Here is a 131,465-nt window from a genome sequence, read left to right on the forward strand (position 1 = left end):
GGCCTCCCTCCTAGTCTGACAGGATCCACGTCGGCCTGAAGCAAGGCCTGCTTAGAGCAACACAGTGTCTTTTCTCCCCGAACCCCGTAAGACCACTCCCAACTGGTTCCTGTTCCCCTTCAGTGGACAGTGGTAGCCCGAACCAAACCCGCAGCCTCATCATGGAAGACTCAAGAACCATTTCCCAAGTGATGAGGGTTTACTGGGGGAGTCCTTTCCCCCAGAGTCCCTGAAAGGCGTGTGTCCGCCCCAAATCAGAGCCAGCACAGCCTAGTTTCGGAAGGCAGTGCCGTACCTTGACCGGCACCTCTGCAAACTGCTTTCCGTAGCCGTGAGCTTGAGCAGCGGCCCCAGGTGTTTCTGGATCGTCTGGGGCTTTAACGCTCTTTAACACAAGCCATTCTCACCTCCTACCGGAGTTAAGTACAGTACCGCCTGCCCGCCTCACCTGCACCCCTCCTCCTGGAGCTGGGAGCTTGACTCACCGCGGGCCCAGTGGAGCTGCCCTACTAGGCAGCCTTTAGGAAGAGGGCGGGGAGGGACGCTGGGGCTGATGCTCTGTCCAGGCCTCCCCCAGGTAGCCCAGGAAGGCACTCACAACGAGCACCCATTCCTCAGCATCTCAATTCCCAGTGTGGCCTAATGAGCTGTTCTTGGGAATTGGAATTAAGGAGCACTTATTCAGCAACTATTTCCCGAATATGCAATATGATCGTGAACGGACGGGACTTACAGTTATTCCAGCTCCAACGCTTACAAGCAGAGTTCATTGGTGCAACCTCTCTGTGCCTCAGTCTCCTCATTTATAAAATGGGGCTAGTTGAATCTTCCTAGTAGAGTCCTTGTGAGGCTTAACTGAGATGAAACCACTTCGAAGAGTGCAAGCACATAGTAAGCTTTCAATGATCATTAGCTATTAGTATTTTGATCATTTTCCAAGGACTTGTCCCTAAGTCCAGGTATGGTTCACTCTGTTGGTGCCTAAAGAGATGGTTTAGAATATCCCTTCTCAGACTAAACTAGTAAAAGAGGAGACGAAGATGGTGGAAAGCTGCAGATGCAAAAAGATAGGAAGAAAAATGGCAGAGAGAAGGAGACAGAATGAATAATGGAAATGATCTAAGGGAATCGAAGAAGTTGCTGATGGTGAGATGCACAAGGTCAGAGGTGCCCAGGACTAAGGAGAAAGAGGGCAGAGCAAGTGTGAACAGCCGGGACCGGCCTGGGGTCGCAGCGCGGGGCTCCAGGACACCGAGCGAGGAAGACCCTCCACGGCTGCGGCCGCCTCTGGACTTCCAACTTCAGGGCCACTGAAGTTGGAAGTTCTCTGAATAAATCATTCCTAGTAAAACGAGGGCATTAAAGGATGAAAGAAGATAGGCCAAAGTGAAAGAAATTTTCTTACACATCCATCCTGAGTTTACCTATTTTTTTTCATGCCAAGATCTGATATTGCTTGGGCCACTCCATTCATTTCCCTATGGAACCTCCTTGTCAGAGAAAAGCGCAAGTATCAATATATTACTCCCTACCTATTGGGGGAAATAACCCGTTCGATAAATTCTTCCTGACCAGCCTACTATGTGTTAGGCTTCAGGTGAAGGTCTAGGGGTACACAGCTCTGGTTATGCCACAGCCTCTAAGGACCCACATGGCAGGGACTGAATCCTGTGACGACACTCCCTCTACTCCCAGCCCCGGGATAATCCTCCTTTTCCCAGGTAGGTTTCAGGAACCCAAGAACAGCACAGGGATACTCGGGATCAGAGAATCGGGATCACAATGTGTATTGCTTCGTACCAGGTCATTGGTATAGTTTACACAATGTGGTAAACTACCCATCTTTCCCACTTCCCAGGGAGGTGGGGCTCATTTACAGGAGGAAAGTGGGCTGTGGTGGTTCACTAACGTGCTAACGACCTATAGACAGTAAGGAGCTGGTTGACGCTAAGGCTCTTGGCCGCGCCTTCCCGGGAGCACTCCAAGATAGGCCGGAAGGACCTGCGCGGCGGGAATCCGGACGATTCATACCGCGGCCTCTCAGGCTGGGAGTTCCGGGCTCTCCTTCGCCCCGGGGACGCCGCCTAGTACCCTGGGAGCTTCTGAAGCCCGCGGAGACTTCTGGATTGCTTTCCCGCCCCCCAGAGACGGCGCCAAAGAGCCACAATACTGTCCACAACGCGCCCGCGAGAATGTGCCCTCCGGGTCGCGGCTCAGAGCGCCCCATGACACGCTCCCCGAGCGCGACTGCTAGCCCGCCGCGCGTCAAGCGGAAGCACTGGGTTGCCGGGTGCGGAGCGAGCTGGGGAGGCGAGAGGGCGGCGCGGGGCTTAGAAAAGGAAAAGTCGCTCTGCCCCAGTCTTCGGAGCACTAATGTCATCAACCCTGGGTAGCAGGGGCGGGCCCCGAGCCGGTGACCTGGACAATGATCTGAGAGGGGCCTGGGGCCGCGGCGGGCTGGAAAGAGGGAGGCGGGGCCGCCAGGAGCTTCGGGGAGTTCAAGTCTTACCCTGGGAAGATGGTGTAGAAGCTTCCTAGGGTCTGGCCTTCAAAGTAGCAGCTGCAGCTCGGCTATTGGGGTATCGAGGGGCTGGGAACACGCAGGCCGCTGAGCCTTAGGCTCCAGACACCCGGAACCCCACACACTCGCAGGCGCCCGCCGTGCCGGTAGAGGGGCGCTCTGGTCTAGGGCGTCGCTGTGTCTGGGACGCTGGCGATTCTCCGCTGCAGCACAGCTCCCCGAGGAGGATGCGCAGGAGGGAGCCCCAGCTCCTGCGCAGCCCTCTGCTTTCCCGCACCCTCCACATGCATCACGGCAGCCCCTCCAGAAGCCTCCTTCATACACACATCTTCCTCCCCGCCACCGCAGTCCTGAGCGCGCTTAACCAGAGTCAAACCAAAACAGGTAAATCTTTAATTCTCCTCCTCAATTCTTCGAAACTACTTTTACAGACAGTTCCTCAAACACTTTCTCCGCCTCCCCTTCCTCCCAGTCGGCCTTTTCTGGGGTTGCCACGCCGCCCGGGAGCGGCCGAGGTCAGGGGCTTTGGGTACCTTGAACTTGGAGGCTCCGGCCCCCGCCGGGGTGGCAGCAGCGTGGCCGCCTGTCCCCCTCCAGCAGCAAGGCCCGGGGTCCGTGGGAGTGTGGGTGTGGCCAGAAGGTCTCGGCTGGCCTGGGGGGTCAGCCCTCCGCGGTGAGTCGGGCGCAGATGCACATCCTAGACCTAGGTCTTCAGGCGGCGCAGGGCAAGAGTGGCCGAGTCCGGGGGACCCAGGGAGAAGGCGTGAGCGCCTGCGGCTCGGGGTCGGCTCCTAGGACGGGCGTCTGGCCTGAATTGGTCCCCGGTGCCCTTAGAGGGCCTGCCACGGCTTCCCGATGGCCTGGATGTGCTCCTTGGCCTTCAGGCGCAGCGCCGCGATGCTGCTGTTGCGCGGGTCCGCCTCGTCCAGCGGGAACTTGTCCCCGAAGCCGGGCCCGCACGGGTAGGCGGGCGGCGGCGGCGGCGGCGGCGGCGGCCCAAGGGGCTGCAGGCCGGGCCCGAGGGGCGGGGAGTTCAAGAAGGGCGGAGGCGGCGGCGTGTAGCTGGCGGGCAGGCTCTGCGCCGGCGGCCCGAAGCCTGGCAGGCTCTGCAGCGCCGTGGCGCCCCCGCCCGGCAGCGGCGGCCCGAGCCACGACTCGAGCGGCAGGGCGCCCCCCGCAGGCCCGCCGCCTCCGCCGCCCGGGCCCGCCCCGAGGGGCGCCAGGGCCGCGGCGGGCGGGGAGCGGCTGAAGGAGAGCAGAGGCGAGTCCTGCAGCTTCATGGACGACACCTCCAGCTTCTCCTGCCGCCGCCACTTGGCCCGTCGGTTCTGGAACCACACCTGCGGAAGGCAGCACAGCGCCGTCGGGCTGCGGCGGGGGCAGAACTCCCCACCCCCGAGAAGGACCGGGGCTCGACAGTTTCACCTGCTCCTTTCATCCCCGCCGCCACCCCACGCTCCCCACCCGCCTTATCCTTCTTGTCTGTCCCGTTTGCTCCAGTCTCCTCCCTCCTCCTCTCTCGCGCCGAGTCTCTTTGTCCCATCCCTGTCCTCCGTGGTGTTCCCACCCTTGTCCCTGTTTACCTCACCCTTAGCTGTGGTTGTATCTGTTTCCAACTCCTGGCACCGAGCAGGCAGAAAAAAATGAAGTTAACCCTGGAATCGGACAGTGGGACTTGGGAAACCAGATCTCACCAAATTTCTGTGACCTGCTGGTTGACGGTCCCTCCCGACCCTTCGCTTTAGACCCGGCTTCCTCCCTGTGTGGTACAGTGGCTGCGCTTTGTCGCAGACTTTCTGTGCTTTACCCACATTTTGCCTGTTATAAACATATGTATAAACAAATACTCTAAGTACTGTAACTGGAAACATTGGCTGTTAAAATAGAGCTATTTCCACAAATTACTGATAGAACAAAGTGGGTTGATTTTATTCCAGGCATATTTAATATGCATATTACTGTTCGTGAGATTTTCATTTTTATTTAATCGATATCTGACTAATATTTCTGATATTTCCTAAAAATGGCTTTAAATGATTACAATAGTTCAAGTTTAATAATCTACTTTTACTCCGTGGAGTTAGTTTTGACGTTAGCCTAAGATAAATTCAATGAGTTCAAGTTTTTCTTTTTTTCTTTACATAGAGAAAGTCCACACCAAGAGTGAAGTCTGGTCTCTTAAGGCTGCAACTTCCATTACTATTTGATAAAAGCACAAGAAAGGGTGTAATTAAGGTTTCACTACCAACTTACCACCCTCAGGAACAGAACAGAGAGAACTGGTCTAGTTTAGTGGGGAATCTAGAAAGAACTTTGGCCAAACTGGGGGGGGGGCTTCAGTGTTAAATTTATGAAGGAAAGTGTGGGAATAATTACCACCTCAGAAGGGAGACAGCAGTTCTGAGTTAATTATAGGGAGAGAGGCCCTCATAGGAAAACTGAGAAAAAGCCATCCAGCACCTGAGCAGAGCAGGGCAACTGTCTGCAAGGCTGGGATTTGGGGGGCGGGGGGGGGGAGAGAAAGAACAAAAATGCAGGTACCCCGGGTCCCTTTCAATAAAAGATTCATCAGCATATCTGAGGCCCTGATTTTCCCAGAAACATTAGCTATATAGAGAAACACTGGCGCGGGTGAGGGCTTCCATCCCACTGCCTCTCCCTCCCCACCACCAACATCCCACTCCATCCCCCAAAGTATCAGCTATAGGCTTCAGATCCAGTATCCAGAGTCAGAGGGCTAAAACCTGGGATAGTCTGCTCTTCTGCTCCACTGCTGTCCTCAACACAGTGGGAGACTCTGCCTACCCCCCCCCCCTCGCAACCTGATTACATCATACCCATGTGTTAAGAACCCACCATATGCTGGGCCACTGTGCTGGCCCTGTGATCACAGAGAAGTCAGACACTGTTCTCAAGAAGCTCACATCTTAAACAAGAAGCAAACATCCCCAAACAAGTAGAGAGGGAGGAACGTGGGACAGAGGCATGAAGGGAGCCCTGTATTCCGGAGGGGCACTGGAGGGCTTTGCCCTTTCCTCTTTCTTCCTCTTTCACTTGTTTTCTTTCCCTCTTCCTACCCCATCCTTCCTCCCTGAAAAGCAGGTGCTAAAATGTCCGCCCCTTCAATGAAATCCTTGCAGCTCTACTGCCCCAAATTAGGAGAAATTGAACTGTCCTTGCCAGTTAATCCTGAGTCACATTAGGGAACTATTTTTTAAAACCATGACATTTACTCATTACTTTAACCCCTTAAACTAAACAGAAAAGACAAAAGGCAGGAGCATGTCCGCTTTTACTTTTAAGACAAGGCTAAAAGCCCCAAACATCTGAGTATCCTCACTTCCTGGAAATCTAATTCATTAGACACACACAAAAATCCCATCTTAGTTCCACTGCCTTTCAGATGCGGTGAAATTTGTTCCGAATGTCTCCCTTTCAGGCCTCTGTAAACTCTCCCAATTTGGAAATTCTCCCGGATTTTTCACAGATGACTAGCAAATATTTAAGGCTTTCAAATATTTTAATGATCAGGGATTAAAGATAATTCAGCTTTAATTAAAGCGAAAACCCCTTTAAATAAAAAAGAAAAGGCCTCTGCAGCAGTGGGAAGTTTGGCTGGATGTGCACCCGAGAAGCAAAAGTCAGTTTCTTAAACAAATCCACCGAAAGTTTCAACTGCGAGGCGCCAGGCTCTCGTTAAGAAGATAGGGTTTTCGTTTTCAAGAAGGTGAGCGCCGTAACTGACTATGGTGGCATTTGGGGCCGCAATCCGGTTACCCTCGAGCCGCTGTCTACATTCCCTCTCCACTCAGTGCTTCCCGCCCCCCGCCCCGGTCCTGGACGCTGTCGCCTCTTCAGCTTGCCAGCCATTCCCAGTTCCTCTCTTTTAGCTTAGAACGAGGGAGACCCCAAAGGGGAGATGCTACTACAAATTGGAACAGACTGTCCAAGGGACGGGGCATGGGGCGCATGGAAAATCTGTGACGCTCCTGTGGGGCTCTGGGCGAACCAAGCGCAGGAAGGCCCGTGGGAAAAGTGCCATAATAAATGCGTGGACGCCCGGGGATTCAAGGGAGCTTTGGCTGCAGCTTGAGCTTCCGGCCCTCCCGTGGGCCCATCTGGGCACTTTACCTGGACCCGGACCTCGGGTAAGTTGACCTTGCCGGCCAGCTCCTCGCGACTGTACACGTCGGGGTAGTGGGACTTCTCGAACGCGCGCTCCAGCTCGTGCAGCTGGTATGTGGTGAAGGTCGTGCGGTTCCGTCGATGCTTCTTCTTGGGCTGCTCCTCCTCTGACAGCTTCGAGTCGCTGGGGGCTGGGGGTCCGACAGGCAGCCCAGGGCTCGGCCGCGCCTCCCCTGTCTCCTTGGGGCAGTAGGGGCGAGGGGCTGGGACGACGAGACCCCGCACGGTCAGAGACATTCCTCGGAGTATCCGAAGGCCACCCCGCCTACCCATGCGGGCTCCGAGATGGCCCAGGGAGGTCGGGGGTCAGGGCTGCAAGGGTCCCCTTAACTTTCCCTGAACGCAAGTTGGAAGCTCCTGCTACGCATATAGCCCCCACCCCTGCGCCCAGATGCCTTAATAAAAGTTAAGGCAGGGCTCTCTCCTCTTGCAGAGCTCCTAAGTCTGGGAACCCTAAGGGTCTCGGAGCAGCCGGGGTGCGTACTCACCTTCGTACTCGGGAGCCGGTGCCGGGGCAGGCGGCGTGGAGGGCTCGGCGCCTCCTGCAGGCGCCTTGGGGCAGGAGGTCCGCGCGCCCGGCCTCCTATCCCGCTCTTTCGCACCCCGGGCGACCCGCTCCTCCGGGAAGGAACCGAGGATCCCGTCGTCCTTGGTAAATCCCAGGATGGCTTCGATGCTATGCAGCCGCGAGGTGCTTCCGCCCGGGCTGCGGAGCAGGTGGCCGGCGAGCGAGAAGCTGCCGTCGGCCATGGCTGGGGCGCAGCCGGGCAGGTGCATGGGGAGCGCCGGGACGCCGGAGGGCGCGGCCCGCGCTCTCCGCAGCGCCGCCTGCTTGGAAGACCGAGAGCGAGAGGCTGGAAGTCGGCCCCTCCCGGGTGCGGTCGCCCAACCCGAGGGGTCCTGACTCAAGGTCAAGCTCCGCGGGCGATGCGGGCCCCGGCCGCGCGCGCTAGAGGAGGGCGAGCGCTCGGCCCGCGGCCGCCTAGGTCCCGGCGGGAGTCGGAGTTTCAACTCCCGGCGGCTGGGTCTCCGGGAGCTGAAGGTTCCAAGCCGGGTCGCCCCGGCTCCTCCCCTCTCGCCCGGTACCCAGCCTCTTCCCTGGTCCCTCCCCCCGCAGCGGGGCGGGTCCTTCCCTCGCCCAGCCTCAGGGTCCTCGCCCACCCACCCCGGGCTGGGCCGGCACTCCGAACCTTCCACCTCCCACCTCTCGACCAGCTCCGAACACTGCTGAGACCGCTGGGGCATGTTTGACGGGCCCGGGGACCCGGGTCCGAGGGCCCGCTCCCCGCAGTCCTGCCTCAGTGGGGCCGACGCCCTCGGTCCCACCTCCCCCTCGGGCTTGCCTCTCTTCTTCGGCTCCTCTCCCTCAGCCCAGGCTCGCCTTCTGCCCCGAGGCGCGCTTCCTGCGCCGGGCTGAGCGCCAGGGGCGACCCTTGGAAAGACCGAGAGCAGGCTCCCCGGCTTTCTGGCTTTGGAAGTCAGTCCACGCTTCTTCCCAGTTTGAATTTTCCCCTCTTTCTTCCTCTTTTTAGCCCCACCGGCAATCCTCTTTCGACTCCGTAGTCCGAAGCCTCGGACTTCGGGTTTATTTTGTTTGTCTTTATCTGATTTAACTACTCCTCCCTGCCCCCTCGGACTTGCGCGCCCGCAGGCCCCCTGACCCCGGCGCCCGCCCCCGGAGACGGTGGGACCATCTGTGCTCGCAAGCCTGGCGACTTCAAGGGTCCCACGGCCCAGCAGGAGGCTGGAAGGCGCCGAATCGGACACGCTGCCGGGCTCAAGCCGGTGGGAGACCCGCTAGGGGTTGTCACCCTCGCAGACTATTTGTCCTGAGGGAACCCTCCCTCCAAACCATCTTCCAGGCCAAGGAGATGACCCAACCTCAGGCTGAGGGGGGAAGGACCTTCGTCAGGGTGCAAGGCCTCGCGCTTCTCTGGGGGCTATAGGCACAATCCGCTGGCAAAGGGGACCCCGCGAGGCTTCCGAGGCCCAGAGTGACTCATAGGCCAAGTGGGAAGATGATTTGTGCGGGCGGATGGTTTTGTTTTGTTTCTTCACATCCCCCCCAGTGCTGTGAACAGCACTGTAAACGCCGGCTCTTCTCAAAGCTGATGCCAGAGGCAGCCCCTGCCCTCACTGAAATGTTGGCGGGAAATGTGAACCAAAATACTTTCCTAATAAAATCTGCAGGACCCAGAGATTCTTTTTCTTTTGTTTCCTGGTTTTATTGAGATGCTGCACTGTATAAGTTTAAGGTGTGCCACGTGATGATTTGACACATATACACACGTAAATGATGACCACAGTAAGTTTAGTTAACATCCATCATCTCATGGAGATACAAAACAGAGATTTTTAAAATCTCCTTTGCAGAGGCCCTCTGATCTCCACGCAGGGGCGTCTCCCCTTCCCCCCACCCCTGCCTCTACAACGTTGGTTGACTTCATTTTGCATTGAGATGAGCAGTTCATGGGTCCCTTCTGAGGGTCGGGCACTGATGTGGGCCATGTCAACATCACAAAAGAAAAGAGAGGCTGGGGCCACAGGCCTTAAGGATTTTAACGTCCAGCCTGAGAGACAAGACAAAGGAAACCAAAGAAAAACCTGTATCTTAGGGTCCTCCACCTTTAAATGAATGTTAGAAGGACATTTAAAAGGACATGTAACTATGTTAAGGATCTTTAAATGGAAATGGTTATTTCTCCGTGATGGGCACATGGGAGGGGTTCAGTACACCAATTTCTCTATTTTTAATAAAACTGTAAAAAGGTGTATTAAAACAGCAAACGTGAGTTTACAGTAGGTAGAATTAAGCTGCTGATTCAAGTGAGAAATTATTTTTCAAGTAAAAGCTAAATTAATGAAAATCAATACACACTACAGTTTTTGTGTATCACTTTATGGTATTCAGCACATTCTTCATGCCATCCTAGCCTCACAACCCTGTGAGGTGAGCAGGACAAATATATTTGTCCCCATTTTACAGAAGAGAAAACTGAGGCTCAAAGTGATACAGCTCTTAAGTGGAAGGGACAGGACTGGAACTCAGAGTGGCCAACTCCTTGTCCAGTGCTCTCTGGCTGCCCCTCATTTGTAATTCTTACGGCAGAGTGTGATATTTTTGAACAGAATCAAAACACATCTTAGTCTGCAGTCCGTCTTTAATCCTTCCTGGAGACTGGATCCTGCACGTAAGAGGCTGAGGAAGAGGCAGCTTAGTTTCCCAAAGAAACGCAGTCAGAGCTTGTAGACAGTGGCCTTTGGGCGCTGGTGTCCAGGACGACAGGACGAACCCTCTGGAGGTTCCCGCCCCAGTGCAGGGGAAGCCTGCCACTTGGCCTCTTTTCGCATTTTCTAGGCTGTCAAAGGCACTCTCCCCCAAAACGATCTGGTGGCACCCCACAAGGTCCCACGAACCAGTTACAAAGGCCAGGTGGTTGAGATGCTGCCGCCTTGGTGACCAGAGGGCAGCCATAGGGATAATTAATTGGTATTTGCTGTTTCCCCTCTGAGTATGCTTTTTATGTAAACTCCCCCAATATTAAACTGATCTCTATAATCACTGCTAAACAAAGCTCCTGCCCACACGCTAAGGGGCTTATGGCCTTGTTTTCCAAAGTTAATTCCCTCTGGAAATGCCCAGCGCTCCCTAATAGGTCCAGGTGAGGTTAGCTTTTATTTACTGTTTATTTCAGAGTCTCAGGAGAAAAGCAGCAAAGACTTCAACAGCCACTGGCGAGGGACCACGGGGGAAACAGGGCAAAGCAGGACAAGGGGAGGTTGGGACTTCTTTTGTACGTGACATAAAGAGCTAGTCAATACTATTGTGGGCACAGTGGAGGGTACTCCAAGCAATCAGCCGGGGGTCATTGTTAGGGGCTAATCTACATGTGTATTTCCCAAGAACTCGATTAGGGAAGATGAATGGATTCGTCCATGTCCTTAATTCTTCTAGCCCAAAGCTGCATTTTTCCAGCAGTTACGCCAGCTCATACCCAACCCAGTTTCGGCAAAAGCAAGGAGCCTGGCTTCTGAACTCCACCTCTGTTTAATTCATTAATTCATTAGGTGGATCAAAGAAAACTCCCTCCTCACAGCTGCCAACACACGGGCTGAACTTTAGGCAGCTAGAGCCCCTTTCAACTTGGCATGGTTTGGAGAAACATTTCCAGAAGTAAGGAAAATGAGAGTGGTTGAGGCTTGCAGGGATGTTGAAGAAGGGGAGGCTCAGTTGATGTGGGGTAGACAATCTAGAATGACAACTGGATTGGGGAGATTTTGAGGAGAAAGGGGCTAGGGACTGGCTAGCACGAAGAAAACAAAGTCTAAACATAACCTGCCATCAAAGTGGCTCTTTTATCTTGGATGTATACAGGCGGTCCCTTTTCTAGAAGCATTCTAGGTGGACTGCTTCACCCACAGCACTCTTGAGAAAATGGGCATATATGGAGTGAATTTTCTGTACCCTGGGTGGGCAGGGGGCATACTCACAAGTGAGCTCATGGCATTTGAGTCTAGTAATTTCACCTTGAAGCAATGTTTTAGGTTTGGGCGAGAAAAGTGTCTGTTGGAGGACTTATGGGTTATCACTCCATAAAGTGTATAAAACCAACTCGATGTCTGCATGGAGACTATCCTCTTAGTAGATGTATTTTAATCCTGGAATAACTCCATCTGTCTCATACCACACTGGAGGACCATCTCCTCCCACAAGCTGATACACGTTCATTTGGCCAAAGCAACTTAACTTTAGTTGTAACCAAAGCAAAACTCAACTCATGCAATCATTAAACACACACACACACTGAAGTTCAACAAATTCAGCTGTCAAGAGTTAAGCAAAATATATGTATATATAATAACAGTTATTATTTATTGAATACTAACAATATGCTAGTGGGCACTCTTCCAAGTCCTTTATGTAGATTACCTAATTAGTTCTCACAATAACCCTGTGAGGTAGACACGATTATTATCTCCACTTTACAGATAAGGAGTCTGAGACTCAGAGAGGATAAGTCACTCACCTAAGGTTGTACAGCTGGTTTCAGGTGGAGCCAGGACTTGAACCCTGGTGTTTTTTCAGGAATATCCATCTAATCACTGCGTATACCACCTCCCAATACGGTGGGTGTATGTACATATTCACAGTTGATTCTCCTGTGGCTACATGAGAACTAGCAGATAGAGTAAAAAAATTTAGGAGTCAAAGGGCACAGGAATAATGTGGTTCAGAGTTTGAGGGAGGTGGGAGTGAAAAAGGTGTGATGTGCAGCCAGTAATTTATTTGGTCAATTATAATGATGCCAGATATGCTTAAAAAATAAGTATACCATTCAACTTCCCAAGGCTGCCTTATAAAGTTTAAGGAATTCTCTCTCTGTTCCCAGAGTTCCAATTCACTCTTAGGGTTTTGTGAACAATATATGTTTAAGCATTTACCATGTGTCATTTATTTTGTCCTTCTTTGATTCAATGTATTCTCCTCTATACTCTACTATTTTTTAAAATTAATTAATTAATTTGGTTGCACCAGATCTTAGTTGCGGCTCGAGGGCTCCTTAGTTGCAGCTCAAGGGCTCCTTATTTGAGGCTCAAGTCCTCCTTAGTTGTGGCACATGGGCTCCTCAGTTGTGGCATGCAAACTCTTAGTGGCATACATGTGGGATCTAGTTCCCTGACCAGGGATGGAACCCGGGCCACCTGCATTGGGAGCGTGGAGTCTTAACCACTGTGCCACCAGGGAAGTCCCTTTACTGTTTATTATCGTATGTCATGAGCACAGTATACAAGCTGCTGACAGTCTTTGCAAAAAAAAAAAAAAATCAATAGCTAAACTCTCTTTAATATTGACATATTGAGTCCAGAGATAAAATATACTATGCTTGTTCATCTCTCACTATCAGATCTTCCCAATTGATGAAACATTTCCCTACTAGAAGCAGGACGGAAGGTATATCAAGAAAATGTCCTTGGAGATGCTTATCAGAAACTCCATATTTATAAGTAGACAACTTATATCCCTTGTCACTTCCATAAAATTGGCACAAATGATCAACACCCTTCCTATATACCAGTTTATTAGTCAATATGAACACCTGAATCTTCTCTACCATTTTCAGACTAAATTGAAATAAGTATTGGGAATTCCCTGGCAGTCCAGTGGTTAGGACTCCAGGCTTCCACTGCAGGGGGCATGGGTTTGACCCGGGAACAAAGATCACGCAAGCTGATCTGCAGTGAATAAAAATCCCATAACATAATTGTGGCTAAAATACATAAATCAGTGAAGAGATGGGCCTCACAGGCATCTCTGGCTGAATTGAGAGCCCTATTGGAAGGGCATATGGAAACAGACATTTCATCTAAAAACAAAAATGAAATGTAGGGTAGTTGGGAGTGGTTGTGTTTTCCGGCGGTAATGCCCTGTTTGCAAGGCTTCCTTTTTTTTTTTTTTAACGTCTTTATTGGAGTATAATGGCTTTACAATGGTGTGTTAGTTTCTGCTTTATAACAAAGTGAATCAGTTATACATATACATATGTTCCCATATCTCTTCCCTCTTGCGTCTCCCTCCCTCCCACCCTCCCTATCCCACCCCTCTAGGCGGTCACAAAGCACCAGAGCTGATCTCCCTGTGCTATGCGGCTGCTTCCCACTAGCTATCTACCTTACGTTTGGTAGTGTATATATGTCCATGCCTCTCTCTCGCTTTGTCACAGCTTACCCTTCCCCCTCCCCATATCCTCAAGTCCATTCTCTAGTAGGTCTGTGTCTTTATTCCCATCTTACCCCTAAGTTCTTCATGACCTTTTTTTTTTTCTTATATTCCATATATATGTGTTGGCATACGGTATTTGTTTTTCTCTTTCTGTCTTACTTCAGTCTGTATGACAGACTCTAGGGCAACCTAAGTGTCCATCAACAGAGGAATGGATAAAGAAGATGTGGCACATATATACAATGGAATATTACTCAGCCATAAAAAGAAACAAAATTGAGTTATTTGTAGTGAGGTGGATGGACCTAGAGTCTGCAAGCCTTCCTTTGGTGTAAGAACAGGGACCACAGCTCTCTGCAGACCAGCCAGTAATTAGCAAGATGTCTGTCCTCCTCTGGCACTCCCCTTGTTGCCCAATTACAATATTTTGGGAACAACATCCTGAAAATCTGCCTCTGATTTAGTTTTCTGTTATTTCAGAGGACCGTAGGCTTAAGAATTATAAGAGGAATCTTGGTGAGGATCGTGTCTGCTCTTTCACTTCTGGCCTCCACTTTTCCTTTGTTGACGTGGAAATGTGGACCCAGAAAAGTTAAGCGATCTGCCCCAGATGAGACAGGGCATCTGAAGCAGGGCTTGGGCTAGAGGCCAGTCTCCAGACTCCGCCAGGCTGCTGCGGCTTTCCCACTGCTGCTCAGCCCTCAGGAGCCTCCACTGGCTGCCCCGTGCTTGCACGCAGACCAAGTCTGTGCTTGAACCCTGAGCAATATGCTTGTTGCACACATACAATGAAGTTACTCCTCACACTACTCCCCAGTCATTTATCAACACAATTACCTTGGTCCTGAGCTTGCTTTTGCAGCTGATGCGGATTCAAGTGGCCTCTGTGGAGGAGAAAACTTCCCTTGGCAATAGATTTGCAGGGCGTTTGGGCAAACAACTGATATTTCTACCCACTGGTTTGCCGGAATCAGCTCTTCCTGGCTTGTGAGAGCCAACAGTTAGCATCTCTTCCCAGCTCTGAGTTCACATTAGTAGCTTGAAATCAGCCACAGTGGGAGTATTTTTACCACTGAAGTTAGCAAGCGCTAAAAATCAGGACATTCTCCCCCCTCCCCAACCCCCATTAACATTTTCAAAATATTTACTAGCGTATTCCTACTCCATTAAGGAGTGAAGAAATCAGAAAGTATCATTACTATTAAAACTAAAATATGATCTCATGGGCAAGAGATGTCCACCTTTTGCCAAAAAATGGGACATTTACATCATTATCTCAGAATATGTAAATAAGGGGAAACCTGGATTTCTGCCAAAGAAATGGCCTTTTTTGAGTTGTTAGAAGCAAAGCTATATTAAGATAATTCCTCTTTACTTGTTTTCTAATTAAACTAATTGAATTCGGAGTGACTAGGGGAAGTACAAGAGACATTTATCTGCAGGGGATGATGGTCTTGAAGGCCATCAATCCTCTTAGAGTGCTAAGACGGCAAATCTGAGAATGCCCATTTTGCAGCAGCATTGACCCATCTCCCACCCAGAGTTTGGCCATCTCCAGGATTCTTCTCTCCTCCTCTTTTCGAAAGGACAGTTACCAGGGAGCCAATTCTCATTTTATCTTCACAGCACCCTGTAAGGTCAATATTATTATAATGCTTTTTTCCCCTGTACCACCCGTAATCCATAAGCCCTTTTAGCTCTGTAAGACTTACCTCTTCCCCACTTTTCACATGGCCTCCTTGAATACTTCTGACCACTCTCTGTCTGCTCCAACTTGCTCACTGAGCTATAGCCACATTGGCCTTTTTTCTCTTCTTGAAATCACCCAAGCCCCTTGCTGCCTCAGGACTTTTGCACTGACTATTCTCACTGCCTGCGATACCCTCACCCAAATGTTTACATGATCGTTCTTGTCATTTTATTTGTCTCATAGCACCTCTCCAAAACTATTTTACTTATTATTTGTTTATTTGTTCGTTACCTGTCTCCCCTCATTAGAATCTAAGCTGCATGAGAACGGGGACCTTGTTTTTAGATCCCTGGCATCTAGAACATATGTGGTGCATAGTGGTGGTTGATGTAATGAATAACTGCAAAGAACTCTATTTCACAGATGAGGAAACAGATTAAGTAAGTTGTCTCATTTCACACAGCTATTAATTAGCATGAGTATACATTTTTTTCCACATTCTTTTAATCAGTCCTCTGGAGTTTTTCTAAAATATTACTTCCCAGATGTTGGGAAATGTCAAAGTGCTTTGCTTTCCTTCCCAAATAGTCCACAGAAATCATTTGATCACTTTCAAAAGTCAGTTCAGTCCACTCCAGTCTTGTTAGCATCAGCTCTGACCGGGGTTGCCTCCAAGGCCTTTGATGTGAGTGTTCATCACATGAGGAGACAGGGCTCTACGCAGTGCCTCTGCCGTCTGCTGAGAGCCCCCGCCACCCCGCTTCTCTCTTGCCGGGGTGTACCATCTTAGGGAATGCCATTCTTTTTCCAGAGTGGCCCCTGCATCTTTACTGCAGACTATTAGCTTTTACAGTTGACTGCAACTTTATGGACACTTGTTTGTCAATTTTTGTTGTACTTTCTCCTTTGACCCCTTAAGCCCTAAAAATGCTGATCTTATATGTCCTGACCAATCTAATTAGCCCCTTTTAACCGCCAGATGCTTTCAATAGGGTTTTCAAGACGCTCCCCAGAAGTTATCTTTATTCAAATGTCAGGAGCTGACCCACACTTACTGCAGGGTGTATGTGTTGTAAGTTAAAGGAATGAGCTTTAAAGAAACACAACTTGGAAATCTTTTAAGGTTTCTAAAATGACTTAAGAAAACAAGCAAGCATCACTGTGTACACTTGTGTTATCCTTCTATAGCTCAGGGACTTAGACCCCATCTAAGAATGATGTCTTCAGTTTATAGATGAAATTGTGACAATATAGAGTTTTCCAAGAATAGCAACACTTTAGAGTAGGGTAAAGGGGCTAAACTTGGGTCCAAGTGGATTTGTTATACTTATATTTCTACTTTTGGTTAGGTTTGAAAGTTTTCCATAATAAAAGATTTTTGAAGAGGCAAAACAAATGTCAAGATTTCTGAATCTGAATTTAATTTCAGATTAAATTTTATTACCTCCTCCAAACCATTTCTGTGGCTCCCCAAACTGCCATTTCTAATGTAGACAAAAATGTAAGGAAGATCCAGCAATTCCACTTCTGGGGGGAATTCCACCCAATTTCACTGAAAAAAAATGAAAGCAGGGACTAAAATAGATATTTATGTTCATACTAGCATTATTCACAATAGCCAAAATGTGGAATCAAGCCAGTGTCCATCAGTGGATGAATGGATAAGCAAAATGTGGTATCTACAGACAACAGAATATTATTCAGCCATAAAAGGAAGGAAATTCGGACACATGCTTGAGGACATTATGCTAAGTGAAATAAGCCAGTCCGGAGGAGGTGGGGGTGGGGGAGGAGGGAGGGGAAACAGAAAGACTGCAGTAGCCGCATTCTGCATTTATTGTTGCACTGGATCTGAAAGTCCACACAAAACACGACTTTTGACTTGAACACCTAGAAGCGCTAGTCTTTTAAATCCCTAAGAGAACAAGAAGACATGATTTTTCCTTCCAGAATTCCTGTGGTTAGACAGTGAGTATATTTATTTCATTTTGACATATATATATAATGTTTATCCATTCTTTCATCAAATGTAACTTGAATACCTGTTATGTAGCAGAGACATATTCCACTCAGATTCTACTCAGAACCCTTCATCTATCTCTTAGAACGCTTTCTTTCTTTCTTTTTTATTTTTATTGGAGTATCGTTGATTTACAATGTTGTGTTAATTTCTGTACAGCAAAGTGAATCAGTTATACATATACATATATCCACTCTTTTTTAGATTCTTTTCCCATATAGGTCATTACAGAGTATTGAGTAGCACATTTCCTTTGCTCTAGAGTAGGTTCTTATTAGTTATCTTTTCTTTTTCTTTTTTTTTTTTTTTTGCGGTACGCGGGTCTCTCACTGTCGTGGCCTCTCCCGTTGCGGAGCACAGGCTCCGGACGCGCAGGCTCAGCGGCCATGGCTCATGGGCCCAGCCGCTCCGCGGCACGTGGATCTTCCTGGACCGGGGCACGAACCCGTGCCCCCCTGCATCGGCAGGCGGACTCTCAACCACTGCGCCACCAGGGAAGCCCCATTTATCTATTTTATATACAGTAGTGTGTATACGTCAATCCCAATCTCCCAATTTATCCCTCCCCTACCTTCCCCCCCAGTAACCATAAGTTCGTTTTCTACATCTGTGATTCTATTTCTGTTTTGTAAATAAGTTCATTTGTATCATTTTTTTAGATTCTACATATAAGCGACATCATATGATATCTATCTTCCTCTGCCTTACTTCACTTAGTATGATAATCTCTAGGTCCATCCATGTTGCTGCAAGTGGCATTATTTCATTCTCTTTTTATGGCTGAGTAATATTCCATTGTATATAAGTACCACGTCTTCTTTATCCATTCATCTGTCGATGGACATTTAGGTTGCTTCCATGTCTTGGCTATTGTAAATAGTGCTGCTATGAATGTTGGGGTACATGAATTAACTTTTATATTTTAAATGCATTAAGAGATATGAAATTCTTGTAGAAACTTTCATTTTTTGTGGGAGTAATATTTACACATTGTTCAATGCTTTGAACTCTTAAATGAAAGTTCTACATATGAACACAAGAGTATGAAACAAATATCTGTCCTTTATTTGAATACTTAGAGAAGAAAGTGAAAACTTAAAATGCATGGAGAATCCCAAACTTTTTTTTTTAATTTAATTTTTTTCATTGAGTGTATTTTATTTATTTATTTATTTATTGGCATATAGTTGCTTTACAATGTTGTGTTAGTTTCTGCTGTACAGCAAAATGAATCAGCTATATGTATACATATATCCCTTCTGTTTTGGATTTCCTTCCCATTTAGGTCACCACAGAGCACTGAGTAGAGTTCCCTGTGCTATACAGCTGGTTCTCATTAGTTATCTATTTTATACATAGAAGTGTGTACATGTCAATCCCAATCTCCCAGTCCATCCCACCTCCCCACTTCCCCCCTTGGTATCCATACGTTTGTTCTCTATGTCTGTGTCTCTATTTCTGCTTTGCAGATAAGTTCATCTATACCATTTTTCTAAATTCCACATATATGTGTTAATATACAATATTTGTTTTTGTCTTTCTGACTTACTTCACTCTGTATGATAATCCCTAGGTCCATCCATGTCTCTGCAAATGGCACAATTTCGTTCCTTTTTATGGCTGAGTAATATTCCATTGTATATATGTACCACATCTTCCTTATCCATTACTCTGCTGATGGACATTTAGGTTGCTTCCATGCCCGGGCTATTGTAAATAGTGTTGCAATGAACATTGGGGTACATGTCTCTTTTAAAATTATGGTTTTCTCTGGGTATATGCCCAGGAGTGGGATTTCTGGGTCAGATGGTAGTTCTGTTTTTAGTTTTTTAAGGAACATCCATAGTGTTCTCCACAGTGGCTGGATCAATTTACATTACAACTTTGTTTCACTCGTTTGTTTCAGCCTTTCTTCCCATCATACATTTTTCACTAGAGCTGCTAAAGTAGAGAGGTTTATTCATTCTGCCCCCAAATTTAATTATAAAATATGAAACACATATTTAGAAAATTTAAAAACATATAATAAAGTTGAAGGGATTGTAAACACCATGTATCCACCACCTAGATTTTAAAATTAATATTTTTCTATATTGTTCTATCATATCTATTCATCTACCTATCCCTCTATCTACCCATCATCTCTTGTTTTTTGTTTGTTTGTTTTGTATTTCTTAAAGTAAGTTTCAGGTTTCAGTGCATTTCAGCCCCAAATACACAAATGCAGGCATATCACTGGCTAGAGTTCAATAGTTTGTTTTTTTAAAAAACTTTTTTTAAATATTTATATGTTTTTATTTTTAAATTTATTTTATTTTTGGCTGCGTTGGGTCTTCGTTGCTGCACGCGGGCTTTCTCTAGTTGTGCAAGCGGGGGCTACTGTTTGTTGCGGAGCCCAGGCTCTAGGCACGCAGGCTTCAGTAGTTGTGGCACGTGGGCTCAGTAGTTGTGGCTCATGGGCTCTAGAGAGCAGGCTCAGTAGTTGTGGTGCACAGTCTTGGTTGCTCCACAGCATGTGGGATCTTCTAGGACCAGGGCTCGAACCCGTGTCCCCTTCATTGGCAGGCGGATTCTTAACCACTGTGCCACCAGGGAAGACCTAGAGTTCAATCGTTTTTAAGGATTCTCTTTTACTTTTTCAGTAAAACATACATATGGTGAAAGACACACATCTTAGTGTACTATTTAATGTTTCACAAAGACATATGCCTTAATATGCTTTTTTATAGCAAACCCCTATCAAGACAGGGTGTATTATCATCACCCCAGAAAATTTGCGCCTATCCCTTCCCAGTCAGTGCTCACCACCATTCCCCTAGAGGCAAACACTGTTCTGGTATTTTTCAACATAGAATAGTCTACCTGTTCAAGAACTTCTTACAAATGGAATAGTATAGCACGTACATTGCCCAAGATGTCTTTCATTCAACTTGATGCTTTTGAGATCGATCCTTGCTGTTTTGTGTCTCAGAGGTTCATTCATTTTTATTGCTGAGTTGTAGAATATTCCATGGCTGTTTATCCATTCACCCATTGATGGACACCTGAACTGTTTCTACTTCCTGACTCTTATGAATAAAACTGCTGTCAACATTCTTGGACACATCTTTTTTTTGAATTTTATTTTATTTATTTTTTTATACAGCAGGTTCTTATTAGTTATCCATTTTATACATATTAGTGTATACATGTCAATCCCAACCTCCCAATTCATCCTCCCCCACCCCCCCTGCCACTTTCACCCCTTGGTGATTAGACACATCTTTTTGAGGACATGTGCTTTCAAATCCTGCGAGTAGAACGCTAGGTCAGATGCAGTTTAGCTTTGTATGTTACTTTTATATGAAACTTCCAGAACTTTTTTCAGAAGTGGTTGCATTAGTTAGCACTCCCTCTAACAATATACAAGTTCCAGTTGCACCACATCTTCACCGACACTTGCTGCTGTCAGTTTTTAAAATTTTAAATACTCTAGTGGGTCTGTGGTAAAATGTCATTCTGTAAAAAAAAAAAAAAAAGGAAAAAGGAAGAAAAAGGGAATTCCTTGGTGGTCCAGTGGTTAAGACTCCATGCTTCCACTGCATGGGGCACAGGTTCGATCCCTGCTTGAGGAACTAAGATCCCACAAGCCAAAAAAAAGCAACACAAGCAGCGCGGCCAAAAAAAAAAAAAAAAAAAGAAAATGTCATTTTGTGATTGGATTTAACGTTAACTGACAATTACAGCAAGCACCTTTCTATATGCTTAGCCATTTGTGTACCTTCCTTTGTTAAGTGTCTTACTCAAATATTTTGCCTTTCTATTTCTGTTTTTAAAATTTTTATTACTGAGTTGTAAGAGTTTCAGATATATATGTTTATATAAATTATATAATTTATATCTGACAAAAGACTGGAATCCAAGATATATATATGTAATTTATATAAAATACATAAACTATATATTTATATATAATTATACCTGAAAAAAGACATATATATCTCCCAGATTCCAGTCTTTTGTCAGATACACGGTTTTTGTGGGTTTTTTTTAAATTTTTGACTCTTGATGGTGGGATTGTGAGCGATCCTTTTTTTAAATATAAATTTATTTATTTATTTAGGTTTTTTTTGGCTGCATTGGGTCTTCGTTGCTGCATGCAGGCTTTCTCTAGTTGTGGTGAGCAGGGGCTACTCTTCGTTGTGGTGCGCAGGCTTCTCATTGCGGTGGCTTCTCTTGTTGTGGAGCACGGGCTTCGGTAGTTGTGGCACGCGGGCTCAGTAGTTGCAGCTTGCGGGCTCTAAAGCGCAGGCTCAGTAGTTGCCCGTGGGCTTAGTTGCTCCGCAGCATGTGGGATCTTCTCCAACCAGGGCTCGAACCTGTGTCCCCTGCATTAGCAGGCGTATTCTTAACCACTGCGCCACCAGGGAAGTCCCAGTTTGTTCATTTTTAATCTTACTCCTCTCCCTGTCTCTGATGGTTCCGTTTGTAAGCGGTGATTTGGCAGATTTCTAGCATCAGGAGCGAAAACTGAAGTGCTTATATAACTCACAAACTGGATTAGTTGGCCTCTGAATGGCTGAGCTCACTATGTCAATATTCTTTCACAAGAAGACCTCCTGTTTCATTATGCTGTAAGAGTGCATATCTAATTGAGGACTAGACTAAGTCCTGGCAAACTGGAAAGTCCATTTAATTTGTCTTCTTGGAATTCGTTCTTCTGCACCTCTTCCCAGAGCCACTGTGGTTCCTTCCACCCAGCTAGAAATGCTACCTGACCTCCAGATTTTCTCTCCACAGGCAACCCTCTGTGTTCCTGGCTCTTCTCCCTTCTAGTACCTACTAAAACTCTGTCCCCTCACCACCCCTGGGGCCTGTTGTCTCTTTGCTCAGCTGGCGTTAATAAAGGGACAGAAACCTAGTTCTGTGACGGTGACTGTTGCCAATCTGCTCTCTTTCATAAGATAAATCTGCATTGGATATTGACCAGCCCCGAGACCATAGCATGAATCATAGAATGTAAAGTAACCCAGCCCCTTCATTTTTACTATTGAGAAAATGAATTTCCAGAGACAATCAATGACTTGTTCAAGGTCTCACACTAGCAGAATTTGTGCTAGAATCCCAATTCCTGACTACCAGTTGGCTCAAAGGAGTGGCTGCAAGCATCAAGTCCGGTGGCAAGGTGTGGAGAGTGATAGCATCAGAGTCTTCTGCAAGGTTGCCTTCACTAGTGGACAGTGGCAATCAGAGCAGGATCGCCTGGGGGGTTAACAGTGTCGATACTGTGTGATGAGAATTGAGAAAAGAACTGAGGATGTCGTCACTGGAAAAGAGGAAACTGAGTGAGAACTGAGGCATAGCTGTGGAGCGCCGGACAACAGAATCATGACCAAGGGGCCGAAGAAGCAGCCAATTTCAGCTTAAGACAAGGAAGGATTTTCTAACAATTAAAGGTGTCCACAGATGGAAGGGGTGGTGGCTGAATTCCCTTGGAGCAGCAGGTGGTGAATTCTGTACCACTGGGAGCTTTCAGATAAGCCTCAACTAGGCTGTTGTAGAAGAGGCCCCTTTACTGGGTGGGATTTTAGAATAGATTCCCTCCTGGTCCTTTATAATTGTTGGAGTCTCTGTTTTGTGTCCATCCCATGGCATAGACACATCTACACTTTAGAGGGAAAAAGGCCTTCTGAATGCCCTAATACAGGCCCTTCCCTGCCCCGACCCCATACACCTGAGACACTGTATTGATGGGGTGGTGGTGTCTGGTGTGCTGTGGTGTGGTGTGATACGCCATGGTGTGAGGCTGTATGGTGTAAAGTGGTGTGGTGTGTTGTCATATGATAGGAATCAGATAACCATGGCCAGAGTCTTCTAGGAGTTATACAGCCCCACTGTGGCAGGGACCAAATGGTATTGGAGCAATTTGGGTTGTCAAGGTGAAGTGTCAATGTAGTGATTTTTCTGAGCAGCACTGGCTACATCTTTGACAAGAAAGCAAGTCTTCTACGCCATCCTGCAACTGGTCTGGGAATAATTTGGCAGTCACAGTATTTTATGTCACAACAAAGTGTACAAAGTAGGGTCACGTGCGTCACCCATTCACCAACGTTTCCAATTATAGGGCAGAGTCAGGTATTGAACTGAAAATAAATCTTATCTATTATTTATAGTTTTAAAATTGTGAATGTTTTCAATGTCTGCACTCTGAGGATGCTGATGTGGGGGAGGCTCTGTGTCTGGGGGTGGGGCAGGGGGCATATGGGAAATCTCTGTACCGTCCTCTCAATGTTGCTGTGAACTTTAAACTGCTCTAAAAATTGTCTTAAAAAATTGTGAATGTTTTAAAGTTTCTGGTATAAAACAAATCACCACTCACATGCCAGTTCTGATAACAGATGAGCATGATTTAAAAAAAATGTTCATGGTATCTGGGGTTTATGGTCTGAATTTGTGTCCCCCCCAAATTCCCATGTTGAGTCCTAACCCACAGGGAGAAGGTATTAGGATGTAGGGCCGTTGGAAGGCGCTTAGGTCATGAGGGTAGAGAACCTTATGAATGAGATTAGCATTCTTATAAAAGAGATCCCCCCATCCAAAGCTCCCCTGCCCCTTCCACCATGTAAGGATAAAATGAGAATTCTACTACCCAGTGGTAGGCCTTTACCCAACCATGCTGGCGTGCTGATCTCAGCCTTCCAACCTCAAGAACTATGAGAGATAATGTTTGTCATTTATAAGTCACCCAGTCTATTGGTATTTTATTACAATGGACTGAGCCTGGATGGACTAAGTGGACTTGAGGGCTAATTATCCTTAAACACTGTACCAGAATTCTCCCAGGAACTTCTGAGAGGGGCTACACTTTGCCCAAGACCATGGATTCTGGACCCCTAATAATCTGTTTTATTTGCATATTTTCAAAACATGAAACTTGTTCTTATACAACACATTCAGGAATTCTGGGTAGAGAACAGATTAGCCCCTAACTTTTTGGTCTTAGTTCCTTTTTCCTCTGATAGAGCAGTTCTTCTTGATAAAATTGGTCTTTGAGAATTATTTATTCTGTGAAGGTTCATGGAGAACACAGTATTTTGTTTTGGTTGGGTTGGGTTTGGTTAAACAGCTCTAAGTGCCTCAGAGGTGAAATTTCTAACTCTTCTGGGTAATTTCCTTTGAAAGAGAGCAAACGTTAGGCAAAAGAAATCTATGTATACGGTCGTGCCTGGGTATCTGCCAGGGACTGGTTCCAGGACCTGCCGTGTATACAAAAGCCAAGGAGGCTAAGTCCCTTATATAAAATGGCATGGTACAGTCGGCTTCCATATCCCTGGGTTCCGCATCCGCGGGTTCCGCATCTGTGGAGACGGAGGGTTGACTGTAGCCCGGAAGACTGCGGCACAGAATGAAAATAGCATGGTTTATTGGAATCCAGTCTGAAGGGGTGGGATGGGGAGGGACAGAAAAGAAAAAGAAGGAGGAGAGGTAGAGAGAGGAGCAAGAAGAGGAGAAGAGGATGAGAGAGAAAAGGGGAGGAGAGAGATAAAGAGACACACACACACAGATGGGTGCAACATCTCAACGCTATTTGTCCACCCTTTTGGTCCCCATGCTATCACCAAGTTCAAGAGGAGATGACACTGAATACAGAAACAGCGGTAGCCTTTCCAGTTGCCCCCCTGCCTCTAGCTTCCACCTCCCCTTCCCCCCAACTTCCCACCTCCACCCACATCCATTCGTCACATGCTTCTAGAACGATGGTCTCCAAGGCAGATGCTGGCGAAGTCTAGTCTCTGCCTCCTTCTCATCTTCTACCCCATCCCTGCTCCTTGGCGTCACGCAAAACTTGACAAGAAGCATCAACGACATCAAGAAGCCTGGAGTGAGAGGTGGTGTGATCTTTGACAGCCCTTGAGCCTGCAGCCTGGGCTCCCCAGTGGGCGCCCTGACCTTCCACATCTTTCTCTGAAGGGACCTGGAGTCCTGCTAATTGTTGGACAGGGTGAGACCTTGCCCTCTGAGAAGGAAGTCATGGATGAAATGCCACTCGCTTTTGTTTCTTCCTGGCTGTCCTGAAGATCTTCAAGCAGAGGTGTGTTCTGCAACATTCACAGCTGAAAGGTCATGCTTGACCACACTTATAACTAAAAGGACAGTATGATTCCTGCTGGAAGGTGCTAGCTAATCGTTCTACCGGGAACATTTAGAACAACCAAGCTATGTGTCTGTAGAGAGCTTTTCATATGGTTTTCCTAACTGTTCACTGCGTTAAAGCCTATGTGGTTTGAAATGCTCCACGGGGGAGGGGTCACCTCCACCCTCACCTGGCCGCCTCCTCCATGCCTGCCCTGCCCCTCACATCACAGAACACTTCTGCTCCGCTGTCTGCCTGATCTCCGTGAAGGTGGCCTGGGCTTTTTCTTTGATGGAATCCAAGTCCATGTTCTGGAGATTCTGTAACTGCCCGAGAATAGAATCCTTATCTTCTTCCTCTTCTTCATCCTCATCTACCATTTTCCGGAGATCTTCGGGCAAATCCACATCATCTCCAGCCATCTGGATTTGGTTCTCGTCCATTTCACTCTGTGCGGCAAAACAAACACGGAGATGGAGAAGCCATTCTAAAACAAACACACAAATCCTGAAAGCAGCAGGGAGATAGAGGTCTGTTGCGGATGGATGGAGGGAATGGAACATTTGGCCACCTCGCAGCAGAGCCTGGGCCTGGTACCAGTTATGGAGGCCAGACATGCCGGTTGAGACCCCCCCCCCCCAACCTTTCACTGCAGTTGGGTCGATTGGAACCTTCTAGCACAGTGGTTCTCAAAGTGTGGTCCCTGGACCGGGCATGTTAGAAAGACAAATTCCCCGCCTCCACCCTAGGCCTACTGAATCAGAAACTCTGGGGTGGGGGTCCAGCGATCTGCATTTGAAGAATCCCTCTCCTATCGTGCTGATGCCCAAAAAGTTTAACCAACTCCGCCTCAGGGCAGCTCTGCAAGCTTTGTTGTCTATCAGCCCCAGGCTGTTGTGACTCAGGGATCCCACTCTGGAGGGTGGGGTTTGGGTTCACAGGGCCAGACAGTGCTCCCTCGATCCAGCCATCTCTCTTCAGGGGCAACGTCTGTTTAACCATCGCCCCTTCCCTCCCTTCTACTAGACACAGAATCGCCTCAAACTCAACTTTACATCCTTATCACCTTGAAGCGAGTCTGGCGCACTGCTTGTTAAGTGAATCGTCCAGCACCGTCTAGCCTTGCATGTCGCCGATGCCTTACAATTTCCTTTTGTGGTCCTAGTTGTGGCTGTCCCACGAGCTCTTAGTTCCTGCCGCCTGGCCTCGGAAATCCCTTTACCCTTAGGCTGCAGAGCCCTTTGTTTTGTAACAGAGAAGAATCTAGAGAAAAAGTTTCTCTGGGAAAGGCAAGGGTTTCCTTTCTCAGATGACTGCTCTTGGATATAATTTTCTGAGAGGTCTCAGATATAAATTTCTGAGGTTGTGACGTGAGGGAAACTGGGCTTTGGGGACACAGAATTTTAAAAAGAGCACCAGAAAAGCGAATGACGGGAAAGATCTAAGTGATCTTGTGGTCTAAGTGGTGGGAAAGATCTAAGCAGACTGTAGGGCCCACCTCAAGGATGTGGTGACCAGCCTGGAGTTTGTTACCAAAGGGCATGAAAACCCACACAAAGGCAAAATGATCATCTCAGTCTTAAGCAGACTGCATTGATTTGATTGGAGAAAGATCTGGGCACCCGCCAAGTCCCCACTTCTGATGCTCTGTAGCTCCAGACTTCTCCGATGGCCTTCGAGAGGCTGGAGACCACAGCCTTTCCCCAGAGCTCCTTTTATTTGGTTCTCTGGGTAAAGTGACAGCAAGCCTGGCTCCAGAAACAGGTTGAGAGGCCGACTTTTTTTTTTTTTAACTCAAAAAGATTTATTCTAAACATTAAAAGTTGACATAATTTGTTACAAAATGCAGCAAAGGACTTTTGATATTTTCCCCCCAGAAAACTTCAGTTTAGGCAAAAACAATGTGAACTTCGCTCAGGATGAGGTTGTAAAAACCCCCTCTGGGCAGGGTATGCCATCATGTTGGCAGCCCCAGGGCACCATCGACAGATGAGGATGTGAGGCACCAGGGCGGATGCCTCAGCTCGGCCGTGATGGACAGGTTCCCCCATCGCTGGCCCCTGCTCAGTTATTTTCCTTTTGCAAACACAGTGGAGCTAGCTTCACAGAGGCAGTTAGCCAGCCCAAGAGAGAAGTCTCAGTTTTGTCTGGAAGGATCTGACGTGGTGTCTCTGCCGATCCTGTTCAGCAGCTCTGAGCTCTTTTTTTGTGTTGTCCACACGCGGTCATGGAGCTCAGCGGCTCACCTTCCAACGCGAAACTTCTAGATTACCTGCCCTGCCCTCCACAGAGTTCCCTCTTCGTATTTACTCCCTTGCTTTCTTTCCCCACCTCAGGAGGCCGACTTCTGATGCTGAGAAGACGAGGATGCCTTTGGGCGGCGTGGTCTTCACCAGGCCCTCCCTGGAGACCCCTGGGAATGGCGACTCTCAGTGTGGACTCCCCAGGTGAGAGAAGCTTCTCTGTGCACTTGGCCAGGCCTCTTCCCCTCAAGGCGCTTAAGGGATTAATTAGTTCCTCATCAAACTGGTGTGGGGATTAATTAGTTAATCCCCAGGGGCTCCCAGCCAATCCTCCATTTCTGTTTATTTTTTATTTACCTTCCCTCGAGGTTGCCCTTTGAGGCATCCCTTTGAGGATGGTCCTCAGGGCATTTTTACAGGGACAGGAGAGAAAGCAGGGCCTCCTGGTGATTCTCAGTTCACGTAACTGTGGGACCCCTGCGCACACATACACGATTTGCAAAGGCATTGCTGGGAATTCTGGTACCCCCGCCCCTCTTGTTCGTAATAAGATCTCTGCACATGGACAGAGTAGCTGCTGGGGGCCTGGAGGGACAGGCAGCTAGAGGGGCCAAAGGGCCAGTGAGCCAGCCAGTTGGTGCCCAAAGAGACCCGAGGCACTCAGGAGGGCTCCCGGGCCGGTGCTCCCCAGCACCCTCTTCACCAGGCAGCTCAGTGTTCTGCCTCTGCCGCTTTGGACCAGTTCGGGTTTATTTTTACCTCCTTCCACTGGCCCAGGGAAGGGAGGGTAGTGGGGTTCCACTTTGCCTCCCAACTCACAGAGGGGATCTGGGTCGGCACAACTTCTAGCCAAGTGGTTCTCAAAGTGGGGTCCCGGGGCCAGCCACAGCAGCATGTCCTGGAATCTTGTTAGAAAAGCACATTCTCACCCAGACCTGCTGATTCAGAAGCTGGGGGCGTGGGCCGAGCCATCTGTGATTTAGCAAGCCCTCCTGGTGATTCTGGTGCTTGCTAAAGTTTAAGAAGCCCCGCTCCACATCCCTTGAAGACAGGGGGCTGTAACTTACTCATCAGTAAGTCTCAGAACCCAGCGGAGTGTCTGGCGTGTCGCCACGGACAATAGATGTTTATTGAATGACTCGGTGAGCCCGTTGTCAGGGACTATAGCAGCGTTAACAACACTTGAATGTGCAGGCCCTCTCTACTGTCAAGAGCTCTGTTTCATAGCTACTGACTTGTTTATGTTTACGCTCTGCTGGAGGCAGTGCAGCCTAGAGGTCAAGTGTTGGTTTGAGAATCAGATTACCTGAGCATGAAGGTTACTGCCACCGCTTACAGGCTGTGTGACCTTGGGCACCTAACACTACCTCTCTGAGCTTTATTTCCTTATTTATAAATTGGGGTTATGTTATTTGCCTAAGAGTTACAGAAGAGTAATTAAATGATAACTGAATTATCTGGAAAATATTAAGCATATATATAATTATATATAATTAAAGGTAGATACTCCTGAATGTAATGACCTTCAGAGGGAGGGGGAGGGGGATTTGCACTGCATAGTCTTGACTCTGCACGTGGTGCTCAGCCCCATCAGAAGGCTTCGCTCTCTTGGCCCCTTACCTCTGGCCTGGGAATGAACCCTCCCTACCTTCACTCCAGAGGCTCAGCGTTCCTAGCAAACTGGGCCTATTCATTTCCCTTTCAGCACTAGGCCCTCAATTTTGGGAGAAACCTGCCCAGAGGGTCCAGCTCCCCTTACCCCTTGTCAGGCTCACCCTAATGTTTGTGGGACACAGAGGATAAATACTGACAGAGGTCCCTGGCTTAGACCTGTACCTCTTTTTTCCCCAGTCCCTGGTTCCATCCTTCCATGGGAGGCTTGTGTGTATGGTTTCCAGTATGCAGACCGCCACCCTACTTTTCAGGCCCAGGGGTACTCAGGCCAGCAGCTCAGTGTACCCTCGAGAGGACAGACCTGGTGCAGAGGCCTGGGCAGGCCCCAGAATGCATTTAGGCAGGGAGTTCAGGGCATTGGGCAGCCAGAGTGTGGTCTACAAGAGGGGTGTGGGCAGGCCTGTCCCTTTGGCCGCAGACTTCTCACCCCTTGTGAAGGTGTGGCTGGTGGAGGAACAGAGGAGCGTCTTCTAAAGCACAGGGCCGGGGGCTGGTGGTGCTGTTTGTCCGGCCTCAGGGCGGCACTGGGTGTGGTCAATGGCTGTGGTCAGAGAGTCCTGTGACCACCATCCTTCTGGAAGGACAACGCTACTGACTGTGCATCAGAGCACCATTGCTGCAAGTGATGATTCTAGTCCTGGAATCAATTTTCTTGGGCTGCAGCCTGTGCCCTGGGCACATCGTAACTAAGCGTAAGACAACCAGGCAGGTCTAGAGGACAAAATGAAGTCCTCTGGAACCAACCCTGAACTCCCGGACTCATTAGCACTGTGGGTCAGCTGTAGACCTAGGACGGGCCAAGGGTTAGGGTCCCTCCCCTTTGCAAAAAGCTGCAGCCAACCCCGACCCCGATCCTGCAGAGGCGGCTATGACAGCGGGAAGACTGTGGGATTTAGAGCCGGGAGACCGGGTCTGTCCTTCGCCCACTGCGTGACCTTGGGCAAGTCACCTTACAATTTGATGCCCACCAGGTGGGACCCTCAGAGGATTACTGAGCAGATTGAACGAGACATATTGTGAAACGGCCTTGTAAGCGTCTCCACTCTGGACAAACAGTAGCTGTGGTTATTAATATTTTAGAGGAAAAAGCGCAGCACGGCGTCAAGATCCCTGCTGAAAGGATCCCTGGGAGAAAGAAGGCGTGCACAGTGAAAGAGAGGGTGGAAGAGTACCAGCCCTTAAGGAAAAAATCGGGACAGAGCAAGCAATTCAGGCCCGTCTATGGGATTTATACCGTGGACCCTGGGCCTTGTCTCTCCCTTGCGTGACAAACCACCCTGCCGATAGGACCTTGTCTACCATCCACACAATGAAAGTCTTCTCCTGACTTTCTGCTGCTCCAGGTTGGGAATGCTAGGAATATTTTGACAGAGTTCACGCATCAGGAAAAGGCAGCAATGCCTCATCACAGCCCACGAGCACAAACGCAGTTACAGCCAATACAAATTAGCTCCAGGGAGGGAGGGGAAGTTTGGCGCTGAGAACCATGGTGTAGGTGAATAAATGAATGAATGAATGAGTGAGTGAGTGAGGGAAAAAGTGAAGTGAACCAGCATAGAAAGAGGAACTATAGGCTATACTTCATTCTTCGGGGTTCTGTTTCAGAAGCCTCCTCTTTTCTAGAAAGCTTATCAACTTGCGCTATTGTTTAATGCAGTTAAGAGCTAATTATTTTTATGCTGGCTGACCAGAATTAGTTTTAATCTCTTGCTTTTTAACCAGATTTATAATCTTAATTGCCAGTGCTGAATGCCCCATTATTTAAATAGCCCCGTAGCCTGCATTGCTATTCCCTGTGACTGATTTCTGACCTTTCTCTGAAGGGTAAGCACGACGCTGGATTCAGACTTCCTACATCCTCATCTTGATAAACTGGCCTTCATCTTGTACCAAACTGGAGATATGATGATAAACTATCTTACACGGTTATATGATCAAAAGGCTGAGTATTTACCACTTAAGAGTCCAGTCAGTCAAGCTTGGTGTACAAGCACACACCAGTCTGTTTGATACAAGGTAGCTTTGATTTTGCTTTGTTTCCTTATTTTTGGTCCACAGGATACCAAACCGCTGGATTAATGGATTTCTTTCCCGTGGACGAGTGGATCTAATATTTGATGTTTTACCTATTTCTGAGGATCTCCAATGTCAGCAGTTACCTGTTTTCACAAACCACCCCTCACTGTCCTGGTGATGAGTGAGGCAGCCACGCTGGCCCCTAGGCAAGGGGACAGCATCCCCTGGCTCCCATCCTGCTGGAGCTTACAAGACATTGGGAGTGTGGGGTGTAGATCGAAGGATACAGCCAGTCAAAAAACGCCTCTATAGAGAGGAAAAGGGGGCATGGCCTGCTTTGCCGAAAGTAAGGAGGAATTCGGGCTGGACCAGGAGGGAGGTGGGTGTGAGGCCCTTGGGGGCTAGGCTTCAGCAGAAATCCTCATCCTTGCTCTGATCAGATGCTGCTGAAGAACTGAGTTTATGTTTTCTCCCTGGGGACAGTGGTTCTCGACCCTCTCTGTACCTCTGAATCCTTTGTAAAGTGTCGAAAACCACGATGGTCAGGCCCCACCCCCATATTTGGCTCTAGGGATCTGTGGCAGAGACCCAGGCAATAGAGTTTTTAAAAAGCTTCCCCGGGTGATTCTAACGCATGAGTTGGTGTTGAGACCTTGTCCCGGGCTTGCTAGCTGCAACTTCTGCTATACCACACCGTCTTTCCCTCTTTAGCTACTTAAAGAGCCCTCAGCACACCCAGAATGGGACAGAGGCTGTGGATTTGACTCCTCGAATACAGTTTTCAGTTTTTTAAAAAATTAATTTTGTTGTGCTAGGTCTTAGCTGCCGCAGGCGGGCTCCTTAGTTGCGGCATGCATGTGGGATCTAGTTCCCTGGCCAGGGATCAAACCCCGGGCCCCCTGCACTGGGAGCGTGGAATCTTAACCACTGCGCCATCAGGGAAGTCTCCCAGCCGTCAGTTTTTAATGTTTGATTGAGAGGGTGCACACACAGGGCCCCTCGTGGGATGAAATGTCCCCACTGTGTACATCTTAAACTTCTTTCCTTTACGCAGACGTTCCAGAGGGACTCAAGAAGCTCTTAGAGGCCGCTTGTCCAAGCCTCTCCTTTACAGATAAGGAAACCGAGGTCCTGGGAGGTGAAGATACTTGCATAAATGTCATTCTGCTTGTTAGGGGACAAGAAACCAGCCCTGCTGCCAGGTCTCGCAGGAAAATGTGGCCAGTGGGTCGGATTGGCTTGGAGTTGAATCTTGCCATTTACCAGCTGTGTGACCTTGGGAAGTCCCATTCCCTCTCTGAGCCACTCTTCTTATCTATGAAGGGGAGATGATATCTACCTACCTTCCAGGGTGGCTGTGAGGATTAAGTGAGAAAGTGCGGCTAAGCGACACATCCAGATCTGACGACTTTCTTCCCTTCCCAGGTTCCCCCCAGGACCTTCAATCCACGGCTCTTTCAAGGGCGTGAGTAAAAGGAGCAACTGAACTAGGGCAGCAAAGGGAGGAGCGGGAAGGGACAGCCCCTAATGGGCCTCTGATGGCCTCCCTGTGCTGCCACCAGAAACAGCTGCTCAGAAGCAGGAGGTTTCAGTGTCTGGGACCCGGCCAGGCAGCCCTGAGAGCTCCTGATCTGAAGAAGGCGGGCGAAGAAAGCTTCACAAAATCCGATCTGTTTGTTAGAGACAACTTTCAAATTCAGTTCTAATGGAGCTTTCAATGCACTACGTTTAAAGAAACTCTACTGATAGATTTTCTTCTATCTTCATCTTTGTTCAGAGTGAACGATGCCCTTAATACAGCAGACAAACACCAGGTGTAACTAAATCGTATAGCTCAGCAGGGAGCATGACATTATTTTTCAATGACTAACCTAGACTGACAATTCTGTTAATAGGATTAGGGTTCATTGTGGAACTGTTTTCTCTTATTAATTTGGCTTGACTTACATATACATTTTGAATTGGCTAGAAAGAGGGGCACCTTTGTTTTCAGAGAAAAATCTTGTGGCTTTATTTAAAATGTATTACTGCCTCTATTTGCAAAAAAATATGACGTCTTAATTATTATATAAAGTAATTCTGTATTTTATACAAAATCATAATGTCGAATCCAGTCTTGTTCTTTTCATGAAACTTGATTTTAATGTAACTCTTATGGCTGATAGATTCCTTCTGCTGTTTTTGATACTTTGGGTGTGTTTCTGTTTTCCTTTTTTCCCTATGACATCGATCATTCAGCAAACCTTCTGTGTGTGTGTGTGTGTGTGTGTGTGTGTGTGTGTAGTATGTGCATATGTATGTGTGCGTGGTGTGTGTGTGTGCGTGCATGTGTGTGTGTGCAGCTTCTACGTGTCAGACACCATGCAAGGCCCTGATGACAGAGACAAAACGTCAGCCCCTTTGTTAAGAAGCACACAATCCAGCAGGTGAGAGTATTCAGGTTGGAAAGATGGCATAAGAGACATGCACTCAGGTATTACGCGAGCATGGAGGAGGGGGAGGGGAGGGAGGTCATGGAAGTTTCTGGAGGAAGTGGCACTAGACCAACGTCTTACAGGAAGGAAAGAGGTCACAGGGAGCAGGGTGTAGGGGACGCGAAGCAGGAGAGTAGTATAGTCCAGGCGAGGGGTGGCAAGAAGTGAGGCTGGAAAGTTAGGAGCCACATCATGGTGTACAGGCCAGGGGGGTTGGACTTGATTCTGAAAAGTCATGGTAAACCTTCGTTGTTGTTGTTTTTTTTTTTTATAAAAACAGGGGAGGAGGGGACTTCCCTGGTGGCACAGTGGTTAAGAATCCACCTGCCAATGCAGGGGATACGGGTTCGAGCGCTGGTCTGGGAAGATCCCACATGCCGTGGAGCAACTAAGCCCGTGCGCCACAACTACTGAGCCTGCGCTCTAGAGCCCATGAGCCACAACTACTGAGCCCGCGTGCCACAACTACTGAAGCCTGCGCGCCTAGAGCCTGTGCTCTGCAACAAGAGAAGCCACCGCAATGAGAAGCCCGCGCACCGCAATGAAGAGTAGCCCCACTCGCTGCAACTAGAGAAAGCCCGCGCGCAGCAACGAAGGCCCAACGCAGCCAAAAATAAATAAATAAATAAAATAAAAAATAAATTAATTAAAAAATATATATATATATAAAAAACGGGAGGAACAGAATCAGTTTGCATTTTGGAAACCTCACTCTGCAATTCTGAGGGAAGCAAGAGAAAGTCAACGATCTCCTTGACGTATTGTAGTAAAATTGCTGAGAAGTGACGAGCCCTGCACTTGGGGATGAGCTGAGAATGACTTATGAGGTGAAATGACGGTGACCTGGTGCTTTGCTCTATGTGGGGCTGGAGGAGGGAAGAGGCAAGGGTGACTCCAGGGGGAGTGCTGTGGGGGAGCCCTCGGTGGAGGTGGAGCCTGCAGGAGGCGCAGGGCTGGGGGAGGATCGGTGTCTGTCCTGGATCCGAGCTAAGAGGTGCCCGAGCAGAGGTGGACGCAGCAGTGAAATTTAGGGAGAAGGTCTAGGAAGGCGGGATAGATTGGAGTCATCAACACACACCTAAGTGGCAGCTGAAAGCAATAGAAGACGCAGCCATTCAGGGAGAATGTGATGGCTTGAGTGGGACAAAGGGCAATGGAGGAAACACCCTGGGATATTCGGAAATTTGGGGGCAGTCAGGGGAAGGGTAACCCTTGAAAGAGACAGAGAAGGAACAGTTTCAGGAGAAGGAGAATGAAGCTGAGGAGAGAGAGGGCTCCAAGGAGGAAGCAATGAGCTAAAGGAGGCAAAGAAATTTCTGCCCCAGGAAGAGCTGCTCCAGGAGGAGGTCCCCAAAGGAAAGAGAGGAACCATCTACCGCGTTGAGACCGACCGCCGAGCGTCGGCAGGAGGCAGCCTTCGGCAGAGCAGTGGGAACAAGTAATTTAGGAAGATGCCCAGAAAGCCACGTTCAAAGTGCTGTTTGCTTTAGTTGGGAGAGACTTGACCTCTTTTATAAAGGAGAGGCCCATAGGGAGGAAACGCTGAAGACACAGGACAGACGATCATTAGTGGAATGAGACCCAAATCTAACATGAGCATCATGGGTTACTTTAGGCAGTTGAAGTCCCCTGATTACCTGGAATTTGAAAACCAGAGGAAACCAACATAAGGGTGGACGTGAACGTCCTCACGACGGATATACTTTCCCACAAACACGTCTGATTACTGTGATTGGATGCTTGCATTTATTTGACTCCTTATGTGATGAGTGAAAAGTGGCCATCAAAAGACAAGGGTACGACCAACGGGGGTGACCTTGACGGTGAACAATAAACCCGGAGAGAAGGCCTGTGCTGTTTGCCGGACACCAGGGCTACACTCCTCCTTTCAGAGGCCACATTTCCTTTGCCCCGTCGGCAATCGACTGAAACTCTTTTTCACAGGAAACACCAGCCAAATAATTTCTTTAGAAAATACAGTTCTAATTCCAAAATGTGACACAGTTATCCTCATTAGACCTGACGGCTCCTGGGAAGACATCTTCCTCAAATCCGCTCTCCGTTGGGCCTGGGTGAGGGGACGGGCCCAGAATCCGCTCCTGCCGGTTATGTAACCGCTGCGAGTGACCGTGAGGAACTGTGAATGAGGCCCCCAGGGGTCCCCCCTCGTTAGCTGGAGGACCTGGTGAATGTGTCCAACCGCCTGTGGGCTGTTAATAGTATTAGTTCGGCTGTTTACCCAACATGGATTTTATAAGACGGCACCAGGGCTGAGGATTCTGCAAACCACGAGGGGAGGGAAGGTTGTTATCAGGAGCCCAATAAGGTCCTGGTGAGCCTTGCTTTCCGCCCAGCACCATTTTCTTTGTTAGACGGTTGTGTTCAGTTCTCAAGTCTGCCATCCTGGGTGGAGACACACGGTTTGGAGCGGGTGGGGGAAGAATGGAGCATGAAGAAGTACTGGGAAAAGACCAAAGAGGCTCAGGGGAACTTTGAGTCCTTGGGCAAGTCCCTTGATCTGCATGAGTTTCATGATGATGCATTGAGTGTACACCCATGATATGTGCTTTTCTGTATATCAAAAATGCTTAATAAAAAGAGAAACGCAGGGCTTCCCTGGTGGCGCAGTGGTTGAGAGTCCGCCTGCCGATGCAGGGGACACGGGTTCGTGCCCCGGTCCGGGAGGATCCCACATGCCGCGGAGCGGCTGGGCCCGTGAGCCATGGCCGCTGAGTCTGCGCGTCCGGAGCCTGTTTTCCGCAACGGGAGAGGCCACAACAGTGAGAGGCCCGCGTACCGCAAAAAAGAGAGAGAGAAAAATGAAGCTCAGACCCTGGGACCAAGCAGCCAAAGCGGCGCGGCAGTGTAGGAATCCACACCTGCCCTGGGAAGAGTCTAGAGAGGCCAGAAGAAGGGGCGGAGTGTGTGCTTCTCCCATGTGCCCGCCTATCCTGAGGTCATGGTCGTTGCTAATGACGATACCATGTCTGTCCTACTCATGTCTTTTGATGACCTTTTTAAAAAAAATAAAATCAAATTAATTAATTTTTTTTGGCCGCGTTGGGTCTTGGTCGCTATGCACGGACTTTCTCTAGTTGCGGCGAGCGGGGGCTACTCTTTGTTGCGGTGCGCGGGCTTCTCATTGTGGTGGCTTCTCTTGTTGCGGAGCACGGGCTCTAGGCGCTCGGGCTTCAGTAGTTGTGGCTCGTGGGCTCTAGAGAGCAGTCTCAGTAGTTGCGACACATGGGCTTAGTTGCTCTGCAGCACGTGGGATCCTCCTGGGCCAGGGCTCGAACCCGTGTCCCCTGCACTGGCAGGCGGATTCTTAACCACTGCGCCACCAGCGAAGTCCCTTTTTTGTTTTCTTTAAACAGTCACCATGTTATACATTACATTCCCAGGACTTATTTACCTTCTAACCGGAAGCTTGTATTTTTGACCCTCTTCACCCAGTTTTTTCCACGCCACCCCCCCCCACCTTGCTTCTGGCAACCACGAACCTGTTCTCTGTATCTATGAGCTTGGACTTTTTAGGTTCTCCGTATAAGTGAGATCTCCTTGGATCTTTCTCTGTCCGACTTATTTCACTTAGCATCATGTCACCAAGGTCCATGTGTGTTGTCACAAATGGCAGGATTTCCTTCTGTTTCATGGCTGGATAACAATTCATTGTCTATATGTACCATGATGACCACCTTTTAATCGTGGTAATCAGATGAATAATCCGATAAGTGCAGTAATCAAGATGGCAAGCCCCATGAAGGGGACACAAGGAATGACCTGGGAATCTGTTTCCCCACCTCCTCGCTGGCCCAGGCCACCCTCAGCCCTGTCCAGGCTGCCATAAGGGTCTAGTACTGACCAGCCAGCCCCTCATCCCTTTCCCTCCAATTCACTGTACACATTGCCATGGCCTTGGCCTTTCCCAATCACAGTGATGCCCATGGGCACTGCCTGGCCTTCCTGGGCCTCTTTGCTCCTTATTGGAACAACTAGGAGATGAAAACCTACCACTTATATTCCCATCATGCTTTTCAGAAGGCTTTCTAAAGGTTCCACTATGAAGGGTTCCTCTGAATAATTAAAGAAAGACCTAAGAGTTACAGCCAGTTCCATACCAGCCAGCAGCATGGGCCCCTCTAGAGAAGCTGGCTTGATACAAATATTAGAACCAAAGCATGACATTCTGGGCCTGGGAAATGACTATCCCCCATGGTCGTCATTTCCCCAAAGTCATCTCCTCTCAAGGCTGAATATTCCAATTCCTTCAATGCTTCCTCAATTACAGTCAGTCGTTTTAAAATCTCTCACCATCCTGGCTGCTGCGGAGACAGCTACAACGCTTGGTTTTCTAGCTGTTTCCCAGCGTGCCAGGGGAGGATCCTGCTGCTCAGACACTGCCCTCCCAGGCTGTACCCGCCACTGTCCCTCAAGTGTGCTGCCACCTCCTGCTTCGTGACAGGTGCTCACAGCAGAGCCCCCCAGGCCTTTCCAGGCTCGCTAGTGCAGCGACCGCTTTAGAACAAAATGCACAATCTGGTCCTTAATATCAAAAGAATGGACTTAAAAAAAAAAGTCATGTCCAGAAATTTATTTCTGTTCCTTAGCACCACCACGGCCCTTGCTACAGCACACAGTCCCCGGGGAAGAACTGAGAACATCTGAGGGGTGGTTCTTCTGGGGCAGCCCGGGTGCATTTCCCTGTGGCTGTGTCTGGGGACACCAGGGAGCTGGAAGGACCCAGATTCCTGTCCCTGTGCGGGCAGCGGCTCCTACCACGAGTACCACACCAAAGCCAGAATCTGGCTTGGACAGGAGTGACCTGTCTGCACAGACAGGAAGCAGCCACCCTTGGGCTGATCTTGGCCTGGGAAAAGTGTCTGTCCCTCCTTGCCCCTTTCCAGCCATGGGTGCTGTTGAAGGCCCCCTGTACCCTGTGCCTCAAAGGGGTGGGAGGAGAGCATGTAACTTGTGACAGCCACTCAAGGCAAAGGAAGTGGGGCAGGTCTGCACTCCAAGCCCGAGGCCTGCCTTGAGGTTGGGGTGTCAGCCACATCTGGTGAGAACTGGACAAGGCAGAATATGATCCAGGTGACGTTTTATGGCATTCTTCCTATTAATTACCATTGTTATGAATAGTACACATTGGATTAGATAGAATATCCATGTGCTTACAAAAAAGCAGGCAGTTGTATTGTTGGGGTTTTTCACACCATAAGCAAAGTCTCGCAACATTATGTGTAGCATCCATTTTTACGAAATCCAGCCATGTTATAAAGCGCCCTAGGGAGGCCTCCACCAGAAAGTAAACTCTGCGGTGAAGGATGACACGTGGAATGCTTTCAAGTCACACTATCACTGTTTACTTGAATTGTGTTGGAACTGCGTCAGCAACTCCCAGGTCTCTGGTCAAGCCATCAGCTGACACAGGGGCAGGAAAAGTGATGCACCTGGTCCTCCGGGGGATGGATTCTGCGACACTTTGCTGAAATAGTGAGCAGTGCTGGTTTCCCCCAAAGTCTCAGGATAATTTTAAACCACATGGAACTCCAAACCACGCTAAAACTTTTGGGACATCTCAAATATTAAGAGTAGAAATAGCAGAGACCTTGGGGCCAGAAGGAGCTACATCCAAATCCCTTTGTGTGTTAAGATGCTCTTTTGTGTGGTTGAGAGGCCCAAGTTCCAATCCTGGTTCTGTCACTCCACAGCTGTGGGGTTTTGCGAAGTCCCTTAGCCACAGCACCCCTACCCCCATCCCCCATTGCCTGCAGTTTCCTCAGGTCTAAAGTGAGGCTGCGGCATTAGATTCTTAGATGAACTCAAAGGTCTCCTTCAGGGTCTATGAAAACATCAGGTGGGCTCTCATGCATTGTGCATTTGAAACAGCTGTAGAAAAATGGGTACATGGGCAGCAGTAACCCATGCAACAAAAGACACTGGGCTCCATCGTTAACCATGTATAGATTTCTTTGGGGTCCCCCTCCTCTAGCTGGCTTTAGGGAGCAGTAGCCTGTGCAGATAGAGTCACTATCGCTCCAGGGAGCGTATGAATCTGTACGTTATGTGGCTATAATTCTCCCCTCTTCCCATAGTTTCTGTTGGAAAGGCTCTTGTTTCAAAGGACAGCTTGGCTCAGAGATTTGGGAATTATTTTTTCTCTGAAGAGCATCAAACTCATTTTACAAAGCCCAAAGTTGTCCACCTCTGAGAACTGAGGTGAGCAGGACCGTGGGCTCACCAACAAAGCTCAGATGCTTGTGGTTCAGGGACCTCCAATTCTTGCCTTGTTTACAAATATCAGTGTGCCCACCCCAGGCCTCCAAGACCCCTGGTTGTTATTATCAAGAAATAAAACTTTTGTGCATAGAGATAATAACAGCAATTAGAGTGATCACCCATGGAGCTCTTTCCACTCATCAGGCAGTCGCCTCGTCAGGCACACCTTATTATCTCAGACAAAGACCTCAGGAGGTAGGTATCACTGCCCTCATTTTATAGATGAGGAAACGGAGGCTCAGATATGTTAAAAAACCATCTGAGATTGCAGATGTCAGAGCCAGAATTGAAAGCCAGTTCTCCTTATATCTTCACCAAACAACAGAACAGTCGTCAAAAATATATCCTCAACAACAACAGATATATATGTATTCTTAAAAAGCCCCACCTTTGGGACTTCCCTGGTGGCGCAATGGTTAAGAATCCGCCTTTCAATGCAGGGGACACGGGTTCCAGCCCTGGTCTGGAAAGATCCCACATGCCGCGGAGCAACTAAGCCCATGCGCCACAACTACTGAGCCTGCGCTCTAGAGCCCACGAGCCACAACTCCTGAAGCCCGCGCGCCTACAGGCTGGGCTCCGCAACAAGAGAAGCCACCGCAATGAGAAGCCCATGCACCTCAAGGAAGCAGAGCTCCTGCTCGCCGCAACTAGAGAAAGCCCACGTGCAGCAACGAAGACCCAACGCAGCCAAAAGTAAATAAAATTTAAAAAACACAAAAAAGCCCCACCTTTCTAGAAGAGACACAGCCAGTTGATGGTGTGTGGGGGTGTGTGCGCAAGCACGCAAGTGCACTTTATTTCTGCTTCCTTCCAAACGAGATGTGTGGTGCTTTCATCAGATGCACCGGAGGCGGGAGGCGGGAGGCGGGAGGCGGGAGGCGGGAGGCGGGAGGCGGGAGGCGGGAGGCGGGAGGGCGGGGCTTCAGTTGAGTGGCGTGAATCTGTTGCCACATTGCTAAACACAGCCCAACCATCCCAGGGAGCTTCAGAAAATTCAGGCAACAGGAGCGGAGGGACCGTGTTAGAAGTGCTCCACACTCCCAAAATGCAGTCCCGGTGGGAAAAAGTACTAACCTGGAATAAGGTGGGCAAAAAGCAAGGCACTCTTTTCGAAATTCATTGGTTGCAAATGAACATGAGTTTAAATTTTATTGTGAGTTTTCCCCCCTCAGTGAGCACGTCCGTCAATGTCTCCCGGGCGCGGGGCTCTATACCTCTTCAGTGGCTTCAGCAGTGACCTTGCTTGGGCAATGGGCTCGCTCCCTTTGTTTACAGCTTGCAGCTTCTGAAGTCAGTTTTCCCAGGGATCTGCAGGGGACCCACTGAAGCAACTGGTTTAGCTGCACTTTCCAAACCGCCCAGCCCGCTGGCTCTCATCCCTGCGAGAAGACCATGTGCTTTGGAAGGATCTCTTTGGCTTCTCCAGGTGGAAGATGTTCTCTCAGGGAGGGTGCCCCTCTGGAAGGGGGAGTTGGACAGCCAACCCAGAAGGTGGAGGTGGAGTCATTTAGAGGAGCTGGGCGATCCCCAGGTAGGGGAAATGAGAAGCGAGTCGGGAGCAGGGAACTAGGCCCTTGGTCACCCCTGGATACAAGCCCTGGAGCAGTGCATCCGAGCCCTGTGCCAGGTCATGTCAACATATCCTGTTCCCACCTCCCAGGCAGCAAAGTCAAAACAGTTGTGCAGTAGAGGGCACTGCAAGCAGTGTTTTTTGTTTAAATTTAATTAATTAATTAATTTATGGCTGCGTTGGGTCTTCGTTGCTATGCACGGGCTTTCTCTAGTTGCGGTGCGCGGGTTTCTCATTGCGGTGGCTTCTCTTGTTGCAGAGCACAGGCTCTAGGCACATGGGCTTCCAGTAGCTGTGGCACGTGGGCTCAGTAGTTGTGGCTCACGGGCTCTAGAGCGCAGGCTCAGTAGTTGTGGTGCACGGGCTTAGTTGCTCCGCGTAATGTGGGATCTTCCCAGACCAGGGCTTGAACCCGTGTCCCCTGAATTGGCAGGCGGATTCTTAACCACTGCGCCACCAGGGAAGTCCTTGCAAGCAGTTTTTAGTTTACGAGTCAGACCCATGACTTTTGGAGACCAGCTACTTGACCAAAGCCCACAGGAGTTTGTCCTGTCAGCCAGGATGGATAAGATGGTGCTCGGTGACGACCATCACCACCACATCATCTCCAAAAGGAAGGAAGAGATTGTTCCTCTGACGTGGAGGAAGAATGTCATAGAAGTTAAGACCCTGGGCTCTGTTTTGCCTGGCAGCATGGCCCTTGGCCGGAGGGTAGTTACTCTCTTTCTTCCTCTGTTTCCTCTAAGAAACCTACCTTACAAGACTGTCCTGAGGATTAAATGAATTGATATGTGCCAAGCGCTTAGAACAGTGCCTGGCACTTAGGAAGGCGCTCAAGAAATGTCAGCTGTGATGATTATCCCCATTGTGCATTTATATATAGATGTTCTATAGTCTTTAGATAAATTTACATAAACAGGTATTACTCCATTTTGTTGAGAGGAAATGCAAGTTCAGAGGTTAAAAGACTGGAATCTAGTTTTTATGAACAAGTTCAATGCTATTTTCACTATATCAGATACCTCAATTACAATTAAGGCATATAAATATATTTATGTATTATATATATGTACATCTATGTGTGTGTATATATATATACCCATGAGTGTGACCCTTTCCTGATAATCAAACACTTTCCATTTCTTATTACTTAAAAAATGACTGGATGTTTACCGTGTTGAGTGTCTCACCTTTGGGAGTCTGTACTTTTCTCTGAGGTGAACTCTGAGGCACGCCCTCTCTGCCTTTTTTTGTGTAAAGGCAGCATCTCTTTCCATCCTAAAAGTAAAAGAATAGAATAAAGGATCAAAGGACGAAGAGAGCTAAGGCCATTCCAGCCCCTGTTCAGGGGAGCCAGACACTGGGACACACCTTCTTAGTTCCCACTGCCGGCAGACAAATGGGAAATAGGGGAGTTTTTCCTACATCCCCAAATTTCTGCCTCTCTGTCTGTCATTCCACTATCATAACTCAGTACAGACCCTAAATCCCAAAGACAGCTCAGTTCTGGGAACCTCTTTCTGATGCACCCCGGGAGAGGGGCAGGGTGATTACTCCTGATGTAGACCCGACCTCACTATGTTTCTCTAAGTACAACCTGAGACCACAAGCGTCAGAATCACCCGGAGCGCTCATTAAGAATGCAGCTTCTGGACGTGTACACACTAACAAACGTAAGGTAGATAGTTAGTGGGAAGCAGTCGCATGGCACAGGGATATTGGCTCGGTGCTTTGTGACAGCCTGGAGGGGTGGGATAGGGAGGGTGGGAGGGAGGGAGACGCAAGAAGGAAGACATATGGGAGCATATGTATATGTATAACTGATTCACTTTGTTATAAAGCAGAAACTAACACACCATTGTAAAGCAATTATACCCCAATAAAGATGTTAAAAAAAAAAAAGAGTAGGCAAAAATCAGACCTGGGTTATTCTAGATCAGGGGTCAGCAAACGTTTTCTGTAAAGGGCCGAAGAGTAAATATTGCAGATTTTTTGTGGGCCCTGTGTCTCTGTTTTAAATATTCAATTGTGCCCTTGTAGCACAAAAGCAGCCATAAGATGACATGTAAAGGAATGCGTATGACAGTGTTCCAATAAAACTTTATTTACAAAACTGGAAAAAAAAAAGAATGCAGCTTCCCAGTCCGACTGCATTGTGGAGAGAAGCTACATTTTAAAAATCATTTTGTTTCTTATTGTATTTATTAGGGGTTAACACATTTAGTTCTTCTGAAATGCTAGGTGTAGGAGCTGATGACAAAGGATGTTGAGTGTTATTCTTGGGACATAAGTTTTACTTATTTTTTAAATTAAAAAAATTGAAATATAGTTGCTGTACAATATTGTGTTACAGGTGTACAATATCGTGATTCACAATTTTTATTTTTTTGGCCGTACCATGTGGCATGTGGAATCTTAGTTCCCTGACAAGGGATTGAACCCGTGCCCCCTGCAGTGGAAGCACAGAGTCCCAACCACTGGACTGCCAGGGAATTTCCCCCTCCCCCTTTTTTCACACAATTTTTAAAGGTTATACTCCATTTATAATTATTATAACATATTGGCCATGTTCCCTGTGTTGTGTTACAATATGTCCTTGTAGCTTATTTTATACATAATAGTTTGTACCTGGGACCTAAGTTTTAAATTCTACAGAACACTTATTTTTATGGAAAAAAATGTTTGGAGCAAACCCCTAGCATCTCCTTCTACTTCCTTTCCTGATGCCCTTTATTAAACGCTTATGTGAACTTTCCATGTATCTATTTAAGGTCTGGGTCCGTCTCCACCCATGCTGCCTTGATTCTGCAACATTCCCAAAGTGGAAGACATTTTTGAGTTTTTAATTGTTTTTGGCCACATCATGCGGCATGCGGGACCTTAGTTGCCTGACCAGGGATCGAACCCACGCCCCCTGCAGTGGAAGTGTGGAGTCTTAACCACTGGACCACCAGGGAAGTCCGCAGTTTTGAGTTTTAAAGGATGTTCTCCTTCAGATCTCTGTAGAGCTGTGTTTCCACAAGACAGTTACACTCAGTGACTGAGAGTCTGAGATTCAGTTATTATTCTGTTCATTTAATTTCACCAATAAATTGTGATAGAATTCAGAACTCTGAGCTACAATAATGTGGAACTTTTAAAAAGCACTTGAAATCCTTGACAGCTGAAGCAGGGACATTTAAACATACGGCAGGGAATCCAATTGTGAAATGTTCTCTCTGTAATCTTACCAAAGAGAGATGTGTTCTGGAAACGATGCCTTCGTCCAGGGGAGAAAACACATCTGCTCCTCTCTTCCCATTGTTGCCATTTATAAACCACCAAGTCTGGCAGACTTTTCCTTCCCAGCATCTCTCATAACCATGCCTTTCATTTTAACTATAGCAGCTTCACGAATGTTCCATTACTCCATACCGTATCTTGTGCAGTGATTCTTTAAATAGCAGTCTGTTGACTAAAGTATTCTATCAAAAGAGCTGGAAGCAGTGGTGTGCTGGCAAACGTATCACAACCAGCTCTTTGGGGAAAGAAGCTGTTTGTAGAACTTGCCAATTTCCATGGTGTAAATACTCCCACCCAGGCGGATTTCAAACTATCAACTTGATGTCGCTGAATGAGGAATTGCGGAGAGATGAACACAGTCAGCTTTCATGAGTCAGTGCACGCTGCTGTAGGTCAGCTCCAGCATGTCACTGGCTGGAAGACTAATTTTGCTCAAGCACTGTTTAAATCAGCTACTCTTGAATTCAGCAATCTCCCTGGGCCTCTACTGCCCGGCATGGAAACGGTGAATATGGCCTGTCCACTTTTCTCTATCATAAATACTATGCCGGGCCACTTGATTGGAGAGGCCCTGGCCGTTTAAATGATCTCCCTGCTTCCATCGTAGCCCCACAATTGAGAAGCAACACTTTTAACAAACTCCCTCGGCGATTCTTACACAAGCTGAACAGGGTCACCTTCACAACACTGTGAATCAACCAGACTCCAGTAAAAATTTAAAAACATAAAATAAAATAAACAAGGTCACCTTCTAAGCCCCAACTTAGGATCAGTGTTCCCTTCCCTGTTTGGAGGGAGGCATCCTCAAACAAGGTAGGGTATGGATTTCCATAATGCCCTGCGGGTGGCCTAACTGGACTTGTGATGGTGCTGGTTTGAAGTGGGCTCCCTTGCTCAAGATGATCCAGAGAGAAGTGGACACCTTCGGGGACGTCTGTGAAGCTCACATTCACCACCTCTTCTCCCAGCTGCCCAAAGAAGTGCATTACTGGAGGCTATATTTATGTACCTGGCCCCGCCCTCTGGCTGTACAGGATTGGACCAAGCTGGATGAATGGACTTTCTTCTCTGGGAATTCGGGTTTGGGACTGAGAAACAGACCAGTAGTGTGGCTCGAGCTGTAATGGGTGAATTCGGGGGATGTCGGCTGCCATTTTTCACTGGTCACGTGGTTTGGGCAGAGGACCAAGTAGAGGGCTGACTGCCCCAAAAGAACAAAGCAGCCGTACTGAGGTGGAAGCCACGGCAAGAGATTGAAAACGAGGGCTCGTGGCTTCCCAGCAATGCTCTGGTCCTGGTTCAGGCACATATGAGGCCGGGGGGGATTTCTGTTATGGGTTTGCTGAAGCATCTTTGCATGAAGCATGATTTGCCTTAAAATAAATTCCCTGTTTTCATTTTCAGGTGGCTAAACTGGTTTCTATTTCTTGACTCCAAGTTTTGGAATCATCTTTTTTTTCACTGTAATAGTTGCTCTCATTTATACATTTTATTTTTTTATTGAAGTATAATTGATTTACAAGGTTGTGTTAGTTTCAGGTGTACAGCAAAGTTATTCAGTTTTATATGTATACATATACATATTCTTTTTCAGATTCTTTCCCCTTATAGGTTATTACAAAATATTGAGTATAGTTCCCCGATGCCTACTTCTTTATGTTGTATTCTATTCTAGGTGATGAAGCTCTTGAAAACTCAAGCAATGGACAGGAGGTCATGCCTCTTGCCATGGGAAAGCAGGCCAGCCTCATCGTCCTGCTACTATTGCTTAAATTGGTTGATAACATAAATGTATAACACACACACACCCCTGAGTAGCTGGTAAACAACCCAATCCACTGACTGACCATACCATTTGACTATCTCAGTCTTTCATCTGTCCAGATATAAAATTAAGTAAAACAAGGTCATTAGTTAATCAAACAGATGCCATATCTGTGACCAGATTTATTGCTGGGACATACTGAGTGATATTTTAATATCAGGTATATAGTCTATATTTCTGACCATTTTCTTTTTATTGGGCCCCTTGAGCTGAGAACATTTGGTGCTATTCTGCTTCTGTTTCATTACACATGTGTTCTTTTTTTTTTTTTAAACATGCCAAGGAATGATGCCTTTTTTTGCCTAAGTATTATTTTAGCACAAACATTACTTTTGCAGTTGCATTTTTTAAAAAAAACTGATCTTAAATTTACCGCAGAGCCAAGCATAATACATTCTAGGTAGTTGTATAAGTCACAATTTCTTTCAGGAAAAAATACAATAGACAAGGTTTCCATTAAATGCAGGCTTTTAAGCTTTCTTAGTTTCCTCCAGGTCATTAACCCTTCCACCTCTAATCATCTAGGACCCAGGCAACTATTATGTAATTGATCATTAGCAAAACAGCCACGGTGGCAAAAAGAAATACTTTTGTAACATACAATGTACATTGAACTTCAAGACTGATGCTTCAATACTCAGTTGATTTGATTATTAAGACTCAAATTAATTCTACCTTAAACTTTAAAAAATTACATCTATATTACACTTATTTAAAGATCAGTCTTCAGCAGTGAAAAAATGGTGATATTCACATTCCATAATACCCAACTGAAATGTTACTGTTTTATTTTTATTACATTTTATATAGCCAGAAGAATGTCCTTATTTTTTGGAGGTATATAGCCAAAGTATCTAGGGGTAAAGTATCGTGATGTCTGTAATTTACTTTAAAAATAGTTCTATCTGTCTACGTTTCCATGTATCTATCTATGATCTAACCAGATGATCATCTATAAGCAAATATGGCAAAATGTCAACTGTCAGCTTTATGCCATAGGTATACATGAGCATTCATTACACTGTTGTACTCTTCTCCATCTTTAAATTTTTCATAATAGGCAGTCCACACATTTATTCAGTCTTTGAGAAGCCAAGTTTTATGACATAATTGTCATGTCGTATTTTCTAGGCTTTTTTTCCTGCACATGTAAGATCAAGAACACTGTACTCTATGTTCTTTAAGGCCCTCTTCCAAGTGCAAAGTCTGAATTTTCACAATTTGAAAGCTTTCTACTTGCTAGGAGGGTGAATTTCCTGACGACTGTAAAGTTATCTAGGCACAGTTTTTCATTTGAACAATTGAGGTCAATTAAAATGCGTCTGGATCAGAAAGTGTTCAGTGGCTTTCAGGACAACATGCAGATTTATTTCGTAGTTTTCATTTCCCTTCATACAAGTAGGACATAGTAACTGCTGACGCTAGGAAATGGTTCACTTTAGCAGAACAGACTTTCCTCAGGTTAGAAGCAAACAGCACGAGGAAAGGCATCTAAAGAGCAAACAGGTAGAAACTGGGGAGCTGAAGACAGTCTGGCCAGAATGAATTTCTTTGTGCTTTTAAAAGGAAAGGAAGTTGCATGTACTCACTTCTCCTCGATCACTTGCTTTTGGTATTCCTCATATTCCTCTCTAGTCATCCCCTGAGCTGCGGCAGGATCAGATGTACCTCCTTCTTCTTTTTTTTCTTCAGACCTGCCACCAAGTCCTAAATTCTTTACCTGACTACTTATCATAGTTTTCATAAAGAAAGCCATTGTTTCTGCCCCAGAAAAAGAATACCAAGAACTCAGACAAAACCTGAAGGAAATAAAACCCCCACAAAACCTCTAAATATCTTCAACGACAGCAACACAGTTAAAAGCAGAGGACTTCGCACAGGCTCATCTATTCAAGGGCATAATGATACAGAAGAGTGGTTTGTGCGCTGTAAGCTGGATTAAAGAGGTGAACTCCTTAGTATAGAGAGGCAGATGGTTCAGATTCCTAAAGCGTACGATCAGACGCAACCGACTACTTTCTGAACTAATACACTAAGCTAATTTCAGAGGGGAAAAAACCCTTCACATTATCCATCCCTCTCCCTACCCATTTCTAAATTATAAGCCAGCAGGGATTCATCAAGAGTTGGTTCAATTAAATTAATCAGAGCAGACCGATTATATGGCTGTAGTGGAATTTCCAAATTCCAGCCCTTGAGGACAACATCCTGTTGAAAACTGAGTCCAATGAGACTCAAAACCCGAAATGCTTCGTTAAGCAAAAATAATCCTTTGATCCATCATTTTATCTCATTGGACTCTAAGGACTATGCAAGGATTTGCTTGAATTCTATACTGTTTCAGCGGTTACTGTGTCCTGTACATAAATACCCAACTGAGGCAAGAGGCAAGAGGGTCCTCCGCTTACATCTGGATTACCCTAGCCTGCTCCTGCATCGTTACACTTCTGCATGGAAATGACGCGCTGGATACTTTAACTGCTCTGATCCAGAAGGTAAGAACACGAGTCAAATCATCAGTGTGTATCGAGGTCACCTTTTCCTCTTACGCGCAGTCACTTCCTGGGTGCTCTATTTAAGCTCACTGGTGTTACTTGGAGAAAACTTTTGACAATGTTTTGTAACACAGATTCTCAGTGGCTGTGGTTTTCTCCAGGTCAAGGGAGGAATTTGAGCATGGCTAAGACTTTAATCTATGTTAGTATCTTTCTAATTAAAGCACTCCAAGAGCAGGTGGGGCAGAGGGGAAAGATACAGCCTATTAGTAACCTATGCTTATTATTTTATCTGTAGGCATGAGCCCTTTCAGGAAATAGATGACTATCCCTCAGATTGTACAGAACTATACAAACTGGATTTTTGCCTAAAATGCTTTTTTAAATGTATTTTAAGATCTGCTTTTCATCTTACTAACCAATTTAAAATTGTTGCTAAAATGGTCTCAATTTGAAAGATTAACAAAGATTTAGGGTGAAATAGAAACTTTTCTCGGTGTTCTCTGATTGAGAATGTACATTCATACTTAGCTCCACTTCCACTTTAAGATGTGTTGCCTGGGACCTAATACATTCAAACCATGATCTCTAAATTATTATTTAAAATAAAAATCCATTTTATAAGTTATTCTAAGTTATTAAATTATTAGATTATAAAATTATTAAAATTCCATTTTATTAGGAATTAGGAAATATTATGAATGGTGAGGGTCTCAATTCTAAACTCCAAAGCCAGTTGGTGAAGCAGCCTCTCCCTGTCCAGTCCTCTTCTGTCTGTGTGTGTGGGATGGGGGTAGGCTGGGGAGGGGTGGGTGTCAAGCATCACAGAAACTCTTACGTGGTAACTACATCAGTGTGACAAATGAATACTCCCTGGTGGTGCTTTATGAAATCAAATCTTCCATTGTCTTCCCAAAAGATGATTCCATTGGAAGTGGGATCACGTCTTTAAAAACTCTTTATTCCTCAGTTTATTATAATGGCCTTTCCACTTGGACGTTCAGCAACTATTTGCTGTGTGTGGAATCCTCCAGAAAGGGAAAATAAATACTCCAGGTGAAACAGGACTAGGTGTTACCCCTCCTCCAAAGGCTTCTCATCATACTTGAACAAAATCCCAAATCTTTACTATGGCCATGTCCCCAGTGCCCCAACCAGTGTCTAGTTTCCAGCACTGCCCCCCCCCCCAACAGAAGGCTCACTGATCAGGCTTTAAGTTTCCTCTGATTTCTTTCAAACCTATCTAATTTAATTCTTTAATTTTACATTACTCAGTATTTTCTGTGGGCTTATAGCACAAGGGTCCATTACGTTAGTTTCCATATTCTGAAACCACTTTATAAAGACCATCTTTACAAAGCTACCAACCCTGAGACCGAAGTATTATGAGGAAACTGAAGGTCATCTTTAGTAAGTGGCAAAGTCAAGATTTAAACTTGGATTTGTTTGACGCTAAAGCTCTACTCTTTCCTTTTTATACCACATGGACTCTCAGAATTGGAATTACTTGGTTGAATGGTGCTTGCCAAAGAGAGGAAAAGATTTTTATAAAACTGCCATTAGTAATGACTAAAAGTTCCAACTTAGCCACACTATTACCGGTATTTGGTTATTAAAGATGAAAACATCAAATACGTTACTTATTTTGTGTTTTTCATTACCAGCAAGGGTAAGCATTGATCCATTACCATTTCTTATTCTCTTCTTATGCTTCCATGTATTGACTCTGCAGGTGGTAGGCCACCTAGGGCAGAACGCAAAGCACGTGACACATGAAATACTATCACAAATCGGGGCCTACTTGGGAAATAAATAACTACTTATTACCCGAGACCAATGAAGGAAAAAAGTAAATTTACTAAAATATTTCTTTATTTGAATAAGGTCAATGTCACTTCTTGAATTCCAGCTAGCATCAAATTAACAATCAGAAAAAAACACTTGACAAAATGTTATCCAATTGAAATCAACAGTGGATAGAAAACCCTTTTAAACTTTAAAAGAAATATATTAAACAGGCAACATACAGATCTAAAAAGTTGCAAGTGGTGATTTTACATTAGATCTTATAAATTAAAAAATCCCCAATATAACCGTTTGTTCACTATCTCCCTGCGATAAGCACATGGACAGGAAAAGATAATCACATCTTAATATTCACAACTGTCACTCATGTCCTTTACAAGGATTGTATCTCTGCAACGCAGCGGGTCAGGCAATCTCTTATTCAAGTAATCTTTGTTTTCCCCAAGTTATCAAAAAGTACAACTGTCTGAGATAAAATGTCACAAAAATCACAATCAGCAAAGCAAAAAGCTTTAGCAGGCCATCTTGAAGATGGGGGTTTTCATGGCTTGACCATGATCTGAAGATGCTTTTGTACGTTTAAGAGCTGTCAACCAAAGTACCAAGAGCTACAAGCAGCAATCTGGGTTTAGTTTGTAATTGTAATAAACCAGGAGTTTTAGTAAAAAGAACATTAAGTAAAAAACTGTAAGTATAAGAGAATCAGTGCACATTTGCTAATGTCATTGACAATGAAAACGTTACATCGGCTCTCAGCTCAGCTTTGAAGTTAACAAGAGACTCCTGTTCACCCCCCATCTTAGTGCTTCTCAACAGCAGTGTGCTCAGAATCACCTGAGGTGCCTGCTGAATACTGATATTCTGAAGCCCCCACCCTTGAGTTCTGCTTCAGGTGGTTTGGAGCTGAGCCTGGAATCGGTATTCTTAAGAAGCACTCCAGGATCCAAATGGACCACAGACCACACTCTGAGAAACACTATTATCCCTTTAATACATAACAAAATATTGTGGCCTCATAGAGTTTCAAGCTGAATAAAACATTCAAACAATTACAACACGAAGAGTTACATTAAATAAGAGTATTAACCATTATATTGAATATAATTGCATTTCTTTTTTAAAGTGGCATAAGCACAAAGACTTACACTAAAATTGTAAAATCAATTTTGTTTTAATCCAAGGCACCTGTAAAATACTTGCTGGTGTGAGAGAAGTTAAATTCAATTATATAAAATAGTACAGAAATGAAAGAATCCTGGCAGTCACTGATTTTTCCACAGAGAAAACATTTTTCTACAGAAATGAGCTACTTAAAGTTGACGATTTTGAGGAAAATAAACCAAATTTCCAATAATATGGTAACTTGTATGAACCGATTTACTGAGTGATTTTCAGCAAATTAAATCAGTACGAAAGAAAAGAAGGTTCATGCTCGTATACTGCATAGGTCTAACATTTCTTTAAGTTCAGGCACACGTGACCATGGATTTTATAATACTGGGTATTTCGCAACCTTTTATCTCAAGAGGATTTCCAAGTCTCATAGTCTACAACTGAAACATTCTTCTGAAGGTATTAATTTTTTTTCATGGAATAAGAGTAAATTCTGTGATGATCATGTCTCTGAAATATGAATTTCAAAATGCTAACACTACAAGGAAAAATGCTAGCAAAGCAGTTCTGTGTTGGAGTGGCTGTTGGTACGAGAGTGATCGTTAGAATGTTCCCGTTCAGCGTTCCGGGATAAAGGCTACTGTAAGAAAGCCGTGCTAGGACCGTTTGCATATGTAGTGCTAGTTAGGTACTGCTATAAGGCAGAGCTCTTTAGAGCCTTTGTATGGGTTTTCAGCAGTTAGTCCAGTCTGTAAATGACAACTAAGAGCAAATTTATGAAGGCTGTGAAGAATCAGATAGTGCTGTTTACAAAACGGTACTATTTTCGATTCTGTGACAAATGAAAGGTATCGTTTTAGCCAGAAGAGGTAAAGTAAAAGAATATTTTGAAGTCTACATCAGTCGTGAAAACAAAATGTCATTTACAGATTGTTTCTACTATACCTAGAACTATGTACAACAACCCCTTCCAGCCTGATGTTTCAAAGTTAACTTACTAACAAGTGCTTCACAATATCCTTAGTTCTGGCATTAAAAGAAAGAAATCAGAAGTACTAACACTATTTTTCAAATTTTGCCTTCAAAAACTTTAACACTGCTTCTACTACTGCCTTCTTGATTTCCACAAATATGCAGCATCACAATCGCCAGGTTGCATGGAGTGATGTAAGTCAGAATGCAGTGGTAGTTTTTAATGACCTTAAAGTATACTCAGGACATGCAATCTGAGTTGAATTTAGAGATATAAACGCAGAGTGATTTTCCTAATATTGAACTGACACTGTTGGAACATAGACATTCAAGAATATGAGCAATCACGAAATGAACACATCACTAGGTAAAATACCCATAAAAACCATCGTCAGAGGAATGCTGTCACCTAAACGGGTTTGCAGGCAAAAAGCAGCTCTTAATTCTCCCCTCCAACTTCCTTTAAAAGTGAAATATATCATTGATAATCAGAAGGGAAAAAATACTTCAATAAACATTCTGAAGCCTATTATCCAGATCCTAACGCCCTCAGACAAAACATTCTTTGCTTTCAAAGGGAGCTGTATTAGGCTCAAGGACTGCAGGACTGAGTCTTCGAGTAGGAAATCCTGGCCTCTAAAAAAAAGGCTTTGGTTACAGAATAAACACGATGGGTAGCTCTCAGACCTCTTATTTTGGCAGGGGGCAAGAGGGCAAGGGTGCTTATGCTAAAGATAGAAACTTCCAACATCAGAGACTTAGGGGTAACTTTCATATACGGGGGTGCCCCCTTTCTGTTATTTACCCTCTGATTTATCGATATTCTGTTCAGTGGCTGTATTCTACTGGCCGGAAATTCACTGAAATTTAAATAGATTTATGTACTATGCACAAATTTACATATGGTTGTCTTTAAGGTTTATTCTTATTCAAGTCAATGTTTAAACAGTTATTTTATACAAAATTTAATAATTTAGACTACGAAGCAATTTAAATACTTCAATTCCCTCGAAAAGGCATTTTGTACATACATACATGATGCACACATGTGAAAATGGTGTCAGAAGAATCATACATGACGCACGCGTGTGAAAATCGTGTCAGAAGAATTTTTTGGCAGCTGCTTCTTGCTGAGTCCTACGGAAAAAGAGAACAAAACAAAACAAAAAAAACTGAAAGAAGTTCTATATACACTGGAATGAAACAGGATTGCATAAATTAAAAATGCCTTTTGAAGTATGAAATACATGAAGATAAACATATGTCCTACACATGTATTCCCATGTGAACTGAAATAGACTAGACGTAATATTTGCTTTGTATGAACCTAATTTTATAGGTATTGAAAGTTCTATTATGGACCTTGATAACTTTATTGAATTATCTCAAGTTAAATAAATACAGAAAAATGTTGGGTCAAATTTTAGAGACTTACCTATACATGATATAAGCAATGAACAACACCGTTTGTACCACTACAAATATAACAAAGTGCACCGTAGACAGACACGATGGAAATGGCGGTAGTTCTGGACATTTCAGTCTTTCATTTGCTGGCTATAAGGCAAAGAACTTTCTATTACAATTAGTCAAATCAGTATTTTAGAAAAGGAAATAAATGTGAAATCTTTATAAAACTCATGGTTTACTGTATAAACTCAAGTATTTTCATTAATTCATCTCATAATTGCCTTCCACCCTCTTAACTTTCACCACCAAACTTTTTGAAAGAGCAGGCAATGTGGGAAGGCCTCCACTCTTTCACTGTCCTGTCACTAACTCATTGCTGTCTGGCTTCTACCTTCATCACAGTGACAATGATTTTAGTGTCCTTGAAGGTCACAGATCACCAATTCCCTCGACACTCCCAGTTTATACTTGCTGTACTAGAGCAATTATTAATAGCAGCATCCTCACTCTCAAAAGTGTTCTATTTCAGACAATTACACAGTTGCCCTACCAATGAACTACCTGACAGAGATAATGGCCTTTTCTCAGCTCTCATCCACCCCAATCTCCTAACATTCAACATCACTAATTAGTATTTTGGAAAATGTTTCTTTTCCTATTTCCATGATTATTCATTTTCTTATAAGCAAGTAATGAAATACCAGGGACAAAGATTTCATCAAGGTATCCAGACAGAATGGCTTCTAAGGTTAGTTGTTCTCAATATGCCCACACCTATGGGACAAAGGTCTTCACTATGTATTGATATACACTACCCACAGCATCAACTTGGCCGCTGCAACAAAGGCAAGAGTTGGGGGGAAATAAACTCAAACAGAACTAAGGGAAGAGATGACAATGCTTTGGACGGGAGGTAAAATGGTCAATAAGAAAACTATTAAGCTATATTTGAAAAACTGGAAGGGAAGAGGCAAATGCTACAAACATTTGTGAATTTTATACGGGTTTTCAAAGCCAGTAAATAAGTTAGGAAAAAACTTAAAAGTTCCAGTGATCTGTCTTCTAAATAATATCTCCTATGCATGTTAAACTTCAAAAATATGCTACCTATTTTTAATATTTATTGCCTATCTCCAAAAATGTAGATGGGACTTACACTCCAAGAAAGACCTAATAAAGTAAATAAAATAAAACTTAAAAAAATGAACCAAGTAATACAGGAAAGTAGCTGGAAACAAACAAAAATCTTGCCTAAAGAAAGCTGCTATCAGTCAGCCAGTTTTAGATCTGCACTTCCTGAACAGCCTAGACAGAGAAATATGAATTACCTGGTGCCCGTCTGTCTAACAAATGGGTGTGTTGAGAGACATTTACCTTGTTCAGAGCCGTTTAAAGGTATCATTACTGATAACAAGAGACATGTTTTTAAAAGAGAACTTATAGAAAAGAACCTAGAACCAAAAAAGTCTGAGATTGTGATGACTCCACTAACTGGAATAGCAATTTATTTTTTTAAAAATTCTATTCAATAGGCTATGGAAGCATGATACGGAACACGTAGACATTTGAATCATATGGAGTAATTCTACCTTGAATATTAAGAAGGAGCACTGGCATTAATTTAAAAGTTAAAATATTTTCAGTGGAACATGTGGTTTTCCTTTCCAAAAGAAGACTGTGATAATCATAAACTAGAAGAAAAAAGAGCTTACCATATTTCGCTGCACTAAGTTATCTATGTCCCGCTTCACTATGTGGAGGTGCTCTTTGATGTCATTGAAGTGCTGGGTTGTCTCATAAACGCCCCCTGCAGATCCAGGATGCTGTATGCCACTGACCAGTCTGACAGTTTCACTCACGGAATTCCTGAAATAGGAAATCCTTTTACAATGGAATCACTAGAAAGATGATTTTTACAGTCAGAGATTTCAAATGGTTAGATATATTTCTAAACCCAATGCATCAGATTAAAAAAAAAAAAACAAAGAAAAAAACCCCAGAAACAAAATAAGTATTTAAAAAAACTGTCTTCAAGATTAGAAAATAGTTTATAAAAACTAGATTATGCCTTTATCTTTTACTAAAGGTTGTCTAACCACAGAGAATAATACTAAATAATCTGTGTTAAAAACAAAAATATTATAAATGGATTGAATAACATAATGGATGATACTCTTAATGAGCTTAAATCTTTCTAAGTGTTTAATGTTGTGCAGTAAAGGATTAACCCATCAGGCCTGGGCTGCCCAAACCCCGCACAGTCCAAAGGTTTTCAGACCCGGCCCATGACTAGCCCCTGGGAGATAATCTCTATGCCCCTGGAATATCCTGCCTGTTAAGAGTGTCTTTGTCTACCTGGGGCCTTGGGCCAGGCCAACAATATGATTTATGTTTGTTTGCCTGGGGCCTTAGGCTGCAGTAACAGTCTGACCTCTAGGGGGACGGAAGATTGAGCAGTTAAGGTCAGTCATGTGGGTGCTCCATGCCTATGTGACTGACCCCTAATAAAAAAACCCCGAAACCAAGGCTTGGGTGAACTTCCTTGGTTGGCAACACTTTGCACATGTTGTCACGCATCACTGCTGAGAGGAATAAACACTGTCCATGTGACTCCACTGGGAGGGGACAACTGAAGGTTTGTGCCTGGTTTCTCCTTAACTCCACTGTATGCATCTTCTTTCTTTGCTGATTTTATTATATATCCTTTCATTGCAATAAACCATGACTGTGAGTACAGCAGCTTTTCTGAGTTCAGTAAGCACTTCTAGAAGACCACAGAATCTAGAGGCGGTCTCAGGGACTCATAAGACAAATGTATCAATAATTCAATTTCTCTTTACAGTTCTATCAGATGTCCCCTATATACAAACCTAGTGCTTCAACCAGAAGCCAACTAAAGAACATCTATCTGTTTCAGATATGAAGGAAAAACTGGTTGTTTGGCATACCGAGCAATGGTGTGGTAATCTCCACCATGGTATCTTTTTTGAAGGGTAATTCTGACTTTATACATTTTACCTTACACTCTGACTTCAGAATATAATCCCCATGTAAGATGTGATTCCACTATTCAGATGTAAGATAAAGAGCTCTACCACTGAGTATGCCCTTTGGATATGAGTCTGTAAGCATGATAGTGTAAGAGACTCCAATTTTTTTTTTTTTTAAATAATGGCAGAAATGTAACAGGGCTATTTATTAAGAAAGAAAGAAACATATCTGAATTTCAGTTTACCTTAAAGTATTACTACTCCCTTTCACCTGTCTTGGTCCTGATGTTCCCTGAGAATATCCTTCACATAAAGCCTCTGTGTCTGGGATGCTTCTTCTAGTCCTGGCCCTTCCCTCCAAGAGGGAGAGTCTAAAATGGAAGGGCCCATTCAAACTACTGCCTTTCCTCCATACTTTCCTCTCCGTGAGGCTTCCTTGTCAGATGAAACCATCCCCTAAACATCACACATACTTTTCTCCTTTGTATCTGTATACAGTCAGCCCTCCTTTTCTGTGGTTTCCACATCCATGGATTCAACCAACCATAGATCAAAAATATTCAGAAAAAAAAATTCCAGAAACTTCTCAAAAGCAAAACTTGAATTTGCCACACAGACAACTATTTATATTGTACTTACGGCTATTTACATAGCAATATGTTATATGAGGTATTATAGGCAAGCAAGAGATGGTTTAAAGTATACAGGAGGTTATAAGCAAATACTATACCATTTTATATAAGGGAATTGAGTACTCCTGGATTTTGGTATCTGCAAGGCCCTGGAACCAATCGCATGGATATGAATGGAATACTGTATATGGGTTTTCTCCCTCATAGAGCATAAGCTACGTGAGAACAGTAATGTCTCTGATTTTCTGACAGCCTTCAACAGTTACAGTGCAATTTGGATGAATGAATAAATAAGTTATCTACCTTATCTCCTTTAAGTAAAATTTGGTTTAAAAAGTATCAATAAAAGTTGGACTTCCCTGGTGGGTCAGTGGTTAAGAATCCGCCTGTCAATGCAGGGGACATGGGTTCAAGCCCTGGTCTGGGAAGATCCCACATGCCGCGGAGTAACTAAGCCCGTGCGCCACAACTACTGAGCCTGCGCACTAGAGCCTGCGAGCCACAACTACTGAGCCCATGCGCCACAACTACTGAAGCCCGCACACCTACAGCCTGTGCTCCGCAACAAGAAAAGCCACCGCAATGACAAGCCTGCGCATCGCAACAAAGAGTAGCCCCCGCTCCCTGCAGCTAGAGAAAGTCCATGCACAGCAACGAAGACCCAACACAGTCAAAAACAAATAAATAAATTTATCAATAAAAGCTTTGCTAGAAGAAAACAACAAAAAAAAGGAACTCAAATATTAAAATTACTTAGTAGGTCAGGCTGAATGTTAAGTATAATAAAAAATCTTCAAAAATTCTACTTGAGTTACACAAGCAATGAAGAGTTAAAAATTTGCTACAAAATATCTCAAGTGCTTTCTGAATAAATGACATTTGTTGATTAAAACTTCTTTGAATGGCATACATGCTCAAGGAAATTCATGTGAGTCTAAGCTTTTCCACTTAAACCCAAATTAAGAATTATATTCTACTATCTCTAAAATACTTACCAAGAATAAAGCATCCCAGAATATACAACCTTCTCACATATCTGCATTTTAAAATATTGCTTCCCAGAGCATGAACTTGCTTACATATACATAAATGTCTTTTTAATACACAAGGACTGAGTCATCATTCATTCATTTGCCTGTTGATTCTGCTAATGTTTATTTGCTACATGTTACAAGCCAGGCAATTTTTAGGGATATAAACTGTGCAAGAAAAATATAATTCCTGCCCTGCTGAGACTAACAGACTAGCAGGAGAGCAATGTGACAGAGGCACATCTAGAGTTCTATGAAGATGCATTTAACTTAGCTGGGCACCCACTGCTGAGTGTTAAAGGATAAAGGAGGGTTCTGTGAGGATGGGATTGTGACGGAAGGAGGGCATATGTAGCTTAGGGAATAGGTCAAGTGAAGAGGGCTGGATAGAACACCAGAGAAAAAATACCTTTTAAGGAATAATAGAAGGATGACCAACAAATGAAGAAAACTAAGAAGAAGCAGAGGCCAAGAACATCAAGAGTAAGTGGTATGCTAGAAGCCTTGGAAAAAAAAAGTCTCAAGATAGAGGGGGTGGGAAAGGTGTCAATTTCTACAGAAAGTCCAGCAGGATGAGGACTGAAAGGTACTCATTACAGGGCACCACTGACCGCAGAAAGAACAGTTTGGTGCTTTCAGGACAAATTACAGTGGTTTGGAAATGAAGACAGGCAGTTTGGTCTACTTTTTTAGAAACTCACTAAAAAGGAAGGAAAAAGAGAAGCAATAGTAAAAATAATAGAAAGTGTCAATTAAAGGTTTTGTTTTGATTAGTTTTCAATAATGGAAGAGCAAGCCCTTTTGCATGAGGTGTAAGTTAAAGGTAGAAGACGGAGACAGGATCATTAAAGAGCAAGGGTCAGAGAAGTAGAAAGAACGGGATCCAGGGCTAAGGACTAGCCTGGACAACAGCTGTGCAGATGGAGACAAGTGTGGGGAGGGAGGGTGCAGCACAAAAGAGGAGGTGAAGGAGGAGACAATGTCATCTCCCAGGGAGAATGTCAATGGCAGGCTGAGTTATGGGGCTTGAAGAGAGTGGTGAAGATCTTGAATGAGAGTAGTGAAGATACAGAATGAATAAAGATCACTGAATAGCTTAAATATTATATTACAGGGACAGGCTGAAGGTACAGAAGATGATAATTAGGAGCAAGATTCCAGAAGAATATGTGAAAATATTCATGTGAAAATGCCTAGCACAGTACCCAGAATGCAATAGGTATTCAAAAAATCTGGTAAAGGTAAATATGAAATGCTAAATGCTGCCTGCTCACCAAAAAGAACTTATTAAAAAAATTACAACCAATTAACAACACAGCCAACACATACAAATAGCAAAGTTCAAAGAAGATTAGTAACTCTGTCCACTGAAAAGGCCCAGAAGCAATGACAATCCGGTAGCATTAAGCACGACACTGTCTCTAAATACCACTTCTCACTAAAAGACCAGGGCTCCAAAGAAAAATGCCTTTGACACGTGTGGGACAGAAATGTACAAGAGAAACCTGGAAAGTCTTACACCTGAAAGGAAGGAAGCTACCAAAGACTACTGGGGTTGCATCAAAAGGATGCAGAAGCTAACCTGTAGGGACAGCTAGCGCCCAAAGACGAAACAATCTGAACGTCAATTATAAAGACTAATGTAAAACAGCAAAACATGTTAAACTCCACGAGTTGAAAAACAATCAAACAAACATCACCTCTCACTATCTCATCATTTAACCTTGGTCACTGCCAGGGGACCAACTCGTTATTCTAAAAAAATGATAAAAAAGAATCAAGTATTTATCCTGCCTTTCCTGAACTATTTCAGGATAACAAGTAAGTAATCAGAGAAATTCTTTTTACATGGAGAGGGAATCTTAGAATCAGAGTGTCATCCTTCTTCAACCTCTAATGAAATGATGGATTTGGGCTACGGCCACCACTGGCTAAAACTCAGGCTGATGGAGACACTTTATAATGAAGGGCTCAGGCTGACAAAATCTGGTTATTAGTAACTGCTGGACTGGGTGATGGGGATCTGAGAGAAGGCCCTTATATTAGCCTCAACTTTTTTGTGCGTTTAAAATTTTCTATAATTAAATAAAAATTGGCAAGGACTTATGGTATGCTAAAAATAGCACCTGAGAGTAGAGATAATGAGTACTAGTTCTGACTGTTTTCATATCATGATCTTTTATCATTCAGAGCCTTTTCCCCTCTTTCTGTAAACTGCAGACAACTGAACTACATGCTTCTGCTAAAAAAAATTCTATGATCCCCTAAGAGCGTGAAAATCCATGAAGACACAAACCACCCTTTCTATGAAAGGCAAATATTTCCTATCTCTTTGCATTTTTTTCTGAAGCTTATTCAGAAGAAAAAGCTTTAGAGGACAAATTCAGAAATTTGAGTTCAGCTTTTACATTAACTTACTGCATGCATGACATTTGTCCTTCATTCATAAGGGGGAATTTACATGGATTGCTAACTACCCTAAGTAAGTGTCTGCATGGATAATACAACTGGATGGCTAGGCTTTGCTAACCACTAACTGAATCTTAAGATGTTCTAGTATTACTCTTAAGTGAAACAAGCACAAAACAGCATCTAAAGCATGCTACCATTTACATCAGAAAGAAGGAGATCTAAGAAAATACACATGTGGAGAAGAAACAGAGGAAGAACAAACCAGAAATTAATGGGATGAGTTACCAACAGGGGGTGGATGGGAAAGAGCTAGAAAGAAGGAGAGAATGGAAGTGGGGCAGCAGTGATGAAGAGGAAGTGATACCTCAATGAATATATTCTGGCTCCTAGAACCACAGCATTCACATACCCTTCGTATACCCAAAATATAAACAATTAAAACCAACCAGGATGTAGGAGAAATGCAAACACTAACAAAAAGCCTAACTGTATTATAAATGAATATCATAACCATACTGAAGAGAGTGGGGAAGAAGAGAACTAAACTAACTACCTGGAAAATAGTGTCTGGACTAGATACTGTAGGGCTAGAGGCAAAAGGAGCTTTACATAAATCATAAATCCATCACTATATGTGTTTCTCATTAGGGATATGGCTTAATGATTTGAAACCACTTTATGTATACTTTATGCACACACTAAAACTATACCAATAAGTAAATACATTATAGATAAGAACCAGGTTTCTCCCTATTGGAGAAACAATTTTCAAATAGGGAAAGGAGGAAGGCTAAAATCAGCCCTTCAGTTTTCAGTTCAGTCCAGTCCAACCAAAATCCAAAGTATCTGTATAATCTCGTGGTATACAAATGTAGAGTAAGGGCTACAAAAATATGTGTATATGTGTGATTAGTATACATTCACATATTCCCTAGACCTGCCCACTGAGAGGGCCTAGAAGCAATGGCACCCCAGTAGTAATGAGTATACCTAGTGCCCAGATCTTGGTTTCTAAATACTTCTCTCCAATAAAAGGAACCAGGGCTCACTGAGAAGTGGTTGATTCTACAGCTGGGGCACAGAAAATACAAGATGAGCTTGAAACATATTACAGTACCAGAAAGTAAAGAAATATTTTAAAAAGATGGAGGTTTGTTGAAAGAACACAGAAGCCAACCTGAAGGAGTTCCTAACGACCAGAGCTGGAACAATTTGAACAAAATAAATAATGATAGTACAGGATTATAACCCACAGAATAAATAATCCATGAGTCCACACTGATATAAGTAGATTAAATAAATAAATGGGGGAGAAGGAGGAGTGGTCCTTATAGAATGCCAGTAAGTAGATACAGAAGGAATTATGGAAATAGAAAAACCAGCATTTGGTAAACACCACATTCTTGTTTCAGATAAAACATCAATGGATGCTAAAATTAGTGAGCCAAAGGTTAAAGTGAAACAGGATATTTACAAAGACTCAAAGTATCTTTCCCCAAATATTTATTAACCACCAAGGGAAGGATAGTAACTTTAAAGTAGAGAAACCAGGAAGAAACAACATTATCCAAGTGATCACAGCCAACATCATCAGTTATAAGACATACCAACATCATGAACATGATGCACTGTTGCATTCTTGTCAAAAATGCAGAACCTCCATCCAATCATGAGTAAATACCAGACAAACCCAAACTGAGGAACCAAATTGGTCCAATGAATTAATCAATGTTCTTGAAAATTGCCATGGTTATGAAAGACAAGGAAATATGAACTAATTCAGACTGCAGAGGTCAAGAGAGATAACTAAATGCAACGTGCAATACTGGATAGGATCTTAGAATGAAAAAGGCACTGGTACAAAACTGGTGAAATTTGAGTAAGATCATTAGTTTAGTTAATAGTACTGTACCAATGTTAATTTCTCCATTCTGACAATTGTACTGTGGTTATGTAAGATGTTACCATCGGGGGGAAGATAAGTGAGGGATACATGGGATATATGAGGGATATGTCCTTATTTTTTCTTGCTATGTCTAAAGTCTAAAATTAGATCAAAATATTTTTTTAAATGTTATATTGATCTGGTCTGTTTCTAAAACAGTTTAACTATTCATTTAACATTATAAATATTTGTGATGTTAAACACAGTCAAACAACTGTGACAAAACCTTTTTTTTTTTTTTTTAAAGATGCTAAAGCATCTTTTTCTTTTCTAGCTCGGAACAAATAAAAAAATTTAGACAGGTTTCCTAAATATCAAAAATCCCCGTATACTTTACATTCCCCTATTTAGAAAATAATCTGGAACGTGATTCTTACTCATGCTGCAGTCTTACAACAATAATGTGCTTGCATATCTAGAGAAGTCATGAATTTAGGATAAAGGTATCACGCAATACTCAGACATTACTGTTGTATACTTACTTCATTTCATTTACTTGTCTCAGAATCTCATGCTGAGTATTCACAACAGTATCCAGTTCTTGTTGAGTGGTCTGGAGAAAAAAACAAAAGATGACCAAGATGACCACCCAGCTCAATAATCCCCATTCTACAGAACATACAGCTTTTCTTTTCTACCTCTCCGCCACCAAAGGCTAATAACTAAGGCATATCTGCATATTTTCAAAGCTCACCTGTCCATGCTGCCCTGGGATTCCTGCTCCTCTTTTAGAGATCTCCTCCGTCAAGGAAGAGACATACCTTCTCTGTTCATCAAGAATCATATCTAACTGTCGGTTCAGCTGCTTGATTTCAAGATGAATACGATTCTGTCCTTCAAAGATTTGTCTCAGCTCACGATCTCCTACAGTCTCAAATAATTCATCTGCTGAAATGGAAATTACAAATCAAAATTATTAGAATCACCTACACATAGTTTTCAAATTACTGTAAGTGACCAAAGCACTAACATATACTAGAATAAGATCATCATCAACACAGTGTTATGATCTTCCCACAGTGTTAAACATGCATGTAATTAATTCAATCGTGATTAAATTACTGTTTTCACCATCTCTGGTGGTTGAATACTTATTATAAATTAGGTCTGAATTTTTTCACCTAAAAATTATTTTGTCTTTTAAATAGACTGTGTGATTCTATTTACAGGGGCAGGCAGAACTAATGTAATTTGTTGCCTCTGGAAGGGGGCTGACTTGAAAGAGGTAAGGGAACTTTCTGGGGTGATAAAAATATTCTATATACTGATCTGATGGTTAAAAGGGTATACACATTTGTCAAAATTCATCAAACTATTCTCTTAAAATTTATGCATTTTACTTACAAAAAAGATTAAGAAATGGAGTTGAGAATAGCTGATTTTCCTTTTATTCCTGACCATGCTTAAATCAGATCGTTTCATTCAAACACTTACTACAATAAGCTTCAGGATATATTCACAAATCATATGTGATGTTTAAAACAAATCCAAGGAAAATATAAGACTTACCTTTCATTTTTATCTTCATTAAATCTGAATCACACTGTTAATCATTTATATTAACACACTACTTAGTTCAAAAGCTAGCCCAGGCTTTATTAGATATAGCCTTGATCATTTGTGCTCATAGGGAACCGAGATCATAAAAGTTAGCAGATTATATATAGTCCCTCTATTTGGCCTTATCTTGTTTTGTTTTTGACATGTAGCCCATGTAAGTTCTTAATTACATTAGCTTAGACTAATATTTAAAAATTTTTCAAACTTTAATGTCCAGAATTCTGTTGAGTAGTAAGAGGAGTCGGTAATTACTTCACATTACTCTTGCAAGTCTTGATAGTTTTCAAGTGTTAGCTCTATATTACTAAGGTAATTGTGTGTCACTAAAAGGAAAGAAATAAACTTTGGACGATTTCATTCAACAAATATTTACTGAGTCTCAACTACTACGTCAGCACCGCTGTTGTTTTCCTAGGCTTAGGGAACACAGAAGTAGACACAGCAAACAAAGACCCCTGCGCTCACAGAGCTTACACTCCAACGGTTCACTGTCCACATCATCCCAACTGCACACTTCACTAAGCGATACTCTTCCCGGTAAAAACATCAATCCCGAGCCCTTTAAAGACTGAAGATTTGCTTAAAAATTATTTCTTGAAATTACTTGGAATGTGCCAGGTCACAGAGCAAAGATAGAATGAATGAAGTGCCACAGCCACTGCTGCAGCGGAGGACAGCTCTGCTCCAACTCACCAGGCTGCCCTTGAAGGTCAGGGTGGTCCTTCTGGAATTCCTCCTTTTTTTTATCCAATTCTTGTTGAAAGTGCTCAAATTCCTCCTGGTACTTTTCTTTTTCTTTCTCAGAAATTTCTTTATCTGGTGTAGGCTTTTTTGGAGTTTAAGAATAGATCATTAAAAAAATTAAAAAGAAAATAATAAACCTCAATATATGTTCTTTTTCTCATTTTAACTACTCTACCACTAGTTGAAAGGTTAATTTACTCTTGCTACTAATATTACAACAAAAAATAAAAATAGCCACTACCATTTACTGAGTGCTTGCCAGAGGGCACTGTCTTTAATGTTTACAACGTTAAGGTGGCCAGTACAAACATCTCAGTTTTACCAGTGAAGAAATGGAGCGTTACAGAGGTTAAGTAACTCGTACCAGGTCATAATGGCAATATCTGGCAGAAACAAGATCCAAACCTAAGTCAGCCTTCTCAGGTTTTCAGCTACGAGGCAGTACCACTAAACTACAGATAAACTTTTGGAAAAAAATGAGTATACTTACCGGCTCTTTCCCAGGCTCAGTCAACTGGAAAGTCAGAAAAGAAAGGACATCATGGTCATCTACAAAGTAAAAAAAAAAATCTGAAAAAGTTCTGTAATAGATTATTTTTATGGTTGTGAATTTACTGTATAGACATCTGTTGCTTTAAAATAATAATCAATAAGGGAAACAACAAAAATTTGCTCTAATTTGGTAAAGGCAACGGTGCTCTGTGAGCTTAGAGACAAAAATTCATCTGACTTATATTAGAACTAGGTTAGAATTCACTTTTTAAAAACCTACATCAGAACATTTAGCTGTGCTTAACACATGATGGATGTTTAATAAATGCCTGATAAGGGAATGAACAAACAAATGAAGGGTCAAAACAAGTCCAAACTCCTAATTCTGGCAGCAAGATCCTCCTTTATTTTTCCACAAATCTCCTTCATGCGCTCCAGTCAAGTGAGACAAAATCCTGTTCTTCAGGTATTTCCTGTTCCTACCTGTCTCTGAACCTTTCTTATAGTGCTTATCAGTCCCAGCCTTACTTTCCTGTTTTAACCATGCATGACACTGCTCTGTCCTGGATTACTGGGACAGTCCTGATTTATCTGTGTTCCCCTGGCATTACTAATAGCATCTCCTGTTACTCCCAAATCATCTCGATTAGAATATGATTACTTTTCTATATATTATTTATATTTGTTTCCCTCATACAGATTTTATTTCACCTAAAATCGTATTAAAAAATCAAATTAGGGGCTTCGCTGGTGGCGCAGTGGTTGAGAGTCTGCCTGCCGATGCAGGGGACACGGGTTCGTGCCCCTGTCCGGGAAGATCCCACATGCCGTGGAGCGGCTGGGCCCGTGAGCCATGGCCGCTGAGCCTGCGTGTCCGGAGCCTGTGCTCCGTAATGGGAGAGGCCACAACAGACAGTGAGAGGCCCGCGTACCGCAAAAAAAAAAAAAAAAAAATCAAATTCATTTCAAGCTGTTTAAGCTAAAAACAGCTAACGGATCAAACCTCATAACATCGAATTACAATACTCATCCTGGCTAGTGTCTCATCTACAAAGCAAGAGAGATGAATTTCCACTGCAGCAATCTCTTTGCTTTCTGCTACTTTTATGGAGATCTAGATATACAGCCAGATTAAAGAGAAAATTGTAATACCATAGTGTAGGTTAGGTAACATTAGGAGAAGTCATGCAGTGTTAATAGAGCCCTAGACCCAGGAGCCAGAAATCTAAACCAAGTCCTGCCTGGGTCTGATTTATTGGCCATGTGATCTTTAGAAAGCCCTTTAATCCAAGATTTGGCCAAGTCACCTAAAAATCGGTTAAATATGGTCTATCCTTTCTCCTTCCTTCCTTGTTCTATTGTAAGGAAAAATTCACATATTTGAAAATAATAAAAATATTATACAATATGAACACAAGATGGTGTTAACATCCAATGATAAGTTCATTTATCACCACTCATGGAAAAAAAAGGGTAAGTACGTCTTCTTTAAAGTTTAGCCCCCAATAATATTTCCTCATTTAAATGTGCTGTGACAGCTCTCAGGATCCTAAAGCACTTGGCAGTTAACCTTTTAAATGTCTCCTTCACTATAAAATATCACATCCAAACTGACAGTCTAATTTACATAATTGCACATAGCCCCAGCCAACTGTAAACCTACAGAAAGTAGCGGATCAGCAGTCCCAAGAGACCCAAAAGACTGGCATCCCAGATCATGGAAGGTTACAACCAGTCTTAAAAGGTTAAAAGCAAACAACGCTACCCATGTCCAAAATACATTATTCCCAATAAAATTCAATTCACAACCTTTCAATATTAAAAGATACCAAGATTTTACCTGCAAGACCTCCAGTTGCAGCAGATATTCCAAAATGCCCCTGTGCAGGGATAATCATATTTTCCACTTTGGTGCAAAATTCATAATCATTTTTGTCTGGTGTGAAGCCATTATTGATCATTACCTAGAAAGACAAACTGTAGCTATAGCTTTTACAAAGATCTTGTAAAATGAATCTCAAGCAGTTTATGACTATTTGATCTTTATATTTGGTCTAATAACCACCAAAAAGCTATCAGCTTCAAATCATTATACTGTACACCTTAAACTTACAGTGTTGTATGTCAATTACATCTCAATAAAGTTGGAAGAAAAAATGAAAATTAAAAAAATTTAAAAGCTGTAATCCCTTGTCCATTAAATAAACTCACTTATTTGGGATCATTATACAATGAGATAATTCACTTCAGGAAATGGTTTTTGCCCTACTGTGTGTCAAAGGCTTAAAAATAAAAATCTGATAACTTTCCATGAAAATCTTTCTAAAATAGAATGTGGTTCACCTTCTCTAGAGAAGACTTAAGGAACCAACCATGATTACTTTCTCTGAATAGTTCCTACAGAAGAGGGATCAGGCTTGGTCTGAAACTCCAGTGACAGAGCTACAACGAATAAGTTAAATCGACAATTTTTACTATAGAGGTTGAGAATTAAACAGATTGCCTCAGCAAGTAGTGAACTCCTCTTCATTAAGTTAGGGGGGTGGGCTTCCCTGGTGGCGCCGTGGTTGAGAGTCCACCTGCCGATGCAGGGGACATGGGTTCGTGCGCCAGTCTGGGAAAATCCCACATGCCGCGGAGCGGCTGGGCCCGTGAGCCATGGCCGCTGAGCCTGCGCGTCCAGAGCCTGTGCTCTGCAACGGGAGAGGCCACAACAGTGAGAGGCCCACATACTGCCCCCCCAAAAAAAAACAAAAAAAACAGGGGGGTAACTGGACTGTACTAAGTTAGCAGAGAGTCAGCAAAAGTGACAAGTCATATAGACAAAAAAAGGCAGAAAATGAAAAAAACAGAAAGACACATAAGCTTCTATGCTGCAGAATGTATTTTTGAAATAATGACCCTACATGTCTTAAACGAACTTTGGAAATCTGAGCAAGCACAGGAATCCACCTGGCACATGAATATTCTCATGAGCCCAGTCAAGCAGTGGTCTGGCCTCTTTAATACCTTTCACTTCTAGCAACCCAGCCACTAGCCCCACCCTAAAGAAGAGCCACCGAGATAGAGTGGAAGCAAAGGGAGCAGGTACACGGCACCAGAGTAAGGGCACTTCTGTCATTACCTCCAGATGCAAAGTTTCGTTAGTGACACTTAAGATAAAGTCATACAGGTAAAATGTGACAGTACTTGATCCAAATTTTTAGCAAAAGAGTAAGGGACAGGGCAATATGAAGGGTTAATCTCTATATAACGTAGGATGGCAACACGGGAACTCCTACCAATTTTTTAAAAATCACCTGCCATTTATTGACCAATATTAATATTTCTGTTTCCTCTATTCAGTAATGTTCCTATTTGAGTTTATAGCATGTACAACTGATTCTCCTACAGTCTTTCAAATCGCCGATCAGTAAGACATTTGCCTTCGAGAGATAAAAAAAGAAGTGTTAAGTTAATCATATTCTAAAATTAATACTAAGAACTTTCAACTCTTCAATATTTTTTCCTTGAGCCCTAATAAATTGAAAATCCATCAGAAGTATTTACTATCCAGTTCTAATTCTTTAAACAAACAAAAAAGGTACAATATATTCACTGCACGATGAGTCTGGAGGAACCTTAGGGCTGTGACTGTACAGGTACAATATATCCACTGATTAATACCAGTAACGCTTCTTTGAGATTACAGATAACATCCCTTATTCATCTTACAGTTTCGACCCGTTGTTAAATACCATGCTTGCAGTATTTAAAATCTTGTTTTGGAATTCCCTGGCTGTCCAGTGGTCAGGACCCCATGCTTCCACTGCTGAGGGCGTGGGTTTGATCCCTGGTCGGGGGAACTAAGATCCTACGTGCCACACGGCATGGCCAAAAAAAAAAAAGTGTATAATATCTTGTTTTGACATATTTCCTCCACTAACAGCATTTCTTTTTCCCCTTGCTTTGTTTTTCCCTCCAAAGCTCAAACAACTGGGAGCTAAAGATGTAAGTATATTTAATAAACATTTCTTGAGTACTAAACACGGGCACAATATTAGAGAGTATGAGGAATGTAGGATATAGTGCCTGCACTGAGATGTGTACAACCATACTGATGAGAAAAGACATACAAACCATAATTAACTAGCAAGTCAAGACAACATATTTTAAAGGGCAAATAAGCACCAGAGGAAAAAAAAAAACACTTAGAGTTTAAGAGAGACAGATCCTTAAGAGCTGATGTTTGGGAAATCTGATGGAAAGGGATCCTGAACTAGTACGTTCCAGAATGAGCACAACTCTGCCAGGTAGAGAGGAAAGGGGAGAGTATTATAGGAAGGGGCAGCAGACGGAGCAAGCACACGGAGGCTAGGACCGTTAAGTCACAACCAGATGTCCTGCCAAGTCTCTCTAAAATGTATTCTTCAGAACACTGGCTCTATAGACATTCACAGATACGAAGTGAAAAGAGAATTCCATGGCCCAGTAAGCCTAAAGAATGAGGGGTTTAATAAAGGTTCTTTATTTTGGGACTTCCCAGCGTCTTTAACGTGCTTGTGCACAGACCTCCCAATCTTATCTGACCACGGAACTCTTTTTGGGGTCCTGCAGGATTACTGTTTTGCGAACTGCTGGTAGGGCTGACGGCCTCACTGCGTGGGGTTGTCTAGGCAGCCTCCCTGTGATCTGTGTACTCAGGTGTGTGTCTGTACTCGCCATGGTTGGTATCTGGGTTCTGCCACATGAAGGTAAGCATGACCTACTGATGCCCCTGATGAAACTGTACAGGACGTATAATAATTCCAGCGGAACTCAAATCCAAGTTAGTCATAATAGACTGGACAGTGCCTCTATTCTGAGGTCTCTAAATTAGTTTGGAATTTAAGACTAAGCCAATACAAAGTTTTCCAAATAACTGTCTTTTTCAGAATTTATACAAAGGAGTGCAAGGCTGGCTCATGATTTAGGGAAAAGAAAAATGTATACAAGATATTCTTTACTTATAAGCATTATATAACCAGGTACTGATGGCATTGTTAAAAATGCAATGTTCACATGGTATTAGTGACCTTAGTTATTATAACTGCCTGCTGGGTATATCTACCTAACCTAAATATTAACCCAAACTCAATTTGTCTACAACTAAACTCCTTACCAACTGTCTGCCTTCCCACTCCTCCCTCAAACACAAAGAAACGTGCTGCTTTTTGGCTAGTTAATGGTACCATTTAGCTGAACACTGGCCAGAAATTCAGGAACTATCTTTGACTCCACAACTATATTCACTCTCCCAGCCCCAAGCCAACTAGTACTAAGTTCTGTAGTCTTCACCTCCTAATCATCTCTTCTTTCCTCTACCCTCGTTCAGACCACAAGTGGAGTCTTGCCGCTAAAATAGTGCTGGGTTCAAATCACAGTTCTGTTACTTATGTGGTAAGACACTGTCCAAGTTACTTAAACTCTCCCATATTCAATTTCCCCATTTATAAAATGGGGATGCCTTCCCCATAGGGCTGTTGGAATAAATGAGAAATATTTGCAAACGATATATCTGACAAGGGGTTAATATCCAAAATATACAAAGAACTCATACAAGTCAACATCAGAAAAGCAAACAACGAGATTAAAAAATGGGCAGAGGATCTGAATAGACACTTGTCCAAAGACATACAGATAGTCAACAGGTACATGAAAAGACGCTCCACATCACTAATCAGGGAAGTGCAGATCAAAACCACAATGAGGCATCACCTCACACCTGTTCAGAATGGCTATTATCTAAAAGACAACAAATAACAGATGCTGGTGAGGGTGTGGAGAAAAGGGAACCCTTGTGCACTGTTGGCAGAAATGTAAATTGGTACAACCACTATGGAAAGCAGCATGGAGATTATTTCTCAAAAAATTTAAAACAGAACTACCATAGGATCTAGCAACTCCACTCCAGGGAACTTATCCAAAGATAATGAAAACACTAATGAAAAAATATAGGCACCCCTACGTTCACTGCAGCATTATTTACAACAGCCAACATATGGAAGCAACCTAAGTGCCCACCAACAGATGAATGGATAAAGATGTAGTACATATATACAACAGAATATTCCTCAGCCATAAAAAGATTGAAATCTTGCCATTTGCAACAACATGGATGGACCTAGAGGGTGTTATGCTAAGTGAAGTCAGACAGAGAAAGACAAGTACTGTATGATTTCACTTATAAGTGGAATCTAAAAAACAAATGAACAAACAGAACAAAAAAGAGTCATAGACACAGAGCACAAACAGGTGGTTGCCAGAGGGGAGGGAATTGGCAGGGAGGAGAGAAATAGTGAGAGAGAGTAAGAAGTACAACCTTCCAGTTGCAAAATAAATGACTTACAGGTATGAAATGTACAGTGTAGGGAAATCGGTCAATAATTATGAAATATCTTTGTATGGTGATAGATAACTGGACTTATCATGGTGGTCATTTTGAAATGTACAGAAATATTGAATCACTACATTGTATACCAGGAACTAACATAGTGTTATAGGTCAATTTTACTTGAAAAACAAACAAACAAACAAACATATAGCACTAGATTTGTGGATACCAGCAGTAGGGGATGGGGGTGGGGGAATTGGATGAAGACAGTCAAAAGGGATAAACTTCCAGTTATAAGATAAATAAGTACTAGGGATGTAATGTACAACATGGTAAGTATAATCAACACTGCCGTCTTACATATGAAAATGGTTAAAAGAGTAAATCCTAAGAGTTCTTATCAGAAGGAAAAAAAATGTTTGACATTACTATTTTATTTTTTAAATTTTATTTTACATGTGCAGTTTTATTTCAGTTTGGAAATCATGCACGAAATACGATCTAATAAAAAATTCTAATCTAATATAAAATTTTTTTTCTATTTAATTCTCTATATGAGATGATGGATGTTCATTAAACTTGTTGTGGTCATCATTTCATGATGTATGTAAGTCAAATCGTTACGCTGTATACCTTAAACTTCTACAGTGCTGTAGGTCAATTATATCTCAATAAAACTGGAAGAAAAAAGAAAACGTGAGCAACTGCATGTAGAGTACCAAGTACAGGTGGTGGCTCATTTACAGCAAGGAGGCTAAAATCATCCTATTTTTTGCTCCTTTCACAAATACCATTATAAAAACACTGCTGCCTAAGTCATCTTCCTCAACTGTAAACCTGATCATTTCACATTCCTGCTTATAACTGTAAACTGTTCCTTACGGGATAAACTACACAGAGGGCTGCGAGACTTGTTACTGCCAACCTTTCAACCTCACTCTCCAAATCTCCTCTATCCTCCAGCCATACCAACTATTTGCCTTTCCCAAATCTTTCAACAGTCCCGATGCCCGTTTTCTCTGCCTGGAATATGCACTCCATCTAGGAAACTTCTACTTCTCCTTCAAGGTGCAGCTCAACTCTGAGAAACTGTTCCTGACTTTCACCGCTCCAGCCTGGCAGAGTTACAGGATTCTAACCTCCTGATCCCTTAAATTTACCACATAGCATACTAACATTACATAAGCATAATGTTACATAATGTCACCTCCATTAGACAAGCTCTTTGGAGAAAATGACCTTTGTCTTATTCATATTTGTGTGGCACACAGTAGAATGCCTAAACATTCACTGACTAAACACAAACCTACTGGCAAATTTGACAACACATGACCACTTACACCGAGCTTTGAAGCCACTTCTGCTCTCTCAGAGTAACACTGATGAGTATGCGAACAATATCCAAATTTCAAATGCATTGAATTTCTATCAAAGATTCAGAATGAGAAGTCATACTAGAATATTGTTCATTTGATTATCTCTAAATGCATGTTACTTACTGTCAATGTTTTCTGGTAATACGTAATCTTTGCCCGGACAGGATAGGGTTTATTACGAAAGTCCCTTTGGCAACTTGCTAAAGCTTGATTAGCACCATCACTATAGTGTGAGGGAAAGGAAGACAAACAAGAAACTTAAAGCTTCTCGATATGTTAAAAACTCACTATTTAAAATGATTAATGTCCAGAAAGGTCAAAACAAAATCAAGTTATGACAAAGCTTGGGATATTTGAAGTTATTTATGCAGAAAACACCAAGGACTCTGGATAACAAAAGGAGCCAATGTTACCACGGCTGCCTGCCAGCAAGGGGAAGGGATACTCTTCCTCTCCACAAGACTAGGGCAGGGTCAGAGTCACATACGGTGCTTTCAACAACGCAGATTCCTAGATCCCACCCTCAATCAGCTGAAGCAGCATCACAAGGGGGAGGCTTGGACCTCTTGTTTATATATTTCAATGGGTGGTCATGATGAACTACCAGAGTTACAAATCACTAAGGTAGGAAAGTAATTTTTCTTACAGTTCACTGACTGGCTAAAAGGTAATCCCCCCAACAAACACGTGAAAATTAAAAATGTACATACCTGATTCATACACATTATAAATATACTGAACACTCGAAGTTTTGTAGCCCACTGAGAATCTTTTCAATACAGCAATACAAAGGCTGAATGACATGGCACGCACTGCTTAGTCATTAGGTTGGTTAAGGCTCTGAACCTTATTTTTTAAAGATCCCTCTTAATAAAGATGAAAAAACATGACTATTGTTATCACTAAGAGCCAGGAATGTTTTATCAACCTTTAAAGGTACTATTTAATTTCAGGTTAACTACAACACATTTTTATGTTTGAAATCTAGGTGGTCCGCAGAAAGAACTTTAAAACAAAACCAAATTAAGATAAGACCTTTCCACTAAGTTACAAAAAACATCTCAAGGAAAAGAATAATCTTACTTCATCTGGAAAATGTTCAGATTTGAAACAATATATTTTATAAGGTTTCTAAAAAGAAGCTGAAATCAGGAATAATGTAAAACATATACACTTACTTTTGATGGTCATATTGGATTTGTCCATTGTTGCCTATAATCACTATTGCAGGATTATTTTTCTATAAATAAAGAGAATGTATTTGTTTTAAAGTCCTTAGACCAAAGAAGTATAGATCATTCTGGGTGTGCTATAAGTTCTCTTACACCTCTAAAATCCTAGGACACTGTGAGCATGGGACTGGTATGGGACTTATGGGAGCTCAGTAACAGGAGGACTAACATGGCCTCAGCATTCAAGAAGCTCAATGTTAAAGCTCTCCTTTAAATTGCTAATCATGACCTCGGATAATCAGTGGACAAACTACTAAATGAAACAATGATCATCAGTTTTCGGGCTGCTAAAGCACAAGTTAATGTTTCCAATTCATAAGTACATTTTGCTCTTAACTGTTTTAGAGAAATCGGCTGATCAAAAAGTGTGATTAACATATACGAAAACATATCAACATGTGAGCTAGTAGTAGTTATGCACACATTTTCATGAAAACAAACAGTAATAATCTTCTAAACACTAACCACCTACATCTAAATGACTCATGCTGATCCATCAAAATTATTAAGCATAGGGGCTTCCCTGGTGGCGCAGTGACTGAGAGTCCACCTGCCGATGCAGGGGACACGGGTTCGTGCCCCGGTCCGGGAAGATCCCACATGCCGTGGAGCGGCTGGGCCCGTGAGCCATGGCCGCTGAGCCTGCGCGTCCGGAGCCTGTGCTCCGCAACGGGAGAGGCCACAACAGTGAGAGGCCCGCGTACCGCAAAAAAAAAAAAATTATTAAGCATAAACAGGGTGATGGGGAGGTGGGTACTGAAAAGTTCTCAGACCTGAGGTTCCACTGTTACCTCAAGTTAGTAGATGACGAATCATGAACTCCTAGCTTTAAATTTATAAATTCCCAGCTATATAAAGACTAATCATCACACTTAAAATACAGTTTGGGGAGTCCTCTACTATTAAACTGACAAAAGTGTTAAATAAGCTATATTGTTCACAGCCTAACTTTGTTAGCAAATATATTAAAATGGGTAACAGTCCTGAAAACAAATATACCTTTCCATCATTGTCAAAAGAATCAAAAAATATTCCAACACCATTCCACATATCAGCTGATCCAAACACAGGACCCTCCAAGCCTTGATTTTCTGTATACCAAATTGCCTGTAAATACATAACACGGGACATTTAGAGACTACTGGTATATGCATTTATACAAATTTTCCAAGTTAAAGAAATTACCATACCAGGCCATCAGCTCCAATCCGACCTCTTCCAGTCACTCGAAATGTCACCTCAACTTCCCAGTTCTCAAAGGCTGCTTTTGTCTTTGTCCACACCGATCCTCTTTGGCTTTTTAAAGATGGTGCTATTCGAATTTGATCTGAACTTGGAATAGCATCTAGAATAGAAATAAGGGAAGAAAAGTTTTGTTATAATTAGATAAAACTCAATGAATCACCACCAAACTGTTACATATACCTACTGAGACCTAAGTTTAACTCAGTTACCTGTATGGTAACTTTGTTAGGAAAAAATTTCATGTTGACAGTTTCAGCTTTTAAATTTTAGCGGGTTTTGATACCCGCCTCCTATCTTTGGAAGAGTGCAATATCTCTGCAAAAAAAATTAAAGCTGCAACCAAACACTAAAAATTCAAGGGGCAGCAGGGAGGAAACTACAGCTTGAAAGGTAAATCAACTATTTAATTCTCATGATACTCTTTTTCAAACACCTGAAAAATCCGCATATTTTCTTTTTTAAAACTGTATATATATATTTTTTACCAGTTTACAAACGTTAGAAATCTCAAACAGTGTGAAAAGAACATACCACTAGGAATCAAGAGACTTATTCCTAGTCTCAGTTCAGCTGTGTGACTTTGAGCAAATAATTCTCTTACTCTCTCGGGCTCACCATATGTTCACCTGTAAAATGAAGGGGCTGGGCTCAATCATTTATATACACCCTAAAAGTTATATGCAAAATTTTGAGCATATAAACATTCTTCTAGGGAGAGGGTCAATCAACTGAATTTCAAGTCAATAATCAGTTCTTCAGCATCAGGAGCTTCTCAGAGAGAACAGTGATCCCCAAAATGATGGCCTGCATCTCCATTCACTTACTAGCTGTTTGATCGTAGGCAAGTTACTCCATTTCTCTAACAACCTCATAGGCATATAAGTGCATATAAATATTTCAATAAATGTTAGCTGTTCCTATTATTGGACTAGATAATTATTAAAGCACCTATGAGGTCTATATTTGAACAATTCTGGCACACCTTTTCAGATATTAACCAGTTCTGACATTCTGACATCCACACTGGGACATAACTGTATTGTTTCTTTACAGGTAGGAAAAATTGACTAAAAGACAAGTTGAGATATTTTAGTAAGTTCAGCCACTATTTGTCACCATGACTTTCAAACACTTAAAGGTTTGGGGCAGTCATCACAGGAAAAGCACTGGATATAGAAATCAGAAGACCTGGATTTGAGTACTATTCTACTGACACTATCTATGTAACCTCTTCCAAGAACCTTAACCTTTCTGAACATCAGTTTTTTTCACCTAGAAAACAGATAACACCTGCCTTGCCTACCAAGGATCTAATCAGAGCACGAAGGTGAAAGAGCTCTGAGAGCTATAAAGGCTTACAAATTGCTGTTATCATTTTTGCCCTTATGGACCCAAGGATGTGTACTGACAGTACAAAAGAACATGAGAGTTAAGAAAAAGAAACACCATAGATTTGGTCTTAATTTGGGGATGATGTAAGGGGACACGTTTAAACTAAATCTTAAAAATTTCTCTATTAAAAAAATTGTTTTAAATAATGGATCTCAGGGCAAAATGAAAGGCGAAAAAATGATCAGTGGAGTTAAGAAAGCTGTGAGACTGTAAAAATTACAGTGATAATGAAAGCAAGGGATACCCATAAGCAGTGATTCCCAGAGTCAACAGACAGAAAAGTCACTAGCTAAAATTCTAATCTCTTTATTTCAAATTCAATCTAGCCATACAACTTTCATTCACCCAGGTACATTATCTGACATTTCTGCAGCAGAAAAGCTTAGTTGGTTATAGGTTCTGAAAAGAAAGTCAATGTGACTAATTTAAGTAGCTGATTAACGTTCCTAATTGGCTGATGTATGTGGTGTGAGAAAAAGAACAGCAAGCCGGCAATGGAGAATGGCAGAAGCGAAAAAATGTCAACACATTTACCACCACTACTGAAAAATTCATCATCATTCCAAGAAAAGAAACAAAAATCCCCCAAACCTGTGTCTGGTACACCTGCATCGTCTTTGTGTATTAAAACAATGCTACCTTGATAACAGTTGCCCAGCTACATACCCTTGATGAGTGATCACATAATAAATGTCCGCTGAGTAACAAAATGCACTCTACTTCAAATATTTAATGACTTGGTCATTAAGTCAAATTGAAATTTATGCCTTTTAATTATACATTAATTTCAGTGAAATAGCACTTCCTAAAAGTGTGCTTCCTAGTCAGCAACTACTTTCTAGAAATAGAACATTTTGTTTCAAGCACTCGACAATCTAAAACGATGTATACAAGCCTTACATAAATGATTGCTTAATAACCCATAAAGATGGAATTCAAACTGCCAGTGCTTCTAACCCCAGATAAAGGCATTTGCCACTTGTTTCAAAGGTTGCATCTGATGGTCACTGAACAGAGTTTACAGCATGCCAAGTGCTACGGCTGATTCCTTAGTCAGAGGTGACACATCAGCACTAAAGTTGATACGTTTTCTTTCACATATGTAAATACCTAGCAAGGCTCTCTCAACCACTAACAGTGCTTAACAGTGCCAAACACATAAAATCAGTAACACATGGCGCACAGGTTATTTCAATTCCCCCCCACAAAAACCCCAAAACAGCTGTATATATAATGCTATTCTTAGCCTCAAGTTCTCAGTCAATAACCCCCCTCCTTTCTTCTACTAAATAAAGCAACGAGTGTGACTATTAAATTACCTACTGTGTTAATACAAGACAAAAGATCAAAGACCACACCAAGTCACTGAGAAAGGCAAACTTAACGTACAGTTCCAAGAGGGTGAGAAGAATGTCCTCTGACATAAAGACTTAAAGATTATTCTAAAGCCAACACATGCCACCTCTAAAGCCGTCAGGGGGCATCGGGTACAAACTGGAGCATTACCCACTGCTAACACCGGAGGAGAAAACGCAGGGGAGGGCCGAGGGGGAGCGGGAAAGAAGGTGGAGGGCTGCCAGACCAGGTCTCAGGTTCGGAGGAGACGTGGCGTTGGGGTGAGACGTGATGCCCAGAAGCGAGCTCAAGTTAGTACCTGGAAGTGCGGGAACTAACGAAAAACCTCTAACCCAAACGGAAAGAACAGACAACATCAAAGACGGGAGGAGGAAGGTCGGGTGGAGAGAATGTGGGAAAGACTGGGGGGCTGGCGGAGGGAACCTTGCGGACCAGAGCCGGCGTGCAGGCGAGGCTGCTGAGAAAGGTCCCTTTCACCGCGCATACGGGGTGCCGCGGGGAGAAGGTGAAGAGGAGGAGGCTCAAGGCGGGGAGGGGACCCGGGCCCCCCGACCTCTGCCCTGGCTTACTCCCCGCGTGGGCCCAGAAGGGCACGGTCCCGTCGCTCTGCACCAGGTGCGGTCCCTTGAAGCTGTATTTGTACTCGAAACGCCGATGCGGCTGCGCGCCTGGGGTGCCCGTGGCGCCGGCAGCTGCCGGGTGGCCTCCCACGCCGTCGCCCCCGACGAAACGACAGAGCGACAGCAGCAAAGCGCAGAACAGCGGCCGAGCTCCGGCCCGGGAACCCCTTTGCCTGGATCCCGCCATCTTGGATTCTGGGAAACTGGAGGCCGGCGGAAGGAGGTGGGGGCGGGCGCTGCCGCCGGCCAACAGGGCGCTCCATGATTGGCGGAGCCCGGGGGACCCCGAGGGCAAGGGTGAGCTCCGCCCCCAGGCTCCTCTGTCCAGGAGGCTGCTGGACCCAGAGCATCTGTGGGCGGGGCCTGGGGCGGCAAGGGTCCGCCCGCTCCTCCTATCCTCTCCCAGGGCGGGAAAGGGACTGCAACATACCCTCCCCACCTGATATGGAGTGTTGGAGGAGCAAACCCGAAGGCCAGGAGCTTCCTCCTGCCTCTTAACATACTTTAGAATTCTCGAGCCCTGACGTGGAAGCCACCTAAGTGTCCATCGACAGATGAATGGATAAAGAAGATGTTGCACATATATACAATGGAATATTATTCAGCCATAGAAAGAAACGAAATCGAGTTATTTGTACTGAGGTGGATGGACCTAGAGACTGTCATACAGAGTGAAGTAAGTCAGAAAGAGAAAAACAAATACCATATGCTAACACATATATGGAATCTAAAAAAAAGAAAAAAAAAGGTTCTGAGGAACCTAGGGGCAGGACAAGAATAAAGACGCAGACGTAGAGAATGGACTTGAGGACACGGGGAGGGGGAAGGGTAAGCTGGGACGAACTGGAGAGTGGCATGGACTTATATATACTACCAAATGTAAAATAGATAGCTCGTGGGAAGCAGCCACATAGCACAGGGAGATCAGCTCAGTGCTTTGTGACCACCTAGAGGGGTGGGATAGGGAGGGTGGGAGGGAGACGCAAGAGGGAGGGGATATGGGGATATATGTGTACGTATAGCTGATTCACTTTGTTATAAAGCAGAAACTAACACACCATTGTAAAGCAATTATACTCCAATAAAGAGGTTAAAAATAAAATAAAATACTTTAACTATTTAAAAAAAAAAAAGAATTCTCGAGCCCTGACACCTGTGGACCCACCACATCAATCCTCCCTGACTATAATAAACCTTTTCAGTATTAGGTAGAAGAAAGGCATTCCTTTTGATGTGATACCCATTGTTCAGTAGCTGGTTTTCATTAGGTGGACTTTGCAGAATCATGTCTTTCCAGAAACAAGGCATAATCACGAATACTAATGGTCCTAGCCCCTGAGCTCCACCAACCTGTGTTAGGGCATTTCAGACTGGGAACCAGCAATCCACAGGCCTGGAGAAACCTAAGATCTTTTTGTTGGTGTTGAATCAGGTGTGAGTTTATCACTCAACATTTACCGTTCTCAAAATCTAATCCCAAGAGCTTTCCAAATTTTGAAACCATAGCAGTAAGGCATTCAAATGAAACTGAGTTTAGTTTTTTTTTTTTTTTTCTTTCTGAGTTTAGTTTTGATAAAAGGAATAATGTGCTGTGAAGGGAGGGAGAAATAGAACCTGGACATTTGAGATAGTATTGGTCTTTGATTCAACAAATAAGTTCTGCATTTTAAAAGGGAATCTCCTTTGCCTTACCTAGAAAAAATATTGTCGAAATATTAATGATCATCCAGAGTTTTGTTTTTCATAAATGTCTTACTGAATTTTTTTTTCAAATCTGAGAATAAGCAGTATGATTTAAATAGCTTATTTCATTAGCTCTTCTAGAGTTCAGCAGGTGCTCTGTGTGAATTGTTCCATTTGTAGATTTCTTTTTTCATCTTTTTTTTTTTGGGCCGAGCCGTGTGCAGCATGTGGGATCTTAGTTCCCTAACCAGGGAACGAACCCACAACCCCTGCAGTGGAAGCTTGGAGTCCTAACCACTGGACCACCAGGGAAGTCCCTGTAGATGTATTCTCTCACAGTTGTGGCCTTTCCCGTCGCGGAGCACAGGCTCCGGACGCGCAGGCTCAGCGACCATGGCCCACGGGCCCAGCCACTCCGCGGCATATGGAATCTTCCCGGAACGGGGCACGAACCCGTGTCCCCTGCATCGGCAGGCGGACTCTCAACCACTGTGCCACCAGGGCAGTCCCTGTAGATGTATTCTTGATGTACTTGTGGGGAGAGGTGAACTGCCCGTCCTCTTATTCCTCCATCTTGACCCCTCTCCTCATTAGCTCTTAATGTGGGCTGTGAGTACCACATTAGCCCTAGGAGCTGTGTGCCCACATTATTTTAACTTATTTTTCATTGGCCTCCCAACTTACCTCCAGATTCATGGGCTATTACTATTAAATCTCTTTCTAGTGCTCAAATCAAACCTTTAAGTTGAATATGGATTTATGGCTCCCCATTCTTCAGTCTCCAGATGTAACTAAATGAAAGTACACTCCTCATTGCCACCTCAGCAACAGCAGGAACAAACATTTAGTGTCTGTATAGTACTTGTGGGTCATTGCTCCAGTCTCTTCAGGGTTTTCAATTCATAGGATTTAATCAGTTTACCTCCAATTCTTTCATCTCTGTGGGAACTAACTCTATGCCTTGCATAGAGTGAAAAATTAATAAATGTTACAGAAATGTTAACGTTTATCTTTATGGCAAATACTTAATGAATGCTTACTATCTGCCAGAAACTGCACTAAGCGCTCTGCACATATGAGCTTATTTATTTTATTTAAAAAATGTTCTTATTGAAGTACAGTTGATATACAGTATTACATAAGTTACAGGTGTACAATACTGTATAGTATTCACAATTTTTAAAGGTTATACTTCATTTACAGTTATTATAAAATATTGGCTATATTCTCTGTGTTGTGCAGTATATCCTTGTAGCTTATTTTATACAACAGCATATTGAAATACTTGTTTCTCCAGCCTGCTGGGCATCTAATGAGAGGTAGGTAGAAATATTTGAGGAAGGAGTCACTTACCAAGTAAAAAGATAAAACCTCATGAGATGAAGGCTTTTCTTTTCCCTGTTTGTCCTTCCTTCTGCCTGAAATGTGTATGCAATGACGGAGGGCAGCAGCCATCTTGTGACCATTAAGAATGATGGCCCAGGAAGCCAGAGGAACCCCACCTTTAGCAATTTTCTTGAGCCCCTCTGGCAGGGGAGTTCTGCCTATCTCCAGACTTCTATCTTCTGAGATAAGACTCTCACTCATTTAAGCCATTGTTTCCAGGTTTTGTTACCTGCAATCCTAACTGGTACCATAGCTCACATGCACTGAGTGCTACTATGTACCAGGCACTGTTCTGGGTGGTAAATATACATTCACTCATTTAAGAGGAAATTAACCCAATGTTTTCATTTACTCTGCTGCTACTGTTTCATGTATAAGAAACAGTCCTCTTAACGTACTTGACTGCCTTCCCTAAAATAACATGTTGGACATCTTAAAAGCTCTTCTCCAAGTTTTCGCCAGTTATAAACCAGTGATGAAGCACAAAGGCTTTGGAGTCAACTGACTGGGGGGTGACCCCTGGTTTTCCCAGCGTGTGGTCTTGGGCAAGGTGTTTAGCCTCTCTAAAGCTTGGTTTCCACATCTAGATAAGGGAGATTAATAACAGTACCTATGCCATTTAAAATTTTCCATTTTAGAAAGAATTCACTGCCTGGAACCCAGTAAGGTCTCAATAAACGTGAACTATTCTGCTGACATCTTTTCCCTTTTCCACTGATAGCAAAGAGAAGCCTAACTCAGCCCCATTAAATCAGTCACATCACGGTTGCTTTCATCAAGAAACACAGTCCATCACTTCTTCCCATCTCTTGTTTTCTCCTCAAGGTAAGAAAACACACCCAAGTTGCAGTCAGATTTGAACAGTGAACACTGAAGAACTCGTGACTTCATAGTAATGTAAACTGCCCGACATCTTTTAGGTAAGTAGCAGATAGTTTATGAATAGCCTCAGAGTCATGCCACAGATTTGGAAAGAGCAGAGCTAATATGGCTAATTTGGTCTATTTTAATTGTATTACAAATGCTATAGTAGTTAGTGCTAAAGAATTTGCCAATTACATTTAAATTTGCAATTTAATTTCTTCATGGTTACCTTTTAGTCAATGAATAAAATATAGGTAAGAATTGCCTTGGATGCAGTTTAGGTTAGGACAGAGAAGGGAGAATGATGCTATATTTGGCACAGTATGTGTCGACATCGGTTGTCTATGTATTAATATGTCATGTGTGGCTTAGGTATCCATAAGCTATCAAATAATATTTGTCTTAAGCAGTCGGTGTATGTGAAGATACTTTTCTTGGTCCTGTGATGTTTAAATAGACTAATTGACTCCATTCCAACCTTTAATATATAATTTTAAATGTGGAATTTCACCAAAATGTGAGATTTTGGTAAAATGTAAATTCCATCTTGGTAAATGTAAAATTAGGCCTGACACTTGAAAGAAGATATGTTGTTCACCATAAAACAGAACTGTTTAACTTTTCTTCATATATGAAAAGGTCAGTCATAATATGACCCTTTATACTTCCATTGGGACAAAACATTATCTTTCATTCCTTTGACAAATTCAAGGTAAAGCTAAGAAGGGGAAAAAAGGAAAGAAATAGTTGGCAGGAGAACAGAAAGCAAAAGAAGAGAGAAAGAAATGTTTGGAGAGGGGAGGAAAACGTTCTTATCTGAACTGTGATATCCTGAACCATTTTTGACCACAGAATAAATATTTGTAGATACTGATTTCCCAATGCAAAATGACAAAGACCAGTAAAGGGAGGTTAAGCAAAACACTTAAATTGGGAGTCAAAGTTCGATGTAAAGAAAGGGGACATTAACATAGATAGGGAATAATCGCACCCCTCCACTATATATTAAAGAAGAATTGAACCAGAGCTTTTAGGAGTTTATTTCTCCATTCTCTGGAGATAAAGTCTTTTGCACACATTTGGAATGCTGGAGCCTATTCAATATGGAAACTGAAAGAAATCTCAGTGACATGTGAGGCAATAACAAAAATTTGTCAGCTACTGGCTAGCTCAATAAGTAAAGGATTTTTTATTTAATTCTTTCAAAGTTGTGGCACCCATGGCAAGATGATGCTGGAAAGAGAATAATTTGTTAATAAGAAATCTCCAGCAATGCAAATCTCCCACCAGACCAAAAAAATGCTTTAAGCAATTTAGGTCAGAATTAGGGGTTTTTTTCTCTCCTCTCTCCAGAACGGCAAGCATATAGTAAAACCATATTATTTCAAACTTCCCACTTTATACAAAATTAAATTCCAGGTGAATTAAAAATCTACACGTGAAAAAGCAAAATTATAAATCTTTTAGAGGAAAATATAAGTGAATATATTTATGACTTCAGTGTAGGAAAATATTTCTTTCAAACAAACACAAAAGCTCAACCCATAAGGAAGAAATATTGATATACTCACCTACTGAAAATTCACAAAAACTTTTATTCAACAAAAGTCACACTAAACAAAGTGGAAGAAAATGTCACATACAGGAAGAATATAATTTCTATGCATAAATCTGGCAAGGGATCAGTATCTAGAACAGAAGAAGAACTCCTTGAAATCTATAAGAAAAAACATACATCCCAATTAAAAAAGAAAAAAAAAGGAGATTACAATAGGGCATTCCCCCAAGAGGAAATCTGAATTGCCAAGAAATAAATGTTAAGATTTATCCCAAGTAATGTGAATTAAATCAGAGAAATTGAAATTAAAACAATGGGATACCATTTCCTAGTTATCAGACTAGTAAAAATTTAGAAGTATGATAATATCAAATACTAGCTAGTATATAGAGAAATGGGAACTTCCAGACACTCCCCTCACCAAAGACACATATTCTTGTTAGCAAAGAGTCGGGGATGAAATCTATAGTCCATGAGACACTTCAGTTAGCTTTAGAATTCGATATGATAATCCTTATTTTTGCTTAAGCTAGCTGGAAAGGATTCCACTTAGCTGCAGCAAAAATGGTGTTAAAACTACGGTTACGTGTCAGTTCTTTGCTTGCATTAGTGGAACCTCATAATGACGTCGAATCAATTGTATTTGAAAATGGCATTGTCTGCTTGCTTCTTGAATGCGATTATCCATTCATGCATGCATGCGTTTACTCCTATTTACTCATCAAATATAATTGAGTGCTCCCATATATATGGAATCTAAAAAAAAAAAGGTTCTGATGAATCTTGGGGCAGGACAGGAATAAAGATGCAGACATAGAGAATGGACTTGAGGACACGGGGAGGGGGAAGGGTAAGCTGGGACAAAGTGAGAGAGTGGCATGGACATATATACACTACCAAATGTAAAATAGATAGCTAGTGGGAAGCAGCCGCATAGCACAGGGAGATCAGCTTGGTGCTTTGTGACCTCCTAGAGGGGTGGGATAGAGAGAGTGGGAGGGAGGTGCGAGAGGGAGGGGATCTGGGGATATATGTATACCCGTGGCTGATTCACTTTGTTGTGCAGCGGAGACTGGCACAGCATTGTGGGGCAATTATACTCCAATAAAGATGTTAAAAAAAAAAGAAAGCCACTATACTTCGAACTCCCAGTTTCCTCTAGTGCAGCGGTCCCCAAACTTTCTGGCACCAGGGACCGGTTTCGTGGAAGACAATTTTTCCACGGACCGGGCGTGGTGGTGGTGGGGGTGGTTTTGGGATGATTCAAGAGCATTACATTTATTGTGCACTTTATTTCTATTATTATTACACTGTAATATATAATGAAGTAATTATACAACTCACCATAATGCAGAATCAGTGGGAGCCCTGAGCTTGTCTTCCTGCAACTATATGTTCCCCTTTGGGGGTGATGGGAGACAGTGACACTGAAGTGTGTTGCTTATGTCCATCTACTCTGTAATCTCGTTTTAGTTGCCTATCACTGCAGAAAACCCTGCTTCACAAAGATAGGATGATGGAAATGGAAGCAGACTTTTCAGTGCTTTTGTGGCAATCTCAGGATATTCCGCCGTGACTTTAACCCAGAACGTGCGGAGATTTGAAGTTGTCTCAAACATACTCTTAAGGCCACCGTCATTTGCGATCTCAAGCAGTTGATCCTCTTCTAGCACGGACAGAGTCGATTCACCAGGTTTATTCACAAATGGGTCACAGATCCATTCCTTCCCAGTTCGGGGGGCTCTTTTGTGGTTGGGAAGTAATGCTCAAACTCTTTTGAAAGCTGAGATAGATGAGCAGTTTTGAAGGTTTCATGGTTTCGTTGGATAGCTGGTTACCCCATGTTGTACAAAGTGGGCTTGGAGAACGTGAATCACCTGTTGCAATGAACCTGTAATTTAAGTAGGACTCTTGGTTTTTCTTTTAAATGCAGCTTTCTTTTTGTTGGCAGCCTCAGAGTCTTCTGCTCTCTCATCATTGGGTCGTCCCCCTTTTCAAAGAAGCTCTCCAGCAATGTTTGTTTTTTTACCCGTTTTGGCTAGGGTTAGCTTGTGGCCTTACCAAAACTGTGACTGAGACAAGTGCGCAGTGCAGGAAAGAGGCGCAGATGCAAGTGGTAAATAAAATAATGGGCAGGCCACGCGTGGACTAAAATAAGTGTCGAATTCTGACTTAAAGCCTGCCACCAGACGCAGCTTAACTGTCACTTGCCACTCACTGATAGGGTTTTGATAAAAGCCTGCAAACAATTGATTTATTATGGTCCCTGTGCCGTCAAACCTCTCTGCTAATGATAATCTGTATTAGCAGCCGTTCCCCAGCGCTAGCATCGCCGCCTCAGCTCCACCTCAGATCATCAGGCATTAGATTCTCATAAGGAGCACGCAGCCTAGATCCCTCGCATGCGCAGTTCACAGGTTTGTGCTCCTATGAGAATCTAATGAGGATGTTGATCCAACAGGGGGCGGAGCTCAGGCAGTGGTGAGGGTGATGGGGATGAATGGCTCACTCGCCCGCCGCTCACCTCCTGCTGTGCGGCCTGGTTCCTATCAGGCCATGGACCAGTACCCGTCCATGGCCCGGGGGTTGCGGACCCCTGCTCTAGTGGACTTTTTGTTTATAACAGCGCCTCCCGACTTTCCCTTCTCCTCAACAAAACGTTTCTTCTCCTTCTTTGCTGGACTTGCATGTGGTTTACTATAGTTGCGTGTCTTGAATTGCAGTTGTTTTCTGCTCCCAAATAAACTTGCTTTGCTGGTATAATAAAAAAAAATATTGAGTGCTCCGCTATACTAGAGGCAAGGTAGTAGGAATACAACTTCCTGGGAGATTTCAGACTTAAGCTTAAAAAATTGTTATAAAATGTTAATAGAGGCTTCCCTGGTGGCACAGTGGTTAAGAATCAGCCTGCCAATGCAGGAGACACGGGTTTGAGCCGTGGTCTGGGAAGATGCCACGTGCCGCAGAGCAACTAAGCCCGTGTGCCACAACTACTGAGCCTGCGCTCTAGAGCCCGTGAGCCACAACTACTGAAGCCCACAGGCCTAGAGCCTGTGCTCTGCAACAAGAGAAGCCCACGCACTGCAACGAAGATCCAACTCAGCCAAAAAAAAAAAAAAAAAAAAATTAATAAATGGGATGCTTTCAGCTGCAAGAATGAAAAAACTCAATTTGAAACAATAGGGAAACCTGGCATTGGACAGAACTGTAAGTTAGAGGTAGGTCGGGCTGGGTGCAGGAAGGTATAAGCCATCTCTGCTCTGCATCTTGGAAATGTCTGTGGCCCTACCTTGCACTGACTTTGTCCTCAGGTTTCTCTCCAAGTCCTAAGATGGCGGTTTCTTCCTCATGTTCCACGAGAGATAGAAAATCTCTCTTCCAACCTTGGAATAAAATTTCCACCCTTCATTTGATGAGGTCCGCTTAGGTTACATGTCCATCTTTGGAACATTAACAGTAGACAGGGGAAGACCATGCACTGACTCAATTACTGGTAAAGAGCATGGGATTAGGAGGTGTGGTTAAGAACCATGGTTCTCAAACTTTAGTGGGATTCAGAATCACCTGGGGAGCCCCACGCCCAGCCTTTCTAGATAACATAGTAGGCTGAGGATAGGATGTAGGAATTTGCATTGCTAACAAGTTCCAGGTGATGCTAATTATGTTTGGGGACTACGTGTTGACAATCACCGGCCTAGACAAATCATGGTCTATCCTAGGAGCTGAAGATGGGGTCGGCTCCCAAGCCACATGGGCTATATGTGTGAGGGGGTGAATATCTAACCAAAGCCAGGAGCTCAGTTCAGAAGGAAGAAAGTTGAAATGAAAGACTGGAAGGCAACCAACAATGTCTCCACTCTTTAAGCAACAACACGATAATGTCTTATAGAGTTTATAGATTACTAAGGATGCAAAATGAAAGAGTGATCTAAGTTAGGAGGATGTGATAACATGATTATAAGAACAAAGAGTTTTTCAGTTCAAGATTACACTATCGTTTAAATAATCAGTTTTTAATCAACAAGTATACAAGTATATATATTCTTTTTCATATTCTTTTCCATTGTGGTTGATCCCAGGATATTGGATATAGTTCCCTGTGCTATACAGTAGGACCTTGTTTATCCATTCTCTATAATAGTTTGCATCTGCTAATCCCAAACTCCTAATCCATCCCATATCCCCACTCTCCCCTCCCCCTTGGCAACCATAAGTCTTGAACAAAACTACTTTAAAACACTGTCAAAGAAAATCTCAGTTTCCATGGGTAACCACTCCAAGATTTACCAAACCTCTCTAAAAGCAAATCACTCTGATGGCTTATTGAAGGTGCCACGGTCAAAGTCAATTTCCTGGTTTTTCCCACATACCATGATTAAGCTATGAACAAATGTAATTAAATGATTCTCATATAACCTTTCTAATAATTCCTATTCTGACTACTACAGTTGAACAGAATGAGGGCTGCGTGATGCCTTATACACAATAGATGCTTAAATATGGTTAAAGGTGGTACACAGCTGAGGAATATAACCATGAACACACAAAGCTGTGTATGTAATCAGTCAAGCATTCTGAGAGACTAGGATTTTAGCAGTTTGCAGACAACTCCTTCAGGAACCTGAATGAATTATTTGAGGTGCCGAATCACCAATGATGCTTATTTCTAATTCGATTCGGTTCAACTTCCTAAACACTTTTTGGATGGATGCCTGTGAGATTCCAGGCTCTGTACTATTTTGAGTTTGATACTTTAATGTTGAGGACTATTAATAATATTTAAGATTTTAAGACAGGTTTTTTAATCTTCTGGAACTACACTCAATAATTTCATTATAGTCTAAATGAATAAAAACCTAGTAACGCTAAATGTACACTTTCATGACAAATCTCATTCAATACCTGCACTTACTCGTATTTTCCTTATTTCCAAAGCCATCTCAAGAGGCATCCCATTAGGTGCATTCTAAGAGTCCCTCCTTTCCACTAATCTTGCTTTGAGGCCTGTATAATGTTAGGGAAAATACTACAGGGCCCCAACGTTTTCCCCCAAAGTGTTTACTTTGTTTTTTTAAAAATAGTTTCTTCCATTCTCTTGTTTGTGCATAACTGGTCCATGAAGCCTTGTAATTGTGTGAATGCATAGAGCAAAAATCTGCAATTATGATAAAAATATGTCCTTAAGTTGAAAGCATGAGTTATCAAAGACAAATGGGTACGGGCTCCTGCGCCAGAATGAATCTGCTCAATATTGACATAGCGAATTGTCCGGAGGAGGTTAAACTGCAACTCGAAAAGCAGGCAGAGGAACAGTGAGTGACAGGGCCTTTATGGGGGGGCAGTGCCTCCCAGTGGGAGAGTTCATCTTCTTCCTCAAAGAGACGCCTTCAGGGATCATGTAACTTGAATTCCCTGTGAATTCAGTGTCATCTTAGCTTGACCAGCTCTGGAAGAACATATTAACCTCCGCTTGTGATTTTCAGAAAACCATTCTAATTTAGCAAGTAATTAAGGGTCACATGCAGGATAAAGAGCTAGATAATCTTGGATTACCCACAGGAAGCTTTGTCTCCAAGGCAACCCCCCGATGAAGGGGCTGTTAATTCGAAGGCCAGTCGGTTAATGAACTGGGAATGGTAACTGGCTCTCAGACCCGGTCGAACCAGGGAAATGGAAATAACAATTATATTGCTATTGAATGATTCAGTGGTAGAAAATAAATGCTTCAAAAGCCAGCAGAGGCAAAACATTTCAAGAAAGGATATAATTGTCACTGTTCTGCTAGACCAAGCCTAGGGATCTAAAATTAGCTTATCTTGAATTCAAGCTATGCCAATCTTTATTTATGAATTTTAGCCTCATCTCCAGCTGAATCCTCTGGTTTCAGTGCTTTCTATGACCTAATTACCCCACAGCCTCATTTCTCCAGAGGGGCAGCCTCAGTAACCAGACCAGGCTGGGAGAGTGGCCTAAGGGACCTTTGGAAGAAGAGACAAAAGTGGCATTGTCCATCAGAGTCTTTGATATCTCACGCTGGGCTAAAAAATAAGATGAGGTTGCACAGATGAGCACCCTAAGAGGATTTTTAGGCCAGGTTGGTAAAGGTGGAAGGGAAGCATGCAGCCGACCTAATGAGAGAGGCTGGGATAAGATGAGCAGAAAAACAAAGACAGCCCCACTCGGAAAACTCAGAGGGACAGAGTGGAAAATTGAAGTGCCCTTGCTGATTTCTTACGGCTCCTCTCTTTTTGTTTTTCCCAATGGCCAAGTTTGGGTCTTACGTTCTCCATAAAGCTTTCTACAATTCTTGAGCCCTTATTTACTTCTCTCCTCTAAACGTTCACTGAACCACATTTCACACTCAACTGTATATTCTGTTTCAAGGCTTATTAACAGTTTCACCTGCCCTGATTTTGTGTCTCATGGCTTGTAATTCATGGTATATTTATTCAGTATTCTAGAAACATGTACTGAGACTCAAGGGTGAGGTGGGCACCATGCTAAATGCCAGCGATACAGAGATGAATAAAATGTGGTGTCTGACAGAAGGACCTCACAGTGAAGGGAGTGAAGGAGGCAGGTAAGCGAGCAGAAATGTGTCGTGAACTCTGAGAGGGATGTAAACGCAGCTGGACGTACCTCTGGTGCCGTATGTTCTTGGATGTTCCGTAACAAGAAAGAGAGCTAGTGACACGAAAGATGATTTATCACCAAGGCCGATGGCATGGTTGATGATAACACCGTGAAGAAAAGTTTTGAGGACATACTGGCAGTGAAAACTTTTAGCTCATAATCACAAAGTCAAGAAAAAGAAGAAAAGCAGAAAGTAGTGAATTTCTGGGTTAAGGTAGAAAAGAGTAAGGAGCAAGGAAGATATTTTGGTGAAGATTTACTCTAGCCTCCTTGCCAGGAATATAAGACCAGCACGATGTGTTTTCAGAGTCTGCCGAGGTATACATCCTTCTGAGCTAATTCTTCCATCAGGACGGATTTGAGTGTGTGAGAGAGGAAAGTGAGCCCAAACCGACCAGGTGTAGATGACAGGAAATGGAAAGAGAATTCCCTTTAAATGTGGCACTAAATTGGAAAAGGACAGGTTTCACAGTCATAGGGAACTAGTCTTAGGATTCCTTGAAACAGATGTAAAGGCTGATGGGATTTATGAAGATTGGATGTTTATTTAGGAAACTGTTTTAATGATAAAAGAATGAAGGACCAATTCTGACAAAAAATGAGAAAGACCAAAGGACACCTATGGGAATCCCTTGGTGGTCCAGTGGTTAGAACTTGGCACTTTCACTGCTGGGGCCCAGTTCAAGCCCTGGCTGGGGAGCTAAGATCCCACAAGCTGGGTGGTGTTGCCAAAAAAAAAAAAAAAAGAAGAAGGAAACGTATCTGACAGACTAAATCTCAGAATGCTCTGGGGAGGTGAGACCCAAGTAAGATCACTGAGGGAGAAGCAGGGCGCCAAAGAAGGGCCAAAGAAATTCGGAGTCTTCAGGCCCAAAGGCAAAAACGAGAAAAGGAGATGTCAGCTCTACCGAGGGAAATGGAAAACACTTCCTTGTATAGTGAAGGCACTCGAGTGGGGAAAATGGGCTGCTTTATTAGATGGGGCACAGGAAGCTCAGACTGGAAAGAGATGACTCAGCTATGTTCACGCAGCCACGTGAGTTTACAGAGGGAAATGGAACAGGCAGAGGTAAGGGGGCATCTTGTTTTCCTTTCTCTGAGTATTTGTAAACAGATATAAAAGCACTGGGGTGGAAGGGGAGGTAGATTGAGAGCAGAGACAATGAACACACCTGTTGGGATGTACAGTCGGCTCTCCGCATCTGTGAGTTCTGCATCCTTCGATTCAATCAACTGCAGATCAAAAATGTTCGGCGAGGGGCTTCCCTGGTGGCGCAGTGGTTGAGAGTCCGCCTGCCGATGCAGGGGACACGGGTTCGTGCCCCGGTCCGGGAAGATCCCACATGCCGCGGAGCGGCTGGGCCCGTGAGCCATGGCTGCTGAGCCTGCGCGTCCGGAGCCTGTGCTCCGCAATGGGAGAGGCCACAACAGTGAGAGGCCCGTGTACCACAAAAAAAAAAAAAAAAAAGTTCGGCGAAAAAAATTCCAGAACATTCCAAAAAGCAAAATTTGAATCTGCTGCTTGCTGGCAACTATTTACATCGCATTTACATTGTATTAGGTGTTATAAGTATCTAGAGGTGATTTAAAGTATACGGGAGGATGTGTATAGGTTATATGCAAACACTGTGCCATTTTAGATAAGGGACTTGAGCATCCTTGGATCTTGGTTTTTGTGAGGTTCCTGGAACCAACCCCCCTCAGATACCCAGGGACGACTGTAGAGGTAAACTGAAGCTATTTGTCTGTTTAAATTATCTGGAAATATGCAGAAAGATGCTCCAGGCCTGTCATTAAGGTAATAATTATAACCTGCTCTGGGTTAAATTTCAGATGTGCATAGCCACAACTGAAAACCAGGGAGATGTGCAAGAAAGGCCTGAAACTGTAACCAACCCATTCATTCATTCAGTAAGCATTCATTGTGCACTTATATGTGTGAGCACAGCTCTAAGCATGAGGGAGAGAGCAGTGAACCAGACAGAGGAGGCCTTGGTCTTGTAGAGTTTTACACTCTAATCTGGGGAAAGAGACAATAAAACTACCAAGAAATTTTCAAAAAGAAAATTTCAGGGCTTCCCTGGTGGCGCAGTGGTTGAGAGTCCGCCTGCCAATGTAGGGAACACGGGTTCGTGCCCCTGTCCGGGAAGATCCCACATGTCGCGGAGCGGCTGGGCCCGTGAGCCATGGCCGCTGAGCCTGTGCATCCGGAGCCTGTGCTCTGCAACGGGAGAGGCCACAACAGTGAGAGGCCCGCGTACCACAAAAAAAAAAAAGAAAAGAAAAGAAAAGAAAATTTCAAATTGTGATATCGATAAATGCTGCAAAAGCAAGGAACAACAATAACAAAACAAACAGAAATGGGGTTGAGAGTGTGATTGGTGGGGCTGGGTGGACAGGGCGACCCGGTGCTTTAGGTAGAGGGTTCTGGGAGGGCCTCTCTATGGGGGACACATCTGATTGGAGGCCTGAGGGGTAGAGAGGCAGCCAAGTGAGGATCAGGGGCAGAGTGTCCCAGGCAGAGGGGACAGAAAGCACAACGTCCCTGGGGCGGGAAAGGAAGCACGGAATGACTGGAGTGTGACCGACGGAAACAGAATCTGTATTTTAACAAGATCCAAGGGATGAATGGGTGTGTGAAACTTTGAGAAGCACTGCTGTCATATTTGTGTTTTTAAAAGACTCTAAGAAAAACCTACGAAGATGGTTATAATTTTCTTTCTTTCTTTTTTTTTTTTTGGTACGCGGGCCTCTCACTATCGTGGCCGCTCCCGTTGTGGAGCACAGGCTCCGGACACGCAGACTCAGCGGCCATGGCTCACGGGCCCAGCCGCTCCGCGGCATGTGGGATCTTCCCGGACTGGAGCACAAACCCGTGTCCCCTGCATCAGCAGGCAGACTCTCAACCACTGCGCCACCAGGGAGGCCCGAACTCGTGGCTTTTTAACATATTTGATGTGTTTCATTTTATTTTATTTTTTAACATATTTGATGTGTTTTCATCCACTTCAGTTATTACCCTTAATGATGCTCAAATCATTCCGGTGCCTTCTGAGTCCTGTTGATACAGTCCCAATAATCTTTGATAGCTTTCTTGCTTTCTGAACTTTTCAAATCATGGAATCTTAATTTGCATTTCTTTTATTAGTAGTGATGTACAGGGGCTTTTCATGTATTTAACTGGGTGTATTTTGAGTTTGCAGCTAACCAATGCATGGGCCAGGCAGGTGGTGGGCTGTTCTTAAGAGCACTGAACTGTGAACCAGGAGCTCTGTTCTCTAATCTTGCCATTGGGATGACATATAAGGAAGTCACTTATCTTTTAGGATCATTTCTTCCTTATCACATTGTGGGGGGAGGGTGCCTCTATAATCTTTAAATGTCCCTCTCAATCTAAAATGCTGAGATCTTAATTCCTGGATCTCATGTGCCCCTGAATTCCTATAAAGATGTTTATCCAATAAAGTCAATTGAGTCATTGTATTACAGAGTTCAATTTAATTTCTGTCTGGGAAAGTTATTTTACCAAATTTATTTGTAAAACAAAAAAAAATTGTTAGATCACATGTTCTGGTTTTTAAAATTATTATTAAAAAATATGGTCCCTCACAGATGTAGAGAACAAACGTGTGGACACCAAAGGGGGAAAGCGGTGGAGGTGGGTGGTGGTCGTGGTGGTATGAATTGGGAGATTGGGATTGACATGTATACACTGATATGTATAAAATAGATAACTAATAAGAACCTGCTGTATAAAAAAATAAATAAAATAAAATTCAAAAATTAAAAGAAAAGAATATGGTCCCTGAATTGGTAGAGGCTGCATTGATTGACCCTCCCGCTTGCTCTTTCAGAAGCTGCAGCCACCTGGCCAATAGCTTGTCCAGCCTCCTGCTGAAGCATCTGCCGAGGCTCTGCAGACTGCTGCACGCCCTCCCTCCCCCAGCCCAGTCGCCCTCCATCAGGTTGCTCGTTAACTCATTAGAAGATGCTTTGATAGCAGCTGTTGGGGAGGTTCTGCTGTCTGTAGCTCAGGGTTTTCGAAGCACCTGCCTCAGCGTCACCTGGAGACCTTGGTAAACATCTCCTACAACATCCACCTACTAGGGCATCACACACGGTGCTTTTCTTCCACAGCACTTATCACAGCACCGGGAATCAAAGCACTACTTGTGCAAATCTTTGTGTAATGCCTGCCTCCTGCAGTGGACAACAAGCTCCGTGGGGGCAGGCTGTGTCAGATTTTGCTTCCCTTCCTAGCGCCAGCACTCAGCTGGGGCTTTGGCACCTTGCAGGCATCCCAGTATTTGCTGGATGCCGAATGCATGGGTACCTGAGTGACCAAATAAATCAATTTGATGGAGAGCCAACCGGACACACAGAGACTTTCCTCTTGATGTACGAATTGTCCATGTAAAATGAAAGAAGGATTTGTCCCCAAATTAGGGCTGACGTGTAGGTCTAGGTGTCAGTATATGTGTGTAAATGCACGTATGTGTATACAAAGGAGGAGCTTCAGAGGAGGTGGCTGGCCGGCTCCTGGTGCTGTGGGGCTGCGTGTTATTTGGGGAAAAGAAAGCACTGAGCTGGAAGGTCGAAGATCTGGAGTCTGGTTCCTCTCATGGCGGCCCGGGTGACTGTGAGCACATCACGTCTTCATCTGCAGAACAGTGGCACCTGTAGGGATCCTTTCAGTGCTGTGATCCTCAGATTCTGCGTGTGAGGAGTGCTGTCTCACCGGACCAGAGCCAAGGTGCTGGCAGGCTGCCCTCTCAGCCCATTAATGCCATAAATGATGTTCATTCGAAACATCTCCCCCTACACCAAACGCTTCCTTGGCTTTCAAACAAAATGCTGCATCTCTTTCCTTGCACATCATTTTTGCCTTTTGGGACTCTGCTTGCCAGGTTTTCCTCTCTCATTCTCAGTCTCCTTGTGTCAGCCTTAAATGACTGACTCCCAACTGCAGTGCCAGCCTCTGTTCCAAGCACTTGACGTGGATCAACTCATTGCACAAAGATAGAGTGCAATCCCACAAGGTTCTGCGCGTGTATTTACGGGCCGACCCGAGGCATGTCAGTTTTGTATGTCATTGGTTGATAAGCTCTAGTGTGGCTGGATTTTACATTAAGGCCGCATGTTCTGAAAAGGTCACTTAAGCACTTGAATACTTAGGTGGGAATGGAAGACATCCTGCAGGGTCACTGCCCTAAAGTCAGTTATAATGTGTCAGGAAATAAACCTTCAAGAAATATTTGACAACAATATGAGATAACATATAAAGTGCTAAATCCCTTGGCGTACTTTATAAGTCCTCCAAGCAGTCGGAAGGGAGAGTTGAATGGGAGCCTGTGTAACCCACGTGCTTGATACTTATCTCTGAGTCTCCATGGCATCTTTACTTTCCATGAGGTCCTGTGACACAGCAAGAGCAGGCTAGCCAGGTGTGGCACCCTCAGGAAGGTGCTTCTGGAAGAACACGCTTCCACAGCGTCTTCTCTCCTCCCTGCCACACACTCCATTCTGATTTCTTTGCTACTTACAAAAATTAGACAACGTTACCTTGAATGAAGATATTAAAGTGCTATTTTTCTTATGATAAAAATGATGAAGCCTCATTCTAAAGATTTGGAAAGCATAAAGGAAATGCCAAAAAAATTTTTTTTAAATCAGAACACACCCAACTCTTAGAGGTACGGTGGGTAAGTTAATTCTGCCTTCATTTCCCCAAGTCACATTCCTTAAAGATATTTTCATAACCACATTTCACTCTATGCCTGTGATGTAGAGGAAGTTCTGAAAGGAAGGGTCCTCTCCGCATCCAGAAGAAATGGCAAGTCTCGTCCAATAGGCTCAAGAAAAACTTTCGCTTTGAGAGGAGGGACAAAGGTCAGCATGACGCAGGCCTGTCTCCATACAAATTTCTCTCTACAATTTTGAAAGGGACTCAGAGTTGGAACGTAAAGGTTTTAGCCTGAATTCAGGTCCACGATGGGAATTAAAGGGGCAGGAACAGCCAGTCTAACCAGATTATTCCCCTTCTAGCTAACCTGTGAAGATGCTTTGGAAAGATTTTTACATGAAATATCTCGATTGCTCCCCTTTCTTTCCCATCAAACCTTTCCCTTTCACCCTCCTAGATCCACACAAATGACAGCTTTATTTTTTGTCAAGCTACACTTTATAAGTTTTCTTTCTTTTTTTTGGTCTCATTAACTCCACTCCCTTGGTCTCCCCAGATTTTCCAATGATTAAAGTAGTGGGCTTTTTAAAAAGGCCTCCAATTAGCACCTCATCAGCTCCAATTAGAGGAGACAAAAGCCGTGTAAAGATAACTCAATGAGAGAGGCCCGCACAACCTCATGTAATCACTTAAGACAAGCATCGGGCATTCTCTTTGCTAACTGCGCTGGGCCCATTCACCTTTCTTTCTTCCCTTTGGATGCATTTAAGACTGTTTTGCTGGGAAGACAGGCCTCCCAGGAGTCTCATAATTCCTCATTCAGAGGCTACCTGTTTACAGCTCACAGAACCCAAGGACCTAAACAATCCTATATTGTCTACCTACTGCTTCCTTAAACTTCAGCATCCTTAATGGCCAGTTCTCTGTGACCACAGCATCAGTTAAAGGCTGGCTTTATACTCACTGAGTGTTCGCCTTGTACTGTCTTCTAATTATACGGGAGGGCAACAATGTATTTTTTTTTTTCAAGAGAGTTCTTTGGAGCAGTTAATTTGGTGCCTGCACTAAATGCCTCCAAACATTAATTAGGGTGGAAGGAACCCTAATTTCCTCTGCAGCTTTCAGCTTTCCCCTCTACTTACTTCCCTTGTATTCACATAGGCCTGGATGAGTCTCCATAATGAAATTACCTCATTAATGCCTTTATTCTTCACAGTAACTCATTCAAAACCAACCATTTAGCTTTAATTTAATGCTGTCAAAAGGAAAAAGGTGCATTCATGGCTTTGATTAGCAAAAAATTTTCCCCCCTAAGGGGCGGACAGATTTAAATTATGAAGATGGTAAGTAGTAAGTTATAATTGGGTACAAGCAGCACTTCAGGGAAGCTTAAATGCTTTCAAAGCCGGGCCTGGCCGGTCTGCAGACTATTAACTGTGTCCAGTGCCTTGTTCTCACTATTTGAATTGATGGCAACTTAACTATGAAAAAGAAAATGGGGTTTAATTTTTGTTTAATACACAGTGGGGTTGTATTTACCCACAGAGCAATAGCTTTTTGATGAGCTCAGCCTTTGTTCTCCTAATAATTTATTATCCATGCTTTCTAACGTGAGTTTTGAAGGCGCCGTGCATGTCCCTGTTTCTAGGCGAAAATAAACCCTTAAGTGCACGGACTGAGCAAGCGGGTTGCTGACCTAACACCTCGGCTAGGGCAGCACCAGGTACATGAGCTCTGATAACATGTTTCATAATGATTTTTTAAAAGTTACAGCACTTTGGGGATTTACCCCTTAAAAAAACTCATTCCCAGATGTTTTCTTATTTGATGCAAGGATCCTGTGAAGCAAGACTTAGATAGTAAGTGCCTGGTGAAAAAGCAGGGGTTCGGGGAGTCTGAGGGATTTACTAAAAAATCATGGTTCGTGGCAAGTGCAGGACCCAAAGCCACTACAGCTCAAGCCTGGGGCAACACGCAGTATGCGATTTTGAGGATAGAGCTACTTTTTTGTAACATCCAGAGCATCAAGTATGTTTACATTGGCTCAATCTCAATGTGTATATAAAGACGACGGTTTACCTAACTAGACTATACCATCCTAGGTGGAATATATATATAGTGTCAATCACAGAAACACACGGTTCATTGCATGTCAGTGAATCACAAATGGACGGAGAGGGTCTTTCTGGATGCAAAGTGGTGTTCAATTATGAAGCACAAGCAACGAGAGAGAGAGAGAGAGAGAGAGAGAGAGAGAGAGAGAGGGGCCCAAGTAAGACCATGTAGCTTTTTCTTTCAAAACCTGAAATTATGTGACACAGCCATCAAAACAATATAGAGGCTCAGCAGTAAGTGTGGGACTTAGGGTCAGATCTGCTTTAAAAATCTCACCTCCATCGTGAACAGGTTACTTCTGTTTTCTCAATCTGAGTTAATTCGTTTGTTCAAGGAGGATAGTAAAACCGGTTTGTGAAGATAAGGAAACACATGAAAAGAGTAGACATTAATACAGGTGGCTTGCAAGTTTCAGAGAGTAAGCGTTGGGGAGGAAAAACTTTTCCTCTGCCCTCTTAGATTCTGTACTCGAGGCCTGCAAGTAAATCTGACAACTGCTAGATTAACAAGAGAAAAGTCAGATTTCTATTCACAGAAAAATGTGACTCAAGGAGGAATTGGGGGCTTATGTACCATTTTAATAGGGGATGGGGAGGGCACTTCTGGGAAAACAAATGACTTCTTAGAATAGGGTGGAGGGAGAGGGAGAAAGGGCACTTAAGGAAAGCAAATTACTTTTTAGAAAGATAAATGGGCTCATGCGAGAATAGATGGGAGATACGATAGTTTTGTGGCAATGCCTGTTTGGGTGTGGCGCTAACTCCTCCTCTCCAAGAAGAGAGTAGAGTTGCTCCAGGGAAGAGAATTTATGACAATTGAGTGCTTTTAGGTAGATAAGGGGTTCAGGAACTTGAATGCTTTCAGCTCAAAATAATTTTTATGCCATAGTGGCTTATTCTGGGCCCCTTCATAAGGAAAAAATGGTATTAATAGTAACTATTTATTGACCCAAGCTAAATGCCTTCCATACCTTAGGAAAGTCCCAAGATGCATGAATTCATGTAGTTCATATATTCATGAACTACATTCATGAACTACATTCATGAACTACATTCATGTAGTTCATATATTAATTCATATATTTAATAGTTATGGCTTATAAGATATTTTAAGTGACAACTGTTTTAAAACCACCAGATATTAAGCATGCCATTATAATACTTTATGCGTTTCTGAACACTTGAGATTATAAAATATTTGGACAACAAACAGCAAATACAAGTAGTTCTGACCTTGTAGAAAATACCAAGAATGGGGAAAAATTTTATTTTCTACATCAGGTCTATGTAACTCTATCAGGATAATTTGCACATAATTTGCGTATGTGAGGACCGATATTTTTCTGGCCTTCATTTATAATTCACTGGGCCTGGTCATTGTTGAAATGGCCACTGTATGCTCTTGATCAAGACCCTATTTTCTTGATTTGCAAACATGAAACACTCAGGTTTTGGAATAGCTGGGGAACGAACACCAGATCTTTTTTTTTTTTTTTTTTTGCGGTACGCGGGCCTCTCACTGCTGTGGCCTCTCCCGTTGCGGAGCACAGGGTTCGGACGCGCAGGCTCAGTGGCCATGGCTCACGGGCCCAGCGCCTCCGCGGCATGTGGGATCCTCCCGGACCGGGGCACGAGCCTGCGTCCCCTGCATCGGCAGGCGGACTCTCAACCACTGCGCCACCAGGGAAGCCCCGAACACCAGATCTTTATGCTAACTTCTCAGGGGAACTTTCGTTCATGTTAACGACCAAATTCTTTTATTTAAATCAGCAGAGTGGCTTCTCCTTCCCTATTTATGGTTGCAGCGTGTACATGTGTGTTTGTGTGCGATATTGAAAAAGGTTAGACCTCAGCTGACTTGGATTGTGAGGCTTTCTCTCATCCTGACGTGTCAGACACAGTGATGTGGACAACACACCTCATTAAATGTAGTATGATCTGTAACGGGCACATCCTGGAGCCCTGCCCACCTTCCCTCACTCCAATAGTGCAGTTTTTAGACTTGACCTTGGGCTTTTGATACTAAAAGGGAAGGATTTGTGAAGAATCTTTTAATGCACTTCCTCTTAATTTAGGACCTTCTGTTGTCACATCACTAATATCAATAAATGATTACACAGTGTGATCTAGTTCTAGAATTAGAAACATATTATATAGGAATGCATTCTACATACGATTTCAAATTGCTTGAAGGTCACTGGAAAATAGACACTGTAATGGATTGGCTTACATTTCCCCCAAACAGATATGCTGAGGTCCTTACCCTCAGTATCTGGGAATGTGACCTTATCTGGAAATGGGGTCATTGCAGATGTAATTAGTCAGGATGAGGTCATACTGGAACACAGTGGACGTTAATCCAATATGACTAGTGTCCTTATGAAAAAGGACAATTGGGGCTTCCCTGGTGGCACAGTGGTTGAGAGTCCGCCTGCCAATGCGGGGGACGCGGGTTCGTGCCCCGGTCCGGGAGGATCCCACATGCCGCGGAGCGGCTGGGCCCGTGAGCCATGGCCGCTGAGCCTGCGCGTCCGGGGCCTGTGCTCCGCAACGGGAGAGGCCGCAACAGTGAGAGGCCCGCGTACCGCGAAAAACCAAAACAAAAAGGACAATTGGACACAGAGACAGACACACACACAGGGAAGATGGTGTGAAGACACGGGGAGGATGCCACGTGAACATGGAGGATTAGAGTGACGCAGCTCCAAGCATCAAAGCTTGCTGGCAAACAAATGGAAGCCAGGAAGGAGGCCTGGGACAGATCCTTCCCCATAGCCTTCAGAGGGAGCGCCCCTGCAGCACCTCTGTTTTGGGCTTCTGGCCTCCAGAACTGTGAGCTAATAAGTTTCTTCTTTGTAAGCCACCCATTTTGTGGTACTTTGTTATGGCAGCTCTGGAAAACTGAGAGACTGCAATACAAACATTTTTAGAATTGATTATTTAACCTCGTTATAAGTAACGGGCTTTACTGCTATGTCATCATGATCATTAGTAATAGTAACTTATCATATAAATTATGTTAATATGCTCTTAGCAGAGCAATATTTAGTTTTCATTTATACAATCCTTTTCTTCTAAAGATCTTCAAGCCATAAGTTTGATCATTGCTAGATATTTATTAGGAAAAAAATATATTTCTGAGGCACTTCTCTGACACTGCCCCCTTCCCCGCCCCCCAAATCAAATGTCATATGTACAGCCTCCTTCAGTGTCTTGTCTTTACTCTGTGCTGTTCTTGACTATCGAGAATCATCAGGTGTCAAGGTGACCTTCTCACAAACAGGAAGTCATTTTCATCTTTCATTCTTAAAATGAAGATAATATATGTACACTTCAAAAAATTATAGGAGAAACTATATATTTATAACCATTGATGGAACTAGGAACCAAGGAGTAAGTGAAACTCTTCTCCACAGATAAGTTGAGAAACAGAGTTGGAAGTGTCTAGTTCAATGGCTGGGACATAGTAACTGCTTAATAGATACTCATTTTCATCCTTCCCTCTCCTCTGTTATACAACGGGCCTTTGCAATAGGCGTAACAGAAACAGAAGTCAGGCAGCAAATCTACTTGCAATCAAAGAGCTATGTAGGAGGTGCTTAAACACTTCGGTAAATTCTTTAGACAAATTTAAAATACAGGTGGTGTGAGCTTGTGGGTACATCAGAGTCAGGAGTTTCAAACAAGACTTTAAAAAACATAGGTTAGGGACTTCCCTGGTGGTGCAGTGGGTGAAACTCCACAGTCCCAGTGCAGGGGGCCTGGGCTCCATCCCTGGTCAGGGAACTGGGTCCCACATGCTTGCCGCAACTAAAAGATCCCGCGTGCCGCAACAAAGATCCCTTGTACTGCAACTAAGACCCAGCGCAGCCAAAATAAATAAATAAATAAGTGAATAAATCTTTTTAAAAATTTTATAAAAACCATAGGTTAGACATACCCAGTGCACGTGGATGTGGCCTCTTCCATCTCTGAATACCTGTCGCCACGTTGTTCCTTTAAACACGACCTGCCTTGTATCCTATTTGTTTATGTTTGTGAATGATCTCCTCTAACAGACTGTAAGCTCACAGAGGGCAGAAGCCATTTTATTCATATTTTGTTTTGGTCTATAATGACCTCACTTTGTATCCTGTCCCAAGTATTCTCATGCCTACTTTTCTATGTTGTTTACATGTCTATCTTCTCCAACAACTTATGAACTTCTTAAGGGCAAGTGTAAACACACAGGTACATTCTTATTACCACGTCCTGCTCTGGGGCACTCACCAAATTCATGTCCATTTCAAAGCCACTCTTGTTTTTGGCCAAATCCTCCTGTACCTGTGCTGGTTTCCTCCCTTGTGTCAGGGCCAGGAATGCTAACTCCATGATTTTACTGCGCACAAAGTGTTTCCATAGCATAACTCAGTACTGGGCATGTTGCAGGTCAGTACATAATCGTACGGATTACAGTTTAGCATATTAGAGTTATAAGTTGTGCAGTCCTGTAACATTTGATTTTCATAAAAGGTCGGTTTGTATATGGAGAACAATGCCATGGCTGTATGGCAGTGTAGAGAGTGAGAGTAATTGATGGCAAGGGACACATACAGCCTTATTGCATTTCTCCTGTCCTTATCTAAACAATGAAAACAAAATGCTAGCCACCCTTAAACAAATACCATATTTATCTTACAGAGGATAATTTTCCAATGACTAAATAAAACTGTGGGCCTTCAGGGGTATCCATCTCCTTTGCTTGAAACTGGCTCATTTGATTCATACTAGATTAAGGGCCGGTTTTGAAGAACATGGAGACAAGCTGTAATTATGCCCTGGAAAGCAAACAATGTCATGTTCTTCACCGCGGCTGCACTGGAAGGAACACTGAACACGGACCCCTTCTCCTCTCCCCTCCCTCCCTTCCTCGTTGCATCTGGTCAATTCTAACAAACATTCCTAATGACCAGGCTATATCGGCATTACCTAGTCAAGTAGCCCATTCAGTTTGCTCAAAAGAGCACAGACATAATCGAGCATTTGCTGAATGCACAGTTCACACTGAATAGGGCAAACATTTGGATTCAAGTAGAGGTCAGCAGCAACCAATTGAAATATTGATAAAGGGAGCCTGTGGGAACTAAATGTACATAAAAGGAGGAAAAAGGAAAGAGAAAAAAGGAGGTCCTTAAGGGGTGAGCCGGGGCAACAAGACCACAGGGGCGATTTCTCTCTTCCGAAAGACTGTAGGTGGCTTAGCTCGGGGGGTTAGCAAACCCAGCACTGATAGCCTGTTATTCTAGCTTCAGAAAGCGGTATGTTCAAACAGTTTTGTTTGGTTCCAAAGTGGAATTCATAATTTCCTGAGAAAGTACTATGCAACTTTCTAATAAGAACCCCCGGCCCCTGCCCACATAACTTTATTAAGAGAATTAGGCTGGAGTCTCTTTGTGGTTTTTTATATTGACCTATTCAGCCATCGGCTTGCACTTGGGTAGGTTTTATTGACTTGAAAACACTCCAGAGCGCTGGGGCTCCCCTGGTAACCTCCTTGGTTACTCCAACCCCCGTCATTCACTCACCCGTGACGCTCAGCAAATCCAGACCTCTGTGGCCCAAAGTAAATGTTTGTCACCCTCACAGCCCATGTATAATGCCTTGCTTTATGGATGGTTTAATTCTCAAACATCCACTCTGCATGTGGGCATTAATGTGCCCCAGCGCCACACTCAGCCACGTCCTCTTCCTCCTAAAAGGGTCAGAAATCCCAGTCTCCGACTTCACCAGAATACTTAGCTTTCTCAGCATCCCCCCGTAGACTCCTCTGAAGGTCCAGCCCGATTTCCCCCAAGGTCTTCCTTGAAAACGTCCAGGGAGCTGTGATTGGGCAAAGAGCCCTCTGCTGTTCCCACCGTCTTGCTCCCCTGCCCTTGGAACTGCAGTGGCCAATGGGGCAAAACTCGGTGCCTCTGGCAGTCAGAGCTTGGCTTGAACTCGGCAGGTGGAGAGAATCATCTGACGTCCAGGGTTCACCTGCGTCCAGCCTACACACCCGAGGATGGTAACATGCTTCTGAGAAGAAGGGAATGTCCTCAGCTGGCTTGGCTGCATGGAGAGCAGGGTAGAGGAAATGGTTTTGAGCCTCACATCATTTTTAGACGAGACAGAAGTCTTGAAACTGTCGAAAGGCACACATGGAAAACACAACTGACGTCTCAGAAATTTCTTCCAAAACTCAGTTATGAAATGTTGGTTTGTTTCGCATTCAATTACTCAGGCCTCTTTATTAAACCTGGAGTTGAATTGAAGTTCATTGGATGAAGACAACTGATTTTTAGAACAAAGATTCATAACATTCTGCCATGTTACACTGTGCTCAGAATAGTGTTCTGTAAAGTTCTCTGTCGTTGTCTTTTGTTTGTGGTGTGTATGACATTTATCTAATAATCGGAATGTTTAAGAAGTCTTCCCACACTCAGTCACTTCAGATAATGTATTGTCCTGGCCTCATATTCAATGGATAGTTAAATACTAAATATAAGTGTCTCACCCCAAACCACAGGCCAGTGGATGGAGAGGGTCCGAGTGGTTGCCGTGGAGTGTGCACTTGGATTTCTCACTCAGAAGATTCTTGTTCCCTCCCCACATGCATGCATGACATGCATGGTTTGGGCTCCTAGAAGCCTGGACAAGAGGGTGTGGGTGAATCGGTAAAACTCATCATCACACCTTGAGAAAGAGACTAAGTCTGGACTGGAGGAGTCGACTGATGGGTGAGGATATGCATGCAGCCGTCATGCCTTAGCAAGACTGTTATGACTGTAACGGGCAGAACCCAATCAAAGAACAAAGTGAAAAAGGTGGGGTGAGTTATCACAAGGACAAAAGAGTGTCTTAAGCAGAGCAGCTGGGCCTCGCAAGGAAGAGGAATCATGAAAGGCGAAGCCAGAAGGAAGGCAGGCAGAGGGTCCTCAGCCACCGCCCACTCCTTCTGGGGCAGCGTGGTCTACAAGCTGCCTCTCCTGTGATCCTTGGATATCCGTGTGACTTCAGAACAGAGACGACATTCACATTATGCTGATTTCACTTATTTTCTTTAAGAAAGGGAAGGTACCACACCTTATCCATTCTAAGAGGCCATGGGTTATAAAATCTACCATTAACTTAAGTATCACTAAAAAAGAAAAACCACCACCCATTAAACCCTGACACCATCCTAACAATAGTCCTTTGCAAGGCACTATTTGATTGTCACTGGCCTCTAATCGCTTTGACATTTCTTTCATCCATTCTGAGGGATTTGGCCCTTTCTTCTGCCTTCTGTTGCATTTCTTGGAGCCTGGTAAACCACCCTTTTGCATGTATCTCAGTAAACAAAAAGTGACCCAGCTTCGTTTGCTCGTGGGTATCCATGATTCTTAAATCTTTGACAGTGATTAACGGGAAAATATAGAATTGTGGTCATATTGCCATCAAAGAATATTTGCTTTACTAATAGCAAATCCACACCCAGCTATTCTAGTTCTGTGCCTTTTTCTGGACACAATAATTTTTTGTTTCAATGTTGGATCAGAATGGAATTTTTTGGAAGCCACCTTAAAGGGCACGCGAGTCCCAAGGATGCATATAACTCAACGGAAGTGATGATGATATGAACAGCGATACGTTGGCAGATGCACAGGTGATGGCAAATACGTGAAGACTGTCACCTGGTTGACAGCAATTATAAAACGCCTTTGATTTGTTAAGACACATCCAATTCTGTAGATGTCAGAGTGGGAGATGATGTGCATTTAAAGAGTTGATTAAATACAGTATTTGCATGATGGGTGTTGAGAACAGAGGTGTACAAAGGGGACAATGACCCAGGTTCTTCTAGAACAGAACTTGGCAGTGCTGTGAGGATGCAACTAGCTGGGAGGGGGTGTCCACTCCTGGTGTTCAGTGTAAGCCAGGAGCTTTGTGATCGTGGTATCTCCCATGCCAGGTAAGTATTAAGCCAGGAGCTTTAACGACCCATTTCTGTGGGTCCCATGACATGACCTCAAAGTAGACATTAGGACCTGTATCTACAGTTGAGGAACTGGAGCTTCAGGGAGGCAAAGGGCCTGCCCAGATCACACCATCTGTGAGTGGCAGGGAGAGGTCGTGGAGCTTAAGTCTGTGCTTTCCTCATAACAACGCTGGGGGCGCGATGGGGGCTGGTGAAGGGTTTGCAGACAGTTTTGCATGAATGAATTAACCACACAAAATGGGGTTGCACTAAGGCCTGGACAGATCAAAATTTAAAACTGATGCTTCCTGCAGAGAGAGTTGAGATGAATGTAGGTGATAGATGAATATTCCCTAGCATATCTTGGGCAGAGAGTATACGAGACAGTAGAGAAACCCTTTGATTGATCTCTTGGGGTCCAGAAATTTATGGCATATATATATATATATATATGTATATATATATGTACAGCTTTGCAAAATATAGACATGAAATCAAAGTAGGCCATCTATGATTTGGCAAGGTTCTAAAACCATTCTTAATATTTATGGGATGAAAGGACCTAGCCACGACCCTAAGTTGACCTTCACATACTCTTTCCATCCTTAGGAACATCTTTTTTTTCATTATTATCCCACATGTAAAAATTTGTGGTAAATGCAGTTGGACTGTGTTTAACAAATGTAGAAGCCTCTCATGGTCAGGAGTAGTCGGTTGGTTAATTGAGAAAGTCCATCAAATCACAGACTTTTAAAAAAGTAACATTTTCATTTACTTAAAGCATAGACAGGTATATTCACACCAGTCTTGTGATGTAAACTGATTGTCGTTTCTTTGCAAAGCCTCCATTGATGAGAGCTCTTTATCACTTGTTTTGCACAAGTCACATCCTTAATGTATTGATGATGACTGCCAGTTTTGGTTTCTTTAAAATGCAGAGACATTGCAAACAATAAAAGAGTAGAATTATACTACCCATAACTATTAATCAGTTTCCCCTAAACATTCATAGCAACCTTACTCATATCTGATTTGATCAAAAATGTTTTAGCAACTATTTGTTTTTACCAAGTCTCTTAAGTAGTCACATTTGTTTTCTTTTTTCACGCACTCATTTGTTTGTAGATTTAGTCAATATTTAATCAGGTACATTATTACGCCAACAGGAACTTGGGATTACACTTGCTACATGACCTGACAGCTCTCAGTCAGTCCTGGCTCCTTCCCCACTTCCTCTCACAGCCTTTCCTCTAATAGAATCCATGCCCATCGAATTCCATCTTTGCATCTGCTTCTCAGAAGAAGCCCAACTGACACAGCACAGAACTGCATTTATTGTAGGAAAAAAATGATTGCAGTAGAAAAATACATAATAACTGAAACCAAAAATCAATTAAGCTTTCAGATTTCCTGAAATCATAATCCACATTAAACACAATCTACATAGGTACCTTCAGTGGTGAGAACTGAAAGCCTGAAACTTGAAGTATTCTTAATTAAAACAAAAGCTCACTTCTCTAGTACGTACTATTGATTAAGCGAGGAAACCGGACTTGTGTGTTTACTAAATGCATTTCTATTAATATAGACGTATAACCCCATTATGGGAAAGTGGAAAAAAGAGGAAAGAAAAAGGAATCTTGCCTACTAACTAAACCATCGTTATTTTGGTGAAGGGTGAATTCATGAATTTTAGAAAAGTTTTACAAGGATCGGAGCACATAAGATTGTGAATTAACTGTCTAGTAACCAGACCATTCAATTAACTAGAGCCCAAGCCAGGAGCTCCTCGACATCCCAGATTGTCAAACAACACCAGAGGCTGACGCAGGGCGTGACCAGCCCTGTTCTGTGGGGATCTGCTGTGGGTCTAGCTTTCAGGCCTTTCCTCAGTGGCCTGGAAAGGCGGGGTAGGGCGGAAGGTGGCCCAGGGGAATGAAGCAGGTGCCCTTTTTTTGCCTACAATTCCCAGGCTGATTGTGCTGGGCTGCAGGGCTGCTCCATCCAAGATCGGAGATAACAGCTGTGTCATCACACAGGAATCTAGCCCAGAGCCACCCATGATAGGTCTCTACTCTGTGCTGTAATCAAATCTGGGACCAGGTGTGCAAAAGGGATGGATTTTGCAGTTGGGAGAGGTGTTAGGTAATTACCTGGAGAACCTGATGCTTTCTAGGAGTTCTGGAAGGCAGCTAAGGGCACTCGCAAGCTTTGGGGGGCACTCCTGGGCTTCATAGTGGCAAAACTGCCTCCTAGGAGTTGTTTAGCAAATTACGAGTGGGGTGTGTGTGTGTGTGTGTGTGTGTGTGTGTGTATGTGTGTGCGCGCGCGCGCGCGCGCGTAGGAGGGGTTGTTGTCACAACTAATGAAGAGCCCAGAACCTAACTCTGTTTTACATATGAACCCAATTTGTCTTTGATGACTTTAATCTGTAATAATTCTATCTAAATTACGGAAAGATTATACTTACATTTGGTTGGAATTTTACTAAGAGTTATTCACCAATGTAATGCAGCTAATGGTATTTTGAGTCACAAACATTTACTCTGTAGCTGTCAAATTTGGGTGAGTATATGCACAGGCACAAGCCTCGAACTACCTACCTCCTTCTGTCTTCTAGCTGGAACTGTATCATTCACATATTTAATACATATTAATTTATTATAATGATTTTGCTTATATTTATGCTTCATATTACTGTTAGGACATTAGAGTGATTAAAATATTATCGTGTAGATAAGTTGTATTCTGTACATTTGATTTTAGGATACTATAGGGGAGATTTACACACTATTTGTTATAAGAGGGGGGCATTGGTTCTGATAGTGTGGAGAAGCGCTATTCAAATTGAACTTGCAGCTCCCAGCAATTTTGCTGTGGTGGAATCACATGGAAATGGCTTGTCCTCTGGGCTATCACGGCTATGGGCTCTGCCCTGGCACACTCTAGTGACTGCTCAGGTGCTGGCCCTCCTGCAGCTGTAACGCAGGTGCCCCGACCTCAACCCTCCACTCTTTATGTTGGTCCAGGGCTTACCCAGCTTCTTGGAGCAGGACAAACCAGGCGATGCTTATTGGATCCTGGAAAGTTAGGTGCTGGATTTAAACTCATAAAATTCTGAGGACTGGCATAGGAAAGGTGGCCCTATTTGGGAAGCTACCTCTGAATATCCTCTTCCAGTCTTGAATCCAGCCTAGAATATCAACTTCCCTTCACCAAAGCAGGCCGGAAAATGGAGAGTGAACATATTCTCCTTGATTCCGAAAGCAAAAAAATCCCCCCAAACAAAAAAACAAAACTTCATTAAACCCAGGTAATTAACAAAGTTTTCCTTACAGACAGAATGTTAATTGATAAGAAGTTGGGCCCTGAATAAGCACGTCTGAAGCATGCCCAAGAGCCTGTGGAAAAGCAATAGATATTTGGTCTAACTGCCACAGGCATGAACAACGACAGACTGTATCTACGGGGGCGTCCAGGGGCTTGGTGTTTAAGTGAAATCTCAGACTGTATTTCAATGCTGCTGTTGCCGCCTCCTGCCAGGACCACTGCCTTGGTCTGACAAACATTCAAGAGGGGATGTAGCTTTGTCCCCAATGAAAGCAGCACAGAGGCAGCTGCTTGGTGGGGATGTGACTCAGGCTAGCTGCCGGGAGGCTCACCGTGCGATTCAATTGCTCCATCTGCCGAGTCAACTAGGAAATGCAGAAGACACTTGGAAGGGAAGGGGGAGAAATAAGGAAGGGAAACAAAGCCGGACGTGGTAACTGTGATGGTCCACATAAATGAGTTGGTCATCACGTGTGTGAGTCAGAGAAACCCATACAAGGAAAACATCGTTATATCCATTTCACAGGTGAGGAAACAGCAACTCAAAGGGGTTAATTACTTTGCTCAAGTTCACACAACTGTTAAGTGACGTGCTTGACTTTTCAAGGCCTTCCACTGACGAAAGTAGGGGGAGCTAATGTGTCGGTCAGGGTGGCTGGTATTTTCACCGGAAGCTTCTTTGCCATAGACATCTTGGCTGCAGGGACTTTGGCCGCAAACATTTTTGTTGCATAAGGTATTGGCTGTAAGGCAATTTTGCCATGAAAGGTAGAATAACTGGTGGACGGTTTGGTTTGACAGTTTTCAACTAGTTGAAATGTGTTAGCTTTTCTTCTAGTTATTGACGTTATTGATGTCTTCCTGGAGCTGACAGATGATGATGATTTGCCCCAAGAGTTGCTGTCTTATTGTGAAACACACTACACTGGAGGAGAAAGAGGCCGAGGGCCTTGAAGGCGCAGAGTTGAACCCACAAAGTTCCAGTAGAACTTTGGAACATGTATCAAGGGGCATGTGACAACATGCCAAGAAACAATCCATGACGTAGAGCCTCTCAGCGTAGCACAAGGCTCAGGTACCAACACGCAGCCTAGTGTTTGGAAGCTGATACCTCTCTCTTTTTTTTTTTTAATTAATTTTTTTATTAAAAATTTTTTTTTGGCCGTACCACACGGCATGCGGGTACTTAGCTCCCTGCCCAGGGATTGAACCTGTGCCCCCTGCAGTGGAAGCACAGAATTTTAACCACTGGACCGCCAGGGAGGTCCGTTTTAAAAAATTTAAAAAAAAAAATTTTTTTTTTGGCTGATACCTCTATTAATGAAGGAAGAAATTTTAGTGAAAAATAAAAAGTGTGATGCTGGGAGTTCCCTGGCGGTCCAGGGGTTAGGACGCTTTCACTGCCAGGGCCTGCAAACCGCAAGGCACCATCAAAAAAAAAAAAAAGTATGATGCCAAACAAGGAGACGAATCAACAAGCAAAATAACAATAATAGTGACAGTAATAATAATAAAAGACTTGGAAGACAAGTGCCTAGGTACAACCCCCAAAATAAAATCAGTTATTTGTATCGTCATGAATTTACACCCATTTCAAATGTACTCAAATATTTTGTATTTCACAACAGTCTTTTTAATTTCGTCATTCATTTCTCATGTTTCATTATGTTCTTTTTAATGTTCCTCTTTTATTTTTCATTATTTTTTCTTTTTAAAATTGAAGTATAGTCGATTTACAATGTTAGTTTCTGGTGTACAGCAAAATGATTCAGTTACATATATATGTATATATCAGTATATATATTCGTTTTCAGATTATTTCCCATTATAGGTATTATAAGATATAGTTCCCTTTGCTATGCAGTAGGTCCTCATTGTTTATTTCATTATGTTATCTTTTATGGCAAATTGCCTTATGGCCAATTGGTTATGTGGTGAAATGCTTGTGGCAAAGATGTTTTTGGCAAAAGTACCTAGAACCATCCATTGGGCACTCTGTTAAATAATTTCACTTGTCTTATTTAGTACACAAGCCTTTGAAGTAGGTGTTCTCCTGATTTTTAGAAATGTGGAACCTGAAATTTAGAGACATTAGGTAACTTATTTGAGGTCCCCAAATCACTAAATGGCAGAATTCTGCCTGGTTCTGAAGCTTGACCCTCATAAATATAGAGTTGAAGGTGGGCAAATAGAAACACAATAATATCACACCCATAAATAAAGACCACTACTATATTAATTCTGGATTTACCACCACTCTTACCGTTTTCTAATGAGTGGATATACTTTGTTTTACACAGCACAGAGAGATGAGAAAAGATGTGTGTAGATAGACTCTTGGTCAACTGAACACTTTGGAAAGGATGCTCACGACTGAAATAGATTCCACTGCAAATTGTTTCGTTGCAGGGAATAAATCTGTAATTTAGCTTTTTGTAAAAAAATGCGTGTTCATATTTTGCATTTGCTTTCAATTAAAAAGATAAATTTCACATTATTTCATGTATATGTTATCCGTATACAAATGAAAAAAATTACAGGTAAAGTCATATGACTCCCCCCCATACTTCCCAAGTACACTTCCCAGAAGTAAATAGTGTGCATCTGTCGAGACCTTTTTCTGTTTTTTGGCTTTAAGATCCTTTTATTTATCTATTTATTTATTAGTTATTTTTTTATGATACAGATATAGGATCCTTTTACACTTTTAAAAATTATTGAGAATTCCACGGAACTTTTGTTTAAGTAGATTGTATCTACTGATGTTTACTGTATAGGAAAATAAAATTGAAAAATTTAAAATACAAGCACACACAATCATACATTCTATTAGCCATTAGAGCTATGATGTTATCACATATCTTGTCTCTGGAAAACTCCACTGTACACTTAAAACAGAATGAGAATGGAAATAACGTTTACTGTTACTGTGAAAATAGTTTTGGCCTCTTGGACCCCTTTGAACGGTTAGGTCTTGGGACTCCAGGGATCCTCAGGTGACACTTGAGAACCACTGTTTTAAACCATTTACAGAGCTCATGGATGGGAAATGATAAAGGGGCCTTTGTGATGAAATAGGATTTAAAGTTTCACTTTTACATTTCTTACTTTTTTCTTTGATTTGTCTTTTATTTATTTATTTATTTATTTTTTGCTGTACGCGGGCCTCTCACTGTTGTGGCCTCTCCCGTTGCGGAGCACAGGCTCTGGACGCGCAGGCTCAGCGGCCATGGCTCACGGGCCCAGCCGCTCCACGGCATGTGGGATCTTCCCAGACCGGGGCACGAACCCGTGTCCCCCGCATCGGCAGGCAGATTCTCAACCACTGTGCCACCAGGGAAGCCCCTTTTTTTTTTATTTTTAAGTTTTTTCTTTCTTTTTTTTTTACACAGCAGGTTCTTATTAGTCATCAGTTTTATGCACATCAGTGTATACATGTCAATCCCAATCACCCAGTTCATCCCACCACCACCCCTCCCCCACCACTTTCCCCCCTTGGTGTCCAGATGTTTGTTCTCTACATCTGTGTCTCAACTTCTGCCCTGCAAACCGGTTCATCTGTACCATGTTTCTAGGTTCCACATATATGCGTTAATATACAATATTTGTTTTTCTCTTTCTGACTTATTTCACTCTGTATGACAGTCTCTAGACCCATCCACTTCTCAACAAATGACCCAATTTCGTTCCTTTTTATGGCTGAGTAATATTCCATTGTATATATGCACCACATCTTCTTTATCCATTCATCTGTCGATGGGCATTTAGGTGCTTCCATGACCTGGCTATTGTAAATAGTGCTGCAATGAACATTGGGTGCATGTGTCTTTTTGAATTGTGGTTTTCTCGGGGTATATGCCCAGTAGTGGGATTGCTGGATCATATGGTAATTCTATTTTTAGTTTTTTAAGGAACCTCCATACTGTTCTCCATAGTGGCTGTATCAGTTTACATTCCCACCAACAGTGCAAGAGGATTCCCTTTTCTCCACACCCTCTCCAGCGTTTGTTGTTTGTAGATTTTCTGATGAAGCCCATTCTAACTGGTGTGAGGTGATACCTCATTGTAGTTTTGATTTGCATTTCTCTAATGATTAGTGATGTTGAGCAGCTTTTCATGTGCCTCTTGGCCATCTGTATGTCTTCTTTGGAGAAATGTCTATTTAGGTCTTCTGTCCATTTTTGATTGGGTTGTTTGTTTCTTTAATATTGAGCTATATGAGCTGTTTATATATTTTGGAGATTAATCTTTTGTCAGTTGCTTCATTTGCAAATATTTTCTCCCATTCTGAGGGTTGTCTTTTCGTCTTGTTTATGGTTTCCTTTGTTGTGCAAAAGCTTTGAAGTTTCATTAGGTTCCATTTGTTTATTTTTGTTTTTATTTCCATTACTCTAGGAGGTGGATCAAAAAAGATCTTGCTGTGATGTATGTCAAAGAGTGTTCTTCCTATGTTTTCCTCTAAGAGTTTTATGGTGTCCGGTCTTACATTTAGGTCTCTAATCCATTTTGAGTTTATTTTTGTGTTTTGTGTATGGTGTTAGGGAGTGCTCTAATTTCATTCTTTTACATGTAGCTGTCCAGTTTTCCCAGCACCACTTATTGAAGAGACTGTCTTTCCTCCATTCTATATCCTTGCCTCCTTTGTCATAGATTAGTTGTCCATAGGTGCGTGGGTTTACCTCTGGGCTTTCTATCTTGTTCCACTGATCTATGTTGCTGTTTTTGTGCCAGTACCATATTGTCTTGATTACTGTAGCTTTGAGGTATCGTCTGACGTCAGGGAGTCTGATTCCTCCAGCTCTGTTTTTTTCCCTCAGGACTGCTTTGGCTATTCGGGGTCTTTTGTGTCTCCATACAAATTTTAAGATTTTTTGTTCTAGTTCTGTAAAAAATGCCATTGGTAATTTGATAGGGATTGCATTGAATCTGTAGATTGCTTTGGGTAGTATAGTCATTTTCACAATATTGATTCTTCCAATCCAAGAATATGGTGTATCTCTCCACCTGTTGGTATCATCTTTCTTTCATCGGTGTCTTATAATTTTCTGCATACAGGTCTTTTGTCTCCCTAGGTAGGTTTATTCCTAGGTATTTTATTCTTTTTGTTGCAATGGTAAATGGGAGTGTTTCCTTAACTTCTCTTTCAGATCTCTCATCATTAGTGGATAGGAATGCAAAAGATTTCTGCACATTAATTTTGTATCCTACAACTTTACCAAATTCATTGATTAGCTCTAGTAGTTTTCTGGTGGCAACTTTAGAATTCTCTATGTATAGTATCATGTCATCTGCAAACAGTGACAGTTTTACATTTTTTCCAATTTGTATAATTTTTATTTCTTTTTCTTCTCTGATTTCCATGGCTAGGACTTCCAAAACTATGTTGAATAATAGTGGTGAGAGTGGACATCCTTGTCTTGTTCCTGATCTTAGAGGAAATGCTTTCAGTTTTTCAACATTGAAAATGAAGTTTGCTGTGGGTTTGTCATATATGGCCTTTATTATGTTGAGGTAGGTTCCCTCTATGCCCACTTTCTGGAGAGTTTTTATCATAAATAGGTGTTGAATTTTGTCAAAAGCTTTTTCTGCATCTATTGAGATGATCATATGGTTTTTATTCTTCAATTTGTTAATATGGTGTATCACATTGATTGACTTGTGTATATTGAAGAATCCTGGCATCCCTGGGATAAATCCCACTTGATCATGGTGTATGATCCTTTTAATGTGTTGCTGGATTCTGTTTGCTAGTATTTTGTTGAGGATTTTTGCATCTATATTTATTAGTGACATTGGTCTGTAATTTTATTTTTTTGTAGTATTTTTTTCTGGTTTTGGTATCAGGGTGATGGTGGCCTCATAGAATGAGTTTGGGAGTGTTCCTTCCTCTGCAATTTCTGGGAAGAGTTTGAGAAGGATGGGTGTTAGCTCTTCTCTAAATGTTTGATAGAATTCACCTTGAAGCCATCTGGTCCTGGACTTTTGTCTGTCGGAAGATTTTTTTATTTTGTGGTACGCGGGCCTCTCACTGTTGTGGCCTCTCCCGTTACGGAGCACAGGCTCCAGACACGCAGACTCAGTGGCCATGGCTCACGGGCCTAGCTGCTCCACGGCCTGTGGGATCTTCCCGTGCCGGGGCACGAACCCGTATCCCCTTCATCGGCAGGCAGACTCTCAACCACTGCGCCACCAGGGAAGCCCTGGATCTGTCATTTTTGACCTCCAAATAATTCTCTTAGTTTCCCACCAGGTCAACCAGGCATTTAAAAACATGTTTTAACATTTTTATCCATCATGTTAAGGTTCACAAAAGGAGTGTTTTGTCAGAATATCTACTCCAAAATATTCCTGGAAATGGGAGCTCCTTTTGGTGGAAGATGAATGCAGAAGTTCTACATGACTTCCCCTTGGAAAGAAGTAAAAATTTCAAATGATTGGTTTAACGTAATCAACATTTTTGAATATATCTCCCAAATACTCCTCCTCCTAAAATGGCACAAGATAGGAAAGACATGAAAATAAACAAAATGTAATCCTGGCAGGAATTCTATGTTTAGAAAAAGAAAATATTTAGCAGTGCTGTCCCTCCTGCCCGAACTGGTAAGATGCTGATATAAATTTGGAACTATCTAAATTAGTTCTCTTTGCTCTGACACATTTTTTAAAAGTTCGAAGTCATCCTCCAGTAACTTTTTAAAAATTAATTAATTAATTAATTTTGGCTGCGTTGGGTCTTTGTTGCTTCACGCGGGCTTTCTGTGGTTGCGGCGAGCGGGGGCTACTCTTCGTTGCGGTGTGTGGGCTTCTCATTGCGGTGGCTTCTCTTGTTGTGGAGCACGGGCTGTAGATGAGTGGGCTCAGTAGTTGTGGCTCGCAGGCTCTAGAGCGCAGGCTCAGTAGCTGTGGCGCATGGGCTTAGCTGCTCCGTCGCATGTGGGATCTTCCTGGACCAGGGCTCGAACCTGTGTCCCCTGCATTGGCAGGCGGATTATTAACCACCGCATTCCCTGGGAAGTGTCCAACCTCCAGTAACTTTTTATCCCACCAGCAAACTGCAGGGTTACAGAATGAAGACTATATGTACCCACACATCAGAACTGACTACAACAATAAACTTTACTTAAGTAGTTTGGTGCTTATAAAGCCTTGACGCATGTGCTAATTTTCCAAGTGCTCTATATTCAAGAGTAGATTTGTGTTTGCTCCTGCCAGGACATAGCTTCACAATAACTCTATTCTTTAAAAAAAAAATTTTTTAAAGATTTGTTCTTTCCCACCCACCTCTTTCACAATAGCATAGCTAAACCTTAGCTTCTTTCCCCAAACCTTCCCTCCCAACCCCACTGCCTCGCTTTCACCAGGACTCCCTTTGTCCCTGGGGACAGGCCTCTGCAGAGCTTCCTCGAAAGGACCATTTTCCTCCCACTCTCACTGCTTTTAAAAATGGGATGCATTCTGAAGGATTCTTTCTCTTTTCATTCAGCTCTCTCTTCTTCACTTCTGCTTTGGGGTAAAGTACCTTGACACACGTTAATTATTTTGGTCGGGTTACACTTCCTCTGGTCAAAGAGAAGACTAATATGGAAAGGAGACACCCATGTATTATTTCTATCTCTAGTCGACAGCAGGGGTTCTGAAAACGTGACTCATGGAACTTGTTAGAAATGCAAATATCCTGGTCCTACCCCAGACCTACTGAATCACAAGCTCTGGGTGTGGGGTGAAGCAATCTGGTTTAACAAGCCCTCCAGCTGATTCTGATTCCCACTCAAGTTTGAGAGCCACTGGGCTAACATCTCCCTTTCCTCCTTTCCTTCTCTTACTAGGTGCATATGCAGTCCCTCTCAGTTGCCCCTGTAGGTGCTGACAAGTATTGGAGTCTCTTACCAACGCTGGGACTGGGGAAAGCAGATTCCCAAAGGGCAAGCGTGCAAACACTTAAGTTGTAGAATTTAACCACCTCCCTTCTAAGATTAGAGCCTTTGAACGGGAAGAAAAGCAAGTGTGAGAGCAAGCAGCCACTCAAAGCTGCTCAATGCCACAGCCAGAGAAAGTAAGGTAGCTCCAGGCCCCTTTTCAGAACCCATCTCACTAACCCTGGGGCAAAAGGTGAGACGCTGGATGACTGTTGTCCATCGCTGACCTGAGGAAGAGTTTTGGAGCGTCTTCTAATTGGGTTTGAGGTTTTGCTAATTTTCACTGGCAGAGAATTTGTCTGTTGAGGGTTTTTTTTTTTAATCATATCAGATTGTTTGACTGCACATTACGAAAAACTAACAAGTATCAGTAATTCCAGTGGTTAAAAGAGATGGCAGTTCACGTTTCCCTTGCACACAAGGCCAGAGGTGGGCTGCCAAGGACTAGTGTAATGGTTCCATGATCATCAGGGACCCTGGCTCCATTTTCTTTCTGCTTTACCCTCCTTCATGGTCCAATTCACAGTATAAAATGCTGCTTAACTCCTCAACATTACATCTAAACCCCAGCCAGCAGGAAGGAGGAAAAGAGACTGTCTCCTTCCTCTAAGGACACCTTCCGGAAATTAAACATAAAAGTTTGCTTATATTCATTGACTGGTTCCTTGTCACGTGACATCTCTAGTTGCCAGGGAGGCTGGGAAAGGTAGTCTTGATTTTGGATGGTCACAAGCCCCAACTAAAAACCAGGAGTTTTATTACAAAGGGAGAAGGTGAAGGACAATTAGTAGTCTCTGCCTCACAGGTCCAATTTTAAGGGCTGTACGTCACACCTATATCACTTCTGGCTTCCCAGGTATATCCCAGAGTCTCTTACCTAAGTTTTTTGGGCCAGTTCTGCTGACAGACTTACCTCTCTGTCTTTCTCACTTCTTTTTAGATTTACCAACCAAAGGAATCATGTGGGTCTTTTGGGGTGGTGAGGAAGTTCAAAATTGGCTCATTAATTCTTTACATTATTCCACGCAACTCACTTTGGAGACTTCTCTGAGGCTGCAAGAGTCATTTTCTGATTCCCTGGAAAAGGGCACCCTGTTATGGTTCTTTCTGTCAGCATGGAAGCAAAGCAGTCTCTGCTGGGTCATAGATGTGATCATGAGTTTGGCATGGGTTCCAAACACCATCAAGTGTATTCTAGGAAATTGGGGCAGATCTGCTCAAAAGCTCCCATCTTTGTGCTTTAAGTCCCCAAACAACTCTTAATGTTGAGGCCTCGTGGACTTTCACATAGATTAGCATCATCACACTGTCCCCGAGGCTGTCCATCCTTAAAATGCTGCTGGGGTATATACTAACCACTACTAAAGCCGTTTCCCTGGACCATTAGGTCTCATAAATATTACGTCTCACAAATCTCTCAAATTTCGGATGGCAGTTAGCTCATGTGAGAGGTTCTAGATACTGCTTAACTGTCGTCACGACCATATGGACCCACTGTTTAATGATCACTCAGACCTGGGAGGACGTGCACAGTAAAGAATCAGGACTATACAGCCTAAGTCATCCTGCAGCAACCAACACCTCCAACAGAAATACAGTGTAAAGTATTTCAGGCGACAAGGGAAATTACTGGCTCACTTAACTGAATAATGCTGGGGTAGGTCTTTCTTTGGGCATTTTCCAGGTCTTCAAATCATGTTGTTTGGTTTTTTTTTTTCTCTCTCTCTCTCAGCTCTGCATTCCTCTATGTTGGCTTCATTCTCAGGTGGGCTTTCTCCATATGGCAGAGAAGATAACTTGCTGCCATAAATGGTAGCTCTTTGGGGTCCTCAGTAGTATTTAAAAATATAAAATGGTGCTGAGATTTAAAAAGGTTTGAGAACTGCTGGGAAACATATTTACTAATGAATCAGTCACTAACAACCGAAAGTCTCATCCACCCATCCAATTGATCACTATTCCCCTACTGCGTTCTAGGCGCTGCCTGGTAGCAGGGATTATATGTGTGTCCACCTCTGTGGTGAAAGTGGGGTCAGCCATACCCCAGCCATATCAATGGGTTCTCCAAAGGAAAGACAGATTTTGTTACGAGAAAGAGGAAGAATTGCTGGGTAACCATCAACAGCAGAGTCCACCATGGCAGGTGCTGTATTTGTTTACAGAAAATCAAAGTTTCCAATTCATTTAGAATTAGAATTTACTAAATTGACCAATTAGACAGGAAAAAAAAGGAAAATCTTTGGAATCTCTTCCCATGAGACCCAGAGTCCCACTCTACCCATGTCCCTTTTGTCCAGGGCCAAAGGTAGTGGAGAGAAGCTGGGACAAATTTGTGGGGCCCCGTGGTGTGGAAAGGAGCCTGAGGCAAATTCCCTGTAAAGACTTTTGAGCTTTATTGAGGCTTGAAAAATTCTTTCCATTAGGGACCAAACCTAGTCCTAGAGTTTTTGCCTCTGGCCATGGGGATGGTCAAGAAATGACTGTGACAAATCCCCAAATAAATAGATGAGTCCACTGGAAATTTTTAGAGGAAAAACATTGCCCAGAAGTGGCGGTGAAGGGTGTACACCTCCACTTCTTCCATAGGTATTGGGCTCATTATGTAAGGAAGAAAAACAAAGAATAAAAAACAGAGAGATGGGATTTCTTTTCACACCAAGTGTATGGCTCTGATTTCTCCAGGACAGAGCCAATTCTGTAAAGTGGGGACTCTTCCGGAAAGGAGGCTCAGAGCTTCCCCTCAAGTGACAGGCACCTGCACTGCAGCTCAGGTGGGCACTGGACTGTGTTCTCTGCCTTAGGCTAGGTAATGCTTCCATTGGATAACCAGCAAATGATTTTTTTTAAGCTATTAAATCTTCATGCAATTTTGAAAGACGTTTTATTACAGACATTTTTTATTTTCAAACATACAAAAGTAGAGGGAATATTATAATGAACACCTATGTACCCACCACTCAGCTTTCACAATTATCAACCCATGGACAAGCTTCTTTTATCTATTGTCTCTCCACCCCATGGGATTATTTACAGCTATCGTATAACAGACATCATAATATTTTAAGTAATTTTTTAAAAAAGATTTTAAAAATCATGACACATACATTAAATATTTTAATGGTGTCACTGACTGACCTCCACAAATTCACAAAGGAGAACTGGATAAACCTAGCCAGAAAATAATTCTTTTCTCTTTCCCACCCCGCCATCCACCTTCCCCCAAAGTGAGTCAACTCAGTCAAGAATAATGACGGAGATATTTGGACATCCCTGACGCCAACAGCATAATCTCAACTATGGGCCTGAGGTCCAAGAATTGAGAATCTTTGCAGGCAAATCCACACGTGCATGTGTTTCTCCCTCCCGTTTTGAAACCTAATGACCTCAACATTGGGTTTGCCACGCACATCTTCCATTTTTCACTTCCCCTGGCATTCGAAAGAAATCCCTGCCTATGTCTGGATTTCCTCACATGCATTCCCCGGGCAACGTTAGTTGTGAAATACCAGAATGGTTATAGCAAAGACATTTCTCTTCAGCAAACAGAGCCCAGAGTTCTGATGGACGGTGCTAATGGCGATAGGATGCTGCATCTCACGAAGATGAAGGAACATGTCTACTTTTTCAGATCTACAGTTTCTCCGGCACTTACTTTGGACGGTGATTGGACCCATGCATACCTAAAAGATAAAAACAGGTGATCTCCATGCCTAATTACAATAACTGAAGTAGCACCCCAAGGAAGTAGCTATAAAGTGAACTTGAAAGTACTAATTAAAAAAATGCATCTCATCTGTAACTGGTTTGTTGAAATGTCTAAATTTATTAGAGATAGAAAGTGTTTTTTTAACTTTTGTTGAATCCCCTCTGCGCCCCCCCCCACCTTTTTTTTGGTTGTGGCTCTTTTCACGAAATCTTGACCAAATTCTAACTTTCTCATCAGTTTTAGGGTTTAAGACCAAGCCCTGTTCATTTAAAACACTTTAAACTTGAACTTGACTTAAAGCTTGGCTCTTCCCTCCTCCCCAACTCCAGTGGAGGCTGGGGCTGTGGGCCCGGCATCTTGGAGGGGAGCAGGGATTTGGTTCTGAGGTTCCTCTACACCCTGTCTCCACTAATTCAAGCTCCTGGAGGGTTGGAGCCAGGCAGGAGGTGGGAGGGCTGGCTTTGGTCACTGTCACATGTCAGAGTGGGGAGGGGACCCTGCTACTGGGCTCCCACATGTCTTCTCACCTCTGAGCTCCTTCACATGCAAGCAGAGGTGGCTGGAGCATCCCCGTCTTCTTCTCAGAACAAGAAACCAGGGTGCCTTCAAGCTCTGTGGGAGAGGCTCCTCCCACCAGCAGGTGAGGCATCTCTATGTATAAATACGTCTCCTCTCTTCAAGGCACCCATGCCACGCATCCCTCTCTTCTTCTCCATGGTGGTTGGAGGAGTAGATGGAAAAGGAAAGCAAACCCTACCCCTAGCCTCCTAGAGCATCCTCCCATGAATGCTTGTGCTGGGCCCTGCTTGAGTGGCAGGCCCGTGAGCTCTGCAGCTCAACACACATCCAGCCAGAGAAAAGCTGCCCTCGTACATTTCAGAAGCACCTACATTGTTAGGGGTGAGCCTCTTGGAACTCCCTTTCACTTGACATTAGGGATGGGAAACTCCCCTCTTGGCCCCCACGGGCAGGGAATTAACTCGGCAACAAGAACACCGTATTCTCTGCAGGTCTGTCTACGCTTCCCTCTCTCCAGCCCTCTTCTCCCACAGTTGGGGGTGTGTGGGAGGCAGAGGGAGAGGCATCGTCCTGCACAGGAGCTGCAAGCCCTGTGGGGAGGCGGCTACTGCCTGTTAGAAGATGCTCAATTTGAATGTGAGTGAGGGTTCTTAGTGCATTTTGACCTCAGCTTTGGGTCAAAGCACAATCTTGGTTCAAAAGGAAAATTCCACGTCCTGAGCAGGCTTTGCAGCTTGTTAAACCCATCTGTAAACACACACTTAGCGAGGAAGAGGAAGCAGCGGGAGAAGCATGTGACAGGCCTTGTCCTGTTGGCCAGTGTGGTTGCTCTTCTATAAAATGGGCGAGAGCAGGTGGTGGTGTCTAGAATGAAGAATCCGGTTTCGAATTGTAAAGATCCTTGGGAAAATTTTGTACAAAAATTAAAAAGGTGACGGGGCTTCAGTGTGTATCCACACAGACCGGTGATTTCATTCACTAGACTACACCACTCCATAAAGACAGGGGACCAGAGCTGGTCTTGATATCGATTATATATCCAGTGCTCACCACGGTGCATGGCACACAGAGCGCAGTCGATGCGTTATTTGTTGAGTAGTTGAATGCATGGAAGTAACTGGGGGCCACTCGTGACTGTATCCTTAACAACTAGTTGCTACCTAACATTTTCTGAACTCTTAATGTGTGTGCGTCAAACACGGTTCTAGGTTCCCCGGAAGCTATGAAGATGGTCAATTCCTGTCCTCAAGAAGTTTATGATGAAGGGTAGGAAACAGATTGGCATGACTGCCTACTAATAGTGCCTGGGAGAAAGCAAGGACCCGGTCTTTCAAGACAGCAAAGAGTGGGAGGTGGAGAAGCCCCCGGCATGACTCTGACCCGGCTACAGCCCTGATCCGAATTGTTGCAAGTGAGGCTGAACTCACTCCTTCCTGTTCCCCTACTGTGACACGGGGGTCACCCAGCTAGCAATGGAAGTGACTCAGAAGCCTCCCAATTCACAATGATGCGTAAGTGGAGAGAACATTCATTGAACTGGAAGAGAGGTGCGTTTGAGATAACAAAGCTCATGGGTTGCTGTCTTGGATTCTCTTGTAATCCTCCCTCTTGCCCTGGAACTAGCCATACTGGAGTTTAGCTCTGAGATTGGTTCTGTCTCTCCCTCCTCATTACATATCACAAATTCCGTCAAAATTGTTTTCTGTTTGGGTCTTAATATAGAGTCAGGTAACTAACTTTTCCATGTACCTGCTGGTTTATGGATAAACCAGCTCTTTTTTTTTTTTTTTTTTAACATCTTTATTGGGGTATAATTGCTTTACAATGGTGTGTTAGTTTCTGCTTTATAACAAAGTGAATCAGTCATACATAAACATATGTTCCCATATGTCTTCCCTGTTGCGTCTCCCTCCCTCCCACCCTCCCCATCCCACCCCTCCAGGCTGTCACAAAGCACGGAGCCAATATCCCTGTGCCATGCGGCTGCTTCCCACTAGCTATCTACCTTGCTGCGTTTGTTAGTGTGTATATGCCCATGACTCTCTCTTACAGACTGCCAACAAACACATGAAAGAATGCTCAACATCATTAATCATTAGAGAAATGCAAATCAAAACTACAATGAGATATCATCTCACACCAGTCAGAATGGCCATCATCAAAAAATCTAGAAACAATAAATGCTGGAGAGGGTGTGGAGAAAAGGGAACACTCTTGCACTGCTGGTGGGAATGTGAATTGGTTCAGCCACTATGGAGAACAGTATGGAGGTTCCTTAAAAAACTACAAATAGAACTACCATATGACCCAGCAATCCCACTACTGGGCATATACCCTGAGAAAACCAAAATTCAAAAAGAGTCATGTACCAAAATGTTCATTGCAGCTCTATTTACAATAGCCCGGAGATGGAAACAACCTAAGTGCCCGTCATCGGATGAATGGATAAAGAAGATGTGGCACATATATACAATGGAATATTACTCAGCCATAAAAAGAAACGCAATTGAGCTATTTGTAATGAGGTGGATAGACCTAGAGTCTGTCATACAGAGTGAAGTAAGTCAGAAAGAAAAAGACAAATACCGTATGCTAACACATATATATGGAATTTAAGAAAAAAATGTCATGAAGAACCTAGGGGTAAAGCAGGAATAAAGACGCAGACCTCTTAGAGGTGAGCTGTGACAGGGTAAACCAGCTCTTGAAAGCGGTAACTTGAGTGGACGGTCCCTAAGAAGGGAAGTTAGTGGTGAGAATTTCAGACTCGAGGCAGACTCATGGCAGGGGGCGGGGGCGGGGACGGGGGCGTGGGGGGAGTGGGGAGGCTTGGTATATGGGGTTGTCGGTTGCAGCTTCCCCATTCCCCCAGAGGGTGGTCCTTCACTCCTCTGAGGTCCCCACCATGCATCCAGGATCCACCTTCACCCCTTAGCCCTGAGGCAACCCAGGGCAACTCTCCCCTGAGAATAGTAACCAGATTCTCTGGTCTCACTGGAGACTTTGGGAATCAAGTAAAAGACAAGAGTGAGACTGAACTGCCCGAGGGAGGGATGCCCATGTACCTCTCTGCAAAGTGGGTGTCGGGAAGGAGCATAGCTGCAGCCCTTCAGTCCCGTCTGACCATGGACAGGCCACCAAGTGGAACTCCAAGTCCAGTAATCAGAGAACCAAGCAGAGGAAGACGCAGGTGCAACAAAGTGAGCGTTGATAACTCAACAGAGCCTTGCTCAGAGAAGGTGCTCTCTTACACTGACCGTGGATGTGATCCTTGGCAGAAGGATGCCCCTCTAGCTGGGAAAGCCAATTCCCTGGGGCCACTTGCACTTATTTGGAACAAATCAAATCCTGTCAAGCCAAAGGCTCTCATCGCACACGGTGTGAATATTTATATATAAAGCGTGTGTCAATCTGGCTGGTGGCATGGACCGCAGCAGCCAACAGCACACAGAATAAGCCTGGAAAGAAAAATGTACTTGGCGGCTGTCCCTGGAAGGCTCTTCGAAGGGATCTCTGTTTGAAATGTTTTCCAGCTGTTATTTCCTTTCTGAACAATCTGAACCTAATTCAATTTGTGGCACCTTTCTCCTCTCCAGATTTTTGTCAGAAGGCAAATTACCCACCTATGGCTCTCCACAATCATATAGATGGTTTTGCTGGTTTGGGCTGAGGCTTTTACTGAATTGTAAATAAATGATCCTGTTGGTACAGGGGAGGCGTATTCTACGTGACGTGGTCTTTCAATTACATGGCGTGATGGCAGACTAGCAAGACGCTGTGCATTATCTCCAGAATTCTGGGGGTAACAAGGTCAACAGCTGTCTCCGAGCTGACGTTAATTACTTAACGTTAATTAATCCACGTTAATTACTGTGTTTCTGGGGGAGCTGGGGCAGACGAAGCAGAGAGCGCCAAGAACACCCATGGGTTACAGTTAAAAAACCAAACAAAACCAATGAAGCTTGACTTTGGAAACAGTTCCATCCTTATATATCATAAAAACTATTTATAAAACATAACACGACTCCGTAGATACACCAACAACACTTGACTTTGGAAACAGTGCCATCCTTATATATCATAAAAACTATTTATAAAACAAAACATGACTCCATAGATACAACTTTCCTTCTGGCTTAATCATTTCCCCACCCAGCTTCCACTCCCAGTGCGGTTGGCAGTGAGGTTAGAGACAGAAGGGGATAAAAAGCCACAGAAAAGAGACTGAAGAAGTTAGAATTCAAAACATAAGTTGTCACCTTGCCAGAAACGGACGAGAATCTGGAGTCCCTGACTTGCCTGGGAATGCTGGTGAAGACACCACACCGCGTGGGAACAGGAGGCGAATCCAGCTCAGCTGAGTCGACCGGCTGCGCGGACTTCATTTCTGTCCTCCCATCTCTGGGAACCAGCCTCCCAGATAACAGCAACCTGCACAAAGCTTGTGTTTGCCACCCTCCTGTTTCCCCACCAGGGTCTCCGTCTCCCCTCCAGACATTTTCTTTCCCCTTCAGCTGGCTTTCAACTTGATTACTCATAAAACGTTAATGGTGACGTAAGTTTTATTTGACGGTATCTCAGGATGCCATTTCCCAGGGAAGCCATGTTTTCTTTAACACAGTAGCAGGCACAAGGGATTCCATTATTGAGATATAACAGCCATATGTGCATTCCTGACTCTTTGTCAGAGTCCTAAATTAATCGGATTCTCTCCTGCTCCCATCTAAAGCTCAGAGCAGATACTCCTGTGCTGCAGATGGGTCTTTGCCACTCACAGTGTGGTTCACGGAGCTGCAGGGGTGACATCACCTGGGAACTTGTGAGAATGCAAATCTCAGACCCCACCTTCGCCATAACCACTGGATCAGAATCTGCACTTTTGTAAAGTCCCCCCACTGATCCATACGCACTATAAAGTTTGAGACGCACGTGGTCTAAGCAAGTGGTTTTCAAACTGTGGGCTGCCGCTCGTTAGTAAGTCATGAAATCAATTCAGTGCTTGTGACCAGGATTTTTTAAAAAATGCAATGATAGAGAGAACATATGAGTGCATCACATGTAGTAGGGGTAAACCTTGTGAAATTTGTTTAAATTATTGTAAGTGTTGGGTCAGTGTGTATTTTTCCAGTGGGTCAATGTCAAAACATTTGAAAGCTGCTGATCTTTTATTTAATTTTTTAAAATTTATTTTTGGCTGTGTTGGGTCTTTGTTGCTGCCTGCAGACTTTCTCTAGTTGTGGTGAACAGGGTCTACTCTTCGTTGTGGTGCGCGGGCTTCTCACTGCAGTGGCTTCTCTTGTTGCAGAGCACGTGCTCTAGAGCGCAGCCTCAGTAGTTGTGGCATGTGGGCTCTAGAGCACAGGTTCAGTAGTTGTGGCACACGGCTTAGTTGCTCCGTGGCATGTGGGACCTACCTGGACCAGGGCTCGAACCCGTGCCCCCTGCATTGGCAGGCGGATTCTTAACCACTGAGCCACCAGGGAAGTCCCGTGAAAGCTGCTGATCTTATGATCTGGTTGGTTACTCCTCAAGGCAGTCTAAGCTCTACGCTTTCCTTAAGTTCACCCATCAGACATATACCTGCAACATGAAATTAACCCCTCTGACAGCTGAACGGAAACATGCTTTCTTAGGTTCCCTCACTTTCACCATGAAGCTTTATAAAGAAATGGTTTTGTATGTAGGTCAGTGATAAAGACTCATTTGATATATTCCTTCTAGAAAAAAAAATCTTTCCTGAAAAACAGCATGTTTCCTTCTATTAGATAATGTGTTATTTAATCTATTGTATTTCTTTTTGAGTCTTGACTCCCAGTTATCTTTGGGCCATATCCAACACTACATAATAGTCACTATAATTGTTTTGTAATTCTTTCTTCATTACCTTGAGAATGTATGTTAATAGTCTGTGTACATTGGCCAGTCACCTCATATCAGAAGGTCAGAAAGGTTAATTCTTTATAGATCAGGAAATCGCATGGTGGAAGCAAACGGTGATGCTGGTCTCCTGCACCATGGAAGCCCATTCTGTGACGTCATGTTTGATTCCAATGTCGGAGGAGAACGTGGGCTGGGGGGCTGAGTTACATGTATCCTACAGGATTAATCAGACGGTGAATTAATGTGTTTTGAAATACGGCTCTGTTACAACTGCTTTAGCTGTGTGACCCTGGGCAAGCTATTTTACCCCTCTCTGTATTAAGGCTAATAAAAGTACCTACCTAATAGGGCCTGGGGAAGGTTAAATGTGTAATTCTGTCAAATACGCTATAAACTGTTGCTGTACACCGGGCACAGTGGCAGATGCTGGGAATACAGCAGACAGAAGGAGAAAGTTCCTGCCCGCTGAGTTTCTAGTCTAGCAAAGGAAGCAGACACCAGACAAGCAGCAAGTTCTCACAGAGGGAGACAGTCAAAAAACAAGGAACTCGCTTCAACAGTCTCCCAATGGGTTCCCCTGCTTCCGCCCTCGCCCCTTCAAAGACCCTCCACGGGCCCAGAAGGGAATGCAAAGTCCTAAGGCTCTACTTGGGCTCCGGCTGCCTCTCCAAGGCATTTCCTACCACTCCCCCCCCGGCCTTGCTCATTCACTTCCAGCCACATTGACCCCTTGCTACTTTTCGAGCACCCCAAGCAGGTCCTCCTCAGGGTCTTGTGTGGATCCTTCTCCCCCAGGATCTCCACATGGCTCATCTCTCCCTTCATTCAGGTCTCTGCTCACAACCCCTTTGTCGGTGAGGTCTTTCCAGAAGATCCCACCTAAAATAGACACCCTCCAGCACTCTATCCCTCTACCCTTAATTCCCCCCCATAGTGCTTTTTAATACTGATACATATTATAATGGCTTATGTGTCAACTTGGCTAGGCCCAGTATTTGGTATCAGTATCCAGATATGTGAGCAAACGTGATTCTAGATGTTTCTGTGAAGGCATTTTTTTTAGATGAGATTAGCATTTAAATTAGTAGACTTTGCATAAAGCAGATTGCCCTCTGTAATGTGACTGGGCCTCATCCAATCAGTCAAAGGCCTTAAGAGAAAAACACTGACCCTGAAGAGGGAATTCTGTCAGGAGTCTGCCTTTGGAGTCAAACTGCAACATCAGCTCTTCTCTGGGGCTCCAGGATGCTAGCCTACCCTGCAGTTTTAAGGCTTGACAGCCTCTACAATCACATGAGCCAATTCCTTAAGTCTTTCTGTTTGTGTACATACATACACACGCATCTATATCCATCCATCCATCCACCCACATATATATATATCCTATTGGTTCTGTTTCTCTGGAGAACCCTAAAACATAGATCTGTTTGTCTTCCTGGACCAAGAGACACACTCCATGACAGCAGAGACTTTGTGCTATCACTGCTCTATCCTTGGTGCTCAATAAACTTGTCTTGAATGAAGGGAGCCAGTAAGAATTTCAGATTGGAAAAAATGCTATTAAAGGAAATAAGCCAGGTGACAAGAGTCAATGGCTGGGGAGAACATTTTCTTCTTGTACTGGGTTGAATGGGGTCCTCCCAAAATTCATGTCTACCTAGTACCTCTCAATGTGATCTTTGTGGAAATAGGGTCTTTGCAGATATAATTAAATTGAGATGAGGTCATAATGGATTAGGGTAGGTCCTCATCCAGTAAGTAGTGTCTTTATAAGAAGAGAAAACAGAGACACAGAACACACGGAAAGGAGGATGCCATGGGAAGGCACAGGGACACAGAGACACAGAGGCAGAATGGCGTGTGACGTCAGAGGCACGTAGCATCCAGGATTGCCAGCAACCACCAGAAACTCTCGGAGAGAGGCATGGGATGGCTTTCCCTCAGGGCCTCCAGTAGGTTGCCCACCCTGCTGACACCCACTGGACTTCCAGCTTCCGGAACTGCAAGAAAACATATTTCTGTTGTTTAAGTCCCCAGTTGTGGTACTTTGCTCCAGCAGCCCCAGGAAATGGACACACCCCTCTTCCTCACATCTCTATCAGTTCCCCAGAACCCTGCAACTCACCTGCAGCTGTCCCCAGAGCCCCTCACTGAGTCACCTTTTTTGTGTGGAGCCCCCAGCAGCTGAGTGCAGGTTCCCACTTGGCCACCGGGTAACCTTGTATCTAGATGTGAGCAGGTGGTGAGAGTCTGCACAGGAGCTGGGGGAGGTCCAAAAGCACAGCCGGTTTTTTCAAAACTTCAGTGTCCTGGTTGGGAGGAAACAAGCCTCAAACTGTGCTGGGAATCAAGACCAGAGCACATGAGGTTACCAGCCAACTGCACAAATGGGACATCCAGAGGCAATCACCCAGCTTTTGGTTCAGT

At 43.6% G+C, this 131,465-nt stretch overlaps 3 protein-coding genes and 1 long non-coding RNA gene across 6 annotated transcripts; 1 reads left to right on the forward strand and 3 right to left on the reverse strand.

Moving 5' to 3' along the window:
• Positions 1–3,351: 3,351 nt before the first annotated feature.
• RAX (retina and anterior neural fold homeobox) lies at positions 3,352–7,483 on the reverse strand. The gene is made up of 3 exons (XM_030868079.2): positions 7,195–7,483; positions 6,653–6,909; positions 3,352–3,861 (listed from the first exon to the last, which is right to left on the reverse strand). Exons 1-3 carry the CDS (start codon positions 7,481–7,483, stop codon positions 3,352–3,354), a joined length of 1,056 nt encoding a protein of 351 aa, XP_030723939.1.
• A 17,988-nt stretch (positions 7,484–25,471) lies between these two features.
• CPLX4 (complexin 4) lies at positions 25,472–48,372 on the reverse strand. Its single transcript, XM_030868080.2, has 3 exons — positions 48,206–48,372; positions 42,700–42,787; positions 25,472–25,699 (listed from the first exon to the last, which is right to left on the reverse strand). Exons 1-3 carry the CDS (start codon positions 48,370–48,372, stop codon positions 25,472–25,474), a joined length of 483 nt encoding a protein of 160 aa, XP_030723940.1.
• Positions 48,373–50,975: 2,603 nt separating this feature from the next.
• Positions 50,976–79,983, reverse strand: LMAN1 (lectin, mannose binding 1). Of its 3 annotated transcripts, none has more exons than XM_030868078.2 (13): positions 79,741–79,983; positions 76,369–76,523; positions 76,178–76,285; positions 75,125–75,186; positions 74,070–74,169; positions 68,059–68,182; positions 66,217–66,275; positions 65,676–65,808; positions 64,117–64,307; positions 63,905–63,975; positions 56,125–56,278; positions 54,438–54,559; positions 50,976–54,139 (listed from the first exon to the last, which is right to left on the reverse strand). In XM_030868078.2, the coding sequence occupies exons 1-13, from the start codon at positions 79,976–79,978 to the stop codon at positions 54,103–54,105; spliced, it is 1,554 nt and encodes a 517-aa protein (XP_030723938.2). In that variant the 5' UTR covers positions 79,979–79,983; the 3' UTR covers positions 50,976–54,102. The 3 variants fall into 3 exon arrangements, with proteins under 3 accessions (XP_030723938.2, XP_030723937.2, XP_060166703.1); XM_030868077.2 differs by having other exon boundaries at positions 64,117–64,310; XM_060310720.1 differs by lacking the exons at positions 74,070–74,169; positions 75,125–75,186; positions 76,178–76,285 and having other exon boundaries at positions 64,117–64,310.
• A 358-nt stretch (positions 79,984–80,341) lies between these two features.
• Positions 80,342–118,952, forward strand: LOC132598351 (uncharacterized). Its single transcript, XR_009566425.1, has 3 exons — positions 80,342–80,467; positions 83,686–83,780; positions 118,844–118,952. It is a non-coding gene; the product is annotated as an uncharacterized lncRNA (long non-coding RNA).
• Positions 118,953–131,465: the final 12,513 nt, after the last annotated feature.

Source organism: Globicephala melas, chromosome 13, assembly GCF_963455315.2.
Source record: "Globicephala melas chromosome 13, mGloMel1.2, whole genome shotgun sequence".
Classification (NCBI taxonomy): Eukaryota; Metazoa; Chordata; class Mammalia; order Artiodactyla; family Delphinidae; genus Globicephala; species Globicephala melas.

Bases quoted from the DNA above. Each gene is read 5' to 3' on its own strand.
- CPLX4 (XM_030868080.2), bottom strand. From the start codon at position 48,372: ATGGCTTTCTTTATGAAAACTATGATAAGTAGTCAGGTAAAGAATTTA. The intron at 42,788-48,205 runs GTGAGTACATGC...TTTTACTTTTAG, and splicing joins AAGCAAGTGATCGAGGAGAA to GATGGAAAGAGATGCTGCCT. The intron at 25,700-42,699 runs GTGAGACACTCA...TTTGCCGCACAG, and splicing joins AAAAGTACAGACTCCCAAAG to AGTGAAATGGACGAGAACCA.
- LMAN1 (XM_030868077.2), bottom strand. From the start codon at position 79,978: ATGGCGGGATCCAGGCAAAGGGGTTCCCGGGCCGGAGCTCGGCCGCTG. The intron at 76,524-79,740 runs GTAAGCCAGGGC...TTTCTATTCTAG, and splicing joins CTTCTGGGCCCACGCGGGGA to ATGCTATTCCAAGTTCAGAT. The intron at 66,276-68,058 runs GTAAAATCTTGG...TTTACTTTGTAG, and splicing joins TGCAACTGGAGGTCTTGCAG to ATGACCATGATGTCCTTTCT.
- RAX (XM_030868079.2), bottom strand. From the start codon at position 7,483: ATGCACCTGCCCGGCTGCGCCCCAGCCATGGCCGACGGCAGCTTCTCG. The intron at 6,910-7,194 runs GTGAGTACGCAC...TCGTCGTCCCAG, and splicing joins ACCGGCTCCCGAGTACGAAG to CCCCTCGCCCCTACTGCCCC. The intron at 3,862-6,652 runs GTAAAGTGCCCA...TGCCTTCCGCAG, and splicing joins TACCCGAGGTCCGGGTCCAG to GTGTGGTTCCAGAACCGACG.